Source organism: Rattus rattus, chromosome 6, assembly GCF_011064425.1.
Source record: "Rattus rattus isolate New Zealand chromosome 6, Rrattus_CSIRO_v1, whole genome shotgun sequence".
Lineage (NCBI taxonomy): Eukaryota > Metazoa > Chordata > Mammalia > Rodentia > Muridae > Rattus > Rattus rattus.
Window position 1 is genome coordinate 15,612,295 of NC_046159.1, and position 141,399 is coordinate 15,753,693.

Sequence of the window (141,399 nt, forward strand, 5' to 3'; positions counted from 1 at the left end):
ATTTATAGAACAGAAAACAAAAATGAGTTTCCCTTAAGTTAAATAACATAAAACACACACTACAGAATATGAATCAAGTGTAAATTAAGCACAAAATTTTGGAAAGACAATGAAAACTGATTTTTCTCTTTTTGGGTATTTAAAAATATCATGTAAAAGTGATCATCCTGAAACTTTTGGGAACATTTTCCATGAACCAATCTGTTATTATTACTCTAAATCCAAAGTACAACAACCCAAGGATGTGCATTAGAAACCCAGTGTATTCCCACCTGTGCACAGGAAGCAGTGGGAGAAGCAGGTATTAATGAATTGTTTCATGAACAAAGGAGAAACTGTTTTCACCATAGCAAGAGGTGAACCAATTGTAGCAGAGATGAAATATCAGAGAACATAACCCACTCTACCTCCACCTAGCACAGGGTTTGAAGTGAGGCCTTTGTCACATGAATACCTGACAAGGAATTCATAGTGAAGAGAAACCGCTCAATTGATCATTAAAATTGATAAGATTTGGGAAAAGAGGAACAAAGAAGAAAAAGTTCATGATAAAGTAGGGGCCAGGGTGCAGAAATGACATTTTAGCGAAAATATTTTGTAATTTACTGAAAATATCCCCACGGTTTTGAGTTTCTCAGAAGACAGAATATAAGTGCTTAGTCTAAGATACTACGAGGGAGGGAACCTGGAGATATGTGGTCTCAACCAAGGGAATATGGTAGAGCTTCAGGTAAGAAATTAGGTAAAGAGAAGGAACAAAGGAGAGAATCACACTGACTTGCACATGTAATGTGGGTACAAAATTGGGGTTATATTTTGATACATTGGTACAGAGTTTTGTATAAGGTTATTTTTGATACAGTTTATAGGTTATTGTATATAAATTCTAATCTAAGGTTAATTTTGATATACACAATGTATATGTATTTTAATTTTTATCTGAAAATATGCTTATATAATTTTTAAAGATAAAATATAAAGCTTTAGTTTTTTAAAAGCTGCTATTATAAACTGTTAGGGATAAATGAAAAATACAAATTAATGGTCAGATAGTCAAACTCATGATTATATTAAATACTAGTTTAGTTAATTACAATAAGATGTTTTCAAGATTATTTAGATAGTAAATAGCTAAGACTAATGTTTGACAATTCAGGTATATTATAGATAGATAGTTGGCATACAGAGATCCAGAGAATAGGGCATTTGAAATTGCTTCATTATTAAAGATGTGTTTTGACCATGAGTCATGTCAATCCCTGACTATACCCACATTCCACTTAAAGGATGAGGAGCATCAATAACCTCCATATGAAGTTGCATCAGTTGTGGCAAGCTATCTACTGGGCAAAGAAAATGCCCCTATTTCAACTACAGACAAAATTTTGTCCAGAAAGGACAAGTGGATACAGGGAAGTCAACTGCCAAGCTCTGCCATTACAGGGTAAGCAAGTCCAACATAGTTCCTGCTTTATGAAAGGTCTGTCAGATATACTAGTCCAGAAGGCTGAAGATGATGCTCTAACATTATACAGAGAAAGAACTGGAAAGCTTGAAGGAGCTCGAGACCCCATATGAACAACAATGCCAAGCAACCAGAGCTTCCAGGGACTAAGCCACTACCTAAAGGCTATACATGGACTGACCCTGGACTCTGACCTCATAGGTAGCATTGAATATCCTAGTAAGATCTCCAGTGTAAGGGGAAGCCCTGGGTCCTGCTAAGACTGAACCCCCAGTGAACGTGATTATTGGGGGGAGGGCGGCAATCGGGGGAGGATGGGGAGGGGAACACCCATAAAGAAGGGGAGGGGGAAGGGTTAGGGAGATGTTGGCCCGTAAACCAGAAAAGGGAATAACATTTGAAATGTAAATAAGAAATACTCAAGTTAATAAAAAAAAATAAAAAAGAAAATTCTGGGAAACTCTTTAGGCAGCCACCTATGTTTATCTTATATAATCTTAAAAGCTGTTTGTCTGCATTTCTTACTCAGGTAATAAGTATTCCTTCTCAGATGTCTGATGGGGTTGAAGACTAAATCGTTTCAGTCTCACAATTAAGCTTAAATTGTTTTTGGACCTGAAAAGATGTTTTTATGTATAAGATGATTATTTTAGGTTGGTAATGCAAATTAGAATAGAAATTGAATTAAGTAAAATACTTTGAAAAAAAGATTTTATAGATAACCAAACATTATTTGAAAGTTGCCAAATGCTTTCTATGGATTGGCCATTATGAATATAAATCTTATCCAATAGTTTTCATAACTGTCTCATAATTGTTATTGTATTCAGTTTATATTTGAAAGAAAAAAATTAACTGTACAAAAAAAAAGGAATTGTAGAGACTATCTTGTGTATGGTATGGACACATAGTTTACCAATTAAAAACTGTATGGTCAATAGGAAAGGGTAGCATGGAAGGTAGCACATCTGGGAGGCAATAATAATTCTGGGATTGATTGAGGCACAGCGAGACCATCCAGGAAAATGTGATGAGACAATCTCATGATACCTGAGCACAGGTAACCAGTCATATGACATCATGTAGATTAGACTAAATGGGTTAAGTTGTGATCTAGTAGGAGAGCAGCCTAACTATGCTAACTATATGGTCAAGGTATTTGTAAATCTATTTTGAGCCTGAGTCTTATTTCTGGGGTCATGGGGCTTGGAGAAAAAAATCAGACCTAATTTCTACAACACATGCTTGTGCATCTGACTAGCTCACCCATTCATTGTTGCTTATATGTGTATGAGTTTAGGGTAGAGCAGTTGAAAATATATACCAGGGACTCAATCTTGTAGAAGAATAGTTTGCCTCTCTCAGCATTCAATAATTTACCGTAGATCTTCATCTAGGAATAGTGCCTTATGTGGTTCCCCCAAATACATAGGGATTCCAAATGGCTCTGTTGTTGTGACAGTGGTGTTTAGGTAAATATTGTGGGGATCTCAGCATGCAGTTCTCTGTCATTTATAAAAGACACTACCTTGTAAAGGCTCTGGTCCTCTGAATCGTATGTTTTTCCCTCCCTCTTCCATTATGTAGAAGATCAGGATATGATAAAACTGATATTGTTATGGAGGCTTTATTTGCTCAAAACTCTTAGGGAAGTTTCATGTTTTTAGTACTGTGGTGGAATATAACCCTTGTGTTGAAGACTATCAATTAAATGTAATGTATACTTGGACTTGTTTCAATAAGTACATATTTCTTTATAGAAATAATCTAAAATACTAAAATTTGGAAAGAGTCATAAAATACCCTGGGTCTTCAAAGCCATTATGAGAAAAGAATAACAATGCTTGGGTTATTACAATATCAAATTTTTAGCTATATTATACTGCTATTTATATATTATTTAAAAACAGGTTTTCTTGTGATATATTCATATATACATATGTACATTTCTCACAGGCATTTCTGACATGAGTAAGAATAATGGAGACATTAGTAGTAATAAAAAATACCTCTGAAAATTAAACTATAACCCTAGTTGTTGGGATGCAGTGGAAGGAGGTAAAAGTATAAGGTAAATCTTAGATACACAGTGTGTCCAAGGCAAGTCTGGGATACTTAAAAGCAAGCAATCAAGCAACAAACAATAATAAACAGACACTAATAATAAAATTAAAAGAGAAAGAGGACACCACAGCATGTTCCAGAGAAAATCAAGAGTTTAATGGTAGTTGGGGATGAAATTTCATCTCTATCTTCTGTAGAGTTATGAGAAATTCTTAACTTCTGATAGGAATGGTCAGTTTGTTCTAAGAGTGTATCTCTTAAGAGTGTTCTGATAAGTTAAAATTCTGTTCTCTCTCTCTATGTCTCTCTCTCTGTCTCTCTCTCTCACACACACACACACACACACACACACACACACACTGAGAGAGATAGAGAGGGAGAGGAGAGAGAGAGAGAGAGAGAGAGAGAGAGAGAGAGAGAGAGAGAGAGAGATGCAAACATCGGTAATGGATGAATGGTATTAGAAGCAATGAGGTAAAGAAATGTCAGAGATGCTTATGGGAAAAGTACAATGATATGTATGTGAAAGTGTATCACAAGAAAAATCAGTATTTTATATGAATAAAAATACTATGTAAAATGTTTAAGAGAATAAATTATGTTATATTCAGGAAAATGGTGAAAAATAGGCATGAATATAAAAAGCTAAATAATCTAACTTTATAACAGTGCACATGTAGATGGACTCAGTAACTTTCAAAGATACAACATACAAAATTAAAAAAATATTGCTTGTTTGGTGAATAGTAATGAAATTGGAGGAAAAAAGGAGTCTAATTTGGTCAAACTTCATTATATACTTGTATGGAATTCTTGAAAAATGAAAATAAATCTTTCATTAGTAAACAATTGTATAAATATTCTAAAATTAAAGCAGAAAATGTATTTATAACGTGTAGAACTTAAAGCTGATACCTGTCAATTTTTCATCCCATTTTCCTCTATAATACCTTTCCCTCTCAATTCTTCAATAATCTGATTTCTGTGTCCTTTGAGTTCACAAGTGATATTTCAATCAAGATATCACAGGTGTCTTTCATGACACATTACATTCCTCACTTATTGTTGATTCTGAAGGAAGTCAGGAAGTAGATCTGAGCTGAATGACATTTAACACAAGCTGCCACTCTGTTCCAGGACATGTAGGCGCAAGGTCAAAGCTGAACAATCAGAACTTAGAACTGTCTTCATATCCCTTAAAGCCCTTAAATATAGGAACAACTATAAACACATAATTAGTAAAGATTTACCAAGTCTTTACATCTTCACTTCAGAACACATGCTCATTACTGCATCAGGAAATTAAAACTATTTAGAATGTGGTTAGACACTCTACTGGTTTAAGATAGTTGAAGTAGTTTTCTTTTATTGGGGGAGACAGAACTTAGCATTTTATTTAGATCTTCATTAAACTGTTGGAATTGGAACCAGACATACATAATAAACCTCCAAAAATAGATGCTGAAAGACACTTTATTGCTTAGGGCAAGCAGTCATGGAATAAGCATGAAAACAAGCTGGCTTCTCTGTACCACACCAGCCAAGTCAGCTTTTGCCATGGCCAGCTGCACAAGATCTGCCCTTCCTTCTGTTAACACCAGCCAGATACCCTGTAGGTCTAACCCAAAGTTTTTCTGTAGGACACCTTAGCCTACCTAGGAATGCTGGAAATGTGTTAAAGGAATCATGGTGTTGAGGAGAAAAAATCTTTTAAAAGCTGACATCTGAGGTGATGGCTTCTCTGTACTTACACCATATCCCAGAATACAAAACATAAACAATTAGAAAATGTTCAAGTATGGAAGACTTTCCTCCTCCCCACCAAAACCACTGCTCTCTGAAGGAAGCTGGTTTTTCTGTAGCTATTCCAACTATTCAGAAAGCTCTGTGGATCTGGTTTTGAAAATAAAGCAAAGTTAAAACCCTTGGAGGAGCTATTGTGCAGTATGGAGTACTCTTTTGTATAAAGAAAAAAAAGTTACCTGGTACCTAACTGCAACCTATAGACCCTCAGATACTGCCCTGTATGACATCAGAAGGGTGTCAAGTGCCTGTTTTTCTAGAGTAAAAGGTGGTGAGATTTGTCTAGTGCTGAAACCATGCATAGGATTGGTTTACTAAATAAAACCTTATTATATAGTCCTCCAAAGACAGCTGAAAAGTAGAGAGATTTTTTTTTGAAATGGTGCTGCTTGAGGAGGCAATTCCTAGTAAAATCACCAGGGAGATGGTTTAATTTTAACTGCCTTTGTCTTTAAGTCAGGCTAGAACTACAACTGAAACCTTCATTTCATGCAAGATTGATTGGATAAGAACTTTCCCTGACAAAGAACTACATAATTAGAGATGACTGAATTACAGGGAGGACAAGGAAAGGGGCCTCACAGTCAATAAATAGAGCTCAAGACATTACAAATTCATGCTGACAGGGCTGTGGCATTGCCAGTCTATAGTCAAACTACAAGTAATTAACGTGCATGTTACAAGGACATTTTCAGCATCTGTTGGGAAAGTAATTGGAATTAGGACTTTGGAGGATTAGGTGATACAGTGAAAAGGTTTGATTTCAAAGCATTATTCACTACAGTGTTTGTTTCTAGGCAGTTAATGGGTCACCTATGCTTACTATATCCATTATAATGATGAACAAATATGTAGGGAGAGAATAGCAAGCCCAATTAACAGTCCCACACAAAAGATAAAATACTTATCAGATGCTGAAAGATGACAGAAAATTTTAGGAAGAAGGCCCTTTCCATCAGAGGTTGAAGGCTTCTGTGTAACCTATGCCAACAAGTCTGGTGGTGGTGAGAGGGAAGGCTAACACTTTCAAGCTTTTTGGGCATTTCCTATGGGAATCTGTCCCTACCAAAGTGGCCACAGGCTGCAGTCCTCTGATAAATTGGCTTTTTCAAATCAAGATCCCTGACAATAACCCAAGGACAAAGAACAAGATTCTTCTTCACAATTTCTAATTGCTCTCTCTCATTCTGAAAAGTACCATAATGGAAAATGAGATCAACAATGGATGAGAAATTCCAATATGAGAGACCTGAATAAGAACTCTCCTGCACATACATCCTTTAGTGAGAGATTTTGCCACCCAATGACCAGCATAAACAACTGAGTGGTCCACATTGGTATACTCCTTTCCTGAAAAGGCCCCTATTCCATGTGCTCTCCAACTGCCATAAGTACCCACAATGATTTTTCAGTCATTCAAATCAGCATTGTATCATCCTCAAGGAATTTTCTAAGTACCAGAGCTTTGATAACTTTGTCCTCTAGAGCCTCCCTCATCTCATCAAGACAAACTTCTTCCTCATGATGACTGGATATAACAATTGTGTGGACTCTGATGGGAACCACAGCACCTCGATCTTGCATATACTGCACAATTACTTGAGTTTTAGAAACTGTGCATAGCCAAGGCAATGTGCCATTGTGACATCGTTCAGCCAGTTTGGCATTTAGCTTGTGTGCTAAGACAATGGTTAAAGGCATACACTCTACAGTTTCATCAGTGGCATAACAAACATCAAACCCAATGATTTTTTCATTCTGGTTAAGATGAACACCTGGGTAATATCTGATGAGTTGTTGTTCTAAGGCAACCAACACATTACAAGTCTTATAGTCAAACCTTTCAGAAGTATCATCTTATCCAATGTCCTTGATGCCTTCACAAACCACTTTCTGGTAATCAATGGCAACTCTGGATGTAATTTCCCCAGCAAGAAGGATCATTTGAGTTTAAGAACAGTTTCATGAGCCACTTTAGCATTAGGGTCCTACCGAAGGTGTGCATCAGGAACAGCATCACGGATTTGGTCACAAATCTTATCTGTGTGATCTTCTCCTACTGACTCTGAGGTGAAGAGGAATGTCCTCTCCTTGATGAATGCAGAAACTGTTGACTACTTTTCTTCCTTAGCAACATTCTCAGAAAATTGGGATACTAGAGGAGCTAGTTAGCATTCATGAGGTTTCCAGAATGGTTGTAGATTTATTCTTCAAAGTCTTATCTCTAAAGTATGCAATGTCATCATTAATAATGTCTTACACTGAAGTTCTAGAATGCAACCAAGGAAAATGGCAGCAGCTGGTATCATTTTAGGGTTTCTTGGACCAACAACTCTGAGGGAAATTTCCCCTTTCTGGAACTATGTTTTTTTGTTAGGTATTCTATGCTTCTCTGCAAGAAGCATTGACTGCCTAATCAAAGATATGAAAAAATTTCTTTCTTCAAATCACTGAAGTAAAAGGATGTCAGAAGGTATGAATAGATGGAAAGATCTCCCATTTTATTGTTTAGCATAATTAACATTGTACACATGTCTATCCAATCAATATTTAGAGATTCAATATACTTCTAATGAAAATATCCATGAGATTCTCTAAAGAAATTGTCTAAATCCTCAATTTCATATAGAGGCACAAAACATTCCATAGTCAAAATTAACCTGAGGAAAAAAATAATGGTCGGTAGATTACAAAATCATATTTCCAGGAACATTATAGATGTATAGTATTAAAAATATGGTATTAGCAAAAATAAATGTGTGAATTAATTGAAAGAAACAGGAGTCCCACACATGAATGTGCATAGCTAGAGCCATGTGATATTTGATTAAAAAGTCAAAAGTAAACAATGGAGGGAAGATAGCACCTTCAACAAATTGTCCTAGAAAAACTCAATGTTCACATGTAGAAGAATATTAGATACAAATTCACCACATTACACAGAAAATAAATTCCAAATGGATCAAATATCTACATATGAAATAATGAAATTATTAGAAGAAAAAGTATGCAGTACTGAATGATATACAAACGTAGAGAAGAGTTTTCTTGTTAAGACTCCAGTTAGACTGGATTTAAGGTTAATAATTGACAAACAGGACTACATAAAACTAAAACTCTGTACAGTGAATAAAAAAGTAGTTCAAGTAAAGATAAAGTTCATAAAATAGGAGAGAATGATTGACAGCTACACTTCTGATAATAGATTAATGTCCAGAATACATAGAGAACTCAAACAGAGAAACAACCCAGAGAACAAAAGGCTCAAATGAAAACTAGGATGTAAAAAATGGCTAACAAATATTGAAGAAAGTGTTCAGAATTCTTAGGAGTTAGATATTTTCAAATTAATTCTACATTGAGATTTCTTGAAACTCCAGTCAGAATGGTGAAGAACAAGAAAAGAGCTGACAACATGTGCTGTAGAAGATGTTTAAATGGCAACTCTCCCCTTTAGTTTTGGTGGGAGTTGAAACTAGGGCAATCAATATGGAAATGGAGAAGAGAAATTCTGAAACTCTAAAGTATATTTACCTCATTACCCAGATTCAACACTCCTTGGCATATGCCAAAGGACTCAACCTTCCATTCTTCAGCTATTTCTGCATGTTCACTGTCACTCTAGTCATGATAGCTAGGACAGGGAAACTCAATGTCCTATATCTCCTGAGTGGATTAAGAATGTGGTACATACAAACAATGGAATAATACTTGGAATAATATCATTACCACTTTAGATGTTGCCCTAGTAGATAAGGCACATTGACAGTTTCTCATACTGTAACCTACTTTGCTACAGATTCAAAGAAAAATAAAGAAAAGGTCACATAATGGTTGATCAAAGATACCATTGTTTGTCTTGCTTTTATAAAGAGTGTGGCTTTGCATGTTTCAGAAGACAATTGGGAGAAAGTTCAGAGCTTGCTTCAGGATGATTGTGGTACTGCTGATAGCAGCCTTGCTGGCCCTGAGGCCAGTTCAGAGCAAGGATGAATATATCAATGAATACAGGGTGGGTTCTTGACACATCCAAGAAAAGTAATGGAAAAGGGAGTGGAGAGATGATGGAAATAGTTGAAAAGGACAGGACTGTAGGATTTCTGTAGTAAAGGCTAGAAATGTCATGCCCTGACCCTATAACATAGTCTTTTTTTACTTAATATTATATCTGAAAGCCATAAAATGCTTGAAGAGAACAAGGCAGACCATTTTGTTTTTAATAAGTTCTTTACACACTTTAAAGAAACAGTTAAAAAGTCAGATTTGTGAATATATTCTCATAGTCAGAGAATATTAGGAATAGCCAGCTTTACTGCAAAGTTTGTGCCAGAAACATGCTACAACAAACAAACATATCAGGATTAACTCAAAGTATAGAAATATAGAATAAATTTAATGCTCTAGACACGTAGAAGTATCAGAGGCAAATCTACATATTTTACTGAGTTAATATCCACAATGTCAAGAGACCATGTATACTTTGGGATTTGCCTCTTGAATGTACTTAGGATTAATGAAAAGTCAAAGGGGTAGGACTTATTCTCATGGTGAATCATGCAGCCTAATTTTGAAATATGTAGTTAATTACAAATCAGGAGCAGTTTCGCAGCAGTTAGTAGTAGTATTTAAAGTGGGAGAATAAAACAGATCTTTATGCTTTGATTTGGAGGGTAAGAGCATAGGGAAATCCTACATTTTCTTGCTTTCCCATACTTTTCCAAAAACATGTCAGACACTGTTGAACTCAGATTTTCTTGAAAGTTTTAATCTGGAAGTCACATTTTCTCATAGGACCTCAGTAAACTCTGAAAGTTTGTGATCTCAGTTTTCTCTTTTTCCTATGCTTTATTTCAGAAGGTCAACAATGCTGAGCCCTCTGTACTCCATGAAGGTAAAGTCCTATCCATCATCCTTTTCAATCGTGCTTTTTAATTATCAGTTTTTCAATGTGTTGTTTCATATTTTTTATCTTAGGGATGAATAGATATTACTTTCACTGTGCAGATAGATAAATGCTGGGGACATGATTGCATTCATCCTACTGAATGGAGGGGAGATAGAACTCCCATAATGGCAGAAATAATTGATCTGCTTCCAATGCAAAATCATCACTGTGAAATGAGGCAGAAAATGCAAGTGCCTTAATACTGACTACTCTGAGTTTGAAAGGCTCCATGGTTTCTTTCTTCCTTAGTGTTTCTCTTTAATTCTAGAGCTTCAGGAGGAGTTTTCTCTTTGCCTCTCTGGTTACTAGTTAATTGTCTTTAATAAAAATGAAACAGGGCACATTATCCTTAGGCATTTAGTGAATTTGTTAGACAGCACTATTGTTATTTATCATTTTCCAGAATTGTAGTATATAATTTATTAAACAGCTAACTTATATTTTATTCTAGAAATTGGAAACCTGGAATAAAACCTTTTATACAGGTGTGGATCTCATCTAATGCCCTGTAGCACAATTGGAGATGCTTCTGATGTCAGTACAGTCTTCTTTTCCATTATTATGCTTCTTTCTTTGGAGACATTTCATGTGCTATGTTAGTACCCAAACACATCTTGTTTGCCAGATGTAGGAGCATACTTCTATGAGGATTACAAATACAGAAACTTCTGCATTGTTAGAATTTGTAATTAGAAAGAAAGAATGAGTATTTGTAGAAGAGGGATCTAGCAATTGGCAGACAGGCTCTGAGAGAATGGACCTTGAGATCAGATCAGGAAAAGGAAACAAGAGAGAAGTTATTTATCAATGTGCTTGTACCATCTGGCCCTTTCTATGCAGATCCTGTGGAACAAAACCAAGGTTCAGAAAAGAATCATCTCCTGTTGAATGATAAACAGCCAGAATCACCACTAGGAGCTAATCATTTGCCTTCAGACACTGCCAGGAATGCACAAGAAAATGAACAGAAAGAAGTAAAAAGGGCTCAAGAGCAACTGCCTTCTTCTCTTGAAAACTCTGCATCAGCCCAAACAGCAAGTCAGCAGCAGGACTCCTCTCAGCAAGAACCTAATAATTCTGGAAGCAGTAGAAGGCAGAAATTTTATTGTCCTGTTTTTGGAATAGGAAGATTAGGACTCTAATGAATTTTCTAATCTGTAGTTATCCAGGACTAGGTTGATTTGTTCAGGTATGCCTTTGAGGAGCATAGCTCCACTGTTCCCTTTTCTCAATGACTACCTTTTCAATTTAGTAGACTTGGTTTATAGAATTACAGAAACACCCTCCCTCGATCCCATGTCTTCTGTGTTCACACTCACTCATGCATTTCATCTTAAGTGTGTACAATGTACCCCATGCTCAGAAACTCAGACTATGGTTATTTTATTATCCTTGATAGATAGTTTCTGGGGAATAGTCCATAATCTACTACTCTAGCTCTTGGCCTGTTTCCCTTTCCAATGGTATACCCCAGATTCTTGGCTAGGAGAAAATACCTTTCCTAGAGCAGTCTTTTGGCAACAGAGAAGTGTTTATTCATTTCTAACTATTTCAGTATTCAATTATCCAACACTTTCATAAATGATAAATGTGATATTTAAACTTAGTTTGATCAATCTGAATTTGAATAAATTATAATTGAATTGCATTCTTTAGTTACTAGATCTCTCTTCATGTCTGTGTGTTACTTGCAATACCTGCATTTAATAGAGAGAATTCCTGATCATTTATCTAGAAGGATTGTATACAGCTTCTCCATTTCCTGATGTCTTACTCTGGGATGGGCTAATATCTGTTTTTGTGATGATATGACTTTTAGTAGTTGCATTTCAGATAGGTTTTTGTCAAACCCAAGCTGGTCTTAAGCTCACTACCTACTATAGAAAGCCTTTCTTTTATTCCCTTTTCTTTTTTTTAAACTTTTCTCTCATAAATTACATCTAGACCACAGGTTGTACTCTGTCCCATCCTACCAGTTTTCCACATCCCTTAAATCCTCTTTCTTCAAGAATCATTGTGTCACTTTTTTCCTCAGAAAAAAGAAGTACTCCCATTGATATAAACCAAACACAGCATGACAATTTTCTGTAAGTCTAGGTACAAACTTTCATATCAGTATTAGACAAGGCAACTTAGTAAGAAGAAAATGGTCCTACAGCAGGCAATAGAGCCAGAGACATTTGCACTATTAAAGTCTCACAAACATTCAACTTCCAAGATAAACAAACTCAGTATGTATACATAAGGCTTAGTGTAGACAGTTGAAGGGTCTGTGATTGTTGGGTCAGTCTCTGAGAGCCTCTATGAAACTTAGTTAGTTGATTCTGTGGACCATTTTCCTGTGGTGTTATAGAACCCTCTTCCTTCAATTCTTCCTTTTAATCTTCTTCCAGATTCTCTGAAGCCCTCTAATGCTTGATTCTGAGTCTTTTAATCTGCTCTCATCTGTTGCTAAATGAAGCATTTAAGGTGCTCTAGTGCACTTTTTCTATTGTAGGTCTATAGGCTGCCTAGCACCTGCTTCTTGAGATTTAAGACTTTCTCAGGCAAGAGAGCGCTTTAATGGTATGGGTCTTAAGTTGGATCAGTTATTGGTTAGTCAGTCCAGAAAGTTCTGTGCCACTATTATGCAAGCATATTTTGCAGAAAGGAAAAAACTTAATCAAGGTTTTCGTGGCTGGGTTGGTGTTCCATTCTCTCCTCTGGGTGCTTTGACTTGTTAAAGAAGTTGGCCAGTTCAGGTTCTCCTTCCCATGTTACTAGCAGTCTTCACTAGGCTCACTCTTATAGATTACAACTAGTTTCCAGTTTCCAGGGCTATTATGTTACCCCTGAAAATCCCCCAATTACAGTCTTCTCTCAGAGGATTATCTCCCTTGATCCCTCCTGTTCCCATCTCCACCTGCCCTCAGTACAACTGCCAACTCAGTTTCATTCACCCTTTCCAGATTGATCCTTGCACTTCCCCTTGAGTTTTATTATTTAGGATTTCTGAAGTCTGTTTGTATCCACATTTTATGGGGTTCTGGATTTTTGGATAGAGTTCTACCAAGTTTAATTGCAGGATTTTCTCATAACTTTTCTCTTTTGGGTGTTGCTTCTGTATTCTCAGGATTATTAAATGAGTGACACCCTGAGGGACTAGATTAATAACAGGGCTGTTTCATAAGTTTTATCTTTTGGGTGCCAGTTCTGGGTTCTTATTACTTCTCTAAATTATTGAGAGATGGAAACATGAGGGATATCTGCTGACCTTTTAAAATGGTGCTTTTCTGAAATGTGACCTCACCATAATTGTGTGTACCATTAAGGGTAGGCCTTTAGCAGGCAGAATCAGATTAAACCCTGGTGAGAAATAATTCAAACAGGAATTGAATGGCCCATGAAATTAAATTTCACCCTGAAATTTTATTTCAGCTAGAGAAATAATATCTACCCATGGGGCAGTGATACATGATACATTGCAGTATTACAAACTAACATGCCATTGTTTATCATTTCTTGTGCTTCAATAAATGGATGTAGTAAAATGTAAAGTTTTCAGAACAAAAGGACATATTCACACAACTAAAATTTGAATGGAAAGGCCAAATCTATCTTTTCCTCTAACTAGGTTCAGAACTCATAAGGACTAAAATGTACCTCCCTCTAATTTTGAATTTAATTTAATTTTGTTGCTGTTGTTGTTGTTGCTGCTGCTGCTGCTGCTGTTTTAATCAGAGTCTCACTACATAGCCCTGGTTGACCTGGCACTCGCTTTAACTAGAGAAAATTGTGACCTTCTGAGTATTGGATTTACAGGCATGCACCAGTAAGTCTGACATGCTCTATTTCTTTCTCATTCTTTCTCTTTCCCTTTTCCATTCCTTCTCATTTTATCCTTTGTAACTTTAGCTAAAAGGTTCCTTTCAAACATAACTATCCATAGACTCAATGGCTCTCACCCCTTGTTGTAAAACATTTCAAATGCCCGTTTTACTTCCAATTTCTTGTTTTGTTGAGTTCACATTTTCATATTTGTTGGAGTTATTTCTTTCTCCTATGAAGATTTCATTTTCCTATGGTCATTAGCATCTTTCCTCTCAAATCCATGTTCTACTTGACATCATTCTATAATGAAATATTCATTTTGATTCTTCTGTTTAAACTTCAAATGATGAAATGTGTAAAACACAAAATATAGCACAGTGATTCACTACAAACTTAATATGAAATTATGGAGAGACACTGGCAACTGAGTCTCTTTTATGGTTCTTTAAAATCATCACATAAAATTGACTGGTCAAAGAGATAACAAATCTGGAAACTCTTGGGCACATTGTTCATTCCTCCATGTGGCCCTAAATAAAAACAACAACAACAAAAACAGCAACAAAAAAAGCAGTGAAAATCTGAATGTCAGAATCCTAGTGTGTTCCTATATGTACACCAAACAGTGGGACCAACAATAATAATTCATTGGCTTATGAACATTGAGCAAACAGTCTTCAACCCATCAAATTTCATATGAATTGCAGAAGAGGCCAAATCCCAGAAGACTTGGCTTTCTGCAGCTCCAAGTTCCACAAGATATGAAGTATGGCCTTTGTCATAGGAATGTCTGAGAGGGAAGACTTATAGATTCATAGTGAATAGAAAGGAAGCAATAAGTTATCAGAATTGAATACAGGTTCAGGAAGAGAAAAAAAGAAGCAAAAGTTCATGATAAAAGCATAGGTGGGTGACATGGGCAAGGCATTTAAAATATAATCTGGTTTATTATTTTAATTGATGTCCCAATATAGCCGGTTCAGTTAAGTACAATATCAGTGGCATAGTCAAAATACTCGATCCATATGATCAGGTGTTCTCTTTGTCTTGGATCCCTGTCACTTCTGCAGCCTTTTAATAAGTATGATCTAAGGTCATGTTTTCCTGACCAGGAAATATAAACCTTAAACAAATAAATCAATCTTAGAATGCAATTATCAGTGGTAGAAAGGATCCTCCCTCTGTTTACCTTACACCTAATTGCAAACAGCATGTCCATGCTTTAAGGAATTAAAACAGTTTCTGGGAAGGGAATCAGTCAGCAGTTCTCTGCACCTAAATCCTGTGGAAGGGAGAGCTAAACCTTCAGAGGGGTACACATGCCTGGGAAGCCAGAAGAGACTACAGTCTGCCCACATTTCTGACTCCAGAGGAAAACACCTAACGCCATCTGGGACCCTGGTGCGACTGGGCTCTGGGAAAAGGCAGCACAGACCCTCCTGGTTGCCGCCCTCACCAAGAGCTCAAAAGCAGGCCCCCAGGAGCGAATTGAGCTGTGGGACCACAGGTAAGACCAACTTTTCTGCTCCAAACAACCTCCCTGGTGGAATAAGGACACAGGCCAACAGAAACAGCTGAAGACCAGAAGACAGGAAAGACTACACACCTGAAAGCAGAACACTCTGTTCTCATAACTGGCTGAAAGAAAACAGGAAAACAGGTCCACAGCACTCTTGACACACAGGCTTATAGCAAGGTCTAGCCACTGTCAGAAGTAGCAGAACAAGGTAACACCAGAGAAAACCTGATGATGAGAGGCAAGCACAGGAACCCAAGCAACAAAAACCAACACTACATGGCATCATTGAAGCCCAATTCTCCCACCAAAGCAAACACTGAATATCCAAACACAGCAGAAAAGCATGATCTAGATTTAAAATCACATTTGGTCATGATGCTGGAGGACTTCAAGAAAGACATGAAGAACTCCCTTAGAGAAACCCAGGAAATCATAAATAAACAAGGAGAAGCCTATAGAGAGGAATCACAAAAATACCTGAAAGAATTCCAGGAAAACATAATCAAACAGGTGAAGAGGTTAAAAATGGAAATAATAGCAATCAAGAAAGGACACAGGGAAACAACCCTGGATATAGGAAACCAAAGGAAGAGACATGGAGCCATAGATACAAGCATAACAAACAGAATACAATAGATAGAAGAGAGAATCTCAGGAGCAGAAGTTTCCAGAGAAATCGTCGACTCAAAGGTCCAAGAAAATGTAAAACGGAAAAAACTACTTCAAAACATACAGGAAATCCAAGACTCAGTGAGAAGATCAAACCTAAGGATAATAGGTATAGAAGAGAGTGAAGACTCCCAGCTCAAAGGACCAGTAAATCTCTTCAACAAAATCATAGAAGAAAAGTTCCCTAACCTAAAGAAAGAAATGCCCATAAACATACAAGAAGCCTACAGAACTCAAAATAGATTGGACCAGAAAAGAAATTCCTCCTGTCACATAATAGTCAAAACACCAAATGCACAAAATAAAGAAAGAATTTTAAAAGTAGTAAGGGAAAAAGGTCAAGTAACATATAAAGGCAGACCTATCAGAATCACACCAGACTTTTGACCAGAGACTATGAAAGCCAGAAGATCCTGGACAGATGTCATACAGACCCTAAGAGAACACAAATGCCTGCCCAGGTTACTGTATCCTGCAAAACCCTCAATTAACAAGATGGAGAAACCAAGATATTCCATGACAAAACCAAATTTACACAATATCTTTCTACAAATCCAGCACTGCAAAGGATAATAAATGGTAAAGCCCAACATAAGGAGGCAAGCTATACCCTAGAAGAAGCAAGAAACTAATCATCTTGGCAACAAAACAAAGAGAAGAAAAACATACAAACATAATCTCACATCCAAATATGAATATAACAGGAAGCAATAATCACTATTCCTTAATATCTCTCAACATCAATGGTCTCAACTCTCCAATAAAAAGACATAGATAAACAAACTGGATGTGCAATGAGGACCCTGCATTCTTCTGTCTACAGGAAACACACCTCAGAGACAAAGACAAAGACAGACACTAACTCAGATTGAAAGGCTGGAAAATAAATTTCCAATCAAATGGTCTGGAAGAAGCAAGCTGGAGTAGCATTCTAATATCGAAATAAAACTGATTTTCAACTAAAAGTCATCAAAAAAAGGTAAAGAAGGACACTTTATATTCATCAAAGGAAAAATCCACCAAGATGAACTCTCTATCCTAAATATCTATGCTCCAAAATAAAGGGCACCTACATACATAAAAGAAACCTTACTAAAGCTCAAAACACACATTGCACATCACACAATAATAGTAGGAGATTACAACACCCCACTGTCATCAATGGACAGACCATGGAAACAAAAATTGAACAGAGACGTAGACAGACTAAGAGAAGTCATGAACCAAATGGACTTAATAGATATTTATAGAACATTCTATCCTAAAGCAAAAGGATATACATTCTTCTCAGCACGTCATGGTACTTTCTTCAAAATTGACCTTATTATTGGTCAAAAACAGGCCTCCACAGACACAGAAAAAGAAATAATCCCATGCGTCCTATCAGACTACCATGGCCTAAAGCTGGTCTTCAATAACAATAAGGGAAGAATGCCCACATAAACATGGAAGTTGAACAATGCTCTACTCAATGATAACCTGGTCAAGGAAGAAATAAAGAAAGAAATTAAAGACTTCTTAAAATTTAATGAAAATGAAGGTACAACATACCAAAACTTATGGGACACAATGAAAGCTGTGCTAAGAGGAAAACTCATAGCGCTGAGTGCCTGCAGAAAGAAACAGGAAAGAGCATATGTCAGCAGCTTGACAACACACCTAAAAGCTCTAGAACAAAAAGAAGCAAATACACCCAGGAGCAGTAGAGGTCAGGAAATAATCAAACTCAGAGCTGAAATCAACCAAGTAGAAACAAAATGGACCATAGAAAGAATCAACAGAACCAAAAGTTGGTTCTTTGAGAAAATCAACAAGATAGATAAACCCCTAGCCAGACTAATGAGAGGACACAGAGAGTATGTCCATATTAACAAAATCAGAAATGATAAGGGAGACATAACTACAGAATCAGAGGAAATTCAAAAAAATCATCAGATCCTACTACAAAAGCCTATATTCAACAAACTTGAAAAATATGAGGAAATGGACAATTTCCTAGACAGATACCAGGTACCAAAGTTAAATCAGGAACAGATAAACCAGTTAAACAACCCCATAACTCCTAAGGAAATAGAAGCAGTCATTAAAGGTCTCCCACCAAAAAGAGCCCAGAACCAGACAGAATCAGTGCAGAAATCTTTCAGACCTTCATAGAAGACCTCATACTAATATTATCCAAACTATTCCACAAAATTGAAACAGATGGAGCACTACCAAATTCCTTCTATGAATCCACAATTACTCTTATACCTAAACCACACAAAGACCCAACAAAGAAAGAGAACTTCAGACCAATTTCCCTTATGAATATCGACACAAAAATACTCAATAAAATTCTGGCAAACCGAATCCAAGAGCACATCAAAAAAATCGTTCACCATGATCAAGTAGGCTTCATCTCAGGCATGCAGGATGGTTTAATATATGGAAAACAATCAATGTGATCCATTACAAAAACAAACAGAAAGAACAAAACCACATGATCATTTCATTAGATGCTGAGAAAGCATTTGACAAAATTCAACACCCCTTCATGATAAAAGTCCTGGAAAGAATAGGAATTCAAGGCCCATACCTAAACATAGTAAAAGCCATATACAGCAAACCAGTCGCTAACATTAAACTAAATGGAGAGAAACTTGAGGCAATCCCACTAAAATCAGGGACTAGACAAGGCTGCCCACCCTCTCCCTACTTATTCAATATAGTTCTTGAAGTTCTAGCCAGAGCAATCAGACAACAAAAGGAGATCAAGGGGATACAGATTGGAAAAGAAGAAGTCAAAATATCACTATTTGCAGATGATATGATAGTATATTTAAGCGATCCCAAAAGTTCCACCAGAGAACTACTAAAGCTGATAAACAACTTCAGCAATGGGTATAAAATTAACTCAAATAAATCAGTTGTCTTCCTCCACACAAAAGCAAGCCGAGAACCTTCAATAGAACCAAATCCCCATCAAAAAATACCAATCCATTTCTTTAAAAGAGTTAGACAGAACAATTTGCAAATTCATCTGAATAATTGAAAAACCCAGGATAGGCTAAAACTATCCTCTAAAAACAATAAAGGACTGGGGGAATCACTATCCCTGAACTCAAGCAGTATTACAGAGCAAAGGGTGATAAAACATGCCAGTATTAGTACAGAGACAGACAGATAGACCAGTGGAATAAAATTGAAGATCCAGAAATGAACCCACACACCTATGGTCACTTGATTTTTGACAAAGGAGCCAAAATCATCCAATGGAAAAAGGATACCATTTTCAGCGAATGGTGCTGGTTCAACTGGAGGTCAACATGTAGAAGAATGCAGATCGATCCATGCTCATCACCCTGTACAAAGCTTAAGTCCAAGTGGATCAAGGACCTCCACATCAAACTAGATACACTCAAACTAATAGAAGAAAAGATGGGGAAGCATCTCGAACACATTGGCACTGGAGAAAATTTCCTGAACAAAACACCAATGACCTATGCTCTAAGACCAAGATTCGACAAATGGGAGCTCATAAAACTGCAAAGCTTCTGTAAGGCAAAGGACAGTGTTGTTAGGACAAAACGGCAACCAATAGATTTGGAAAAAATCTTTACCAATACTACAACAGATAGAGGCCTTATATCCAAAATATACAAAGAACACAAGAAGTTCGACTGCAGGGAGACAAATAACCCTATTAAAAAATGGGGTTCAGAGCTAAATAAAGAATTCACAGCTGAGGAATGCCGAATGACTGAGAAACACCTAAAGAAATGTTCAACATCTTTAGCAATAAGGACATGTAAATCAAAAAGAACTCCTGAGATTTCACCTCACACCAGTGAGAATGGCTAAGATCAAAAACTCAGGTGACAGCAGATGCTGGCGAGGATGTGAGAAAGAGGAACACCTCCTCCATTCCTGGTGGGACTGCAACTGGTACAACCATTCTGCAAATCAGTCTGGAGGTTCCTCAGAAAATTGGACATTGAACTACCTGAGGACCCAGCTATACCTCTCTTGGGCATATACCCAAAAGATGCCCCAACATATAACAAAGACACGTGCTCCCCTATGTTCATAGCAGCCTTATTTATAATAGCCAGAAGCTGGAAAGAACCCGGATGTCCTTCAACAGAGGATTGGATACAGAAAATGTGGTATATCTACACAATGGAATATTACTCAGTTATCAAAAACAATGACTTTATGAAATTCATAGGCAAATGGTTGGAACTGGAAAATATCATCCTGAGTGAGGTAACCCAATCACAGAGAAACACACATGGTATGCACTCATTGATAAGTGGCTATTAGCCCAAATGATTGAATTACCCTCGATGCACAGAATACATGAAACTCAAGCAGGGTGACTAAAATGCGCATGCTTCATTCCTGTTTTAAAAGGCGAACAAGAATACCCTTGGCAGGGAATAGGGAGACAATGATTAAAACAGAGGCAGAAGGAACACCCATTTAGAGCCTGCCCTACATGTGGCCCATACATATGTAGCCACCCAATTAGATAAAATGGATGAAGCAAAGAAGTGCAGGCCAACAGGAACCGGATGTAGAACTCTCCTGAGAGAAACAGCCAAAATACAGCAAATACATAGGTGAATGCCAGTAGCAAACCACTGAACTGAGAATGGGACCCCCGTTGAAGGAATCAGAGAAAGGATTGGAAGAGCTTGAAGGGTCTCGAGACCCCATATGAACAACAATGCCAACCAACCAGAACTTCCAGGGACTAAGCCACTACCCAAAGACTATACATGGACTGACCCTGGGCTCCAACCTCATGTGTAGCAATGAATAGCCTAGTAAGAGCACCAGTGGAAGGGGAAGCCCTTGGTCCTACCAAGACTGAACCCCCAGTGAATGTGATTATTGTTGGGAGGGCGTTAATGGGGGGAGGATGTGGAGGGGAACATCTATAGAGAAGGGGAAGGGAAGGGCTTAGGGGGGTGTTGGGGGAGAAACTGGGAAGGTGAATAACAATCGAAATGTAAATAAGAAATATTCAAGTTAATGAAGACGGAAAAAAAAAAAAGAACTAGAAGGAACACTAACCAATACTTTCTATGAAGCCACATTTGCACTGATACCAAAACACAAAGACCCAACAAAGAAAGAGAACTTCAGACCAATTTACCTCATGAATTTTGATGTCAAAATACTCAACAAAATTTTCGCAAACAGAATCTAAGGACACGTCAAAATTATCATTCACCATGAACAAGTAGGCTTCATCACAGGGATGCAGACATGTTTCACTATATGAAAATCCATCACCATATCCACTATATAAACAAACTCAAAGAAAAAATATGATCATCACAGTATATGCCAAAAATGCCTTTGACAAAACACAACACTCTTCAAAATTATTGAAGGGATCAGGAATTCAAAGTCCCTACATAACCAATAAAAGCAATATACAACAAACCAATAGCCAACATCAAATCAAATTGAGAGAGAAAAAAAAAAAAGAATCCCACTAAAATCAGGGAAAGGTCACAGCTGTCCACTATTTCCCTGTTTATCCTATATAGTACTTGAATTCTATCCAGAGCAATTATGCAATGAACCATCAAAAGGATAAAAATTGGAAATGAGCAAGTAAAGATATCACTATTTGTGGATGATATGATAGTATACCTAAGTGACACCCCCCCACCAAAGACATTGGAGAACTCCTACAGCTGATAAAGAACTTCAGCAAGGTGGCTAGAAATAAAATTAGCTCTAACAAAAGAGTAGCCTTCCTCTACTCAAAGGAAAATGGGCTGAGAAAAAATTAGGGAAATGACACCCTTTATGGAAGTCACAAATAATATAAAAAATCTTGGTGTGACCCTCACCAAGCAAGTGAAAGACCTGTGTGACCAGAACTTCAAGTATCTGAAGAAAGGAATCAAAGAAGACCTCAGAAGATGGAAAGATCTCTAATGCTCATGGATTGGCAGGATTAACATAGTAAAAATGGCCATATTACCAAAAGCAATATACAGAGGCAATGCAATCCCCATCAATATTCTAACTCATTATTTCCAAAAAGATAGAAAGAACAATTTTCAAATTTACTGGAATAACAAAAAATCTAGGATAGCAAAAACCATTCTCAAAAATCAAATAACTGGTAAAAAAAAAAAAAACTGTATAGTATTGGTACAGAGACAAGGACGTAGATCAATGGAATAGGACTGAAGACCCAGACTCAAACAACAATGGTAAATTGATTTTTGTAAAAGAATCTAAAACCATTCAGTGTAAAAAAAAAAAAAAAAAAAAAAAGATAGCATTTTCAACAAATGGTGCTGACTCAGGTGGCAGTCATCAGGTAAAAGAATGCAAATCTATCTCTTCTTTTTTTTTTATCTTTATTAACTTGGGTATTTCTTATTTACATTTCGATTGTCATTCCCTTTCCCGGTTTTCAGGTCACCATCCCCCTAACCACTCCCCCCTTCTCTATGGGTGTTCCCCTCCCAATCCTCCCCCCATTACCACCCTTGCCCTCTTAGTCACATTCACTGGGGGTTCAGTCTTGGCAGGACCAGGGGACTCCCCTTCCACTGGTTCTCTTAGTAGGCTATTCATTGCTACCTATGGGTCAGTTCACATATAGACTTTGGGTAGTGGCTTGATCCCTGGAAACTTTGGTTGGTTGGCATTGTTGTTCATATGGGGTCTCGAGACCCTTCAAGCTCTTCCAGTCCTTTCTCTGATTCCTTCAATGGGGGTCCCATTCTCAGTTCAATGGTTTGCTGTTGGCATTCGCCTATGTATTTGCTGTATTCTGGCTGTGTCTCTCAGGAGAGATCTCTATCGGGTTCCTGTCCGCCTGCACTTCTTTGCTTCATCCATCTTATCTAGTTTGGTGGCTGTATGTGTATGGGGCACATGTGAAGCATTTGCATTTTGGTCATCCTTCTTGAGTTTCAAGTGCTCTGTACATCTAGGGTAATTCAAGCATTTGGGTTAATATTCACTTATCAATGGGTGCATTCCATGTGTGTTTTTCTGTGATTGGGTTACCTCACTCAGGATGATATTTTCCAATTCCATCCATTTGCCTATGAATTTCAAAAAGTCATTGTTTTTGATAGCTGAGTAATATTCCATTGTTTAGATGTACCACATTTTCTGTATCCATTCCTCTGTTAAAGCACATCTGGGTTCTTTTCCATATTCTGGCTATTATAAATAAGGCTGCTGTGAACATAGTGGAGCATGTGTCTTTATTATAAGTTGGGGCATCCTTTGGGTTAATGCCCAAGAGAGGTATAGCTGGGTCCTCAGGTAGTTCAATGTCCAATTTTCTGAGGAACCTCTAGACTGATTTGCAGAATGGTTGTACCAGTCTGCAATCCCACCAACAAGTGGGAAAGAGTGTTCCTCTTTCTCCACATCCTCGCCAGCATTTTCTGTCACCTGAGTTTTTGATCTTCACCCTTCTCACTGGTGTGAGGTGAAATCTCAGGGTTGTTTTGATTTGCATTTCCCTTAGAACTAAAGATGTTGAACATTTTTTAGGTGTTTCTCAGCCATTCGGCATTCCTCAGCTGTGAATTCTTTGTTTAGCTCTGAACCCCATTTTTTTTATTAACTTGAGTATTTCTTATTTACATTTCTAATGTTATTTCCTTTCCTGGTTTCCGGGTAAACATCCCCCTAATACCTCCCCCCTCCTCTTCTTTATGGGTGTTCCTCTCCCAATCCTCCCCCATTACTGCCCTCCCCCCAACAATCAAGTTCACTGTGAACCCCATTTTTAATAGGGTTATTTGTCTCCCTGCCGTCTAACTTTTTGAGTTCTTTGTATATTTTGGATATAAGGCCTCTATCTGTTGTAGGATTGGTAAAGATCTTTTCCCAGTCTGTTGGTGGCTGTTTTGTCCTAAGAACAGTGTCCTTTGCCTTACAGAAGCTTTGCAGTTTTGTGAGCTCCCATTTGTTGATTCTTGATCTTAGAGCATAAGCCATTGGTGTTTTGTTCAGGAAATTTTCTCCAGTGCCCATGTGTTCGAGATTCTTCCTCAATTTTTCTTCTATTAGTTTGAGTGTATCTGGTTTGATGTGGAGATCCTTGATCCACTTGGACTTAAGCTTTGTACAGGGTGATAAGCATGGATCGATTTGCATTCTTCTACATCCTGACCTCCAGTTGAACCAGCACCATTTGCTGAAAATGCTGTCTTTTGTCCATTGGATGGTTTTGGCTCCTTTGTCAAAAATCAAGTGAACATGGGTGTGAGGGTTCATTTCTGGGTCTTCAATTCTATTCCACTGTCTGTGTCTGTACCAATACCATGAAGTTTTTTTTAACACTATTGCTCTTTAATACTGCTTGAGTTCAGGGATAGTTTTTCCCCTGGAAGTCCTTTTATAGTTGAGGATAGATTTCGCTATCGTTGGTTTTTTGTTATTCCAGATGAATTTGCAAATTGTTCTGTCTAACTCGCTGAAGTATTGGATTGGTTTGATGGGGCTTCCATTGAATCTGTAGTTCGCTTTTGGTAAAATGGCCATTTTTACTATATTAATCCTGCCAATCCATGAGCATAGGAGATCTTTCCATCTTCTGAGGTCTTCTTCAATTTCTTTCTTCAGAGTCTTGAAGTTCTTATCATACAGATCTTTTACTTGCTTGGTTAAAGTCACACCGAGGTATTTTATATTATTTGGGTCTATTATGAAGGGTGTCGTTTCCCTAATTTCTTTTTCGGCTTGTTTCTCTTTTGTGTAGAGGAAGGTTACTGATTTATTTGAGTTAATTTTATACCCAGCCACTTAAGGTGTTTATCAGGTTTAGTAGTTCTCTGGTGGAACTTTTGGTATCACTTAAAAAAACTATCATATCATCTGCAAATAGTGACATTTTGACTTCTTCTTTCCAATCAGTATCCCTTTGATCTCCTTTTGTTGTTTGATTGCTCTGGCTAGAACTGCAAGAGCTATATTGAATAAGTAGGGGAGAGTGGACAGCCTTGTCTAGTCCCTGATGTACCTCTCCATTAATTTGATATTCGCTACTGGTTTGCTGTATATGGCTTTTACTATGTTTAGGTATGGGTCTTGAATTCCTATCCTTCCCAGGACTTATTTATCCTGAATGGGTGTTGAATTTTGTCAAATGCTTTCTCAGCATCTAATGAAATGATCATGTGGTTTTCTTCTTTCAGTTTGTTTATATAATGGATCACGTTGATGGTTTTCTGTATAATAAATCATCCCTGCATGCCTGGGTTGAAGCCTATTTGATCATGGTGGATGATTGTTTTGATGTGCTCCTGGATTTGGTTTGCCAGAATTTTATTGAGTATTTTTGCATTGATATTAATATGGGAAATTGGTCTGAAGTTCTCTTTCTTTTTTGGTTCTTTTTGTGGTTTAGGTATAAGAGTAATTGTGGATTCATAGAAGGAATTCGGTAGTGCTCCATCTGTTTCAATTTTGTGGAATAGTTTGGATATTATTGGTATGAGGTCTTCAATGAAGGTCTGATAGAATTCTCCACTAAACCCGTCTGGACCTGGACTCTTTTTTTTGGGAGACTTTTAATGACTGCTTCTATTTCCTTAGGAGTTATGGGGTTGTTTAATGGTTATCTGTTCCTGATTTAACTTCAGTACCTTGTATCTTTCTAGGAAATTGTCCATTTCCTTCAGATTTTCAAGTTTTGTTGAATATATGCTTTTGTAGTAGGATCTGATGATTTTTTGAATTTCCTCTGAATCTGTAGTTATGTCTCCCTTTTCATTTCTGATTTTGTTAATTTGGACACACTCTCTGTGTCCTCTCGTTAGTCTGGCTAAGGGTTTATCTATCTTGTTGATTTTCTCAAAGAACCAAATTTCGGTTCTGTTGATTCTTTCTATGGTCCATTTTGTTTCTACTTGGTTGATTTCAGCTCTGAGTTTGATTATTTCCTGTCTTCTACTCCTCCTGGGTGTATTTGCTTCTTTTTGTTCTAGAGCTTTTAGGTGTGCTGTCAAGCTGCTGATATATCCTCTCTCCTGTTTCTTTCTGCAAGCACTGAGAGCCATAAGTTTTCCTCTTAGTACAGCTTTCATTGTGTCCCAGAAGTTTGGGTATGTTGTACCTTCATTTTCATTAAATTCTAAGAAGTCTTTAATTTCTTTATTTCTTCCTTGACCAGGTTATCATTGAGTAGAGCATTGTTCAATTTCCACGTATATGTGGGCTTTCTTCCCTTATTGTTATTGAAGACCAGCTTTAGGCCGTGGTGGTCCGATAGCACGCATGGGATTATTTCTATCTTTCTGTACCTGTTGAGGCCCGTTTTTTGACCAATTATATGGTCAATTTTGGAGAAAGTACCATGATGAGCTGAGAAGAAGGTATATCCTTTTGCTTTAGGATAGAATGTTCTATAAATATCTGTTAAGTCCAATTGGCTCATGATTTCTCTTAGTCTGTCTATGTCTCTGTTTAATTTCTGTTTTCATGGTCTGTCCATTGATGAGAGTGGGGTGTTGAAATCTCCTATTATTATTGTGTGAGGTGTCATGTGTGCTTTGAGCTTTAGTAAGATTTCTTTATATATGTAGGTGCCCTTTTATTTGAAGCATAGATATTTAGAAATCTATCTTCATATCTTCTTGTACAAAGCTCAATTCCACATGCATCAAGGACTTTCACGAAATACCAGGTATGCTGAATTTAGTTAAAGAGAAACTAGGAAAAATCTTGAATACATTGGCACAGGTGAAAATTTCCTGAACAGAACATCAAGAGCTGTTGTTCTAAGATCAACAATTGACAAATGTGACCTCATAAAATTGAAAATCTTCTGTATGGCTAAGGATCCTGTCAATAGCACAAAACAGCAGCCAACATATTGGTACAAGATCTTTACCAACACTACATCCAATACAGTGCTAACATCCAAAATAGAAAAAACTCAAGAAGTTAGATTCCAGAGAACCAAATAACCCTATTAAAAATGGAGTATAGAGCTAAACAAAGAATTCTCATCTCTGTAATTTCATATGACTGAGAAGCACTTAAAGATATGTTCAACATCCTTAATGAGATGTGTGAGGTAGAATTGTTTTGATTTGCATTTCCCAGAAATGGAAATTGGAAGGTTTTCTGGGTCAGCCTGAGCTGACATCGGTGGTCTCTTGATTTTGAAGCACATATGTTTGAGTCCTTCTGCCTCTTAAAGAGTGTCCAATGACAAGGTAGGTGTAATCTGAATAGGTCAGATTTTTTAATGTATTCAGTCTTTTCCCTTGCAGCTTTTAATGTTCTTTCTTTGATTTGACCACTTATTGCTTTGATTATTATTTGCCAAGTTGAATTTCATATATGATCTAATTTATTAGGATTTAGTATGCTTTTGTATAATGGATCTCTCTCTCTCTCTCTCTCTCTCTCTCTCTCTCTCTCTCTCTGTGTGTGTGTGTGTGTGTGTGTGTGTGTGTGTGTGTGTATTCTCTGATTTTGTTGAAAATTGTTTCTCTTCCCTTGACCTGGGTTTCTCTCTTTCCTCGATTCCTATTATTCTTAGATCATTGTCTTTTCATAATATCTCAGGTTTTGTGGAAATTTTCTGTCAGGAGTGTATATTAAAATTTTTCTTTGACCATTGTATTTATGTCTTCTATCAGATCTTCAATTTATGATATTTCCCTTTTATCTCTTGTAATCAGTTGGTGAAGCTTGCCTTTGAAGTTCTTATTTCTAAATTGTTATACTACCAGAATTCCCTCAATTTGAGTTTTCTTTATTGAGCTTATCTTCATTGTCAGGTCTTCAATAGTTTCTTTCATTTTTTTCTCCTATTTGTGTAAAGTTGGATTTTTGTAGGTGATTTATCCTTGCCCTCTTTTAAGTATCTCATCATATCCACACAGGATGTTTAATAACTTTTTTTTGTGTGTTTTAGCAATGTTGGAGAATTCAGAACCTGCTATAGCAGAATAGCTGGTCTTTAGTGGAGAAATATTTTTCTGGTAATTTGTTCTACACAGGTATTTAAGAATATGGAATCAGGAAAATTGTAGTTATGGGACTTGTAGTTCCGGTTTCTGTTTCCTTTCATATTTTAGGAAAGCGTGGTTGCTGTGTGTTGCTTGTATGTGATCTTTGTAAACCAGAGTGTCATGTCCACTGGGTTCCAGATTTGTGTTTTTGGTTATTGGTAGCTGACTCTTAGGAATAGGGATAGCCCAAGAGTTTAAGGGTGTTTACAGAAGGGAGGAAAACAGGGTACTCCACTAGAGTCTGCTTATTTGATTCTTTTGGAATGTGGTCCAACTGTGCAAATTCGTCATCCCAGAAGGTCTTCTATTGAGCTGGGGATGGGACTGGGGGACTGGACCTGGAGAGGTGTAAATCTTCATTCAACCTACTTGCTTTCTGCCATAATTGGCATGTGACTTAGCAGGGAGTGACTGCTGCAGTTGGGTCTTAGGATAATGGGCTAATATGTGGGAAAGTAGCCTGGAAGAGAAATATATCATCAACTAGGGTACAGTCAGAAAGAAAGGGAAGCTAGCATCAGGCATTCTAACACAGAGCTAAGGATGAGGCTGGAATACTGGATTTGGAGGAAAGAAAAGAGATGAATATCTCTAGTCAGCCCACTTGTTTTCCCAATAAATGACAGATGTGACAAAAGTAAATCTTTAGAAAATTTAATGGAGAACAAAATAATGACATTTTAAGGTTATCACACCTGAAACAAATGAACAAATAAAATAAATGAGAAAATAAGCCAGACATAGGAGGAAAATTAAGAAATATCAAATCAGAGTAAGATACACACACACACACACACACACACACACACACACACACACACACACACACCACGTGCAAGCATGAGGAAGATTAGTATTAGAAAGAATGGAGGAATAGAGGAGGATGCATATGAGAAAGATACAGTGGTATGTATGTATGTGTCACAGAAAAGCCATTGTTTTATATGATTAAAATCTACTCTGTATTCTTTGGTTGGTGGTTTAGTCCCTGGGAACTCTGGGGTGTTTGGCTGGTTGATATTGTTGTTCTTCCTATGGGGTTGCAAACCACTTCAGCTCCTTCAGTCCTTCTAACTTCTCCATTGGGGTCCCCATGCTCAGTCTGATGGTTAGCTATAAGCATCCACATCTGTATTGGTCAGGCTCTGGCAGAGACTCTCAAGAGACAGCTATATCAGGTTCCTGTCTGCAAGCACTTCTTGGTATCAGCAATAGTAACTGTGTTTGGTGGCTGCATATGGGATGGATCCCCACGTGGGGCAGTCTCTAGATTGTGTTGCCTTCAGTTTCTGCTCCACTCTTAGTCCCTTTATTTCCTTTAGACAGAAGCAGTTCCGGGTTAAAATTTTTGAGACAGGTGGTTGGCCCTATTCCTCAACCAGGGGCCATGCCTAACCTCTGAATTTGGTCTCTACAGGTTCTCTCTTCCCCTTGTTGGGTATTTTGGCTAATGTCATCCACCTTAAGTCCTGGGAGCCTTTTGCTTTTCTAGTATCTGAGAGTTTCTAGTGGCTACTCTTTCCTCCCTATTCCCAATTGCTATATACCTCTGTTCAATTTCCTGACCATTGTATATCTCCCCATCTCTCCCTCTCTTCCAGCTCTAGGCTGGAATGTGAGCCTTGGGCCAGGGATGTGAGCAAGAAGTGATGGTCTCCCCTGAACTCTTAGGATTGTCTGCACTTCTGAGAGTCCAGTTATCTTCCTCATGGGATTTGGGTACAGAGTGCTGTGGGACTGGGTCAATTCCTGGCACAAGCAGAAACCGGAAGGTTCCTGCCCTTGACTGCCCATAGGTTCCTGTGTCCAGAGGGCTCTAGGTGGGTTCCTCCTAGCCAGGAATGTAGAAGAAGTGGTGGTCTTCCCTGAGCTCTCAGGATTGTCTGTACTTCTGAGAGTCCAGCTCTCTCCCCTATGGGATTTGGGTACAGAGAGCTGTGGGACCGGGTCAGCTCCGGATGCGGGCAGGAAACAGAAGGGCTCTTCCCACACCTGATTCTGTCCCCTTTTTCTCTGTTCCTTCCACTCTTCCTCCAAGTCCCTCCCACCCTCTACCTTCCATAATTATTTTATTTCCCCTTCTAAGTAGGATTGAGGAATCCACTCTTTGGTCTTCCTTCTTTTTAAGCATTGTATGGTCTGTGAGTTTTATTGTGGGTATTCTGAATGCTTTGGCTAATATCCTCTTATCAGTGAGTACATACCAAGGGTGTTCTTTTATGACTGGGTTGCCTCACTCAGGATGATATATTCTAGTTCCATCCATTTTCCTGCAAATTTCATGTAGTCATTGTTTTTAATAGCTGAGTAGTACTCTATTGTGTAAATGTACCACATTTTCTGTACCTGTTCCTCTGTTGAGGTACATCTGCATTGTTTCAAGCTTCTGGCTATTATAAAAGATAGGCTGCTATGAACCCATGGCTCCAGCTGCATATGTAGTAGAGGGTGCTTATCTTGCACCAAAGGAAGAGGAGGCCCTAGGTTCTGTGAATTCTTGATGCCCCAGTGTAGGGGAATGCTAGGGCAGTAAGGCAGCAGTGATTGGTTGGGTGGGTGGAGAATCACCCTCATATAAAGGGGGGTATGTGGGGTTTGTGGAGGGGAAACTGATACCATTTGAAATGTAAATAAATAAAATAACCAAAAAAAAACCCTACTACGTAGAAAGCATCAGAAAAATAATAAAATTACTTTAAGGAAAATGGTTAGAAATAGTCATCACCACTTATCCTGAATAATTTAGCCCCACATCAGTACATAGTTGGTGTACTCACTAAGTTTCCAAAAAGAAAATATAAAATTATCAAAATATTACAAACTAGCTGTATAATATGAAAATTAGATAATAGGGAAAAGGTGGTAGATTTGATCAAAGATCATTATATAAATGTATGGAAATTATCTATTAACAAAATAAACACTGTATAAATAAATAATTGGCTTAAATATTACAAAATCAAAGTAGAATAAAATGTGTTTGATTTGTACAACCAAACTGATACCAGCCCATTCTTCATCTCCATCTTCTTCCCTAATGCCCTTTTTTGTCACCTCTTTCATAATCTGATTTCATGATGTCCATTGAAAACAGAGATGATATTTTTCTTTCATAACACATTATCATCTTCATTCATTGTTGACATTGAAAAAGGTTAGGAAATTGACTTGAGCTGAGTGACATTTGGCAGAAGCTACCCCTGTGTTGCAGAATACATGGCCAATTTCAAAGCTGACTTTTTCCAGGACTTCTGCTTATAGGAGCACATAGTATGAGACATAAAATCTGTTTCTTTCTTCTGCTGTTTTTCTCTCCCTTTCCCCTTGAAGTTCTCCATGGCATAGTGAATGATAGAGGCAGCAAGTTTTATCAAGTCATTTGAATTATCTGACAAAAGTGTGAAAGTAATGACTAGGTTTAATAAGACCAGTAAAAGTAGAGAAAGAGGGTTGGGGATTTAGCTCAGTGGTAAAGCGCTTGCCTGTAGCAAGCAAGGCCCTGGGTTGGTCCCCAGCTCAAAAAAAAAAAAAAAAAAAAAAAAAAAAGTAGAGAAAGAACACCAGACATTGTACTAAAGAGGAGTCATTAAACACAAAATTTCTTGTGTTCCAAATTAAGGATGCATATAAGGTGGGAAAGATAATATTAGCAATTGCATTTGAGGGCTAAATATAGGAACTATTCCATAATAAATGGGACATATTGGGGAAATTTAATTAATTCAGAAAAAGGATATCAATAAACCTTTTCACAAGGAAAAAGAGAATATCCAGAATCAGGATTTGGCAAAAAAAAATCCTCTGTATTGAAAATCAATAAGAAAGCCTCATAGAAGTGGTCAATAAAATAGTCCATGGACCACAGAGTTGCTATTGAAGAGCTGTATAGAGCGTCCTATGCACATATTAAATTGTCACATATATTTAAAGTGTTTAAAACTGCTTTGTAACAGGAGAAGGTGGATATAGGATGGGGGATTTGTGGAGGGGTAACCAGGAAGTAGAATATCATTTGAGATGTAAGTTAAAGGAATGATTAATAAAAAAGAAGAATTCACAATCTCAGCTTCATAGAACATGGCTGAGAAGACTCCCACAACTTTCACAGCATTAAACACGTGAATTCACCTACACTTTAAATTCCTTTGGGGTGATTTTGGCCACTTCTATTTTACCGACTTTTGTTATCTTAGTAAAACTGGGAGGGTTTTTGACCATGTTATATTTATCATCAAGCCATCTTTGCCTTGAAGTAAATGTTTTAATACTGGGAAAGGCTTTATGTGCCTGAGAACCCTATTGCTTTTAATGTAAATGTAGAATCTTAACACATTTGAGGCCAGGGCAGAAATCACACCCATATTAAAAAAATAGTTATATGTCTCAAAACGGAGCACATGTGTTATGATTGGTGGAGATCTGACTATAGTAATTAACAGATATACTCTGCTCACTGTGGGTTATTTTGAATTAAGAAAGTTAAAAGAGCACAGAACACATGAAACTCAAGAAGGATGACCAAAATGCAAATGTTTCACTCCTTCTTTAAAAGGGGAACAAGAATACCCTTAGGAGGCAATAGGGAGGCAAAGTTTAGAACAGAGGTAGAAGGAACACCCATTCAGAGCCTCCCCACATGTGGCCCATACATATACAGCCACCAAACTAGATAAGATGGATGAAGCAAAGAAGTGCAGGCTGACAGGAACTGGATGTAGATCTCTCCTGAGAGAAACAGCCAGAATACAGCAAATACATAGATGAATGCCATTATTAAACCACTCAACTGAGGACGGGACCCTGTTGAAGGAATCACAGAAAGGATTGAAAGAGCTTGAAGGGCTTGAGACCCCATATGAACAACAATGCCAACCAACCAGAGCTTCCAGGGACTAAGCCACTACCCAAAGACTATACATGGACTGACCCTGGGCTCCAACCTCATGTGTAGCAATGAATAGCTTAGTAAGAGCACCAGTGGAAGGGGAAGCCCTTGGTCCTGCCAAGACTCAACCCCCAGTGAATGTGATTGTTGGGGAATGGCGGTAATGGGGGGAAGATGGGGAGGGGAACACTCATCTAGAAGGGGAGATGGAGGGGTTAGGGGGATGTTGGCCCAGAAACCGGGAAAGGGAATAATAATGAAAATGTAAATAAGAAATATCCAAGTTAATTAAGATGGGAAAAAAGAATAAAAAAATTAATTAATTAATTAATTAAAAAAGAACACTGAGATAAATAAAAAAAAGAAAACTAAAAGAGAAAGAAGGCACTACAGCATACTTTAGTGAAAACCAGGCATTTAATGAATGAAACACCAACATGGAAATTCCATCTCTGTCTGTAGAGCTAATGGAAATTCTTAACTTCTGGCAGAGGAATAGTAAATTTTTTTCAGAGTATAAGTTGCAATTGCACTCTTGCTAAGTTATAATTCTCTGTTTTAAGATTGCATATTTGGAAACATTTGAGCAGCACAGATCAATCTGACTTGATCACTATCACAAACACATACATACACAAACACTCATACATATACATACATACACACACACAGACAGACAGAGACAGAGACAGAGACAGAGAGACAGAGACAGAGACAAGGAGAGATTTATGGAAATATCAGTAAGGGATGATTGCTATTAAAATGAATGGAGAAAAGTAATGTTAGAGATGCCTACAAGAAAAGTACAGGTATATATGTGTATGAACATAACACAAGAAAAGCTATTACTTTATATGAATAGAAGAATTTTATATAAAATGCTTAATACACCCATTCATTAGAATGAACTCTGGACCCTATAGAGGAATTAGGGGAAAAATTGAAGGAGATGAAGGGGAAGGTGACCCAATAGGAATACCAGCAATCTCAACTAACCCCGACCCCTGGAAGTTCCCAGAGACTGAACTATCATCCAAAGAGCATACAAAAGCTAGTCCAAGGCCCCTACCACAATGTAGAAGAGGACTGCCTGGTATAGCCTCAGTGGGAGAAGATGTACTTAATCCTCAAGAAACTTGAGGCTTTAGGGAAGGGAGATGTCCCAGGAGTGGAGGAGAGGGGAAGCAGCATCTTAGTGGCAAGGGGGCATGGCATCCATGAGTTGGAGCAATGGATGGAATGTAAATAAATAAATAAAAGTAGAAGAGAAAATTATTTTATATTCAGGACAATGGTTGGAAATGGGCATCACCATCCTAAGGTAAATAATGTAACTCTACACCACTGTACATGCAGGAGGACTCAGTGACTTTCAAAGAAAGAACATGAAATTCAGAAAACATTACCAGTTAGGTGGCTAGTCAGGAAGTTGAAGGAAAAGATGGTAATTTGATCAAATTGCATTATATACATGTACAGATTTCTTGAATCATAAAAATGAACATTTGATACATAAAAATTACAGTAAATATTCTAAAGTTAAAGCTGAAAAAGTATGATGTGTAGAATTTTAAGCTGATACCTTCCCATTCTTCATCCCTGGTTTTCTTCGTAATACCTTTGCCTGTCAACTATTTTGTAATATGATTTCTCTGCATTCATTGACTTCCAAAGTGACATTTTTCTTTCATAATACATAATGTTCTTTACTCATTGTTGATACTGAAGGAAGTCTGGAAATGGGTCTGAGCTGAATGCCATTTAGCAGAAGGAACTAATATGTTGCAGAACAGGTAGCCAAAGTCAAGACTGGCTTCCTTCAAGTCTTCTGCTTCCAGGAGTACACAGTGTGAGGCATCAAGCCTCTTTTTTTTTTTTTGCTCTGTTTTTCTCCCTACATTTTCCACTGAAGCCTTCCTAAACCACCCATTAAAGACTATTACTAGGCCATGATTACTCTCCTTTTAGTCTCTGGAGAAACCAGAGAGTTGCCATCTATTAAGTAGAGGGAAATATCAGGACTAAGCACCTAAGTTGCCCATACCTGGTACTGTGGTTTCTGTTAAGTAGTCTATGTCTAATTCAGAAAGCATTACCAACCAAGTGATATAACTCATTTAAAGTATACATGTAGTAGATTTGATATATATTCATTTATATATTCTGAATATAGAACATGAGGAAGTATATAATATATGTTTCCCTATTGTTTTTCAAACATATTTAGTGTTATTTGTCCTTTTTATTCTTTACCTTTATGGCACTCCTTATCAGTTAATTTCTTGTCATTTTTTCATAACACTTTTACTCTTTCATTGCCTACTCTAGATCTTCTTTTCCTCTACCACACGGTTAGTTCTTTATGCTTCCTGGTTTCTGTATTTACTCGAGGTTATATATATTCAAATCTAAGGATTCACGGGTATGAGACAAAGTCAAAAGAGAACACGTAGCAACTGCCTTTCTGTGTCGGGGATACTTCACCCAATTTAATATTTTCTAGGTCCATTCACTTACCTGCTAATACTTTGAGAATTTATTAACAATTTAGTCAAGTTGGCAGAACACAAAATCAACTTAGAAATAAATCAGGGCCCTTTCCTATACTAATATTTACTAAATTGAAAAGGCAAACATAAAAACAGTCTTACTTTCAGCAGCCTCCAAATCTATCCATGAGGAAACATAACCAAAGATGTGAAAGTTTTCTACAATGAAAACTTCAAATCCCTGAACCAGAGATTTCAGAAGGTATTGGATTATCAAAGCTAATCAAAGGGAAAAAGTAATGCTGAGGAGGTTATAAAATCAGATTTCAAGCTATGTTACAGAGCCATAGCATTAAAATGTATAATTTTAGCAACAATAAATATGTGACTCATGGAATAAAAGGGGAGGCCAACACATAAATGTGCATAGCTAGAGTCATGTAATATTTGATAAAGACCCCAAAATTATATAAGGGAGGGAAGACAGAAACTTCAACAAATGGTCCTAGAAACACTGAATGTTTCCATATGTCACCATTATATTGAATAATGATTCATGCTCACCACAATTCACAGAATCCCAATTCCAAATGGTTTGATGATCATAATGTGAAATATGAAGCAATGTAACTAAGAGAAGAAACATATTAAGTACTGAATAAGATACAAGTGTAGCAAACAACATTCTGAATAAGACTTCATTGAAACAAGATTTAAAGTTGATATTTGACAAACATGATTACATAGAACTAAAAATTTGTACAGCAAATGAAACAGTCAATTTAATAAAAATAATCCTTACTGGGTGAGAAAGAATCGCTGACATTAATATTTCTGATAGTAGATTACTGTGAAAAACACATAGGGAACTCAAAACAAATAGAGAAGCAACACAGAGAGCAAATGACTCAAATGAAAACTTACAATGGATCTACAGGGAGCATTCAGAATGAAGAAATAAAAATGGCTAACAAATATTGAAGAAAGTGTTCAAAAATTTCAGGATTTTAGAATTTCAAATGAAACCTGCTTTGAGATTTCATGTTACTACAGTCAGAAAGGTGATGATGAAGAAAAGATCTGACAACAGATGCTGCAGAAGATTTACTTTTGATGGCAGTTGGAAACTAGGGTAATCAGAATGGAAATATGGGTAGAGAATACTGAAAACATAAAGTAAATTTATCACATGACCCAGATTCACCACTCTTTGGCATATGTGCTAAGAACTCAACATCCCATTCTTCAGATACTTACTCGTGTTTATTGTTACTCTACTCACAATGGGTTAGAAGGGGAAACAATCTAAATTTCCTACATCTACTGAATGGATGGAATATATGGTACATACACAAAATGGAATACTACTTGGTTGTAAAGAGAAAATGTTCCTTTGACATCTTTATGTTCAGTGTTGCTTCTTGTACATAAAGCATCTACAAAATGAATTGTAACATTCTCCAACACACCACCCAGTTGGGCTACATTCCCAAAGAGAAAAAAAATAGAGTAAGGTCACCTGATTGACACTCAATGATGCCATTGTTTGTCTTCCTTTTATAAAGTGAATCTCAGCACACAGTTGAAAGTCTAGAGCCTCCTCCAAGATGCTGGTCGTTCTACTCACGGCAGGCTTGCTGATCCTTATCTCTGCTCAGAGAACAAATGAACACACAAAGAAATACAGGGTAGGATCTAAAGACATTCAAGAAAAATATGGGAGAAATGATGGAATGTTTAAGAAGAAGAAGAGACAGGCTCATAGGATTTCTATAGTAAAGACTACAATTGTTATGTTCTCAGCATAAACATGGTCTTTTTAATATTCTATCTGACTTCCATAAAATTCTTGGACAGAGGAACAAGATGCCCCATTTTGATTTTAGAAAAGTGCTGTTTATAACTGCAAAGAAACATAAAGAAAGGGAGAGATTTGTGAGCATATTCTCATATTGAAACAGCTAACTTTGCTGCATAGTGTGTACCAGAAACATGATATAGACAAACACATCAAGATTAATTCAAAGACACTGGAATATAGAATAAATGTATTGCTCAAGATACCGGCATGCAAGTATCAGTGCCAAATCTACATAGTTTACTCATCTCAAATTCAGAATGTTAAGCAGAACATGTAATAGTTTAAGATGTATACTTTGGGATTTGTCTCTTGAGTATGCTAAGGACTAATGAAGAAACAAATGAGTGGGACATATTCTCAGGTTGAATTATATAGCATAATTTTAAATATGTAGCATAATTACAAATAGGAAGCAATTTGATAGAAGCTATACTGAGAGAATAAAAAAGATCTTTACATTTTGAGCTGAAGGATAAGAACACAGGGAAATTTCACTTGCTTTTGCATGCCAGCACTATTTCAAAAGCATCTCAGACACTAACTGTTGGGCTCAGTTGTGATTGAAAGGTTTACTCTGGCAGTCACATTTTACTGCAGAACCTCTGTAAGCTATGAAATATTGTGATCTGAGTTTTCTTTTTACCATATGCTTTATTTCAGGAATTCATCAATGTTGAGCCCTCTGCTCTCCAAAAAGGTAAAACCCAATCCATCAACCTTGCATTATGTATGATTGGCTGTGTTTCTGTGTGTTGTCTCATTATTTTTGTCTTAAGAATGAGTAGATGCTATTTTCTCTATGAATATAAATAAGTATCTCCCACCCTTGATGCTGAAGACATGATTGAATTTAGTTACCTACATGTAGGAGACAGGAAGCTTCCATAACAGCAGAAGAAATTTGTCTGCTTCTCCTCCAAAATCACCACTGTGAGATAAGGAAGATAACAAAAGTACTTTAATACTGACCCCTCTAATTGTGAAAGAGTTCATGATTTCATTCTTTCTTGGTTTTAACATAAGTAATTATAAAGCTTTGTTAGCAAGTTGGGAAAAGGAAGACTATTAACATCAGGAGGTTTGCCAAGTGAGCTTTAGGTAAGTACATAAATCCTCTGCCACTGCATAGGATTTTAGTCAGGGTTTCCATCTATAAAATGGTATATTCTTAAATGCTAAAATTCAGAATAGTGAAAGAAGATAATAATAATGTCCAACAGATTCACTAAATGCCTAGAGACAATTTGTCTTCTTCAGTTTAATCAAAGCCAATTACCTTGATACTAAAGAGGCAAAGAGAAAATATGAAAAGCCAATTATTTCCACAACTTGAGAACAAAGCTCTATAATTACTTATGTAATTGTAATGTGATCCATTAGAGGCCAAACCCATCTTGTTTGCCAGATATAGGGACAGATTTGTATCAAGATTACAGATTTAAAAAAAACCTTGTTATTGTTGGTATGTGTAATTATAAAGACAAGAACACGGATAAGTGGAAGAGGGAATTAGCAGTTGGCACAGGATCTGAGAGAAAAAATTGTGTGATAAGGTCAAAGAAAGAAAACAGGAGGAAAATATTTTATCAATGTGCTTGCATTTTCCTGGCCCTTTCTCTACAGATCCTGTGGAACAAAGCCAGAGCACAGACAAGAGTACTTTCCTGGTGAATGAAAAACAGCCAGAATCACTTCCAGGAGATAATCAATTGCCTTCTGACACTGCCAGGAATGCACAGGAAAATCAACAGAAGGTAGAACAAGAAATGATTCAAGGGCAACATTCTTCTCCTCCTGGAAACTCTAGAGCAATACAACCAGGAAGACAGCAGCAGGACTACTCACAGCAAGGACCTAATCTTTATAGAGAAAATAGAGGGCAGCTATTACATTGTCCTGATTATTGAATAGGAAAATTAGAACTCTAATGAACCCAGTAGTTATTCAGGATTGGGTGGAATTGTTTAAGTAAGATGATTTTGAGGCTAATAATTGCCAATCATTTATATGCCAATTATAGGTATGTGTTAAATTAAACAACTATGAAGACCATGCCTCTGTATATGTCAAATTATAATGTGAAAATTAGTTAATCCTAAATAAGTGGACATGACATTATCCTCAGAGCCATTACAAATCTTTGAATTCAGATAGTACAGGGTGATGTATTTCTGTGGTATAAGAAAATCTTGAACAAGTTCTCCAGGGTACATATGCCTTTGAGGAACACAGCTCCACAGCTCCCTTTTCTCAATGACTACCCTTTGAACTAATTTGCTTAATAGAATTACAGAGGCACACTCCCATTTATTCCATGTCTTCTGTTTTTATATTGACTGATCTTTCATCTCAAGTGTGTACAATCTATCCAATCACACGAGGATGCTCAGATTCACTTTGTTAGGTTTAGTCTATTTTTGTATTACAATGCTAAATTCTGTACTGAGGGACTAGACCTATAAGTGAATTCTCATGTTCATAAGATTTTGTTGTGAGAAACTTTTCCTTGATTTAAAATGATTGGTTAAATAAAATTGGCTACAATCAATTACTGCAGGAATTAGATATAGGTGGGTTTTGAGTTACCTGGGATGGAGAAGAGAGAGGATAGAGAGAAAGACCAGGAGGAAAATGAGGAGAGGTGAATGGAGGAGGAGGTTACCATGGGTTAGGTGAATCATGAAATAATGGCCATGTACATTTGTTAATTTTGTTAAGAGCAGATAAAACATGACAAATTAATTAAAGGCAGGAAAATAGAAATCAGAGCATGGAAAACAGATATCTACTTAGCTCTTGTACTGTTTAAGTCTTATTTTAAATATAAAGCTTGTTTGTATCCTTTGTCTAGGAATTGAATGATCAATGGTTGTGTAGAGGCTCTGATTTGGAATTAAAAATTTGTACAACAAAGTGGTACCCAACATGGGGGTCCCTGACGAGCTTACAAATAAATGAGACAAAACCATATTTACACAATATTTTCCCACGAATCCATCCCTACAAAGATATTAGATGGAAAATTCCAACAGAAAGAGGAACACTACAGCTTAGAAAAAGAAAGTAAACCTCTTTCATTTTTTCTTTTCCTAAATTTCTTTTTTATTGGGTACTTCATTTATTTACATTTCAAATATTTTCCCCTTCCCAATTTCCTAACCACAAACCTCCTATCGCCTCCTCCTACTCCCTACGTCTATGAGGGTGCTTCCCCAACTGCCCACCCACTCCTACCTCAGCAGCATGGCATTCACCTCTCCTGGGTCATAAGCCTCCACAGGACCAAGGGGCCCCCTCCCAGCATTGTCAGATAAGGCAACCCTCTGCTACATTTCAAGCTGGAGCCATGGGTACCCCCTGAATACTATTTGTTTGGTGGTTTAGTCCCTAGGAGCTTTGAGGGATCTGGTTGCTAGATACTGTTGTTCTTCCTATGAGGTTGCAAAACCCCTCTTCTCCTTCAGTCCTTTCTCTACCTCCTCTATTGGGGACCACTTTCTTGGTTCAGTGGTTGGCTGCAAGCATCTACCACTGTATTTTTCAGGCTCTGGCTGTCGGCGCCAGCACCGACCTAGTACCGAGAATCGGGCGAAAGCCTACAGGATGAAAGAAACACACATACACACACACAGGTTATCGTGTCAAGCCAGGAGAGGAAGAGAGAAAGAGAGAGAGAGAAAGAGAGAGAGAGAGAGTGGAAGAGCGGAAGGAAGAGTGAGAGTGAGGAAGAAGAGTGAGAGAGAGAGTCTCCTGTAGCTTTATTCACCACTTATATACCCAAGTCTCCAGGTAGAAAATAACTGGGAAGCACAGTGGGAGACCCTGGCTCATGACTACCTGGCTAGTGACTTCAGTAACAAAAGACCGACTAGGAGACCTGAATTAATTAGGGAGAAATCCTAGAAGACCAGCCTAAATCTCAAGGATAAAGGCTGAGGAAGCAAAAGGCAGAAGTAAATTGACCACCACCCAGGTGTGGTCCAGGTGTGTCAGTTCCACAAGCATCAGCCGGGCTCAAGCAGAGGTCATGCAGTGGAGACACCGGGTGTTTACTGCTTGATCTTTTCTTCCTGTGCCGTAAATACATGGGAGAGGCCTCTGTCCAACAATCCCATGACTTCTTAACTGTGGCCATGCAGTTACAAAGCGGCCAGGCCCAAATCCAATATGGCACTACATCTGGCAAAGTCTGAGTGAACACATATACTGTTCTACAGACAGTAAGCAATTCTTGGCATAAGCAATAGTGTCTGGATTTGGTGTCAGCAGATGGGATGGATCCCAAAGTGGGGCAGTGTCTGGGTGGTCTTTCATTCAGTTTCTATTCCACTCTCTGTTATTGCATTTCCTTTTTACAGGAGGAATTCTCATATTTTTGAGGTGAGTGTGGGTCACCATCCCTCAGCTGGAGTTGTGACTATCCACTAGATATAGTCTCTACAGGATAGTCTCTATAGGATATATTTTATATACAATTATTCAGTATTCTATATCCTATTATATTATATCCTAAATCCTAGATATAAAATACCTATATCCAATATGTAAAAAGAACTCAAGCCTTTAGAATCCAGAGAATCAAATATCCCTATTAAAATGGGATACCGAGCTAAACAAAGAATTCTCAGCTGAGGAAAATCAAATGACTGAGAAGTACCTAAAGAAATATTCAACATCTTTAGTCATCAGGACATGCAAATCAAAAGAACACTGAGATTCCACCTCACACCAGTCCAAAAGGCTAAGATAAAAACCTCAGGTGACAAAAGATGTTGGGGAGGATGTGGAGAATGAGGAATACTTCCATTGTTGATGGAATTGCAAGCTCGTAAACCACCCTGGAAATCAGTCCGGAGGTTCCCCTGCATTGGACATAGTACTACCTGAGGACCCAGCTATACCATTTCTGGGTATATACCCAAAAGATGCTCCAACATATAACACGGACCCATTCTCCAATATGTTCATAGCAACCTTATTTGTAATAAAAGGTGGAAACAATCCAGATGTCCTTCAACAGAGGAATAGATACAGAAAATGTGATATATTTACACAATGGAGTACTACTCAGCTATTAAAAACAACAACTTCATGAAATTTTAGGCCAATAGGTGGAACTTGAAAACATCATCCTGAATGAGATAACACAGTTACAAAAGAATACACATGGAATGTACTCACTGATAAGTGGATATTAGCCAAAAAGCTCAGAGTACCACCAATACAACTCACAGAGCATGTGAAGATCAAGAAGAAGGAAGACCAAAGGTTGGAGACTCAGTATTTCTTTCTTTCTTTTTTTTTTTTTCTTGAATAACTTTTTTTCATTTATTTCTTTTTTTTTTTATTAACGAGTATTTCTTATATACATTTCGAGTGTTATTCCCTTTCCCGGTTTCCGGGCAAACATCCCCCTAATCCCTCGCCCTCCTCTTCTTTATGGGTGTTCCCATCCCCATCCTTCCCCCCCTTGCCGGCCTCCCCCCAACAATCTAGCTCACTGGGGGTTCAGTCTTAGCAGGACCCAGGGCTTCCCCTTCCACTCGTGCTCTTACTAGGATATTCATTTGCAACCCTACGAGGTCAGAGTCCAGGGTCAGTCCATGTATAGTCTTTAGGTAGTGGCTTAGTCCCTGAAGCTCTGGTTGCTTGGCATTTGTACATATGGGGTCTCAGCCCCTTAAAAGCTCTTCAGTTCTTTCTCTGATTCCTTCAACGGGGGGTCCTATTCTCAGTTCAGTGGTTTGCTGCTGGCATTCGCCTCTGTATTTGCTGTATTCTGGCTGTGTCTCTCAGGAGAGCTACATCCGGCCCTGTCGGCCTGCCTTCTTTGCTTCATCCATCTTATCTAATTGGATGGCTGTATATGTATGGGCCACATGTGGGGCAGGCTCTGAATGGGTGTTCCTTTTGTGTCTGTTTTAATCTTTGCCTCTATTCCCTGCCAAGGGTATTCTTGTTCCCCTTTTAAAGAAGGAGTGAATCATTCACATTTTGATCATCCGTCTTGAGTTTCATTTGTTCTAGGCATCTAGGGTAATTCAAGCATTTGGGCTAATAGCCACTTATCAATGAGTGCATACCATGTGTGTTTTTCTGTGATTGGGTTACCTCACTCAGGATGCTATTTTCCAGTTCCAACCATTTGCCTACGAATTTCATAAAGTCATTGTTCATAAAGTCATAGCTGAGTAATATTCCATTGCATAGATGTACCACATTTTCTGTATCCATTCCTCTGTTGAAGGGCATCTGGGTTCTTTCCAGCTCCTGGCTATTATAAATAAGGCTACGATAGAACATAGTGGAGCACGTGTCTTTTTTATATGTTGGGGCATCTTTTGGGTATATGCCCAAGAGAGGTATAGCTGGATCCTCAGGCAGTTCAATGTCCAATTTTCTGAGGAACTCCAGACTGATTTCCAGAATGGTTGTACCAGTCTGCAATCCCACCAACAATGGAGGAGTGTTCCTCTTTCTCCGCATCCCGCCAGCATTTGCTGTCACCTGAGTTTTGATCTTAGCCATTCTCACTGGTGTGAGGTGAAATCTCAAAGGTTGTTTTGATTTGCATTTTCCTTCTGACTAAAGATGTTGAACATTTCTTTAGGTGTTTCCCAGCCATTCGGCATTCCTCAGCTGTGAATTCTTTGTTTAGCTCTGAACCCCATTTTTTAATAGGGTTATTTGTCTCCCTGCGGTCTAACTTCTTGAGTTCTTTGTATATTCTGGATATAAGGCCTCTATCTGTTGTAGGATTGGTAAAGATCTTTTCCCAATCTGTTGGTTGCTGTTTTGTCCTAACCACAGTGTCCTTTGCCTTACAGAAGCTTTGCAGTTTTATGAGATACCATTTGTGGATTCTTGATCCAGTATTTCTAAGAAAGGAGAAAAAGTACAAAGAGAAGGTAGAGGGTAGAAGGGACTTGGAAGGAAGAGGGGAGGGGGATATATAAGAGTGGGGTGGGATCAGTTATGAGAGGATACTGGGATGATAGACAGAAGGTCATACATTTGAAGAGGTGTGTAGCAATGTTGGATGTGGAAATGGGGGTAGCCACCAGAAAGTCTCAGACATTAGGAAGGTAAGAGGACCAAGGGAATGACATTAGCTAAAATACATAATATAATAGGAGAAACTGTAGAGCCCATATTCCCAGGTTACCCAAGGCCCTTCTGTTTGAGGGATGGGATTACCCACTCATCTCCAAATTTTTAACCCTGTATTGCTCCTGTCCAAAGAAAATAAGGAAACAAAGTGTGGAGCAGAGCTTGCTGACAGGAACCTGATATAGATGTCTCCTGAGAGGTTCTGTAAGAGCCTTACAAATAGAGAAGTAGAGGTTTGCAGGCAACCATTGCACTGAGCATTGGGAGAAGTTAGGGAATGGACTGAAGGAGCTGAAGGGGTTTGCAATCCCATAGAATAATAACAACCAACCACATTCCCCAAAGCTCCTGGAAAATAAACCACCAAATAAAGAGTACACGTGGAGGGACCCAAGTCTCCAGCTGGATATGTAGCAAAGGATTACCTTATCTGGCATCAATGGGAGGAGAGGCCCTTGGTCCTCTGAAGGCTTGATGCCCCAGTGTAGGGAAATGCAAGGGTGATGACGGATTCCTCTCTTAGCAGGGAAAGAAAAAATTATACTAAGTGAAAAATTCTACTCTTCTTGTTCATCTTTCTATCTTCAGTGCTTATACATCTTTCAGAATACATGATCATATGTTAAAAGTTTATCTCATGTTCACACAAAAAGTCAAACTATAAATTGAAATAGAAGTTTACACCAGAGAATGTTTACATATGTATTCATCAGGAGTAATGAACTGGCCAAACATCCAGCACTTGTCTCACATCCACAGGTTTCCTGAAGGTTTAAAACCATAACTAAATAATATAGTGACATTTTGTGAAAATAAACCTGGTCATTATTTTACCTTTGGTCCTAACACTTATAATAAATCATTAGCTCCATGGGTTGATTCTTATCTTAGTGCATAAGCCATTAGTGTTCTGTTCAGGACAATTTTCCCAGGGTTCATGTGTTCAAGGTCCTTTCCAACTTTCTTTTTCTATTAGTTTGACTGTATCTGGTTTTATGTGGAGATCCTTGATCCACTTGGACTTGAGTTTTGTTTAGGGCAATAAGAATGGATCAATTTGCATTCTTCTACATGCTGACTTCCAGTTGAACCAGCACCATTTGGAGAAAATGCTACCTTTCCCCCACTAGATGGTATTAAATAATGTCAAAGATCAAGTGATCATAGGTGTGTGGGTCCATTTATGTGTCTTCATTCCTATTCCATTTACCTATCTCCTTGTCTCTGTACCAATGACATCCAGTTTTTTAAATCACTATTGCTCTGTAGAACAGCTTGAGGTCAGGGATTGTGATTTCCCCCCAGAAGTTCTTTCACTGTTGAGCAGAGTTTTTGCTATTATGGGCTTTTTGTTATTCCAAATGAATGTGCAAATTGTTATTTTCTAACTCTATGAAGAATTGAGCTGGAATTTTGATGGGGATTGCATTGAATCTATAGATTTCTTTTGGAAAAATGGCCATTTTTACTAGATTAGTCCTATCCATTCATGAGCATGGGAGATCTTTCCATCTTCTGAGATCTTCTTCAATTTCTTTTTTTCAGAGACTTGAAGTTCTTTCACATAGATCTTTCACTTGCTTGAATTTACAGTCACACCGAGGTATTTTATGTTATTTGTGACTATTGTAAAGGGTGTCATTTCCCTAAGTTCTTTCTCAGCCTGTTTATGCTTTGAGTAAGGGAAGCCTACTGATTTGGTTGCATTAATTTTATAGCCAGCCACTTTGCTGAAGTTTTTTAGTAGTTCTCTGGTGGAATTTCTGGGGTTACTTAAGTATACTAGCATATCATCTGCAAGTAGTAATATTTTGACTTCTTCCTTTCCAATTCATATCCCTTTGACCTCCTTTTGTTGTCTGATTTCTCTAGCTAGGACTTCGAGTACTATATTGAATAGGTAGGGAGAGAGTGGGGAGCCTTGTCTAATCCCTGATTTTAGAGGGATTGCTTCAAGTTTCTCTTCATTTAGTTTGATGTTGGCTTTTGGTTTGCTGTATATTGCTTTTTACTATGTTTAAGTATGGGCCTTGAATTCCTGGTCTTTCCAAGACTTTTAACATAAAGAGGTATTGAATTTTGTCAGCATCTAAGGAGATGATCCTATGTTTTTTCTTTGAGTGTGTTTACATTGTGGATTAGGTTAATGGGTTTCCATATATTAAGCCATCTTTGCATCCCTGGGATGAAGCCTACTTGATAAGAATGGATGATTGTTTTGAAGTGTTCTTGAATTCAGTTTTGCAAGAATTTTATTGAGTATTTTTGAATCGATATTCATAAGGAAATTGGTTTGAAATTTTCTTTGTTGCGTCCTTGATTGTTTTAGCTATAAGCGTAATTATGGTTTCATAGAAGGAATTGGATAGTGTCTCTTCTGCTTCTATGTCATGGAGTATTTTGGAGAGTATTGGTATAAGGTCTTGTATGAAGGTCTGATAGAAGAATTATGCAATAAATCCATCTGTTCCTGGGCTGCTTTTGGTTGGGAGACTTTTAATGATTGCTTTTATTTTTTTAGGAGTTATGGGACTGTTTAGATGTTTTATCTGATCCTGACTTAACATGGTAAGCTTCTATAAAGGGCACTGCCATTAGAACAAAACAGAAACCAACAGATTGTAAAAAAATTCTTTACCAATCCTATGTCTGATAGAGGGCTAATATCCAATATATTTAAAGAACTCAAGAATGTAGACTCCTTTAGGTACTTCTCAGCCATTCAATATTCCTCAGCTGAGAATTCTTTGTTTATCTCTGTGCCCCATTTTTAATAGAGTTATTTGGCTCTCTGGAGTCTACCTTCGTGACTTCTTTGTATATTTTGAATATTAGTCCTCTATCAGATGCAGGATTGATAAAGATCTTTTCCCAATCTGTTGGTTGGCAATTTGTCCTAATGACAGTGTCCTTTCCCTGACAGAAGCTTTGTGGTTTTATCCCATTTGTTGATTCTTGATCTTAGAGCATAAGCCATTGGTGTTTTCTTCAGGAAAATTTCTCCAGTGCCCATGTGATTGAGACTCTTCCCCATTTTTTTTTCTATTAGTTTGAGTGTATCTGGTTTAATGTGGAGGTCCTTGATCCACTTGGACTTAAGTTTTGTACAGGGCCATAAGAAAGGGCCAATTTGCATTCTTCTACATGCTGACCTCAAGTTGAACCAGCAACATTTGCTGAAAATTCTATCTTTTTTCCATTGGATGGTTTTGGCTCCTTTGTCAAATATCAAGTGACCATAGGTGTATGGCATCATTTCTGGGTCTTCAATTCTATTCCACTAATCTACTTGACTGTTTCTGTTCCAACACAATACAGATATTTACCACTATGGTTCTCTAATATTTCTTGAGGTAAGGGATGGTGATTCTTCCAGAAGTTCTTTTGTTATTGCGTATAGTTTTTGCTATCCTGTTTTTGTTGTTGTTGTTGCTGTTGTTGTTGTTGTTGTTATTCCAAATAAATTTGCAAATTGCTCTTTCTAACTCTATGAAGAATTGAGTTGGAATTATGATGGGGATTGCATTGAATCTTTAGATTGTTTTTGGCAAAATTGTCATTTTTATTATATTAATCCTGTCAACCCATGAGCATGAGAGGTCTTTCCATCTTCTGAGATCTTAAATTTCTTTCTTCAGAGACTTGAAGTTCTTGTCATACAGATCTTTCACTTGTTTGGTTAGAATCACACAGACGTATTTCTTATTATTTAGAACTATTGTGAAAGGTGTCATTTTGCTAATTTCCTTCTCAGCCTGTTTATCCTTTGAATAGAGGAAGGCTACTGATTTGCTTGAGTTAATTTTATAGCCATCCACTTCGTTAAATTTTTTTATCAGCTGTAGGAGTTTCCTGCTGGAACTTTTGGGATCACTTAAATATACTATCATATCATCTGCAAGCAGTGATATTTTGACTTCTTTGTTTCCAATTTGTATTCCTTTGTTCTCCTTTTGTTTTCTGATTGCTCTGGCTAGAATTTCAAGTACTATATTGAATAAGTAGGGAGAGAGTGTGCAGCCTTGTCTAGTCCCTGATTTTAGTGGGATTGCTTCAAGTTTCTCTCCATTTAGTTTAATATTAGCTACTGGTTTGCTGTATATGGCTTTTCCTATGTTTAGGTATGGGCCTTGAATTCCTGATCTTTCTAGAACTTTTACCATGAAGCGGTGAAGAATTTTGTCAAATGCTTTCTCTGCATCTAATGAAATGTTCATATGATTTTTTTCTTTGAGTTTGTTTATATAGTGGATTATGTTGATTGTATTCTGTATATTGAACTATCCCTGCATCCCTGGGATGAAGCCTACTTTATCATGGTGGATGACCATTTTGATGTGTTCTTTGCCAGGAGTCAAGCCTTTTTACACCATCTCTGACTCAGGAATATTTCAGGGATGTCAAGCCCACTTACACCCTCTGGGTCACCTAGACAGTTGTTCGTTCTTATCACTTTTTTAGCTTATGTCTCCAGTTGTATGTTCTTATCAGTCTATACATACATTTTACGGTTTAGGGCTATTTGGAGGGTGGTGGCAGTGATGATCGGTCCTGGGTCCTGGGTGACCTTTCCACCTCTTTGTCTTTATAAGCCGCTGTTTTTAATTAACGTTTGAGAGCTTGGTCAGAACATAGACTTGCTGTCCTTCTTTGCACCTCCTGTTGACCATTCTTTTGCTGCTCTCTGGTCTCCTCTGAAACCCTGCAGGCAGGGGCAGTTCTTGGATTTGGTTTGCAGGAATTTGACTGAGTATTTTTGCATTGATATTTATAAGGGAAATGGGCCTGATGTTCTTTTCTTTGCTAAGTCTTTATGTGGTTTAGGAATAAGTGTAATTGGTGGTTTCATAGAAGGAATTTGGTGGTGCTCCATCTCTTTCTAATTTGTGGAATAGTTTGGACAGTATTGGTATGAGGTTTTCTATGAAGGTCTGATAGAATTCTGCACTTAACCCATCTGGTCCTGAGCTGGTTTTGGTTGGGAGAATTTTAATAACTGCCTCTAATTATTTAGGAATTATGGGGTTGTTTAGATGTTTTATCTGATCCTGATTACCTTTGGTACCTGGTATTTGTCTAGAAAATTGTCCATTTCCTCCAGATTTTCCAGTTTTGTTGAATATAAGTTTTTGTAGTAGGATCTGATGGCTTTCTGAATTTCCTCAGAATCTGTTGTTATGTCTCCCTTTTCCTTTCTGAGTTTGTTAATTCGGCTACACTTTCTGTTCCCTCTGTTTAGTCTGTCTAAGAGTTTATCTATATTGTTGATTTTTTCCAGGAACCAGCCCCTGGTTTTGTTTATTCTTTGTATAGTCCTTTTTTATTCTACTTGGTTAATTTTAGCCTGGAGTTTGATTATTTCCTGCCTTCTAGACCTTTTGAGTGTATTTTCTTCTTTTTGTTCTAGAGCTTTTAGGTGTGCTGTCAAGGTGCTAATGAATGCTCTCTCCTGTTTCTTTTTGGAGACACTCAGAGTTTCCTCTTAGCACTCTCTTCATTCTATCCCATAAGTTGGAGTATGTTGTACCTTCATTTTCATTAAATTCTAAAAAGTCTTTAATTTCTTTCTTTATTTCTTCCTTGACCAAGTTATCATTGAGTAAAATATTGTTCAACTTCCATGTATACATGGGCTTTCTGTCATTTTTGTTGTTATTGAAGACCAGTCTTATTCCCCGATGATTCGATAGAATGCATGGTATTATTTCAATCTTCTTGTACCTGTTTAGGCATGTTGGAGAAAGTACCATGAGGTGCAGAGAAGAAGGTGTATTCTGTTTTAGGATGAAATGTTCCATAAATATCTGTTAAGTTCATTTGGTTCATAAATTCTGTTACTTTCTCTATGTCTTTGTTTAATATCTGTATCCATGATATATCCATTGGAGAGAGTGGGGTGTTAAAATCTCCTACTATTATTGTGTGAGGTGCAATGTGTGCTTTGAGATTTAAAAAGATTTCTTTTATGAATATAGGTGTCCTTGTATCAACATTCTTAGTCATCAGGGAAATGCAAATCCAAACAACCTTGAGAATCTACCTCACACCACTCAATGGCTAAGATCAAAAACTAAGGTGATAACAGATGCTGGCAAGGATATGGAGAAAGAGGGATACTCTTCCATTGTTGGTAGAATAGCAAACTGTTACAACCCCTCTAGAAATCAGTCTGAAGGTTCCTCAGAAAATTGGACATTGTACTACCTGAAGACCCAGCTATACCTCTCCTGCGCATATACCCAAAAGATGCTCCAACCTACAACAAAGACACTTGATCCATTATGTTTATAGCAGTCTTATTTATACTAGCTAGAAGCTGGAAAGAACCCAAATGCCCTTCAACAGAGGAATGGATACAGAAAATGTGGTACATCTATATAATGGATTCAGCTATCAAAAATGACTTCATGAAATTCACAGGCAAATGGATGGAAGTACAGAATATCATCCTGAATGAGGTATCCCAATCACAGAAAAATACACATGATATGCATCCACTGATAAGTGAATGTTAGCCCAAAGTCCCAAATAACCCAAGCTACAATCCACAGACCTCATGAAGCTCAAGAAGAAATATGACCAAAGTGTAGATGCTTCACTTCTTCTTAAAGGGGGAAATAAAAATAATCATAGGAGGGGATATGGAGGCAAAGTTTGGAGCAGAGACTGGAAGGAATGGCCATCCCAGAGCCTGCCCACCTGTGGACCATATATATACAGCCTCCAAAACTAGATAAGATTGATGAAACTAAGAAGTGACAGGAACTGGATATAGATGTCTCCTGAGAGACACAGCCAGTGCATGTCAAATACAGAGGCCAATGCTAGCAGCTAATCTTTGAACTGAGAATGAGACCCCATTGGAGGAACTCGAGAACAGATTGAAAGAGCTGAAGGGATTTGCAATCCAATAAGAACAATGCCAACCAACCAGAGCTCCCAGGGACTAAACCACACCCAAAGACTATACATGGATTGACCCCATGGCTCCAGGTGCATATGTACCCAGAAGATGGCCTTCTTTGGCACCAAAAGGAAGGAAAAGTCCTTTGGTACTGCCAAGGTTGGACCCCCAGTGTAGGGAAATGTTGGGGAGGAATGGAAGGTCGCTGGAGAGAGGAACACCTTTATAGAAAGGAAGTGGGAGGGCATAAATGTTTTATGGACAGGAAACCAGGAAAAGGAATAACATTTGAAATGTAAATAAAACATATATCCAATAAGATTAAAAATAAAAACCCTAGAATATTCATGCATTTTCCAACTCTGCTTGACTGTTTTATTAATTCTTTGAAACTGACATGTTAACTGTTTTGGAGAATGAACTCATGTCTAAGTGGGGGATAACAATGCAAGAAAGAAAAGAAGAGAAGTTATACTCCACAGAATCAAATAACCCTATGAAAAATTGGTCCAAGGCTAAACAAAGAATTCTCAATTGAGGAATATTGAATGTCTGAAAAGCATGCAAAGAAATGTTCAACATCCTTAGTCATCAAGGAAATGCAAATCAAAACAACCCTGAAATTCTACTTCACACCAGTCAGAATGCCTACGATAAAAACCTCAAGTGACAACAGATGCTGTAGAGGCTGTAGAGAAAGAGGAACACTCTTCCATTGTTAGTGTGATTGTAAGCTGGTACAACCACTCTGGAAATCTGTCTGGGGTTCCTCTGAAAATTGGACAGAGTACTACCCAAAGACCCAGCCATAGCAATCCTGGGCATATACCCAAAAGATACTCCAATATATAACAAGGACAAATGCACCACTATGTTCATAGCAACCTTACTTATAATAGCCAGAAGCTGGAAAGAACCCAGATTTCCTTCAACAGAGGAATGCATACAGAAAATATGGTATACTTCCACAATGGAGTACTACTTAGCTATTAAAAACAATGCCTTCATGAAATTCTTAGGCAAACAGATGGAACTCAAAAATATCATCCTGAGTGATGTAATCCAACCACAAAAACACACATGGTGTGTATTCATTGATAAGTCAATATTAGCCCAAAAGCTTGGATTATAAAAGATACAATCCACAGACCACATGTAGCTCATGAAGAAAGCCAACCAAAGTGAGGATGCTTCAGTCCTTCTTAGAATGGGGAACAAAAATATTTAAAGGAAGAAATATAGAGACAAAAAGTGTGGAGCAGAGACTGAAGGAAAAGGTCATCCAGTTTCTTCCCCTGGTGATCCAACCATAGAAATACAGCCACCAAACCCAAACAATATTGCTGATTCCAGGAAGTGCACATTGATAGGAGCCTTGTATGGCTGTCTCCTAAGAGGATGTGCCAGAGGATGACAAATACAGAGGTGGTTGCTCACAGCCAACCATTGAACTGAACACAGAGACCCTAATTGAGGAGTTGGAATGAGGATTGGGGGAACTGAAGGGGTTTAAAACCCCATAAGAACAACAATAGTGACCAATAAGAGCTCCTGAGCACTAGAACACCATCCAAAGAGTGCACATGGACAGATCCATCCCTCGAGCTGCATATGTGGCAGAGGATGGGCCTTGTTAGGCATTGATCAGAGAAGTGGTATTAGGTCTTGTGAATGCTTGATACTCTAGTGTAGAGTTCTTAGCAATTTAAAAAGACATACATATCAATCTTAAATTTATATAAAAAGAAAGGGGAATATTAGTGTATTCAGAAGGAATGTTTATAATTTCTATAATATAATTTCAAATTGAAGTGTAATGTTTTACTTTTGCCAAACACCATGTTGCCATAGGAAAGGTATATTCTGCTAGTCAATGTGGGGTCACAGACTTGTGTTTGGGGCCACATTGCTTTGATTTTATCCAACAGAGAAGAAAAGCTATGCTCATGAGGACTAACACATGGTAGAGTTTCATGGTACTCTGAACAGTTAGCCTGTTTTCCTGGACTGTGAGTGTCATGCTGGTATGAAAACTAGCTCTGTATAATCCCTAAAAATGTGTGAATTATTGGGAGAACTGGGACTGCTTGGCTAGCCATAAACATGGTACATGACTCAAGCCATAAAAATTCAGCAAAGATATGGTAAGTTGGAATATGCTTATATAGTATATAGAAAAGAATTTCAATGAAAGTGAATATAGAGAAGGATACTAGTTTGATTTATATGGAGTGAAGAGGCATATGGGTATGATTATCCACAGAGATATTGGTCTCCAAATAAGGGAAAATAAATATTTATATAAATGCTTTTAAGGATGCACAGATGAATGAATAAATCCAGGCCTTCGATATCAATGCTTAGGACACAAAAGCAAGTACAATTTGGTTTCATGTGAGCCAGGGCAAACAGGTTAATTAACATGATTTGTTGATAGTCTACATGGGGAATAGCCCAGAATTTATTGAACATAAACATGGGAACTTCAGCTATACATCCAATGACTCTTGTTAATACAAAATCTTCAAAATTCATCATACATGTTTTTACATGGCATGAATGAAGAACTTCCACAATCTAGTTTTTTAATCAAATAACTATAAGCAAAAACAGGGTTTTTTTGCCTGTTCAAACAAGGACAAAAATTTATTCTTTATTCTAACTTCATTGTATCTTTCTGGCAAAACAACTAAAACTATCTCCTTAAACCTTCTTCATAAAATTATTTGAGTAAAATCAGGAATTCTACAAAGACATCAATTTATTAAACAGAATTAATTCATGAAAGTTCATCTTCATGTTGATCAGCAGGAAATTTGCCCATTAGTGTAGGCAATCTCCAAAGGTGTTATCACTCCAGGCTGTAGGTACTGAGATTCTCTCAGTGTGCAGTCACACTAAGCCAAATAAAGGAGGAATATGGCAATGATAAACTTGAGAGAGCACATTGGTGACAGGAAGAATAATTCTGGGATGAAGTCTGAGGCAATGCTTCTCCAGACTGCTCCTATTCTAGCTGAGCAAGACAGGAGGGCTTTGCCAGTAAGCTCACTTGGCTCTTCCTGCTTGGTGTATGCCAAGAAACAGAGGAAGGGATTCCTTTTGCTAATCACAATTTAAGTAACCTCTAAGAAGATTGGTGTGTTTCCTCATCAAGGGCACATGATATGTGTTCAATTCCTTCACCTGTTTGGTTGTGCTTTCCTGTAATTCCTTAAGGGATTTTTGTGCTTCCTCTTTAAGGGCTTCTACTTGTTTACTTGTGTTGTCCTGTATTTCTTTAAGGGAGATATTTATGTCCTTCTTAAATTTCTCTATCATCATCATAAAATGTGATTTTAAATTTATATCTTGCTTTTCCAGTGTGTGTGGATATCCAGTATTTGCTTTGGTGGGAGAACTGGGCTCAGATGATGCCAAGTAATCTTGGTTTCTATTGCTTCGGTTCCTGCATGTGCCTCTTGCCATCAGGTTGTCTCTGGTGTTAGCTTGTCTTGCTGTCTCTGACAGTGGCTTGACCCTCCTTTAGGCCTGTGTCAGCACTCCTGTAGACCTGTTTTTTCTTTTTTTTCAGCTGCATCTGGGAACAATGACTCACTTCTGTTTGTCTAACCTGAAGCCTCCAGGCAGGTTTCTTGACACACAAGAGTGGTTCTTACCTCTTCTCTCAGGTGTGTAGGCACTCCTGTTGACTGATTTTCAGCTCTTGATGCTGGCAGAAACCCAAATAGTCCTGCAGCTGACTGTTCTAGGTCCCTGGGATCCAGGAGGCACAGATGGCACTAGGTAATTTCCTCTTGGTTCAGGAATGTGGGCAGAAAGTAGTTGTCTCCTCAGAATTCTCAGGGTTGTCTGAAATTCTGAGGGTCCAGCTCTCTCCCCCACAGGACTTGGGTGCACTGACCTGTGGGACTGCTTCAGTTCAGTTCTAGGTGCAGGCAGAAACCAGCAGGTTCCTGTATTCCTCTATCCAGAGGCCATTATGCAGGTTCCTTTTGGGCCAGGAATGTGAGCAGAAATGGGCAGAAATGGTAGTGTCAGCTGAAGTCTCAGGATTGTCTGCACTTTTGGGAGTCCAGCTCTCTCCTCTACTGGATTGGGGTATAGGGAGCTATGAGACTGGTTCAGTTCAGTTTCTGGGCACAGGCCAAAACCAGGAGGTTCCTGCTGCTGACTGCTCCCTTATTCCTGTATACAGAGGCCACCATGCAGGTTCCTCTGGGACATTTTTGTATTTTTTTTTTTTTTTTTTTTCGGAGCTGGGGATGAACAGGCCTTGGCGCTTCCCTAGGCAAAGCGCTCTAACCACTGAGCTAAATCCCCAACCCGACATTTTTGTATTTCATAATAGATGTCTTCACTCATTGTTGACAGTGGAGAAATCTGAAAAGGACTAGAGCTTGGTGACATTTTGCAGATTCACAGCGACACCAAGGGAAAATGGACTCTGATGATTTTCCACAAAAACACAAGATCTCTTCCCTTTCTTCCCTCAGGCTTCTCTATCTCTAGATTCCTTTTCCCAAAATAGCATTTTGAACTAAGTGCTCTTATTCTGTCTCCTGAAATTCTCAGAATCATGGGTAGAAAGAAGAAAGCATAATTATCCTCATAATCAGGACAGAATTGTCATTTGCATAAAATGTCTCTTTAGAGTACAACTATGTTTATGCCAAACGAAACGCTACCATCCTGTCCTTAAAGGGCCAAATCATAATTAAACAACACAACAGCTAAAAATGTGTCCCAGTAATAATCTCTGCATGCTTTAAGGAGGGTACAGAGCTAACCCTTAAAGGCAGAGCCCAGGACCCAATCATTCACAGTGAAACAACACACACACACACACACACACACACACACACACACACACACACACACATGTATGTGTGTGTGTGTGTGTGTGTGTGTGTCCTTTATTCACCCACCTGTATAGTATCCAAGCCATACACATATCTGGTAGCCCAGCACTAATATAAATGCCTCTGTATCTTTACTAAGATATGAAATAGGAGGAATTTAAAGTAACTAATTTGCATCTTCCAGGGTAAAGAGAAGCAAGAATAAAATAAGGAAAACAGAGTCCATCACCATTTAAAGAGAAAAGAGCAGTTCATTTACCTCATGTGAACAAACAAGTATTTAAAAATCTTATTAGTACATCTCAAAAATAAGAATAAGGTGATGATATGATGTCAAACTCTAGAGATTTGGTTTAGAAAACGAAAAGAAAGGTTGGAGAGAAGACTTAGTGCTTAAAAACACTTGCTACTCTTATAGAAAATCTGGGATGGGGACAGAGACCCAAAAAAAAAAAAAAGAACCTTGGGATCATGATCATTTTCCCAGAGGTAGCTAAGTCTGAAATTTCAGTTGCAGGTATCTTAGGTGCTCTCTGGTATCTTGCATACCACCAGTCATGCATGCAGTATACATCCATGCCTACCTACATACATACACACATACATACATGCAAATAAACCATATAGAAGACAAATACAATTAAAAAATTGTAAGACCGAGTAAAAACATTTGTCCAAAACAAATGAAAATAAAGGCCATTAAGCACAAAATTAACAAAGGAATATAATTTAAAAATAGAGAATATTAAACACAACAAATTTCACAAAGTGAGAATGAATCTGATTACATAAGAAAATTGTCATACAAGAAACCAGTATGAGAGGAAAGTGTAGAACATGTTTGTAAAGTACAAGAACTATATAGAATAGTTCCAACAAAGACTGTATGAGAGCAAGCTCATCTAGTACTTAATTTTGGTCAGCAGTTATGGTAAAAATGGTGAAAAACTGTTTCCTAGGAGAATTGAGGTCTATAAACAATCCAAGGAACATACTGAATATAGTGAATCATAACCAAGCATTAAGAACATGTAACACAATAAATCTTTCAAGAAAACTTATATTCATGTTTATCAACACTGGAAATTCTACAGTGCTTTCATTTGTTACTCTAAAGTAATAACCTAATAATAATATTAATAGGAACAAAGGGTTTTAGGCCATCTAATTAAAGTCTCCATGGACTATCTATTTAAAGAGTCGGTAGCTGGTATTCTCTAGGAGGACTATTGATAGTTTTATTCCTTAGCAGCATTAGCAGAACCTATGGAATGTTATGTTAGCTAGTTCATAGGCCAAAGGTTCCCAGGCTTGCTTCAAACTTGTTTCCTCCAAGGCCTATTTCCAAATTATGTAGTGTCATTTAACAAGGTCCTACATTCAAGTTGTACATAATGACTAATGACAATGACAGTAGCTGATATTGTTTTGGAGGTTTTATTTTCTCAAAATTCTGAGGGAAGTTTCACATACCTTTTACTGTGACTTTTCATTAGATAGTATGTGCCTCTGATGGGGAGTACTATAAATCAAGTGGAATAGTTCATGTAAAGCATACTTGTACTTGTTGGGATTCATATATTTGTGTATTTTAATTGTTTTAAGTAAAATATCCATTTCTCTATCGCTTTTAAAAACATATTTGCCGTTATTTATCATTCTTTCCTGTACCTATGTATTGCATTCCTTTCTGTTTATGTTTGCTAGTTTTTTCTTATTTTCCTGATAGAACCTTTAAGCTACCATTTTCCTCTCTAGAGCTCATTCTTCTCTACCACATGGTTGATCCTCTCATCTTTCTCTGTTACAATGGTTATTCCAAGTTCATATTCAAATGTAAAGACTCAAAGCTGTGATCCATAGACAAAATAGTTCATGTAGAATGTGCTTTTCTAGGTCTGGGCTACTTCATTCAACATAAATTCTTCTAGGCCCATTCATTTACTTGCTAAAACTCTGAAAAATCATCAACACGTTCTTCAAAGTAGCAAGATACCAACTTATGACAGAATCAATTGCTTTTCCGTACACTAAAAAAATATTACTTTTTTCAGATTTAGACTTTTAGTAGCTGCCAGGTCACAGTGGACTGTTTTGAAGATGGGAATATTTATTTTGAGTGAGGGTTACAAGTGAATACAAGTGTTCAAAGTCACAGAATGAAACATTCCAAAGCTGTGCATTTTATCATTTCATCTCACCTAACCAATATCTTGATATTTCTTTTCCTTTTTTTAATAAATCATTCCATTTGTTTGCATCTCAAATGATATTCCACTTCCTGGTTACCCCTCCCAAAGTTCCCCATAACACAACCTCCATGTCCTCCCTCTTCTTTGCCTCAATGAGGGTGCTCCCCTACCCCCCACCCTCTTTCACCCCATCTCTGCAGCATCCACCTACTCTGGGATGTAAAACCTCCATAGGATCAAGGGCCCCTTATCCCAGTGCTGTCAGACAAGGCCATCCTCTGCAATCTGGAGGCAGAGGTACCTCCATGTATACTACTTGGTCGGTGTTTGGTGGTCTAGTCACTGGGGGCAGAGGGTGAACCAGTCAGTTGATGTTCTTCTTATTCGGTTGCAATACCCCCTCAGCTCCTACAGTCCTTCCACCAGCTCCTGCTCCAGAATCCCTGTTAGTTGGCTCCAAGCATCGACATCTGTATTGGTCAGTTGTTGGGTGAACCTCCCAAGGAATAATCAGGTCAGGTAGTTTTAGTGCACAATTCTATCAGATCTTCATAGAAGGTCTCACACCAATACTCTTCAAACTACTTCACAAAATAGAGTACTACTCAATTCTTTCTAATAAGGCACAGTTACATTGATACCTAAGGCACAAAAAGATCCAACAATGAAAGAGAACTTCAGAACAATTTGCCTTATTAATATTGATGCAAAAATACTAAATAAAATTCTTGCGAACTGAATCCGAGAACACATTAAAACAATCATCTACCATGATCAAGTAAGCTTCATCAAAAGGATGCCAAGGTGGTATGCTATATGAAGAAGATAGTATTATAGGGAAAGAGTATACATCCAGGTGGTCGCCGTAAAATAAAAAAAAAAAAAAAACACATGATCATTTCATTTTGATGCTGGAATGCCTTTGACAAAATGGAATATACTTTCATGTTAAATGTATTGGAAAGATCAGGAATACAAGATCAGAACATAAATATAATAAAAGCAATATTTAGAAAGCTAATAGCCAATATCAAACTAAATGGAGAAACACAAGGCAATCCCATTAAAATCAGGGACAAGTCAAGGCTGCCCACTCTCTCACTAGCTATTCAATCTAGTTCTTGAAGTCCTAGCCAGGGCAGTCGGACAACAAAAGGAGATCAAAATGATACAATTTGAGAAGAAGGAAGTCAAGATATCACTATTTGCAGAGAACATGATAGTATACTTATGTGAATCCAAAAATTCCACCAGAGATCTCTTAAACCTGAAAAACAACTTCAGCAATGTGGCTAGATATAATATGAACTCTAACAAATCAGTAGCTTTCCTCTACTCAAAGGATAAATGGCCTGAGAAAGAAATTAGGGCAACAACACCCTTTTCAATAGTCACTAATAATATAAAATATCTTGAGGTGACTCTTACCAAGCAAGTAAAAGATCTATATGATGAAAACTTCAAGTCTCTGAAGAAAGAAATTGAAGACCTCAGAAGATGGAAGGAACTTTCATGTATTGACAGGATTTATATAATAGAAATGGCCATTTTGCCAAAAGCAATCTACATATTCAATGCAATCCCCATCAAAATACCAATCCAATTCTTCATAGAGTTAGAAAAAACAATTTGCAAATTCATTTGGAATAAAACAATCCCATAATAGTGAAAAATATTCTCAACAATAAAAGAACTTCTGAGGGAATCACCATCCCTGACCACAAGCGGTACTATAGAGCAATGGTGATAAAAACTTCATGGTATTGGTACAGAGACAGGCAGATTATATCATATAATAAAATATCGATAGTAACAAAATTTCACCCTAAAGCAAGAGCATATACCTTCTTATCAGCACCGCATGGTACTTTTCCAAAAATTAACCAGATAATCAGACACAAAACAAAACTTAACAGATACAATAAGATAGAAATAACCCCATGCATCATATCAGTTCACTACAGACTAAGACTAGACTTCAATAACAGCAAAATAACAGAAAATCCTCATACCCATGGAAACTGAACAGCTCTTTACTCTTGATATCTTAATCAGGGAAGAAATAAAGAAAAAAAAATTAAAGACTTTCTGGAATTTAATGAAAATGATGAGACATCATACCCAAACTTATGGGACACCATGAAAGTGGTGCTAAAAGAAAAATTCATAGTACTAAATGCCCCCATAAAGAGATGTAATATAATACCAACCAAAGTACCTATGAGATTCTTCTAAGAAAGAGTAGAAAAACCTAAACCTAATTTGGGGACTTAGAACAGCCTGGCTATTCAAAGCAATTCTGAGAAAAAATAACAATGTTTTATGACATCACATTTTCAGTCATGTCACATAGCTATTTGCATATTATTCATATAAAAATTGGTTTTTTGTGATTATATTCATGCATAGATATTACTGTACTTTTCTCACAAGCATTTCTGACAATTCTAAGCATTTTGGAGAAAATAGTAGAAAGAACAAATATCCCTATGAATTAAACTATAGCAGAAGCTACCACTATGTTGCAAGACATATAGTCAAAGTGAAGACTGGCTTCCTCCCAGGTCTTCTGCTTCCAGAAGAACACATTATGATACTTCCAGCCTCCTTCTTTGTTACATTGTTTCTCTCTACCTTTCCCCTTGAAGCTATCAAAACTATCCATTCAAAAGTATTCTTAGGTCATTATTTCTCTCCATTTACTCTCTGGAGAAATGAGACATTTCCCTTCCATCAAATAGGAGAGACTACCAGGAATAAGCACCTTCTCTATCTCCCTTCAAGTCCTTAAGTGGAGGGAGAACTATAAAGTCATACTTGGAGTAGATAGGCCAAGTCCTAATATCTTTGCTTCAGAATACACACTCATTATAGCATGTGGAAACAAAAGGTGTTTAGAATGTAGTTATAGATCATACTGGTTTAAGATAGTTGAAGTAGGTTTTTTATAGAGACTTTTGATTTTTTCTTCCTTAAACATTCTCAGAATCTTTGGGATGCTGTAGGAGCTAACTTTCAGGCATGAGTTTTTCATAGCAATTCCAGCTTAATTTTTTCAAATCCTATGCCTCAAGTATGTAATGCCATTGTAATAATGTCTTACACTGAAGTTCTTTATCAGAAACAAAGCCAATACCAATAGGTGATACAGTTTTTGGTGTCTCTTATAATACCAACTTTAAGGGATGTTGTCCATAACTGGCAATATGTGAGTTTTTGTTGTTGTTGTTGTTGTTTTTTGTTTTAAGTGTCTATATCTCATTCAGAAAGTGATATACTATATTTAATGTATACTTGTAGCAATTTTGACAATACACATTTTGGTATTCTGTACATGTCTTAAAGTAGTGAATAGTGTATATTTCTTTATTGTTTTACAAACATAGTTAGTGCTATTTATCCTTTCTTTCCTCTGCCTATTATGGCACTCCTCACCTGTTAATTTCTTCTCATTTTATTTCAATTTTTCATAGCACCTTTATTCTATCATTACCTTTCCTAGATATTCTTTTTCTCCAACACATAGTTATTATCTGTTACTTTCCTGGTTACTTTTGTTTCTCAAGACTTTGTATTCAAATCTAAAGATTCATAGATATGATACACATACAAAAGAGTACATGTAACAATTGCCTCTGTGGATCTCAGTTACATCATTTAGTTTAATACTTTCTAGGTCCATTAGTTTATCCGCTAATAATTTGAGAAATTATCTACAATTTCATCATGGTGGCAGAAACAACTGCAACTTGGGAAAAAATCAGTACCCTTTCTACATAAAAATAAGGACTACATTGAAAAAGTAAATATAGGAACAATCTTAGTTACAGCAGCCTCAAAATCTATCTCTGAGGAAACATCACTATAGATATGAAAACTTTCTACAATGAAAATATCGGATCACTTGAGATAAAATATTTCAGAAGGCAATATAAGGAACTATCTCATCTGATCATGCTTTGGTATAATTAAATTTATACAAATGCCTCCTGTTCTCACAAGATTTAGAGATTCAATATAAGCCCAACTAAAATACCCATGAGCTTCTCCAGAATATTTTCTAAAATCATCAGTTTCATATTGAGTCACAAAACACTCTAAATCATCAAAACTATTCAAAGGGGAAAATACTGCTGAGGAGATTATAAAATTAAATATGAAGCAATATTACAGTTATAGTATTATATTTCATAGTATTAGCATGAATCAAAATACTGATTAATGGAACAGGGGCCCAAAATAAATGTATATAACTAGAGTCCATTTAATAATTGATTAAGATTCCAAAAATATAGAATGGAAGGAAGACAGCAACTTCACAAATGGTCCTGAAAAGTGTGAATGTGCACATGTAAAAGAATGATGTTACCTGCAAATTCACCACACTGCACAGAATACCAAATCCAAGTGGTTCAAAGATCTTAATGAGAAATCTGAGGTTATGAAACTAATAGAAGAAAAATATGCAGTACAGATTAAGATACATAGTCAAGGACTTTCTGAATAACATGTCATTCACACAGAATTTAAAGCCGATAACTGACCTAAAAATGATCATATAAAACTAAAAATCTTTACAGCAAATGAAATAGATCAAGAAAAGTAAAGCTCACAGGGTGGGAGAGAAGCATTGATAGCTATACTTCTGATAATAGATTAATGTGTAGAATAAATAGGGAACTCAAAATAGAAGCAACAAAGAGGACAAATGTCTCAAATGAAAACTGGAAAAGGATCTTTAGAGAATGTTTAAAATGAAAATAAAAATGTCTAACAAATATTGAGGTAAGTATTCGAAATTGTTAGAAGTTAGAAAATTTCAAATTAAAAGTTCTTGGAGATTTCATGTTACTGCAGTCAGAAAGGGAAAAATGAAGAAAAGAGCTCACAACACATGCTGCAGAAGATGCACTTTTGGTAGGCATAGAAGTTAGAGCAATCTGTATGGAAATAGGGGTAGATAATTCTGAAAAACTAAAGGTAAATTTACCATATGACCCAGCTATCACAGTCCTTGGCATATGACCAAAAGACTCAACAGCCCACTCTTTAGATACTTGCTCATGTTCACTGTCATTCTAGTCACAATAGCGAGAATAGGAAGCAACCTAAATCCTACATCCACTGAGTAGATGGAAAATATGGTACATACAAACAATGTAATACTACTTGGTTGTAAAGAGATAATTTACCTTCTATAACATTGCTAACTTCCATGTTGTTCCGTGTACATAAAGCATGTAGAGGATGGAGTGTAACAATCTCTTCACTCCACCTTGTTGGGCTACAGTCCCATAGAGAAATACTGAAGCATGATCATCCTACTGACATTTGGTGATGCCATTTTGTCTTCCTTTATAAAGGAATAGTTATTCCTGTCTATGCACACAGTTGTGAGAAACTGCAGAGCCTCTGTCAAGATGCTGGTAGTTCTACTTACAGCTACCTTGCTGACTTTAGCTTAGGGCAGAGCACAGATGCACATACAAAGAAATACATGGTAAGGTCTGGAGAGATTCATGAAAAAAGTGGAGAAATGACAGAAATTTTTGAGAAGAAAGACAGGTCCATGGAATTTCTGTCATAAGGGCTACAATTGTTATGTTCTTAGAACACTTAATATTTTGAAATCCAATAAAAAATACTAGAACAGAGGAACAGATGGGCCATTTTTTGTTTAAAATATGCTTTTAACCCTGTAAGGAAACAAAGTAAATAGGAATGATTGGTGAGCACATTCCATAGTCGGAACAAAATTTGGAACACAGTATTGCTGCATAGTGGGTGCAAGAAACCTAATACAGACAAACACAGATGGATTAATTCAAAGGCATTGAAATACAGAATAATTTTAGAGCTCTAGACATTGACTTACAAGTATCAGTGCCAAATCTATATATTTTACTCAGCCCACATTCAAAATGTCAAGCGGAACATGTAAGATGTTTACTCTGACTTTGTCTCTTGAGTGTACTAAGGATTAAAGAAGAAAAGAAAGAGTGGAACATATTCTCAGGTTGATTTATGCAGTATTATTTTGAAATATGTAGCATGATCACAAATGGGGAGTACTTTGATTGAAATTATGCAAGGAAAATAAAACAGATGTTTATGTTTTGAGCTGAGAGGTAAGAGCACAGGGAAATCCCACATACACTTGCATCTCACTACTTTTAGAAAAGCAACTTAGACACTAGCTGTTGAGTTCAGTCATGCATAGAAATTTTACTCTTAATAAAATAGTTTTGTAGGACCTCTGTGAGCTCTGAATGACCATTATCTGAACTTTCTCTTTATCCTATGCTTTATTTCAGGATGTCAATAATGGTAAGCCTTCTGCTGTCAAAGCAGGTAAAGCCCAATCTATTACCCTCGCTTGTTCTATAATTGTCCATGTTATAGTATGTTGTTGTAACATTATTTTTGTCATTAGAATGAATAAATATTACTTTCTGTATGAAGATAAATAAATCTTTCCCAACCTTTATGCTGAGAACATGATTGAGTTTATCCAACTAAATAAAGAACAAGCTTCCATAATAGCAAAAGAAATTTGTCTATTCTCTTCCAAAATCACCACTTGGAGATGAAGAAGGACAATATGCTTTAATACTGACTCCTCTGTTTGTGAGAGAGTTCATAGTTTCATTCATCCTTGGTGTTCCAGTATATAATTATAGAGCTTTGTTAGGAAGATGGGGAAATACTTGGATTTTCCAGTTTTCTCTTTGCCTGTCTAGTTACAAAGTAATTGTCTTTGATTTAAAAAATGATGAATTGTCCCTAAAAATTTAGTTAATTTGTTGGACACCATTATTGTTATTCTCTTTCAGTATTTAAGTATGTAAATATAAAGTATTAAATGGGTAACATATATTTCATTCTAGAGATTCAAAACCCTGACTAAAACCCCCTATGCACCTATGAACCCTATGTTCATTTAGTGCCAGAACTCCAGGTAACAACCCTGCTGATGAGAATATCATCTTTCTTTCCATTATTTCTCTTCTGTTTTTGGATATATCTTGCATAAATTAGAGGGCAAACCATTTTTGTCTGACAAATGAAGGAGCATAGTGTGCCAGGATTACAAATAAAAAACCTCTGTTTTCTTGGAATATATAATTGGAAAGACAATTGTGAGGATTTATTAAAGAGGGAGTTAGCACATGGCAGACAGTGCCTGAGAGGAAGGACCGTGTGATCAATTTAGGGAAAGAAAATAAGAGGAAAGTCTATCAATGTGCTCATATCTTCTTACCCTTTCTATGCAGATCATGTGGAACACAGTCAGAGCTCAGATAATGAGTCTTCTCCTGATATGAATGAACAAAATGATACACAGCCTACATCACCACCAGAAGCTAATCATGAGCCTTCTGACACTGCTATGAATATACAGAGAAATGAACAAAAAGAAGAAGTAAAAAGGGTTCAAAGGCAACATTCCTTTCCTCCTGAAAACTCTGGAGCAGCCCAACAAGGAAGCCAGCAGCAGCACTCCTCTCAGGAAAGAGTAGATTTTTATAGAGACAACAAAGGGCAAATAATACATTATCCTTTCTTTGGAGTAGGAAAATTAGGAATTCTATGAATCTTGTACTCTGTATTTATTCAGGACTGTGTTGAATTATTTAGGTAAGCTGATTTTAAATCTAAGCATCCCAACTATTTATATGCCAATGGCTTTTGAGTCAAATGCAATAAATATAAAGATCTTCCCTCTGCCTTGGTCAGACCATAGAGTAAAAATTAGTAAACAGGCAGCATGTTGACATAATATTATCCCCAGCTCTATTTCAAACCTTTGAATCCAGACGGTAACGGATGATATAACTTTGATGTTATAAGACAACCTTGAACAACATCTCCAAGGTACTGGGCCACTGAGGAATATAGTACCACAGATCCTTTTTAAAAAACCAATGGTTAGCCTTTAGATTGAATTTGTCTGCAGAAGTATCCTCCCTTTGGTGTGATGTCTACTCTGTTCTCTCACTGACCTCTTATATCAAGTGTGTACAAGCTGCCAAACTCCCACTAAGAACACTCAGATCCACTTGATCTTAGCCAAAAGGCCGAGAAGCGATAAACACTCAGATCCATTGTCTCTAAGTGAAACCTTAGAGACACCTCCAACTGTTGAAGGTTTTGTTTCTTGTTATGCTATAATGTTAAATTCTGTACTCAAGAATCTAGACCTATGAATTTTTCTTATGCTTACATGCTTTTGTTGTGAAAACCTGTTTCTTGATTTAAAATGATTGGTTAAATAAAATTGGCTACAGCCAATTAGAGGGATTAGAGGCTGGTGGGATTTTAGTCAAATTGGGACAAAGAGAGAGGGTAGAGGGAGACAAGGAGATGAAAGTGAGTTGAGGAGGAAGCCACCAGAGGTTAGGTCTGTCATGAAATATGGCCAAGTGGGTTGACTAATTGGAGTGAAGTACAGCCCAGATAAAACAGGGCAATTTAATTATTGAGATTATTGCTGGATAAATAGACATTATAGCATGGAGGATAGATATTTGCCCAGCTCTTGTGTTGTTTGATGCTTATCGTAAACATAAAGTGTGTGTGTGTGTGTGTGTGTGTGTGTGTGTGTGTGTGTGTGTGTGTGTGTCTTTTATCTGGGGACGGAATGATCAATGGTGAGGGTAGAAATCCCAATCAATAATCCTCCTGCCATCAAACTTCCATAAGAGTTTTTGACACCTATCCAATGTTGGGCTGTGATTTCTGCATCTGTTTCATTAAGAAGTATGGTACATCATGTGAGAGGACAATTATCTCCTCTGCAGGCTCCTGTGTGCAAGAATATCAGAGTATTATTTACAGTGTCAGAGATTGGTGCTTTGCCAATGGGATCAAAGTTAGCCCAGATATTGGTTGGACATTCCTTCAGCACTCTGACCCAGAATCTGACTTGACCCTATGTGAAGCAAATATTCACATAGCAGAACTTAGCTCTCAACTATCCTGTGTTTCCATTTTATTTTTGGACAGCATTTTGTCTGCAGATAAACTTAGGGAATTTCTTGACAAGTGGCTTACTTGCTACAGTTGAAACAACTCTATGTGGAGATTATCAATACTCGTCATCATCTTTGAAGTAGAATAGAGGTACTGTCAGGGACAGACATGTCTCTTAGTTAAAAGACCTTTTAATATTGAAATAACTGGAAGTGCCATATTCTGTGAATCGCTGACTCTTTTAAAGACCATATGTCTCTTCATAGCATGTCAGAACAAGCAAAGACTATCTACAGCTACTTATTATCTATATAACCTAGAGTGCATATTTTCTGATGATACAGACTAGTATCTAACATAATTATGAGTTTGATTGTTATTTACATTGCTTAATTATCCTAATCAGATTATATTATCTGTTATTAAAAGGACTTATAGACTAGTATCTAATATGATTATGAGCTTGATTAACTGTTACATGCATTGTTTAATTATCCTACACAGATTGTAATGGCAGGTCTTAAAAGGACTGAGATTAAACCTTGTACTTTTAAATAAGTTGCATAGTCATGATGCCTATCTAAATGTAACAAAATTAATTTTAAATTTTTTATCAATGTGTGAAAATTTATACTGATTAAACCATAAACCTGTAATTCTGTATCAAGGTAACAAAATATAACTTCAATTTTGCATCAAAATATAAAGACTTCTCACAATGTAAAACTGTGGCCATGAACTCAATAAGTTACTCCTATTTCTCTAATCTTTTATACTATTACTCCTAAACCACTTTTTTTCTTTTAAACCTCTTTTCTTTGCCTGAGAAAGAGAGACGGTATAGAAGAGGAACAGAAAAATAGAAATCCCAGAGTCTAAGCTTCGTATTAGGTTACTTCTCTGTTCAAGACCATAGTATTTGTAAATTATCCCTTAAGATGACATCATGTCTATAATTTATAAAAACAAATAAAACTGTTTATCAAAATTTAAGGGATTGGAAAAATGTTCTACTTTTAGTTGCTTACTGCTGAAAAAAAATTAGCCCTTAAATAAAACGTTACAAAAGAAGGGGACTTACTAAAGCTTGTTGATAGTAAGTTCAAAGCAATGTTTCATTCCATCAACTCATTATAAACTCAAAGCAACAGTTTCACATGGCCTTGCTTCTTCATAGTGCACACCTGTGGTTTCACCCTTGGCCCTGTCCTAGAATTCATCATTTCTCTTGATCACAAATCTGTTCGAAGTCTATTTTTCTTCTCAGTGCAACTTATGAAAACTCACTGTATTTGTTATTATGCATCCTTAACTTACTATTTTATGAGGAGGGAGAACATTCTTGATCCCAACTTCATTACATCTTTCTTACAAAATGACTAAAACAATCTCCTTAAAATTTCTATCTGAAATCATATGAGTAAAATCAGGAATTCTACAAATTCATTAATTTCTCTGAATAGAATTAATTCATGAAAGTTCATCTTCATGTTGATTTTCAGGAAATTTGCCTAATAGGGTAGGTCATAATCCCAGGAGTCATCACACCAGGCTATAGAAAGTGAGGTTCTCCCAGTGTGCAATCACACCAAGTCAAATAAAAGGAGGAGTATGGGAATGATAAACACGAGAAAGCACATTGGTAACAAAAAGTAATTCTGGGATGAGGTCTCAGAGTCAATGCCTAACCAGAGTACACCTATTGTAGCTGAGCAAGACAGGAGGGCTTCTCCAATGACCTCACTTGCACACTGCAGATCTTCATGACTGGCATCTGCCAAGAAAAAGAGGAAGGGATTTATTTTGCCAATGATAATTGCAGTCAGCTCTAAGGAGAGTGATGTGTTTAATGCTGATATATACTCATCAAGCAATCATGACATTAGACCATAATTATGATTGAAAGGTTACAGTACTGATAATAATCACTTCTCAAAGAAAAGAGGACACCTGTTCCCCAGTCTTATGTATTTTGGAGGATGGACCTGCTAATGTCATCAAATTAAACTGTGGAATATTGACTATCCTGGGCTTTCCCTGAAAACTAGAACCAAATTTTCACTAAACATCTTGTTTGTACCTATGGCCTCCACTGTACTTAAGAACTTTTCTTCTTTCTTTCTCTTTTTCACCTGTGATCCATTGTGACAACTTAAAGAGAAGTTTTGCTTTACTGTGATGACTTAGGACTTTCCTTTCACGGTTTCATGTGCCAGAGGCCTTACCTCAAACTCTGTGCTAAGTATATGAAGTCAGAAAAATTCTGTGAGGTGTGTTCTCGGCTACCATTGTTGCTCTACTTGTTGTGAAGAGAAGTTATTGGCCCCTGTTCGCAGAATAGAGTAATTCATTACACTCCATTGCTCCCACTTCTTATGTGCACAGCTGAGAACAAAGTCATTGATTTGGGGAATGATAAGCAGTCAGTTCTGAGAATTATTCTGTTCTGAAGAATGCTTTTTTCCCCTTAACTGAATGAGGCATGAGGTGGGAAGGAAGGCAAGCAAAGGATAATAGAGGAGAGAGAGGGAGAATAACAGAATGAGATGAAAAAATATAACAGGTTTAATAGTATATGCCTTTTATCCAAATTATCAGCATAATAGTATCTTGATCTATATGTAGAGGGTTCCTGAAATGGAATGGAAATTTGTTAGAGGTACTAAATTCCTGGGTCCCCATGCTAATTTGCAAAGTTGGGAGAAAATGCCCACTTGTTCTGATGACTACAAATCATGGGACATGTTAATCGAGCTCTGGGAATGATGACGAATTATCTCTACTCCTGTAATGCTGCTATGTATTGACTTAGCATTGTCATATGAATCTACCCAGAATCAAGTTTCACAGTGAAATCTTAACCCTTTAATTGTTTGCACAGATACTTTTCAATTTGTGCTTAAATTATTTCATGCAAGGGCTTAATTTCTGGCTGCTTTGTAAAGACACCCTTTCCTAGCTGCACCCAATTATAGTGAGACAACCCTATTATTTTTTATATAAAAATTGTAATTGTATATTTTATCTATTTATATTTAAAATGTTATCCCCTTTCCCTCCTCTCCCATGGCCTCTTCTCCCTTACCCTTCTACTGTAAAGATGCTCTCACTCCCACCCACCCACTACAACCTCAACACCCTGACATTCCCCTACACTGGAGAAACCAGCCTTCACAGGACCAAGGACTTCTCCTATTGATGCCAGACAATGCTGTATGATAATACATATGCAGCTGGAGCTATGGATCCCCACGTGTGTATTCATTGGTTGGTGGTTTCATTCCTGAGAGCTCTGGAGCATCTGGTTAGTTGATATTGTTGTTATTCCTACAGGGTTGCAAAACCTTTCAGCTCCTTCTGTCCTTTCTCTAACTCCTCCATTGGGGTCCCCATTTTCAGCCAGATGGTTAGCTGCAACCATCCTTATATCATCTGTATCAGTAAGGCTCTTGCAGAGCTTCTCAGGAGACATCCATATCAGGTCCTAGTCAGCAAGCACTTCTAGGCATCAGCAATAGTGACTGGGTGTGGTGACTGAATATGGGATGGATCCCCAGATGGAGAAGTCTCTGAATGGCCTTTCCTTCAGTCCCTGCTCAACTGTTTTGCCTGTATTTCCTCCCATGAATATTTTGCTTCCCCCTCTAAGAAGGACTGAGGCATCCACATTTTTGTCTTCCTTCTTCTTAAACTTCATATGGTCTTTGATATGTGTGGGGAGCAGGTGTAGCGGCAATCCCAAGATGGCCCCCGGGACTGCTGCCCAGTCTTACGAAAAGCACCTGAAAGTAAGCCACGCCCCATCGTGAGAGCTGCGCAGGCGCACTATGACGATAGATCAGACCATGTGACATGGACCTATGAACGGAGGTTACACAGACTGGATGGCTGAGGCTATACCCCCTCTGTTGGTAGTTACTGCTGTGGATTATTCTGTTCATTCCTCTCTGAAATTTTGGAGAGGATGGTACCTGTATGTTGCCTGGCATGAAATTTTCTTTGAACCAAATAGTTGTGGTGAAATGTGTCTCTGGGAATTGGGAGCTGACATTAAAATGGTTATAGACTATGGGTCTAAGGGAATACACGGGAGGAGGAGAGTAGAGTAGGGTTTCAACAAGGCTATGATTAATTGTTCTTCATGGAATGGAGGAAGACAGTGAAGTGAGTTCTCCAAAGGGCATCTGCTAGAGCAAGGAGTATGGGATTGGAGGTTGGACCTAGAGAAGAGAAAGAAAAGGAATGATCTATAGACAGCCAACTTGCCTTCTTGGCATACGTGGTCTGTGGATTGTTGGGGAATACTTGAAGGAGTTGTAGGTTAGTATAAAGAAGCAATGGGGAGAAGGGTAAGAGGAGGATATCCATGAGATTTCACAAAAATTGTGGGCAGAGGGGAAGGCTACAGAATGTATTGTATTACAGCGCTGTGGGTGAGACTGGGTTGTTGTACTTGGAAGGAAGAGGGAGAGATATAGATGTTGGTTGGCTCATATGTTTCTCTGGCCCTGATCAACTGATGTGTTCTCAATCTTGATAAAAGGTTTTGTGTCTAGTTTTATTATAACTTGTTATGCTATGCTAGTTTGATATCCCTAGTAAGTCTGCTCTTTTTGGAAGAGAAACAGAGGGGTAGACCTCAAATATGGAGAAGTCTCTCTCTTTCCCTTTCTCTCCCTCTCTCTCCCTCTCCCTTTCTACCTCCCTCCCTCTCCCTCTCCCTGTCCCTGTCTCTCTCTCTCTCTCTCTCTCTCTCTCTCTCTCTCTCTCTCTCTCTCTCTCTCTCTCTCTCTCTTACTGTACCTCCCCCTCTACCCCCACCCACCCCTCTCTCTGTCTCTCTCCATCTCTCTCCCTCTCCTTCTTCCCCTCCCTCCCTCTTCCTCTCCCTCTCCTTCACCCTACCCGCTTCCTCTGCCCATCCCTCTCTCTGTTACTCTCACTGTCTCTATCTGTCTCCGTCTGTCTCTGTCTTTTGCTCTGTTTCTCTCTCTCTCTCTCTCTCTCTCTCTCTCTCTCTCTCTCTCTCTCTCTCTCTGTGTTTGTATAGAAAATGGGAGAAGAAAAGAGGAAATTTGGTCAGGAAGTAATATATGAGAGAAAATAAATAAGATAATACTAATACTAATACTACTAATAATAAAGAAATGATTTTAATTGGATATTTTTAAATTTACATTCAGTTGTTAATACCTTTCCCCACTCAACCATCCGCCCCTTCCTACTCACTACCCAGACATTTCCCCCTACACAGGGTTGGGATCCAGCCTGAGCAGGGACCAGCTTCCCCTCCCCTGATGCCTAACAGGCCATCCTCTGCCTATAACCAGCTGGGTCGTGGACCTGTCCATGCCTCTTTGGATGGTGGATTAGTTCTGGGAGCTCTGGTTGGTTATTATTGTTTGTCCTTATGGGTTGCAAGTCCCCTTCAGCTCCTTCAATGCCTCTCTTTCTCTCCTCCATGGAAACTCCTTCTCGGCTCAATGGTTGGCTGCAAGCATTTGCCTCTGTATTTGTCATGCTCTGGCAAAGTCTCTCAGGAGACATCCATATCAGGCTCCTGTCAGCAGGCACTTCTTAGCATCAGCAATATTGCCTGGGTTTGGTGGCTGTATGTATATGGGCTGAATCCCCAGGTGAGGCAGCTCTGAATGGTCAATCCTTCAGTTTCTGCTCCAAACTTTGTCCATGTATCTCTTCCTAAGAATATTTTTGTTCCACCTTCTAAGAAGGACTGAAGCATCTGCACTTAGTCATCCTTCTTCTTGAGCTACATTTGGTCTGTAGATTGTATCATGGGTTATCAGAGCTTTGGGGCTAATATCCACTTATCAGTGAGTGCATGCCATGTGTCTTTTTTGTGATTGTGTTACCTCACACAGGATGATATATTCTAGTTCCAACCATTTGCCTATTAATTTCATGAAGTCATTGTTTTTAATAGATGTACCATATTTTCTATATCCACTCCTCTGTTGAAATACATCTTGTTTCTTTGCAGTTTTTGGCTATTATAAATAAGGCTTCTATGAACATAGTGGAGAATGTGTCGTTGTTATATGTTGGAGCATCTTTTGGGTATATGCGCATGAGTGGTATAGCTAGGTCCTCAGGTAGTATTATGTCCAGTTTTCTGAGGAACCTTCAGACTGATTTCCAGAGTGGTTGTACCACCTTGCAATCCTACCAACAATGGAGGAGTCTTCCCCTTTCTCCACATCCTCACTGGCATCTATGGTATGCATTTTTTATCTTAGCCATTCTGACTAGTGTGAGGTGGAATCTCAGGGCTGTTTTGATCTGCATTTCCCTGATGCCTATGGATGTTGAATATTTTTCAGGTACTTCTCAGAAATTCGATATTCCACAGCTGAAAATTATTTGTTTACATCTATACCCCATGTTTTAGGAGGGTTATTAGATTCTCTGGAGACTAACTTCTTGAGTTCTTTGTATATATTATATATTAACCCTCTATTGGATGTAGGTTTGCTAAAAGTCTTTTCTCAATTTGTCAGTTGCCATTTTGTATTAATGACAGTGTCCTTTGGCTTACAGAAGCTTTGCAATTTAATGAGGTTCCATTTGTAGAGCACAAGTGATTTGTGTTTTGTTCAGGAAATTTTCCCCAGTGCTCATGTGTTCAAGGCTCTTCCCCATTTTTCTTCATTAATTTGAGTATATCTGGTTTTATGATACAAGGATCAGTCCTTGTATCCACTTAGACTTGAGATTTGTACAGGGTGATAAGAATAGATTTACTTGTATTCTTCTACATGCTTCCCTCCAGATGAACCAGCACCATTTTTTGAAAATGCTATCTTTTTACCACTGGATAGTTTTAGCTCCTTTGTCAAAGATAAAGTGACCATAGGTGTGTGGTTTCATTTCTAGGTCTTCAATTCTATTCCATTGATCTACCTGCCAGTCTCTGTACCAATACCATACAGTTTTTAATCACTATTGCTCTGTAATATATCTTTATGTCAGGGATGGTGATTTCTCATAGAAGTCCTTTTATTGTTGAGGATAGTTTTCCCTATCCTCCCTTTTTTGTAATCCAAATGAATTTACAAATTGCTCTTTCTAATTCTCTGAAGAATTGAGTTAGAATTTTGATCGAGATTGCATTCAATCTGTCAGTTGCTTTTGTCAGCATGTCCTTTTGACAATATGCCAATTCATTAGCATGGTAGATATTTCCATTTTCTGAGATCTTCTACAATTTCTTTCTTCAGAGACTGAAGTTCTTGTCATACAGATCTTTCACTTGTTTGCTCAGAGACCCACCAAGTTATTTTATATTATTTGTAACTATTATGAAGGGTGAAGATTCCCTAATTTCTTTCTCATCCTGTTGGTCCTTTGAGTAGAGGAAGGCTACTGATTTGTCTGAGTTAATTTTAAATCCAGCCACTTTGCTGAAGTTGGTTATCAGGCTTAATATATCTCTAGTGGATTAGTTGAGTCACTTAAATATACCATCATATCATCTACAAATAGTAGTAATTTGACTTCTTCCTTTCAAATTTTCATTCCTTTGACCTCCTTTTGTTTTCTGATTGCTCTGGCTAGGACTTCGAGTACTATATTGAATAAGTAGGGAGAGTGGGCAGCCTTGTCTATTCCAGATTTTAGTGGGATTGCTTCAAGTTTCCCTCCATTTAGTTTGATGTTGGTTATTTGTTTGCTGTATATTCCTTTTACTGTGTTTAGGTATGGGCTTGAATTCCTGATCTTTGCAAGACTTTTAACATGAAAGGGCATTGAATTTTGTCAAGTTGATCTGAGGTTTTTTCTTTGTTGGGTCTTTGTGTGGTTTATGTTTAAGTGTCATTATGATTTCATAAAAGAAATTGGGTAGTGTTCCTTCTGTTTCTATTTTATGGAATAGTTTGGACTGTATTGGTATTAGATATTCTATGGAGATCTGATAGAATTGTGCACTAAACCCCTCTGGTCCTGGGCTTTTTTTTGGTTGGGAGACTTTTAATGACTGTATCTATTTCTTTAGAATTCATGGGACTGATTAGACAGTATATCTGATCCTGATTTCAATTTGGTATCTGATATCTGTCTAGAAAATTGCCCATTTCATCCAAATTTTCCAGTTTTGTTGAACATAGGCTTTTGTAGTAAGATCTGATGATTTTTTGAATTTCCTCTGATTCTGTAGTTATGTCTCCCTTTTCATTTCTTATTTTGTTCATTTGGATATACTCTCTGTGTCCTCTCGTTAGTCTGGCTAAGGGTTTATCTATCTTGTTGATTTTCTCAAAGAACAAAAAAAAAACAAAACACTCCTGGTTTTGTTGATCCTTTGTATAGTTCTTGTTTCTATTTGGTTGATTTCAGCCCTGAATTTGATTATTTCCTTCTGTCTACTCTTCTTGGGTATATTTGCTTCTTTTTGTTCTAGAGATTTTAGGTGTGCTGTCAAGCTGCTAGTATATGCTGTCTCCCATTTTGTTTTGGAGGCACTCAGAGCTGTGAGTTGTCCTCTTAGCAGTGCTTTCAATGTGTCCCATAAGTTTGGGTATATTTGCCTTCATTTTCATTAAATTATAAAGTGTCTTTAATTTCTTTCTTTATTTCTTCCTTGACGAAGTTATCATTGAGTAGAGCATTGTCCAACTTCCATGTGCATGTGGCCTTTCATTTATTTTTTGATTATTAAATACCAGTCTTAGTCCATGGTGATCTGTTAGAATGCATGGGATTATTTCAATCTTCTTGTATCTGTTTAGGCCTGTTTTATGACTGATTATATGGTCCATTTTGGAGAAGGTACCATGAGTTACTGAGAAGAAGGTATATTCTTTTACTTTCAGGATGAAATGTTTTAAGGATATCTCTTAAATTGATTTGGTTCATACTTTCTGTTAGTTTCACTGTATCTTTGTTTAGTTTCTGTTTCCATGATCTGTCTATTGATGAGAGTGGGGTCTTGAATTTCCTTCTATTACTATGTGTCACATAGTCTGTGAGCTTTAGTAAAGTTTCTTTTATGAATGTGGGAGCCTTTGCATTTGGAGAATATATGTCTGGAATTGAGAGTTCATCTTGGTAGTTTTTTCTGTGGTGTGTACGAAATGTCCTTCCTTAACTTTTTTGATAACTTTTGGTTGAAAGTTGATATTATTCTGTATTAGAATGGCTACTACAGCTGGTTTGATGCTGAGAAAGAATTTGACAAAATTCAGCAGCCCTTCATTTTAAAAATCTTAGAAATATCAGTAATTCAAGCCCGTATTTACACATAGTAAAAGCAATATACAGCAAACCAGTAGCTAACATCAAACTAAATGGAGAGAAACATGAAGCAATCCAACTAAAATTAGGTACTAAACAAAGTTGCCCACTCTCTCCCTACCTACTCAATATAGTACTTGAAGTCCAAGCTGGAACAATTAGACAACAAAAGGAGGTCAAAATACAAATTGGAAAGAATGAAGTCAAAATATCCCTATTTGCAGATGATATGATAGTCTAGTTAAATGAAAATTCCACCAGCAAGCTCCTACAGCTGATAAACAACTTCAGCAAGCTGACTGGATATAAAATTAACTTAAACAAGTAAGTAGCCTACCTCTACTCAAAGGATAAACTAAGAAAGAAATTAAGGAAATGTCATCCTTCACAATAGCCACAAATAATGTAAAATACCTTGGTGAAATATAGTATGGAAAACACTTCAAGTATCTTAAGAAAGAAATTGAAGAAGATCTCAGAAAATGGAAAGACCTTCCATGCTCATGGATTAGCAACATTATTATAGGAAAATGGCCATCTTGCTGAACAATCAATCTGAATTCCATGCATGCCATCAATATTCAACTCAATTTTTCAGAGTTTCAAAAAAGCAATTTGCAAATTGTTGGGAAAAGCATAAACCCAGGATAGAGAGAATCCTAATTGGCAACAATAAAAAGAAGCTATGTAGAATTCTTATCCACCTATACAAAACTTAATCCGAATGGAACAAGGACCTCAACATCAGACACTAATGGCTTATTCTCTAAGATAAAGAATAGACAAATGGGGCCTCATAAAATTGCAAAGCTTCTGTAAGGCAAAGGACACTGTTGTTAGGACAAAACGGCAATCATCAGATTGGGAAAAGATCTTACCAATGTTACATCTAATAGAGGGCTAATATCCAATATATACAAAGAACTCAAGAAGTTAGACTCCACAGAGTCAATTAACCCTATGAAAAAATGGGGTTCAGAATTAAACAATTAATTCTCAGCTGAGGAATATTGAATGCTGAGAAGTACTAAAGAAATCTTCAACATCCTTAGTCATCAGGGAAATGCAAATCCAAACAACCCTGAGATTGTTTTAGAACATTCAGAATGGCTAAGATAAAAAATTCACATGACAACAGATGCTGGCAAGGATGTGGAGAAAGAGGAATGCTCCTCCATTCTTGGTGGGATTACAAACTGGTACAACCACTCTGGAAATCAGTTTGCAGATTCCTCATAAAATCGTATATACTACTACCTGAGGATCCAGCTTTACCACTTCTGGGCATACACCCAAATGATGTTCCAACATTTAACAAGAACACATGCTCCACTATGCTCACAGCATCCTGATTTATAGTAGCCAGAAGCTAGAAACAACCTAAATGCCCTTCAACAGAGGAATGGATACAGAAAAGATGGTACAGCTATACAATGTAGTACCACTCAACTATTAAAAACAATGACTTCATGAAATTCATAGGCAAATGCATGGAACTAGAAAAGTCATCCTGAGTGAGGTAACATAACAAAAACACACACATGGTATGCACTCATTGATAAGTGGATATTAGCTCAAAAGCTCGAATTACCCAAGATGCAATCCACAGACCACATGAAGCTCATGAAGAAGGAAGACAAAAACATGAATGCTTCAGTCCTTCTTAAATTGGGGAATAAAAATATTCATAGCAGGCGATATGAAGACAAAGTTTGGAGCAGAACTGAAGGAATGGTTATTCAGAGCCACCCCAACTGGGGATCCAGCCGATATATATGTAGACACCAAAACTAGACAATATTGATGAAGCCAACAATTCCCTGCTGACAGCAGCCTGACTCCTGAGCAGCTCAACCAGAGCATGACAAATACAGAGGCAAATGGTAGCAGCAAACCATTGTACTGAGAGCGGGGTCCCAATTGGAAGAAATAGAGAAAGGTTTTAAGGGGTTGAAGGGGCTTGCAATCCCATAAGAACAACAATACCAACCAACCAGAGCTCACAGGGACTAAACTACTACCAAAAGTGTATGCATGGACAGAACAATGGCTCCAGGTTAATATGGCCTTGTTGGGTACCAATGGGAGGAGAAGCCCTTGGTCCTGCCAAGGCTGGACACCCCAGTGTAGGGGAATGTCAGGGTGGGGAGACAGGAAGGGGGGATGGTTGGGAATGGGGAACAACTAAATCGAAGCAGAGGGAGGAGGAAAGGGATAGAGGACTTATGGACAGGAAACCAGGAAGGGGAATAACATTTGAATTGTAAGTAAAAAATATCTAATAAAAATTAATGAAAAAGTCAGAAAGATACTGAGAGACAAAAGAAAAAAGGTAAAGCTGTTTGGTAGAAAACCAACTTTAACTTATCCTGTTAATGGAGAACAAGTGCCACCAGACAGTAACCACTCTCAGAAAGAATTGAGACGGTGCGTCCAATAGAAAGGCTAGATTATAAAATTATAAGAATGCTACTTTTATAGGAAAAATAATTCCTTTTGTCAAAAAGGTTTGACAAAAACCAAACTGTCAAAAATTTAAATCACGTTAAACATGATCATTTAAAGAGGGCTTGTAAACAAGTCCTTCCTTAAATCAATGTTTTTTTTCTTGAAATAATTGAAAAAGAAAGCCAGCCTTCTGGAATATACAAAAGGTATAGGCTGCCAGTGGACTAATGCATGTAAATCAACAACAATGGACAAACAAGGTAACACTTTGTCAAGAAATGCCCCCTAGAAGCCTTAATATCAAATTCAAATTTGCCATCTCAACTCAGGGGCAGAAAAACTTATCTCCTATACAATTAAACAACTCTACTCTGGATATAACCTTAATAACTCAGATACCAATACCTGGAAGCTTCAATAAATAACTCAGCAGACACAAAAGGCTTGATAGATATAGGAGTAGATGTAAGAAAGAGATGCTAAATAAACAAAATGGGATAAGAAATCTCCCAGATACAAAATGAAAACTATTGCATTGTGGGAGAGAATATGTGTTTATTTCCACAGGAAAAGAAAAATTATGGATTCTATCCAAAATAATAAAAATCATGTATGACAGGGGAAGACCCTTTAAAGTTCTCTGCTGCAGAAAGGAAGAAATAAAGGAAAAATTAGGCAAAAGAAATTATATACTGATCTCCATACACAAGAATAGCTTTGAGACTTATTGAGATATAAAAATGTCTCCAGACCAGTACTTCAGGTAAGCAGAGCAATAAATCTTCTTACCTACAGAATCCTCAAGACTTCTCATGCCATCATTTCAAATGACCGAGCTAGAAATTTAAATTACAATTTGATTATACTAACTTATATTTAGCTAAATAAGTAACATAAAAATAACATATAAAAGACAGATAACTTTCCTTCTCAGAGAGCAAAAATTCATCTATTGCTAAAATGTGAACATTGCGTATTCCATGCATACGTTAATGAAGGAATGTGTATTAACTCTTAAAGCTTATATGTTGACAGAAAATAAAATATCAACAACAAAAACAAAAGCATCCCTGACAAGATCCTCTCTTAGTGATGTTAAAATGCTAAGACACATATTATTCCAGTACCATGCCTGATCCTACCTCCAACTGCCTAATTACTGTTTCATTAGAACTTGTTTCTAGGATATCTTCAAAGACAGTTACTGACCACACTTATGCAGTATATCTAGTCTTCCATACGGATCCAGTCAGCACTTTACTTAAGCCTGAACTTTCTTAGTAGGCAGAGACTGCAAGTTAATAGTCAAACTTGTGTTCATGTTAGATACTAGTCTAGTTTACTAGAAATAATTTTAAAATGAATGAATATTAAAGAGATTGCTAGTTTTCAAAACCCTCAGAATAAAGTATATAAAAATGTTTTATTTTTAAAAGAACTGTTTTGTCCTGGTGACAAGTCTGCTCCTGGCAGTACCCTTAGTCCACTTCAAGGAAGACGATGAGCATCAGAGAACTTTCTCATGGCATTTGTTTCATATAAGGTGAAACAGCCACCGGGCAAGAAAAGGCCCTTACCGCAATGGCAGATAATGCTATCCAACTGGACACACAAGATGCAGGGCAGCCGATTGCTGAGCTTTGCCGCAGCACAGAAGGCAATGTTAGTTCGGTAAAATGATGGGCAGGCACTGGCAACTGAATCTTCTTTCCTGAGTATTTAAATTTTTCACTTAAAACTAACTGAGCAGCCAGACAAAAAAACCTAGAAATACTTCGGAATATTGTCCATGAACTTACATATTTAGATTTCCCTTAATCCAAAGAACAATTGTCAAGTGCTGGGATCCAGAAAACCAGTGCTCCAAACTGTACACAAATCAATTGGGGCAACATTAAGGTTACGTCTGAGGTCCTTTGGGCAGTACACATTTGCCTTGATCACATACAAACATACATGCACAGTCACCCCCACACACCCCTACACACACACAGAGAGAGAGAGAGAGAGAGAGAGGGAGAGAGAGGGAGAGAGAGAGAGAACTGTGTAATGCAAACATAGGAAAGGGATGGTTGGTATTAGAAAGAGTAGAAGAAAGTAGTGCCAGGGGTGCTTATGAGAAATAATAGTAATATGTATGCACGAAGGTATCACAGGAATATATTTTGTATGAATAAATGCTAATAAGTAAAGAGCATAATGAACGAGGATAAAATTTTGTTGTATTCAGGAAAATGGATAGAAATGGGACATCACCAATCTAAGCTAAATTATCTAGCTTTACAGCAGTGCACATGCAGGGGGGCCCAGTGATTTTCAAAGAAAGAACCCTCAAAATTAAGAAAATGTTCCCCAGTTTGGTGGATAGTATGGTAATGGAGGAGGGATTAAAAGGTAGACTTAATCAAGCTTTACTATACACATGTGTGGACTTCTTGAACAATAAAGCAAACATCTTATAAATAAACAATTGCATTAAATTCTATAATATTAAAGAAAAACAAAATAAGATGTTTAAAACCTCAAACTGATACCTGCCCATTCTTCATCCCTATTTTTCTCCCTAATACCTTTGCTTATCAACTCTTCCGTAATTTGATTTCTGTTTCCATTGAGATCAGAGTTGATATTTTTCTTTCATGATACATTGCATCCTTCACTCATTGTTGACACTAAAGGAAGTCAGAAAACAGATCTGGATTGAATGACATTTAGCAGAGGCTTCCACTGTGTTATAGGACACATAGCCAAGGTCAAGACTGGTTTTCTACAGGACTTCTGCTTCCAGGAGTATGAGACACACAGCCTGATTCATCTTATGTTGTTTTGCTCTACCTTCCCTTTTTAGACTACATTTATGTATTCTATCTGTTTTTAAGTAAAAGTAAAATATACATTTCCTTACTGTTTTTAAACATATTTAGTGTTATATTTACCCTTCATTTTTTCCTCTACCACTGAACAGCCCTTCTTACCAGCTAATATTTTTCTCGTTTTTCTCCATCTTTTCTCATAATTTCTATTTTACCATGGTCTTCTCGAGAGCTTCTATTCCTTCACCAAATGCTTGGTTCTTTTTACTTCCATTTTTTTTACTCCATGTTCTATATCAAAATCTAAAGATTCACAGCCGTGAACACCAGACAAAAGAGAACACAGAGCATTTGGCTTTGTGTGTCTGGATAACTTCACTCATAATAACATTTTCCAGGTCCATTTATTTACCTACTAAATCTTTGACAAAGGAGCTACAGAGAGGATTCAAAAAGAAGAAATAAAAATGGGAAACAAACATTGAAGAATGTTTTCAAACTTCTTAGAAGTTAGAGAATTTCATAGTAAAAGTCTTTTGAGATTTCAGGTTATACCAATCAGAATTGTGAAGATAAAGAAAAGAACTGATGATATATTCTGCACGAGATGTTGAAAGGGTGAACCCCCACTCAGTTTTGGTGGGAGTAAAAGTAGGACAATTAGCATGGAAATAATGGTGTTAATTCTGAAAATCTAAACTAAATTTACCACATGACCCTGATTCACCACTCATTGGCATATGCAGAAAGACTCAAAATTCCACTCTTCTGATACTTGCTCATGCACACTGTCATTCTATTCATAATAGCTAGGAAGAGGAAACAAATAAATTTCCTACATCTACTGAGTGGATTGAGATTGTGGTACATATAAAAAGTGTAATAATACTTTGCTCTGAAGAGAAAGTTGTCCTTTAATACCATTGCTGCGTTAGATGCTGCTCTTCTAGATAAGGTAAGTTGACAATCTCCCACGCTCCACCCTGCTGGGCTACAGTCCCAAAGAGAAATAATGGAGCAAGTTCACCTAATTGATTCTCAGAGACACCATTGTTTGTATTCCTTTTATAGAGTATGGTCATGCATGTCTCAGCACACTATTGGGAGAAAGTCTAGAGCCTACATTAAGATGTTTGTGGTCCTGTTCACAGCAGCCTTGCTGGCCCTGAGCTCAGATCAGAGCACAGATGAAGGTACCAACAAATAAAGGATGGGATCTGGATACTCAAGGAAAAGAGATGAAAAAAGTAGGGGGAAAAGGAGGGGAAAAGGGAGGGGTAAAAAGGAGGGGACAAGTGACAGACATGGGTGAGAGGAAAGACAGATCCATAGAGTTTCTGTCATAAAGGTTGGAATAGCTATGTCTTTACCATGTAACATGATCTTTTTTCCATAATATTCTATCTGAAATCCATGAAATACTTGAAGAGAGGAACAAGATGGCCTGTTTTGTTTTTAGGAAAATTATCTTTACACTGTAATGAAACATGGCAAAAAGGACAGATTTGAGAATATTTTCTCATAATCAACGCAAATAAAGCAATTGGGAGCAGCCAGCTTTGCTACATAGTGGGTACCAGAACCATCACGCAGAACACGTCAGAATTAATTTAAAGCATTGAAATGTAGAATAAATTTAATGCTCTAGACACTGACATACAATTATCAGACCAGCTCTCTATATTTTACTCAGTCTCCATACATAATGTTCAGCAGATCATGTAATATTTTAAGATATGTACTCTGAGGTTTGTCTTTTGACTGTATTAAAGATTAGTGAGCAAACAATTCGTTGGGCATATTCTCCATCTGAATTACATAGCATAATTTTGAAAAGTGCAATATACGTACAAACAGGGAACAGTTTGATAGTAGTTATTCTGGAAGAATAAAAATTAACTTCACATTTTGTTCCAGAGGGTAACAACACAGGGAAATCACATACGCTCTTGCATACCTGTATTTTTCCAGAAGTGTCTCAGACAATATCTGTTTTTGAGTTTTGTTGTGCTTAGAATCTGAAAGTCAATTTTTTGTAGGACCTCTGTAAGCTCTGAAAAAATGTGCTCTGAAGTTTCTCTTTAGTCTAACCTTTATTTCTAGAGGTCAACAATGCTTATCAGACTGTTACATAAATGATAAATGTGTTATTTGAAACTTAGTACTATTGATTCGAATCTGAATAAATAATCATTGAATTACATTATTTAATTAATAGGACTCCTTTGGTGTCTCTCTCTCTCACTTGCAATAAATCCATTTAAAAGAGAGAAAAAGTCCTATTTTCCTGAAAGATTTCCTATAGCTAACTTTTTTCTGATGTCATCCTGTGGGATGGATATTTTTCTGTGATGATATCATTCTTTTTAGATTATTTATTTTCTGTATATGACTACACTGTCTTCAGACACACCAGAAGAGTACATCATCTCCCATTACAGATGGTTCACAAGCAGCATGTGGTTGCTGGAATTCGAACTTAGGACCTCTGGAAGAACAGTCACTGCTCTTAACTGCTGAGTCATCACTTCAGGAAGATGATATGATTTTTATTACTTGCATTTTGACAGGGTCTTATGGCGCTCAGGCTGAGCTTAATCTCAAGTTCTAAGTGTAAACAACCTTCAACTTCTTTCATCTATTCACTTTTCTTTTTCTTTAGTTTTTCTCTCATAAAATACATCTAGACAACAGGCTCCACTCTGCATACTTCTCCCAGTTTTCCACAACCCCTGTTCCGCTTTACTCTAGAATCACTGCTTCCTATTTTCTCTTTTATTCAGAAAAGAACACAGAACACAGTGATATCACCCAAACACAGAATAACAAGTTGCAATACGACGAGGAACAAACTCTCATATAAAGGCTGGATGGGGCAATCCAGTTGGAAGAAACAATAGTGTCAGCAAGTAGTTCTATTATATTATTAGGAGTCCCACAAAACCTAGAAGCTAAACAACCTGAGTCTGCATACAGAAGGTTTAGTAAAGACCCATGCAGGGTCCGTGATTATTGTCTGTCTCTGTGAGCCTCTACGAGCCCTAGTTAGTTGATTCTTTGACCCATTTCCTAGTGGTGTCTGAATTTCTCTGCCTTCTTCAATCCTTCCTTTGCATCTTCTTCAGGATTTCCTGAACCCCAACTAATGTTTGGTTGTGGGTATCTGCATCTGTTCCAATCTTTTGCTAGATGAAACTTATCTGATGGCTATTATGCTAATAGCTTGTCTATGAGTATAGCAGAATATTTTTAGGAATGAATTCATTACCTCATTTTTCCCAGTAGCACTTTGATCTATCATAGATCTGTTGGCTATCTAGAGTCTGGTTCCTGGCCCACCAAACATTGTTAGCCATAGGGTCTCTCTATTGGTATCGGTCTTATTTTGGATCTGTAACTGGTTAAAGCCAATCCAACAAGTTCTGTGCTACCCTTAACCCAGCATATATTATAAACAGGGCAAATTTTCGGGTTTAAGTTGGTATTCACTGGGGGTTTTGCGTTATCACAGAAGATGGACAATCCAAGCCCTGTATTCCTCCTGTTACTGGGAGTCTTTGCTAGCGTCACCTTTTAGATTCCAGGGGGTTTTCTTTGCACTAGGTCTCTACCTAATCCCTTAGAAGTCTCTCAGTTCCAGTCTTTCCTCCCAAGACTATCTCCCTTCATCATTTTTTTTCCTCCCTGATACCCCATATTCCCATTCTCACCTGCCCACAGGAAGCCTGCATATTCATTTTATTTTCCCTTCCCAGTTAGATCCATATATCCCCCTTGACCCTCCCTTATTACTTAGCCTCTCTGAGCTCTGTGTCTCTATTTCATTGGGTTCTGGATCTTTGGATACAATTTTACCAAGGATAACAGTACGTTTTTTTTCCCATGAGGTTTTAGTTTTTGTGGGGGGAGAGAGGGTTGATTTTGTGTTCTTACAACTTCTTTGGATTATTCAAAAGGCAAAATATAGGGGCATCTTTTGACCTTTTGAAAACAGTGCTTTTGTGAAATGTGACCTAAGCATAAGCAGCAGGTAGGCTTTCTGGAAGCAACAACAAACAGATTAAGTCCTGGTGGGAAAGATTTTGAACATGAATTGAAAGTGCCCATGCAATTAAATTTCACTTTGATTTTTTATTCTGGTTAGAGAAGTGATATCTACACATAAATCAGTGCTAACACAATACATTGCGATCTTACATCATAAGGGGTCACTTGTCATCACTACCCAAGTTCCAAATACCAGATCTACTACAATTTGGACTCTTCAAACCAAAAATACATACTCCCACAACTACACAAACTAACACAAAGGCCAATGCAATTAGCTCCCCTAACTAGTTTCAGATCTTATCAGTACTAAAGTATACCTCTGTTGGTATCTTATTTTATTTTTGTTTGTTGTTTATTTTGTTTGTTTGTTGTTTGTTTATTTTGCTGTTGGTCTTGTTGTTGTCTTTGTTTTTGTGGTTGTTTGAGTAATAGTCTCACTATATAGTCCTGGTTGAACCATTTTACTTGAATTACCTTTTCGATTGAATGATAATATTTTATTATTTCCAAATAACATTTTGTCCTAGGAAAGATATAACCAAAAAAGGATCCCCCCACCCCCCGAAAAAAAAAAGTTAGGGTTAGGCAGAATTTTGTTTTTAAATTCCAGAATAGCAAAACCATCCATCTAAGGGATCTGGAGACCACTGGCCAAATGAAATATCTGAAGAAAAATGAAGAATTATCAAGAGAAAATATCCCAAAATAAAAAGAAAATTGTCCAAATGGTGCCACACACCTCAGCCTTGTGTCTGCTGCCCTCTACCGACCTAAGTGGCAAATAAAATTCAATTAAAAAATTAAAGCTGGCTTTGTGTTTGGAAAAACACCTCTAAACCCACTCCGAATTATTGAAGTAAAATCCAAATTATCTGTCTCATATCAGGAGAGTCTCCTGTTATGTGATAGGGGAAAACAAAAATAAGGGTCTATTTTACTATGATTAATCTCATAGCTCTTTGGTTTTCATTTGATTCTCTAAAATTTTTCTTACGGTATAAAACTTAACTTAAAAAGCAAGAAAAAAAAACAGACATAAAGAGTAAGAGGAAGTCAAGAGTTGGGTAGAGAGAAACAGAAGAAGTAGAAGAGTGAAACATTTGAGTTTTAGTGTTTTATTGAGTTGTCATAGAGAGAGAAAAGAACTGTTTTTAGTGAGTCAGTGAGGGAAGAAAGTCAGTTGGGTGCCTTCTCTGCCTCTTTGAGGTAGCAGACTTTCACCCCACAATGTAGCTCCCAGGTCATTATTGGTAAAAATCAAACACTTGATGTTTTCTTTAAAAGAACAGAATATTGATTTTAGCTCTCCATTGTTGTTGTATGTATCTTCTTTATAGGATTTGTCTGCCACATAAGACTTTCATTTTCGTATTTGTCCTTGTAGTCCCACACATTTAATTTACCTTATACTTTGTTTTACTTGGGATAATATTCCAATTACAACAAACTGTGTAAATACCATCTGTAGGGACATGCCAAGGATCAACCTTGGCTTGGAGTAGGATTCTGAGAAAGGGCTGCTTGGCAGCAACCAAAGAACAACTCAAAGTCAATTGTGGGTATAAGTTGACAGTCCTGTGCAATGTTTGTGACAGCTTTCTGAAGATCTTCAAATAGACATAAAGATCTCTTGCAGGTCAAAGCCCAGTTTTTTATTTACATATGAATTCAGTCATTCATACCATGTCCATTTTGATTATTCCACAAATCAGTATTTTATGAACTTAGCTCCTTGATTCTTAGGAAAAATAGTAAGTACAATTTTTAACAATTAAATTTATATATCTTCTTGTGTTTTTTTTTTTAAACATTTTTTTTTGGTTCTTTTTTTTTTTTTTTTGAGCTGGGGGAACCCAGGGCCTTGCGCTTCCTAAGCGCTTTATAAATCCCCTCTTCTTGTTTTTTAAGAACAGACGATAAGCTTGCTGCTGGGATCCTACCCTGAAATTAACATTCCTACCATGCCTGGGCCTGAAATTGCCATGTTCCAGGCTGAACTTAAACTCAGGAATTTACCTTCCTTTGTATCTTTCTGACAAGCTGGCTTATTAGTGCAGGTTTTTATTTTTAGGTCCCTCAAGTGACTCATGTAATTCATACCGATTCCTTATATTTTGTATAGTTGAGAAGTCCTATTTATATATATTTGAGTTCATGTTTTCAGAGTTCTTTCTCACAGTCTTAATGATTGTCCTGAATGTCACACATTTACCATTTTTACTGAGAAATATGACTCCTGGACTCATTCTGTTTCTAATTATTAATGCAATTATGATCAAATCACCTTGTTGAAATTCTCAAAGAATTACTAAACATACTATATTATTTTCCCCTAGGGAAAAAAAAAGAACTGTCAGCCTCCCTCCTTCTATACTAGTATGCTATATAGCTTATTCTTGTGCAGGTGTTATGCAAGCCGCCACAGCTCTTGTGAGTCAAGAGTGCAGATGTCCTGTTTTTCAGAAGACACTGTTTCAGTCAGGTGCTTCCCAACTTCTGAGATTTACAGTCTTTCTTCTTCAGCTACTGCAATGATTTCAGTTGTGGGGAGAAAGCGCTATTAACGGCCCATTTGTGGCTAAGCAGTCAATTTGACTTTTAAATACATTTTCATTCAATTTTACTTGGAATTACAAGAGTTCCCTGCATTAACACTGTACCAGATATGTTACCAGTTGAGTACTATGGTTACCCTACTGTGTTTATTGTACCACATGGAGCCCATTCCAGTTGTCTATTTTTATTCCTCATTATTTACCTATACTCTATTATTTCTTTCTAATTCTTAACTTTCATCATCCCCAGTGACTTTAATCCCATTTTCTCTCCTCTGTAAACCTTTAAAAGCATTCACAAATTGGTAAAGGATATTTTGTATTTGATTTTTTTTGTATGTGTGATTTAGTTTGCAATAGTATCTTCCAGCGCAATCTACATTGTTACAAGTCTACAAATGTACAGCTCAGGATTTCTAAAATCAACTTATGACTTCAATAACTTACCATTATCAATTAGATTTTTCATTTCTTCTCTGTTGATGAACATCTCAGTTAATTTCGTAGCTTGGGTGTTTTGAATAGTGCTACAGTCAACATATATGAGCAAGTGTTACTTTGATAGTCTAATTACATTTACTTTGCAATGTATTTAACCACAGGAATGAAGGATTACAGTAGTACTATTTTCAGTTTTCTAACGTATTTTCATAACTGCACTAATAATGAACAATCACCAAAAATGTAAAAGGACCACCATTTTACCACAACTTTGCCATATATCCATAGCCAGTCTAAGAGATATAAGGAGAAATCTCACTGTGGTTCTTGAGTTTCATTTCCCTTATAACTACTGATGTTGCAATTTATGTACACAATGATCTTTTCTTGGTCAGTTGATTTAGAGATCAAGGTGAAGTAAAATCAACTGTTGACAATAGTCAATCCACACCATAAGTGGCATGGGCCAAGTAACTGATTTGCTCTTTCTCCCTTCTGTTTGATCTTCATTCAGTTCTATAAGGACCCTGGCTATTTGCTAGAAACTGGCATTTCCTCACGGCTTGTCTTCCTCCTTGTGATGCTTCTTGATATTAACTGTTCTCCACTAGGACCCTCAAGCCACTACATGTAACTCAGAGCACAAATTCATTGCCAGATACCTGACTGGGACCTCTGGTTTCTCTATCTGGCTTTGAGACACGTGATCAATATGTACTTTATAAGAAACTTGTTCGGTGATTGTTGGCGAAACTAGTGAATTCACCAGAGTATAGCAGACAAGCAAAAGACATGGCATAAAGGCTGTTATCTCCAAGCACCAGACAAACAAAGGAAATCTAGATTCATACACTATTATGATTAGCCCTCCCCTGATATTGTAAATACTTCTATGGAAAGAAGACACATGACTTGAACTCTAAGCATAAAGAAGACAATGTTTACCAACAAATTCCAGATGTCCAAATTTAAGTGATGAAAAACTAACAACAAAACAACAATGACAATCAATGGTAACAAATCAAGATAACATCTGCTTCGAAATATATAAACCTCATAGTAATGCCACTTGGTGAAAATGACCTGGAATTACTTCTAGAGTAAGATTTTAAATGATATATTAAAAATATGGTAGGAAAAGTAGAAGGAGACAATGAGATAAATAGAATAAGGAAGTCCATCTACCACATAATACAAACTTGATTTTTTGAAGGAAACAGATTTCAATAATGCTACAAATAAAAACTCTATAACTCAGTTGAAACCTTTAGTGGAAGAAAACCATACCAACAAAATTAATCATGTTAAAAACAGAAGCAACCAATAAGAAATTAAATAAAAATATGAACAATAGATGATAGTGTCTTGTTACATTGTGAATTAAACTAACTTCTGACATTTGGATATGAAAACAGATCAATAACAAAGAGGTCATCACAGTATCCCAGGCTATGCTTATGGAAGTGGAGGTTAAAAGTCAAGTTAGGAGACATCCAGAGACCTGAAGACCACCATGTTTGGGTGAGGAAAGATGGCAACAGACCTGTTACTTGCCCTCCCTAGTACAGCATGTGAAGGCTGTAGTCATACAGAGGCTTGCTTATCACTATGCTCTATGGTACAGGAGAAGAAAGACATTCATAGACTTTCCTGTCACCATGACACATAGCTGAGTTACAGACACCTAGAGATGCTTTTGCTGCCACAACATGGGTATGGAGAGAGGAGGTCACTCAGATGCTCGCCAGACATATGGCCCATCTGCATCAGGAGCCACTATGTTGTTCAAGTGTGTGATGAGCAGATGGGAAAGAAAGAGAAGCAGATGAGTTTAAGCATTATGAGGAGAGTTGGAACTAGAGACTGGAAGGGGAAGAACTGACTGCTGTGAGTAGCTAGCCACACACTGACCTGGAGAAATATCTGCCAGTTGTTCAGCTGAGGGCCATATATGGGTACTGTGGCTATGCAGAGGAAGAGGTTAATATCTATGTCCATGGCACGTATTTCTATTGAGATCACAGGGATGGCCTTTTGATCTTTCACAGCTCTCGTTAGTACACAGTGGGAGAGAGCAGGCTTTGTGTCTCATCCAGCAGCACAGTAGAGCTGACCCTAGTAGCCTGGGTGCAGGTGAGCTTGCCTGTTGGGAATGTGCATGGGAGAGTTGTCCCTGCTCCTCACTGTTGGGAAAGCTAGTTTGCACCTTGCATGGGCAGCACAGCTCTGATGGTAAGGCATGGGTAAGTGAGCCCTGAGGGTGTGTGAACAGGAGAACTGGACCAGGTCCTCCCCAGATGTAATATGAGTACAATGGGGCCAGAGCCTCATCTTGGAAGCAAAATAAAGCTGGTTCTAGAGATATGGGTGCAGATGAGTCAGACCTGTGTAAGCATAAGGGATAGCTGGTGGGCTCATCAGTCAGCTACCATGTGGCCCAGATGCAGAGCTTTAAATTGGCCTACCCCAAAAAGTTCTTTCTTTCAAATATAATTTGAATTCAGCTAAGAGTAGTTAAAGGATAATAGTCCAGATTAATTTACATATAGATTGTTTACAAAAACATCAGAAATCCACAAACTGTGACATTTAATGTTATTTATTCTTTTGTTATTGAGTCACATTTGCTCCTAGCAGCTCCCCTTTTATAGATTCAAAGAAGAAATTGAGCAACTCTATCTCCAGGTAAGGTAATACAAATTGATCCATTCTTATCTCCTTGTAAAAAGCTCAAGTACAAGTGGATCAACAACCTCCACATAAAACTAGATACACTGAATCTCACAGAAGAGAAAATGGGGAAGAGACTCAGACACATGGGTATAGGAGAAATTTTCATGAACAGAACACTAATGACTTATGCTCTAAGATCAACAATCAACAAATGGACCTCAAAAAGTTGAAATGCTTCTGTAAGGCAAAGGACATTGTCAACAGGACAAAATGGCAACCTGCAGATTAGGAAAAGATCTTCACAAATCCTACATCTCATAGAGTGCTAATATCCAATATATACAAATAACTCAAGAAGTTAGACTCCAGAGAATCAAATAATCCAGTTAAAAAATGGGGTACAGAGCTAAATAAAGAATTCTCAGCTGAGGAATATCTAATGGCTAAGAAGTACCTAAAGAAATGCTTAACTTTCTTAGTCATCAGGGAAATGAAAATCAAAATATCCTGAGAGTCTACCTCACAGGAGTCAGAAAGGCTAAGATCAAAATCTCAGGTGACAACAGATGCTGGCAAGGATGTGGAGAAAGAGGAACACTCACTCCTCCATTGTTGGTGGGATTTCAAGCTGGTACAACCACTCTGGAAATCAGTCTGGAGGTTCCTCAGAAAATTGGACACAGTATTACCTGAGGACCCAGCTATACCACTCCTGGGCATATACCCAAAAGATGCTCCAACATATAGCAAGGGCACATGTTCTACTATGTTTATAGAAGCCTTATTTATAATAGCCAGGAGCTGGAAAGAACCCAGATGTCCTTCAACAGAGGAATGGATACAGAAAATGTGGTACATCTACACAATGGAGTACTTCTCAGCTGTTAAAAACAATGACTTTTTGAAATTCATAGGGAAATGGATGGAACTAGAAAATATCATCCTGTGTGAAGTAACCCAATCACAAAAATACAAACCTGGTATGCACTCACTGATAAGTGGATATTAGTCGAAACACTCAGATTACCCAAGTTACAATCCACAGACCACATGAAGCTCAAGAAGATGGGCAACCATAGTGCAGATGCTTCAGTACTCCTTAAAAGGGGCACAAAAATATTCCTAGGAGGAGATATGGAGACAAAATTTGGAGCAGATACTGAAGGAATGGCCATTCAGAGCCTGCCCCACCTGGGGATCCAGCCCATATACATACAGCCTCCAAACCCAGACAATATTGCTGATGTCTAGAAGTGCATGCTGACAGGAGCCTGATATAGCTGTCTCCCGAGAGGCTTTGCCAGAGCATGACAAATACAGAGGTGTGTGCTCGCTGCCAAGCATTGAACTGAGAATGGGGCCTCCAGTGGGGGAGTTCCAGAAAGTATTGAAGGAGCTGAAGATGTCTGCAACCCCATATGAACAACAATACCAACCAAACAGAGCTCCCAGGGACTAAAGGACCATCTAAAGAGTACACATGGCCAGACCCATGCATCCAGCTGCATATGTAGTAGACTATGGCCTTGTTGGGCACCAATGGGAGAAGCCCTCAGTCCTGCCAAGGCTGGACACGTCAGTGTGGGGTAATCAGGGTAGGAAGTGGTGGGTAGTCGGAGAGAGGAAACACTCTCATAGAAGAAGGGGGACAGGAGATGGGATAGGGGGTTTTTGGACGGGAAACCAGGTAAGGTGATAACATTTGAAATGTAAATTAAAAAAATAAAAAAATGAAAAGGTGGGCACAGAGCTAAATAGAGAATTCTCACCTGAGTAATCTCGAATGGCTGGGAAGAATCTAAAGAAATGTTTAACATCCTTAGTCATCAGGAAATGTAAATCAAAAGGACCCTGAGATTCCACCTCATACCACTCAGAATGGCTAAGTTCAAAAACTCAGGTGACAGCAAATGCTGGCAAGGATATGGCGAAAGAGGAACATTCTTTCATTGCTGCTGGGATTGCAAGATGCTACAACCACTCTGAAAATCAGTCTGGCTGATCCTCAGAAATCTGACATAGTACCACCTGAGGACCCAGCTATACCACTCCTTGGCATCTACCAAAAAGATTCTTTAACATAAAACAAGGACACATGCTTCACTATGTTCACAGTAGCCTTATTTATAATATCCAGAAGCTGGAAACAACCTAGATTTCCTTTAATTTAAGACTGGATACAGAAAATGTGGTACATTTAGCCAAGGGGTACTATACAGCTATTAAAAGCAATGACTTCATGAAATTCTCAGGCAAATGGATGGAACTACAACATATCATCCTGAGTGATATAATCCAGTCACAGAAGAACACACATGGTTATGTACTCACTGATGAGTATATATTAGACAAATACAACACAATACAACTCACAGACCATATGTAGCTCAAGAAGTAGGAAGACAAAGTGTGGATGCTTCAGTACTATTTAGAATCAGGAACAAAATTATCATGGGAGGTAGAGGGAAGGAGGGACTATGGAGGAAGAGGGGACAGGGAGGGGCTGAAGAGCAGGATCAGGTATGGGAGCAGATAACGGAGATGTACAGAAGGTTAGAAAATTGAACAGAGTTGTTTAGCAAGGGGGTATGGAGAGCTGGGGGTAGCCACCAGAAAGTCCCAGTCACCAGAAAACAAGAGACTCCCAGGAAACAACAGCGATGACATTACCTGAAAAAAACCAACAAAGGGGAGAGTGAACCTGTAGAAACCATATCCAGAGGTTAGGAATTGTCCCCTGTTGAGATGGGACCACCCACCTATCTCCAGAATTTTAACCCGGAATTGTTCCTGTCTAAAGAAAATACAGGGACAAAGAGTGAAGCAGAGACTGAAGGAAGGGCCATCTAGAGACTGCCCCATCCAGGGATCCATCCTACATGCAGACACCAAACCCATACACTATTGCTGATGCCAAGAAGTGCTTGAGGACCGGAGCCTGATATAGCTGTCTCTTGAGTAGCTCTGCCAGAACCTAATAGTGATGGGGATGCTTGCAGGTGACCATCAGTTTGAGCATAGGCATTCCAATGGGGGAGTTAGAGAAAGGACTGAAGAAGCTGAAGAGGTTTGCAGCCCCATAGGAAGAACAACAATATCAACCAACCAGACGCCCCAGGTCTCTCAGAGCCTAAACCACCAACCAAAGAGTACACATGGAGGGACCCATGGCTCCAGCTGCATATGTAGCAGAGGATGGCCTTATCTGGTATCAATGGGAGGGGAGGTCTTTGGTTCTGTGAAAGTTTGATGCCCCAGTGTAGGGAATGGAGAGCAGTGAGGTGGGAGAGGGCGTGTTGGTAGGGGGACATCTTTATGGAAGCAGGTAGATGGGGATGGGATAAGGAGTTTCCAAAGGGAAAACTGAGAAAGGGGATAATATTTGAAATGTAAATGAATGAAATTTTTAATAAAAAATTGTACTTCTCAAAAAAAAATAGTAATCTCAGAATAACACTTATGTTGCTGCACCAGGTAACAGGTCCTAGGAATGAAAGTGTTTGAATTTGTGTACACGTTTCATTGCAATCCTATCACTATAGGTGTTAGCACAAGACACGAATATTAGATAAAGAGGGAAGACACAGAGGGTAAAGTTTATAATAGAGTGGCAAGTTTAATAGAGATGGTGGATGTGTAGATGTATTTATAATAATATAATTTAAGGGTAGATACAGTAATTGTAACTTACAAATAAGAGTGGTGGATGTTTACTGTAACTTTTTACTGTGAGAGTGAAACTATAATAAACAGACATTAGATATCACCCACAGTGAACTAGGCATTCTATTCATTTAGTCTCTGTAGCTGTAAGGTAAAATGACAAGTTGCAATGAAATGATGATAAAGACTTGTCGGTTTGGCTCCATGGAGTTATAAGTAAGGTAATGGCAGAGTATTCATATTTTCTGTCCAACAATGGCTGAGCTGTGTCTCTTCTACATATAGATGATGAGACTGAGGCCGAAGAAGGATTTAACAATGTAATACATCTTGATTAGCAATCTGTATAAGACAAAAATACGTTATTTCAGGAATTACATTTTAATTATCTTGTCATGGGAAATGTAATGTACAAATTAAACTGCATGCACATTAGCCTTAGATGTTGACCTTGCTTTTATTTTGAAGTTTTAGTATCCAGTGTCACTAAAATTCTGTAATTAACTAAGTAAACTTGCGAGCAACTTTTGACTCTAATAAAATGGTTGTTGGGGTAAATGAGTTAACATCTAGCTAAGAGTAATTACACATAAGAAGCAAATTTTAGGGGAGGTAATTATAAGGAGCAGGGTGTTGTCCTTGACAGTAGAATGGCAAAATACAAGTATAGGAAGCCTAGGCCTTAGGTTAAGTCATTGTAATGAATGGTTTCTAATCTGTTTGTTTTAGTGGCTGGTGACCTCAATTCCTGCACCTCCACTGTCTCCATCTGCCACCTTCCCGTAGGACTCAGCAGACCCTCTTCCAACCCATGCATCCCCAGACCAGAGCATGCAACCTAGAATGGTCGACCAAATCTTGTGGAAAGAGAAAAATCAAGATTGCTTCTTTTTCACTACTAACCGCTTACCTGCCAAATAATGTTCGCTTTGAGAAACTGTATATGATGATTTCTTCTTTCTGTGCAGAGGAAGGCGATTGACAGAAGAACACTCTGAGTCTGTCGATGAAACTATCTAAACTCGGATGCCAAGTTCCAAAGGCACCGGTGTACCCAGGTATGGTTTCTTGAGGACTTCTGTACCTATATATCAGCTAAAAACATTTATCTGTATTGGTTTCTAGCAATACTTTACAGATTTGTATCAAGTGGGCCATGTGCTACTATTTTCGGTGGACTCTCCTAGCAGAACCTCACTATACCCCTTTTACAGTTGTTCATATCATGGCAAAACCCTTCCAAATTCTCTCATTTTAGACAAGAGGTAAGATTCTGTCTATCTGTATTCTTTTGAGAACCTTAAGTTTGATCTTCAAAGAATAAATTATCTGAAATTTTGTTACTTGCATTTGAGAAACATAATCAGGCAACTCTTTTGAATCCTCCTACACCAAATGCCTTTTGACAGCTTTTCTAGTTACTCTTTGGTTTGTTTTTATGTTTGTTACATTGAAGGCATTGCATTCTCTGAGACTAAAGAACCCTAATCACTCTCACTCTAACCCGAATTTTACTCAGTGTGGCTGTAGAGCCTGCCCTTCTAGGTTAGGCTTGCTCCATCTTAAGCTTACTGTAAGGAAGGGCTGTGATGAAATATTCCGACAGAACACCTTAAAGGAGACAAGCTTTATTTTAGATCACAGTCCAAGGCATAGCCCATCATGGCAGGAAAAAATAAAGTGGCAGGAGTTTGTAGCAGGTGGTGCCACCAGAGCCACACCTGTGAAAAAAAGAGCTAAATTTAATTGCTGTTCAACTCCCTTTCTCTGTGCACACAGTCACAGTCTAGGGTTCCCTGTCCAGGAAATGGTCCTACCCACAATTAGGATAGTTCATCACACATCAACTGATATCAACCTAAGCCCCACAGCCATACACAGAGGCTTGAATGGCAGGTGATACCAGATCTGTCAAACTGACCATTAATACCAACCTTCCTACGCATTGAGAATTGTGAAAAATAAAAGCTCTGTAGCCCTCTGTTTTAAAAATAAAGGGGATATTGAAAATGAAGAAAAGTATAGAATGAAGCACAAAAAGTGTATTTGTAAATGGCAGTGCTTATGCTGGGTAAACATCCCCCAGACATGGGAGATGAGTTTGACACTTCACGTTGCCGTCTTGATCTCTGGCATTACGCCTTGGGTTAGGATTCACCCTCAAACATTAAGATCTCTTATAACAAGGCCCACTACTTTAATAGAGTGTCAAAGAAAAGGTTGCTAAGGTCAGTATCTAAGAGCAAAAACAAGATGGGGTATATTTGTTTACTCATTAACCTCTTGCTATTAATGGGACATGACAGTGTCATGGGTCAGGAGCACCTCTGTTGGCCACCATTGGCCACTGGGGTCTTAAAGATGTGTGCAGAGATCATGAGGAGATAGAAGTAAGACAAACATGAAGGTCAAGGAATCATTTGACTGGAATATCTCACACACAACATACACACACACACACACACACACACACACACACACACAGGAGTGATTCACAAGGCTATCCAATTTAAATAGAAGAATGAGATGGTTTAGTGAGAAGACGTGATAAGATCACAGATGCAGTAATTCTCTGTTAATCACGCTTTATTTTCCATTTCATATGAGTTAGATCATAGTGGATTTCTACAAGGGCTTTCTCACTACTCTTTCGTGCTACATAGTATGTTTTAGCTTAGCACAACATGAAATCAATGATCTTCTGTTTTCTGATTTTTAAATTTTATTTTTACCTGTATGAGTATTTGCTTGCAAGTGTGTATGTGTGCTATGCCTACTCCTGGTGCCTGTGGAGGCCAAAAGGGGTTATCAGATGCCAGTGGCTCTGGACCGTTGTGAGCTACTATGTCTGCTGAGATTAGAACCTGGGTCCTCTGCAAGACTAGCAAATGCTCTCAACAGCTGAGCCATCTCTACAGCCAAGTTTTCTGATTTAACTGTACCTATCATTACATGTTTGGACTATTTTGGATGGCAGCCATAGCATAAATATTAATCACCTGTACAAAGAATTTATAATACATGCATTATTTTACATACACAATAAAACTTCCCCATCATATACAGTCCAAGCATTTGATTTTGTGTTTTAAAAGTGTAACAGATAGTTGATCTAGAATTATAAATAATATCTGTAGTTATCTGGGCTTTTAAAAATGTAAATATAATTTTGAGTATTTACTCATAGTACATGATAGGTGTAATTTTATATGCTTTATAGAAAGTTTCATCTTTAATATAACTATGAACATAAATGTCCTTCCATATCATTAGACATGTTTTCTCACTTAAATATTTTTTTTTTAATTTCATGATTTGGTCACTTTTAAACCATGCTGACCAATGGTGCTTCTTTCTTTGGTGGCCTTTATACTACCTTTAGAGTATTTCTTTTTTTAAATTTATTTTTATTTTTTATTAGATATTTTATTTACATTTCAAATGTTATCCCCTTTCTCCTTTGGAAATTCCCTATCCCATCTTCCCTCCCCCTGCTTCAATGAGTGCTCTCCCCCACCCACCCACCCTCTCCAGTCTCCCCGCCCTGGCATTCCTCTATACTGGGGCATCGAGCCTTCCCAAGAAAAATATGGAACATTTCACGAATTCGTGTGTCATCCCTGCACAGGGGCCATGCTAACTTCATCAGTAACTTCTAGGGTTCTTGATTTCCAAACCATAAAACCTAGGACTAGAAGTAATTCCTTTGCATTCAAGGCTGGCTGGTGCTGTGGTGCTGGTGCTGTGAGGAACACATAACAAACTCTTAGAATATTGTATACTCCACACATAATAAAAAAGTTTAGGGGACACTCGCAGGAATTGTATATTGAGATGGGTTCTCATGCAGCTGAAGTTCGGCTGGATTTAAACTATTACAGGTCTGTAATAGAATGCCCAGTGTTATTCCTAGAGCTCTCAGGTTAATTACAGCAGTTAAGATAGAGGTGGATTATATTACAACCATAAAATAAAACAATCTATTTTATAGTGAATTGACTTTTATGATACAGTCTAGATATTAATGAAAAGAATATCACTGTTATTCTCCACCCCAACTGGACATAAAAGTTTAAGATTTCACCATGGAAGATAAAGAGTATAAAAGACAGGAAGACAGGATGAGGAAGGATGAAATTATATATATATATATATATATATATATATATATATATATATATATATATATATATATATATTGTTGCACACCAGAGACAGTTTTTAGATGTGGACTGGACTCAGTGGATTAAAAAAATATAGAATTAAATTAGGATATCAATAGGAAGATAATGTGGGAGGTATCTATAGGTTCGACACTGAATGTCAGTCCTCAGGCAGTATCCATATTATTGTTTAAACACTGTCCTTCAATGTTCTGGAACTCTGCCAAGTATGCTAGGCCAGAGAACCCCAGGGACCTGTCTCTGACTCTCCTTAGCACTGGGGTTGCAATCACGCTACCAAGCCTGGCTAACTAGGCTCTGGGAACCAAACTTGGGTCTTCAGGCTTTTATAGAACAGTCTTTACTGACTGAAGTATGTTTCCAGCTCTTTCTCTTTATGGTCATTCTTTCTGCCCTATTACAGTTGGAATTTTCTCATGCTTTAAAACATCAGGTGTATTTCTTCATTAATAAAGCATTGACTATTTTTTTTTCCTTCAGAGTACTCCTTTAGCCTATAAATTTTAGTAATGGGAACCTGGGGACTTCAGTGACATTTAAAATGTCACTTGGCAAATATGAAGCCTATTGTGGGCATAGCTCAGTTATCAAAAGACAATGGCAGGGGGATCATGAGTTTTGGGCTAGCCTGGAATACACAGCAAATTCTAGAGGAAACCCTATTGAGAGAGAAAGAGGCGGGGAGGGTGCAAACAAAATACCACAAAAAACAAAAGTGAGACATTCGGTTCAGTCTTTTCTGGAATTAAGTTAATAAGGAGACACTCATTTTTTTCCTTCTAAAATGTTTATTCTTAACCACTGGATTCTTTTGCTTTCGTTTCTTTGGGACAGTGTTTTTATCACGTGGCTCAGGCTGTCCTTGAACATGACAGTTCCAATGCAACTTCCAGAGTGGAGTAACATCTGTGTGCTACTATGTCTGGCTCTGACTGGATCCTTCAGCTATCTTTGAGTATCAGGAAATGTTTCTGCAAAGAGCTTGGAAACAAGCAATTTTCAAACAAAGCCAGCAGAGGGGGTTTCAAAACAGCATGCACAGGGACAGAATAACAGATACGATTGCATGTGAAGCCTCTAACAGTATATATTTATCTTACATGTGTTCGGAAAGAATACAATCACATGAATCTGTAAGAAAAAGCACAAGTGGAAATGAAAATCATTTCCAAGCTATAGTAGGCAGAATACTTCCACATTAATATATATTGATATTATCAAACAGTAGCAGCTCATTGTATGATTTATATTTCAATCCAACAATACTTTTGGTCATTTGACCTGTGGTATACTTGCCTGGGGAGCTTTTAAAATCAAAATATTTTAATTAGATCTTAACGGAAGAAAACCATATACATGATTTAAAAGAAATCACCTTAGAGTAGTAACAAAAATCAACAAAGCCTTGCTTTTCCATTACCTATCCCCATACATTTTCTCTAGAAATAACCACTTTTAGCTCCTAGATGGTTTTTGCATTAATTTTCCTAATCATAGTTTATGTTGCTTCTTTATGTATTTGACCTTTATTTATGTTTTTGTAGTGCTGCATATCATACCTAGAGCCTCATGAAGGATAGGTCCACAACTTAAGTCTACATGGTAAGTCTACAACTTAATCAAATCTTCAGTCCTCTGGAATAGATCTTGATGCACTTTGTGTCATTACACATACATCTTTTTCAGTTTCCATCCTCCCAAGGTTACATAACTATTTCCTGTTAAATGAGAACTTATATTACAGGTACAGTATTATTCACATGAGGTAGGGCAGCATAATGTTTTCTTATTTTATTTTTCTTGGGGTTTCTAATTACCTGTTTAACTTTCAAAATAAAATACAATTACTAATTCACCCCAGGCTTGTAAAAAATCTCTAGCATACATTCACACACACCAGATAATCTGCTCCTTTTCAGACACTGAGAACATTCCATCTCTGGATGTTTACTCTTTAGGTCATGTGGTTACCGCCTCCATTTAGCAGTTAGAAACATGGCTGACCATAACAAGGAAATCTTTTTGTTCACAAATATACAGCTTTTACCCTCCCAGTCCACAATGGCACCATCAGTCCATTTACTTTCTTGTCCCTCCATTTGTCACGGTTTGTAACATCAGCATTTTACTCTGTAACTAAAATTAGGTATTCTCTTTAAAGAAGAAAGCCATATGTGGTCCATTTGCATTACTACCAGGGAACAGAAAATTCCTGCGAGGCGACTGGACTTTCTTTCCTTTGGAAACAATGTCTCTTTGACTGGAACATCTTCACATACTCCCATTTTATTTTCAAAATCCTGCTGTCACATTTGGCATATTTGAGGGCTCTCCTGTAGTCTGACTTTGACCCACAGTTTCAAAATATCCTCTTGTGGGAGGAAGAGATGAATGTTTTTTTTAGATCACATTCTTGATATAACAAACCTCTTACTCAATGTCTAGCTCACAGTCCAGTATTCTCAAAGATTAATTCAGAACGCAAGTTTGATGTAAATCTGTGTTCTTGAAAAACTTAGCCTTCCTTTCTCATAATGCATCCTGTGCCCTTTGTCATATCCTAAGACTTGCCAGGAGTTTACTGATGTGCAGTTCCTTTGGATACTTCCTTGGACAGCTGCTCTGCTGCTGGAACAATTTTTTTGCTCTTAATCGAATCAGCTAGCTTTCCCTCCTCCAACTCCTAGGAAGGGTAGGCTGCGAGCAGACTGCCCGCGAGCGAGCCTGATCTCGCGAGATTGCACGTTCTTCTCGCGCATCTTGAAGATGCCGCGGAGCGGTCTGGGAAGCGGCCATCTTGCGGTCCCGGGTGGCGCGCAACGCAGACAGGGCTCTAAATGTGTACCTGCAAGCGGATGTTGAGGATCACTGAGCCCGCGATGTAGAAGTACGGGAAGTTCATTCGCAGCTGCCAGGCCAGCTCGAAGAAGGCGAGCAGGGTGCGGGAGAGCCCCTTGCAGAAGACACCGTACGGGGTGGCGGCCGCAGGGCCCACAACCCTGAGCGCCAGGGCGGACGGGGCCTCGGCGGGGGTCATGGCGTTGTCAGACCAGGCCGAGGGTCCCGGAAGATCCGCGCAGTCCCGAGCCAGACCGAGCAGTGGCCGGGATGAAGCGGCCACCGCTTTAGCCTTCACCGGCAGCGGCCGCCGCTCCCTCCCTGGTGGCGCTGGGCGGCGTGGGCTCCGCCTCTTCCTGTCAGCTTCCAGGGGAAGGTTGGCTGCAGGCAATTATGTAACTGCTAGGGACAGCAGCACAGAGATCCGCTGTCCCTTTAAAGGGCAGAGCTCAGTGAGCTGATGTAACTTAGCCAACATTTAGTACACATTTTGCAAAGATCAAAGGTAGATGAAAATAAGAGTGTCTGCTCTTTAATCCCATAACATTCACTGAAACACTAACAAGGTGATCAGTCATCTTACATAAACGTATATAGGCATAGGGTCTGCATTTGTAACACCGTAAGTGAAAAGTCATCATATTAGGATAGGGATCTACCTGTATATTAGGACTATGTAGGTTGCAAGTGATAAATTAAGCAAATATGCACGATCTTTTTTTTTCTTTTATTGGATATATTTTTATTTACATTTCAAATGTTATTCCATTTCCCGGTTTCCCTGACATAAGTCCCTATCCCATTGTATAGGATGTGTGTTAGCACATGTATATATGGTTGTGTTTCCAATTAATATAAACCCATAAAAAGTTCAGATTAGGTATGGAAACCAGCTTTTTGCACTAGTGAAAAACCTAAGATAGACTCGAAAGACCAGAATACTAATATTTATTTCCATATTCTTAGTATACTATAGAAATACAAGTATTCATTATTCAAACTTTATTTCTGGCATTTATGTAATGCACTTCCATTAACTTTATTTGTTTCACTAATGCTCCAGTTTAGCCTCATTTATGTACTATGGATATACATTAATTTCTGAGCATAACTTTCAGAATATAGTATACTTCTATTAAAATTTTCCAGATCTGACTTAACTTGCATATATGCGTTAAGTATCCCAAGCATCCCCGTGCTCTGAGAGTGTCAGCTCAAAAGGACACTCCAATTTCCAAAACATCGAAGGACAGTCTATGCAAAAACGAGCTAACTCCTTGGACTGCAGGAGGATTTCTGGTTAGATAAAAGGCAGGCTCTTTTCAGGAACTTGTGTGGTGTGTTCCTACCTGCCAAAGGGAGCATTTATTTCTCTTACCTCTGGCAAAAGAGACTTGTCGTTCTCTTGTTAATATATGTCTTTGGCCGCTATCTAGTCTATCAAGGTCCTTGCCTCAACGTTTCTTCAGTCCTCACTCAGTTATGCATTTCCAAGACCCGATGCCCATTTCTGCTGGCCCTCCCTCAGTCCAGCTACTCTTTTGTAACCACCATTATTCGCACTATGCCTTCTCTATTCTCTATCCTTGATATTCTTCCCTCTGACAGACAGTCCTGGCCGTATCCAGTCTGCTGCCGTGTGCAATCTACTTTTTCTCGTGTCTTGACACTTCCAGTTCACCCTGGCTATTCCCTTACATCTAAAATAAAAATCTTCCCATACCATGGAGTAGTCCTGTCATCTGTCTATACACAGAGCACTTCTGTTTCTCAGTAAACTACCTATAGGTCTGGTGCAAATAACATGATTTTGTGAGAGCTGGAAAACTTAAAGAGGGGTCTCACTTTATGCTTCTTTTCTGCTATTGTATCAATGCTAAACCAGTAGAGAAACGGTCCCCAAACTAAGGACTAGAGAATAAAGAGTAGTTAAGGACAAATGACCAACTCAGAATGTACATGCTTCTAGTATACAGGTGTAGTTTATTCTGAAATCAGAATCCATGAAGCTGTTCAACATTGACTTAAGTCAGTCCGAGCCTGGATCATCCACTTTCTAATGACAGAAGTATTCCCTCATTCACATACTTACATCACCTGACCCATCCCTAGCCTGCCCTGGCTCTTGCCCTTGTTAACTCCATGAAAATAGCTGTCTTTTACCTTTGGAGAGTGGAGAATATAGCAGCCATGCACTAGGTAAGTGGCCACAATGAAGACTTATTCCTGTAGGACATGCTAATGATTCTTTAAAAAGCTCTCAATCCTGCTTAATGCTCAAGAGTGTTTGGAATCCGATATTTTAGAGGGTTGTGGTTTACTTCTGTCCCTTGAACTGAAAAGACTATTTCACACCTCTTAGTAGGTGTTTTTTTAAAAATAAAACTAAAAATGTTGAATCTTTCATTGCCTGGGAGGAAAAATTCAATACCATATTTCAACAACTGATCAAAAGTAGCAGATGATTAAAATAATTACTCTGGATAGCCCGTCATAGCCTTCTCTTGATTTTTATCAAATCTTTTGTTTCCTTAATTTTGATTATGCCTAAAACTTTCTTTAAAATTGTTTGGCTTGATAATCACTAGAGAATGTTTAAGGTGAACCATAATGTGTCTGTGCAGAACCATACTTTTAACTACGTATTTATTTAAATTTTACTAATGTAAATCTATTAGGAAAGAAATTCTTTCAGAATGAAATGGTTCACTTCTCATGATTGAAGGGCATAGACCAGAAAAAAAATGAGTTGTCTGAATACCTGCATGCTAACCATTTGAATTCAACATTTTCACTCATGCTGTACACAGAAACAGCTTGATATTTTACTGGCAACTTTTGCAGAGATTTAGTAAAATCCTTTGAAATGGAAATGTTTTCAAGTGGATGCCAGTAATTAGGTTCTGTAGGAGCCCTGGGCAATTTATGGGTCTATACTATAGAATCAAGTTTTTGTAAATAACATTTGCTTAATAGTAAAAGTCTAGCAACATGTTATACTTTTGGAAAGAGTAACAGCCTTCTGCATTTTGATCACTTACTCATTCTGGGAGTGAGCTATTTGAGTCATAATTTATTAATGATGCATTAAACAATTACATGTTACTTGGCATGACAGAAAATCTTGGTAACCCAGCAAAAGTATTGCGAAGAAAGAAACAAAACCAAATATATTTCTAAATCTACTTGTAAATTTTTTTCTAAGAGGACAGGACTTGGTTTTAACTTTTATTTAAAGAGACAGAGTCTCATTGTGTTGTTTACTCCCATCACCTCATGGCCTCACTTCAGACTATTGCTACATTCAATACAGAACCTTCACTATAAGGCATTTGGGGGTTTATTTAATGCCCTAACCATGACAAGGTCAAAAGGGTGTCTTTTAAAAATAAAACTAAAAATGTTGAATCTTTCATTGCCTGGGAGGAAAAATTCAATACCATATTCGATGCCTTGGGAATTGTTTTCCTGAGAGGATACTTAATGAGAAAGTATCAAACAACATTCAGAAGACTGCTTATGGTAGTCCGCACACTAACTGACAAACAGTGCAAACACCCTTAAGTGCAGACAGATCATCAGTTACAGCACAGCCTCACCACGGAACCACATGGGGAAATGCAAGGCAAAAAGTCAAGGATTCTTAAGACCTGGCACTGCTTAGCAATATCTTGACATTTAGCACAGCTAATGGGGAAGGGGAAATTAATAAACTCACTGAGAAGAGAAAAATTACAATAGACATCAAAGAAAATGACAACATAGGAGAATATTTTAAATGCCTAAACTCCACTGAGTTAGAAATCTAAAAGAAATTAAAGAATTTCTCGATTTATATAACAAGTTGAATCAAGAAAAAACCAGCAATATAAATAGACCAATAATGAACGAGGAGATTGAACCAATAATTTTCTGACTAAACCACGCCCAGTTCAGATGGTTTCAGATAAAAATTGAACTGTAAATTGTATCCTGAGTATTCCAATATATTTTACTAATATCCACTTATCAGTGAGTATATATCATGTGTATTCTTTTGTGATTGGGTTACCTCACTCAACATAATATTTTCTAGTTCCATCCATTTGCCTATGAATTTCATGAAGTCACTGCTTTTAATAGCTGAGTAGTTTCCCATTGTGTAGATGTACCACATTTTCTGTATCCATTCCTCGAAGGACATCTGGGCACTTCCCAGCTTCTTGCTGTAATAAATAAGGCTGCTATGAACATAGTGGAGCATGTGTCATTGTTATATGTTGGAGCATCTTTTGAGTATATGCCCAGGAATGGTAGAGCTGGGTCCTCAGGGAGTACTATGTCCAATTTTTTGAGAAACTGCCAAACTGATTTCCAGAGTTCTTGTCTCAGCTTGCAATCTCACCAACAAACTCAGAATGCCCAAGATACAATTTACAGACCACATGAAGCTCAAGAAGAAGAAAGACCAAAGTGTGGATGCTTCAGTACTTTTTAGAAGGGGAACAAAATACTCACAGAAGGAAATACAGAGACAAAGTGTGGAGCACAGACTGAAGGAAAGGCCATCCAGAAACTGCCACACATCGGAACTATCCCACATACAGTCACTACTGCAGATGCCAAGAGGTGCATGTTGACAGGAGCCTGATAAAGCTGTCTCCTGAGAGGCTCCACCAGAGCCTGACAAATAGAAGCAGATGCTTGCAGCCAACTATTAGATTGAGAATAGGGTCCCCAGTGTAGGAGTTAAAGAAAAGACTGCGGTAATCGAGGGGTTTGCAACCCCAGAGGAAGAACAACAATATCAACCCACCAGACACCTCTCAACTCCCAGGGACTAAACCCCCAACCAAAGAATACACATGGAGGGACCCATGGCTCCAGCAGCATATGTAGCAGAGGATAGGCTCTGTCAATGGGAGGAGAGGCCTTTGGTCCTGTGAAGGCTCAATGTTCCAGTGTAAGGGAATGCCAGGGCAGGAAGGTAGGAGGGAATGGGTGGGTAGATGGTGGAGCACTCTCATGGAGGCAGGTGGTGGGGTGATGGCATGGGGAATTTTCAGAGGGGGAACCAGGAAAGGGGATAACATTCGAAAGGTAAATAATGAAAATATCCAATAAAAGAAGAGAAAAATAAAAAGGAAAAGATGCATTGGAATTAAACTATAACAAAATTGAACTGGATATTCAAAGAGGTATTACAACAAACATATCTTGAATTGTTTTTAAAAATGAACAAAAAAAGGGTGGGGGGGAAGAAGAAACAGAAGGAAGAATTTCAAACTTGTATGTAACAAGTCAGTATTGTTCAAATACCAAACCAGATTAAAAACATATCAAATAAAATTAATGACTAATAACTGTGGTAAACATAGTGGCTAAAATATTTGCAAATGGGATTTGATATAGCAAAAAGATCACCTACCACTACCAAATTGAGTTTATCCTGGAGATGTAGAGATGGATCAACATAAGTAAGTATAATAAATAATATCAGTGGATATAAAGCCAATCAAAAAAGCATCCATTACCTGTGGAAAGTCCTTAAACAAAACCCAATATACTTTAATGATCAAGGTTCTGGGGATAAACAGCCTAGAAAAAAAAAATCCAAAGGAAGAAAGAACAGGTTCATGCAGTAGTGTGGATAAATTCTGTCAAATAGTACTATCAAGAAACTCACCAAGGGTTCTTTTCCGGTTCCCGCAGCCGCAGCCATGAGCAGCAAAGTTTCACGCGACACCCTCTACGAGGCGGTGCGGGAAGTCCTGCACGGGAACCAGCATAAGCGCCGCAAGTTTCTGGAGATGGTGGAGCTGCAGATCAGCCTGAAGAACTACGACCCTCAGAAGGACAAACGCTTCTCGGGCACCGTCAGGCTTAAGTCCACCCCTCGCCCCAAGTTCTCCGTGTGCGTCCTGGGGGGACCAGCAGCACTGTGATGAAGCCAAGGCCGTGGATATCCCCCACATGGACATCGAGGCGCTCAAGAAGCTTAACAAGAACAAGAAGTTGGTCAAAAAGCTGGCCAAGAAGTATGATGCCTTTTTGGCCTCCGAATCTCTGATCAAGCAAATCCCAGGTACCTGGGCCCAGGCCTAAACAAGGCCGGGCAAGTTCCCCTTCCTGCTGACACACAATGAAAACATGGTGGCCAAAGTGGATGAGGTGAAATCCACAATCAAGTTCCAGATGAGGAAGGTGCTGTGTCTGGCTGTTGCCGTCGGCCACGTGAAGATGACTGACGACGAGCTAGTCTACAACATCCACCTGGCTGTCAACTTCTTGGTGTCCTTACTCAAGAAAAACTGGCAGAACGTCTGAGCTCTATATATCAAGAGCACCGTGGGCAAGCCCCAGCGTCTGTATTAGGATGCTCCAATAAACCTCGGTGCTGCCTAAAAAAAAAAAAAAAAAAAAAAAAAAAAAAAAAGAAACTCAACAAAGAAGACCAGAAATGTATTATAGAAGCTTTGCATAGTGGCCTACACCTGTGAGTATAATACTTGGAGGATGAGGCAGTAGGATTGCCACATATTTGCCTTAGAAATATCTGCCTATTAGAAGGGTATAAAAGTTATATAAGAATATTTTCTCACTTGAATAGAATTATTATTACTTTTTTGTAAGTAGGTGGGTGACTAATTCAATTAGCATTTTTTCTGGTGTGAAATTTAAGTTGACCTTTTTTTTCCATGTTATCATTCAGTCTTTCAGAGTCATTTATTGAAGAAACTCTTCTTTGCAATTTAGCAGGTTAGGTGTTGTCCTTGAAAGTGTAAGATCTGCATAAACTAGTCTGTCACTAGAAACATTACTGTGTTTCGTGTTCCATTTGTACTGTGAATCAGCAGTGTTAAAATTAAAGGAAAAGATTAAATATTTATTCTCTTAATTGCAGGTTATTTAAATAATAATTCTCTTCCCTACAAGATGTGCAGAGGTAAAGATGGAGCCGAGACCGAGGGAACAGCCAAAACATGACTGCTCCAGCTTTAGATTTACCCATACGGCAGAGTCCCACTCTTGACACTATTAGTGATACTCTGTTATATGTTACATCATATAGTATGTAATGATTCTATATATTACGATACTATGTTATACCTAGCATAATTGTCCCCTTAGAGTCTTTATCCAACAGTGGATGAAAGCAGATGCAGGGCCCCATAACCAAACACCAGGTGGAGCTTGGAGAGTCTTATGGACCAGTGGGGAATAGAGCTAAGCCAGCCAGAGGAGCCAAGTTCACCACACGAAGACCTACAGCATCAACTAACCTGGGCTCACAGGACTTGCAGAGACTGGGCCACCAAACAAAGAGCATGTAGGCACTGACTTAGCCCCACCCTCCACATTTGTAGCAGATGTGCAGCTTTGTCTTCAGGTGGGACACCTAACAAGTGGAGTGGGGGCTGACCCTGTCTCTGTTCTGTGCCATTGGCTACCCTTCTCCGTACTTAAACTAGCTGGTTAGCCCTCAATGGGAGAGTATGTGCCTAGCCCCTGCTGGAACTAGAAGTCCCAGGATGGGGTGGTATCCAATAGGGGATCCTCTTCTCTGAGGAAAAGGGGAGGGGGAAATGGTGGGACTTGTAAGGGTGGGACTTGGAGGAGAAGAAGGGATCTGTGATCTGGAAGTAAAGTGGATAAACAAATTATTGGAGAAATTAATTATTTTAAAATTGAATGGACAAAAACAGTAACCTTTTTAAAGCTCTACACATGAGGAATATTTTGCCAAACATCATTAATGGGCTAAAAAGACTGAACAGCATGAAAGATGTTTTGAATCTTCATTATCTACAAGAGACATACATTTGAGATACCATAGTAATAATTCTATCATGAAGCAAGCATGTGGCTATGTATACTACAGGAATACACATTTTCAAACACAGTTACACATGCTTATTAGCTGTTGAAGGAGCATTGGATTCCCTGGGTTTCCAAGAAAACACTCCCAAAAAAACTATGTATTGAATCAATCATTTTATTAACAGAAAACTAAAGTTGTTTAACAAAGATAATGAAGATATTCAAGCAATGTGATTACAACTGTCAAAGCAGAATATAGCCATATTTTCATGCTAACAAATAAGAATTCATCCTTGACTCAATATCAAATGAGAAGTCCATTGGTCTATAGGAGGAACATAGGAACAAGAATTAATCTGAGCAGTTATGAAAGTGTACTCTTTGTAGGAAGAAGGGTTTAGTTCACCTAATAACACACTATGGTGCTGTTTGCTTAAAATTGGACACACAGTTATAAAAAAATCACTATATATCCACAGTTCAGATGCACATATAAAGTTGATATACTACAAGAGGGGGCAGGGAAGATAACTTAGCTGGTAAGAGCACCTGCACAGCTATGGGGATCTAAGGTCAAACCCACAGAATCCATAAAGAGCAAGGCATGACTATGTGCATCTTCTATACCAGTGCTGGATTGAGGGAATGGGGAGAAGAGAAAGAAGGATCACTGGAGCTTTGATCCAGCTCAGAGAGAGACGTTATCTCACAGAACCTGGACAAAGTGATAGATAAGGACACCACAAATTCTTCTCCAGTGTTTGCCCCATGGGGCATCGGCACCCTTACACGTGAGTGTGCATATGACACACACATACAACCTTACACACAAGTGTTACTAGTTTTGATTTTTATTTGAATTTTATCACTGCTCAGGTGAGTGAGTATGAAAGTGATATAACTGGGAAGGTGAAAATGAAGAACGTGACAGCTTTTTATGTATGACTGTCCTCACTATAGACACTTCGTCCTCTGAACTGCATCCCTGCTTTGTGCCCTTCAATTAATCTACTTCCTGTGAAAGAGGCACAGCAAGATGTGGCTGCACATAAATGATGACATCATCGATGATCATCATCCGATTCCACAACCAAAGGCTGCAAACTGTAGCTCCTGTCTCTTTAAATTTGGATGCAGTGAATTATTATTATTATTATTATTATTATTATTATTATTATTATTATTATTATTGTTGTTGTTGTTGTTGTTGTTGTTGTTGTTGTTGCTGCTGCTGCTGCTGCTGCTGCTGTTGTTAAAAATGAAGGCACACCATTTCAATGGTTATTCATGCTTGCCATTCATCTCCAATCCATGAGAGGGATCTTGGGAGGAGGAAATAATGTCATTTCCGTTTGCTGATTATTTGTGGCACCTAAAATTGAAAACAAAATAGTTTTCAAAATATTTCTACTGAACTAATGAATGGATTGATAAATGAATGATTGGATTAGGGTTGGCAAAATGACAATAAACAAAACCCATTATGATAGCTGCATACAAGCATGAATGTTGTGTTTCTCTTTTAATTTTTAGGTTACAAGTTTATAAAGTAGATGGCATTTGCCACAAATTTCAGTTTTGAAGACGTATGCAAAGGAGTTCAATAAAATTTCACATATTTTCAACTGTCAACTTCGATACTATCATTTCATCTTCTTATTATTTACTTTATATGCAAAATGCCATCTAGCATTATAAAATCTAGGTAGCAAACAGACTCCTTTCATTACTTATATTTCTTTTTTCTTTTTTTTAATGGCTGTGAGATTAAACCTAGGGTCTCTTACATGACCGACAAGTATTCTTCATCTCAGCTACTCTTGAGGCCTACCAGCATCCTTTCTTAATTATAATGTTTGTGCATTTTCTCCCATAACACTTCTAAACACTTTTCAAGTGAGCGTATGGTAAGATCACTTGAAGCAAACAAAGAAAATCTAAAATTCAACAATGTTTTCTCTGCATCATTCAGAGGCATTTACAAAACCAGATCCCATGCTCACAGTGTTTCACTATAGTTAAAATTGGAAGGATAATATTGGCAATACAAAATATTCCCTCAGAGAATAGATATGTGAGGACTCACACAGATCCATGCCCAAAGTAGTCGATAGAAAGTGTCACTCAAAGAGTGACTCCATGTATAAATGCTTGCTTTTTGTGTTGGGGACTGGAACCTTTGCTGTATAGCTCTTTTTGGTCAATTGTCTCTTAGATGTGGTTGCTCCTTTTGGTGACAGAGCACCTTCCATTGATTCTGTAAGAGTTTGGGCTCTTCTTTTACTATAACTGTGCCAGAGACATGCGCAGTAATCTTGACACTATTAATAGAGTAGCAGGTTTGTTCTGAGCAAAGCCACTTGGACAGCAGAGTGCGGCAGTTTCAGCTGCTAAGGTAGAACCTCAAAGGCTTCCTATCTAGAGTGAAAAGTCAAGAAGAGAAGTTCAGGGATCCTCCCGGCATAGTGTTACTCACTCCCATGTATACAAGCTCTGCCGCTTTTCCTTAAGGTCTTACCGCTCTTGTAGTAGCACATGCTCCGTACAGCCCCACCTCCATTGTGTTTTGCATTTTTATTCGCCGACTTTCTCTTTTTTGTTATAGAGAAAGAACCATTCGAAGAGCTTTCTGTGTCCAGGTATGCTCGTGCTTCTGTTCTAGAAATTTCTCCTAAAATGTTTCATATGCTAGCTTAATTTACCTTCCTAGTCATTTCTCTCCCGAAATGTTGGGCATTCATGAGAAATTTCAGGATCTTTTTGTCTCATTTTCTTTGCTCAGTGTTGCTCCAGAGGGAGGTGGTAGTTGTTTTTCTTTCACATGCAGTAGCCTGTGGCTTTCTCTTCAATCTAAACACTTTCGTTGCCGTTACCGTGATATAGAGTCTTACCAAAAAGCCCAGTTTTCTTGAGCCATGTATAGCAATGTGGTAAGTGTACCAGGTTTCCTAAAGTTTTTGATGATTTTCTGGTTGCTTATCCTGATATATTTGTGTGTGTGTGTGTGTGTGTGTGTGTGTGTGTGTGTGTGTGTGTGTGTTTGCTCCTTTGGCTGTCGTCATTTAGCTCTTGAAGAACGCTATGACCTGTTGCTGCAGTCCCTGACTTGCCTTGGGTGTGTATTGTGTTGTATATACCTTGGTGCCTACAGTAATTTTAAATGGACGGATGTTGACACAAAGTGGAGGAAAACAAATAGTATCTGCAGCTCGTACTGGTGAAGGAATCGCGTGCATGAACACAGAGAGGAGACCCAGAGAATGAAGAGGATTTGTTTTATGCAGATGAATTTACGTAAGCTTGTTGTCTGCTTTATAACAATAGGAGTGTTTCCAAATTATTTGCATGTATGGAAAAGATAGTCACAGATCTTTAGAATATTCTAGTACATCAACTACTGCATCAATTACACATGAAAGCAATTTTATACCATCTCCTAAGAAACTATCATGTTACTAAATCTTAAGTGAAATATTCATTAAGTTTTAAGTAAATGATAAACCTGAGTTTTAGAAGTCAGAAACAAAAATGATTATCATTGAAATAAATACACATTTACGAACTAGTACATGCCTGTGTACATATGCATATACAACATTATAAAAAGTAAATTATCAATCTAGTCATTCTCAGTTATTTGAGGAATAACTAACTATGGAAGATTATTAGGTAGCTGTTTGTTTCTAGAAAAAACTTTGGAAAACAAGAATAAGAGCCTATACCAGCACCCTTTTGAAATATTAAATGAAATTCTTATGTTAGATAACAATTTAGGTACTATTGACTTTTATGTGAGTTATAACTTTATAAATTTGCTTGTCATAAATTAAGTGATTGAACGTTAATATGTAGATAGTGGAAACCATGTAAATAAATATGTTCATTTTGATGACTGCATATGGCAATTTTGTTTCCCTCAGCATCAATTACAGAAGACTTCAACACATCTTCTATAAGGTATAGAGCATCTGGATGAAGCTGAAATGGATTTGTTTGAAAAATCTCATCTTTTGTGAAGAAAACTGTAAACCAGCCCACGAGTGATTCTTTGTGTTTATGTGACACGGCATGTAAGAGTTCATTAAATTAGTATGCTGTGAATTCTTAAGAGTCAGCTAGGCATGGTTTAGAAGACTGTCATTAAAATATTTAGCACTGTAGTAGAAATTGGAGCTTCCTCTTGGAAACGATGAGTGGTGTCTTACATTACATATTATTAACTACTCTATGTGTGGAATTCATAGTGGGAAGTTTTGGCAATGCATTCACAGTTCTCGTGAACATCGCGGACTGGGCCAAGAGGAGAAAGATATCTTTTATAGATCAGATCTTCACTGCTCTGGCAATTTCCAGAATTGGTTTCCTCTGTTCAATAATCACAAGTATGCTGGTATATGAACTGCACCCAACCTTAATAATGACTAAAAGACTTGTGAGAGAAATTAATATTTCCTGGACAGTGACCAATCATTTCAGCGTCTGGCTTGCAACAAGTCTCAGCATCTTTTATTTTCTCAAAATAGGCACTTTTTCAAACTCTCTTTTTCACCTAAAATGGAGAGTAAAACAAGTGGTTATAGTGACATTGCTGGCATCATTGCTCATCTTCTTTTCAAATTTCTTAATCATAAACAGATGCGCTGATCTCTGGATAGATGGGCGTGAAGTTAATATGTCTTACAGTGCTATCTTAACCACTGCTATGCAAATTTCTAGGCTTATGATAGTCATCAACACTATGTTCACACTTATCCCATTCGCTCTATCTCTGACAATGTTTCTCCTTCTCATTTTCTCTCTATGGAGACACCTGAGGAACATGCAGGGCAATGCCGCAGGCTTCAGAGACATCAGCACTGCAGCCCACATAAAGGCCCTGCAAATGGTGGTCACCTTCCTGTTACTGTATACCATATTTTTCCTATCGATTATTCTGCAGTTTTCTAACCCTAAATTTCAGAAGAAAAGTTCAGTTACTCTATTTTTCTCCGCTATTGGACTTGCCTTCCCTTCAGGCCACTCATATGTCCTGATTCTTGGAAACACTAAGCTCAGACAGGCATTTCTGTCCACGGTGTGGTGGCTGAGGTGCACGCTCAGGGACGCAGAACCCTCAGATACCTAAAGCATTATTGTTGGTCATTTTTGTATTTTAGTCGAAGATCTGTTCCTAAGAAATTAAATATGTCTAAATTTTTTCTTTTTTGCTTAGTTTGTAGCATTGTACGTTTGGGGAAAATTTTATGTAGATTAGGAAGTATCTAAACATATTACAACTTTGATATAAAATTTGGATATGTCTATATTGTTCAACAAGGATATAAGTGAATATGGACTAAATAAATATATGAGCACATAATATTAGTATAAAATAATTTTTTATACAGACTTGAGCCCTTGGACATTTTAAAATCATTTATATTTATCCATAAAAATACATGTATATGTATTCATGTTGACATGATAAACATGAAACTGTAATTGTATTTACTTACTAACACTTATAAAATCTAGAACATGTCAAGAAATGATATATAGCCTTGGACATCAGATAAAAATAACCTATTCTCTGTTTCAAATACAAGATCAATTTTGAAAAATTTCAATAAAATTTCTCATTTTATCCAAGTTGTCTTTCTACAATTAATTTGGAATTCAAGAATATTTGAAACATATTCATCAAAAAAGGAAATTCACTATCATTTTAAAGTAGATTTTATATTCTGCATCCCATTTAAATTTCTATCTCCATAACAAATCATGATTGTAAGTATCTTCATTGAATACTACAGTGAAGGGGTTTGTGTTCTTGTTTTAATTTATGTAAGGATACACCTGTCCTTTTCTCTGGGAAACAAACTATGCTGTCATCGGAATAGAAATTTAGAGTAACTTGGGAGTGACTGATGTGTTATTAACATGAACTTTTGTTGTGTATGTCTATTGTTATTGATTGCAATGCAACATAAAATGGGAGTTAAAATGTATAAATGTAGTCACCCAGGAGTATAGTTTAAAACTCAGGCTATAGAAGGGAGGTGATGTGAGCTGAAAATGGTTTTACGGTTTATGTGTTTTTGCATCAGTACTTTTGAATCTATATTGAGGATCCTGTGAATTTCTTCAGATTACTATTGTTATGTTTTATCAATATTGTTCTAACTTTATTCTTTTATGATTTATTCTTTGAAAAGTGTGGAGTATATTTTTGGGACACTGTTGGGATTCAATTGGATGGGATCATACATGTTATAGAAGGTAAATATATGTAATAGGTAGCCACTTAAAGGAGGATGCTATAGTACATATATGTGGCTCATTGATACGAGAAAATATCAGCTCATTTTTAAAATATTATATGAATGAATTATTTTAGTGAAAAGAAGTTGGAGGACTGGATTGGGAAATAGGGAAGATTTTCTGTATGTAAGTGTTTGTTATTCTGTTAGAAATCAATAAAGAAATGAATGTGTGTACACAAATCTTAGAGAAACTGGACATTTTTAGTGTCAATGTAGAAGCATGTCAAACTTCCCTCTACTGTTTGCTATGGTACTGGTAGACCAAAGAATACAGAATTCAGCAGGCGTTTTCAATATGACTTCAAATAACTGTACCTAAAAGACTTCTAGCAAATGCCTGTCTGTTAGCTTTCATTTCACCAATATGCTAGATTAATTGCCAGACCTAGTCAAGGGAATTCTCATAGGTCAGTCAGTGATCCAGAGCTCTGTTTTCTTGATAGTGTCTGTTCTCAGCCTTGACTTGGTGTGTGTGTGTGCGCGTGTGTGTGTGTGTGTTTGTGCGTGTGTGTGAAATAGTCTCATTTACATCTCTGGTTTGTTTTGGATTAGTTATCTTTCTACCTCTACCTCCTTACTCTTAGGCTGGGTTACCAGTGTGTACCACCACATCAAATTTACTGTAACCATTGACACCTGTTCTTCTGTCTTCTTTGATATTTCCATCTGCTTTGAGTCATTGAGCCATTGGCTACCATTAGTTCTTGAGGGATTTTATTGTCATGCTTTATTTTCTGCTTGTCTGGGTAATTAATCATTCTTCATCTCCTTTGATGTTTGTGATGTTGGCAATATAGAAGGCATCTCAAAGGATAAATGGGCTGAAAGGAATTAGTGAAATGATACCCTTCACAATAGAAACAAATAATATAAAATATCTTGGTGTGACTCTAACCAAGCAAGTAAAAGATCTACATGACAAGAACTTCAAGTCTCTGAAGAAAGAAATCAAAGCCCTCAGAAGATGGAAAGATCTCCCATACTCGTGGATTGGCAGGGTTAATATAGTAAAAATGGCCATCTTGACTAAAGCAGTCTACAGATTCAATGTAATCCCCATCAAAATCCCAAGTCAATTCTTCATAGAGTTAGAAAGAGCAATTCTCAAATTCAACAAATGGTCCTGGTTCAACTGGAGGTCAGCTTGTAGAAGAATGCAAACTGATCCACTTTAATCTCTTTGTACAAAGCTCAAGCCCAAGTGGATCAAAGACCTCCACATAAAACCAGATACACTGAATGTAATAGAAGAGAGGTTGTAGAAAAGTCTCAAACACATGAGGACAGGGAAAAATTTTTCTGAACAGAGGATCAATGGGTCAGGCTCTAAGATCAACAATTGACAAGTGGGACCTCATGAAATGGGAAAGTTTCCATAAGGCCAAGAGCACTGTCAATAGAACAAAACATCAAACAACAGATTGGGAAAAAGATCTTTACTAACCTATATCTCATAGAGGGCTAATACCCAATATATACAAAGAACTCAAGAAGGTAGACTCCAAAGAAACAAATAATCCTATTAAAAATGGGGTACACGGCTAAACAAAGAATTCTCAACTGAGGAATCTCAAATGGCCGAGAAACAGCTAAAGAAATGTTCAACATTCTTAGAAATCATGGAAATGCAAATCAAAAACACCCTGAGATTCCACTTCAAACCAGTCAGAATGGTTAAGATCAAAAACTCAGTTGACAGTAGATGCTGGCAAGGAGGTGAAGAAAGAGGAACATGCCTCCATTGTTGGTGGGATTGCAAGCTGATACAACCACTCTGGAAATCAGTCTGGCAATTCCTCAGAAAACTGAACATATTGCTATGTGAGGACTCAGATATACCACTCCTGAGAATATACCCAAAAGGTGTTCCAATGTGTAAGAAGGACACTTGCTCTACTATGTTCATATCAGCCTTATTTATAATAGCCGGAAGCTAGAAACAACCCAGATATCCCTCAACAGAGGAATAGATACTGAAAATGTGATACATTTGCACAATGGTGTACTACTCAGCTACTAAGAACAACGATTTCATGAAATTTGCAGGCAAAAGAATGGAACTGGAAAATACAAATGAGTCAGGTAACCCAGTCACAAAAGAATAGACATGGTGTGAACTCAATTATAAGTAAATATTAGGCAAAAGGCTGGTAATAGTCATGATACAACTCACAGACCATATGAAGCTCAAGAAGAGGGACGATCAAAGGATGGATGCTTCAGTCCACAGAGCAAACAAAATTATCATGGGCGATAGAGGGTTGGAGGGATTTGGGAGAAAGAGAGGAAGGGGAGGGGGAGAAAGGCTGGCAGGATAAGGTATGGGAGGAGATGTGGAAGGTGTACAGAGGGTCAGGACATTAAACAGAAGTGTGTAGCAATGGGGGATGGGGAACTGGGGAAGCACAACCGTGTCCTATATGCCAGGAAAGCCAGAGGCTACTGGGACTCAACTAGAATAACATTAGCTGAAATACCCAGCAAAGGGGAGAGAGAACCTGTAGAGACTGAATCAAGAGGTTAGGCATAACTCCAGATTGAAGACTGAACCTACCCACCAATATCCAAAATTTTAACCCAGAATTATTCCTGTATAGAGGAAATGCAGGGACAAAGAGTGGAGCCAAGACTGAAGGACAGTCCATCCAGGGACTGCTCTACTTAGGGATCCATACCATGTACAGACACCAAACCAAGACACTATTGCAGATGCCAAGATGTGCTTGCTGACATGACAACAACAAATATGCGAGATAATACAAGCAAGCCAAAAATATGAGTGTTATACCTCTCAGCAGGACAGAATTAGCATTTTAAGGACCCAACCCAATAGAGTAAGGAATGAGGAAAAAATAGTACCATACGTGTATGGAACTGAGATTGTCTGACATCATCTAACTAGAGTTAGATACAGTATGCTTTCCTGAGTGTCTGGCTAAGTGGGTAGGTCAGAATATCATTTCTGAAGTAGGGACTTACCTATGAATATTTGGTCCATTATTATGTGATGTAACAGTGATTACCTGTGAGTCCTGCAGTTCTTCTAGGGTTTGCTACCTAGAAAGAACTATTCTCAGAAGATGGAGAGAGTTGTGTTAAAAGAGTGGAAGCCTATAGGCAGTAGTCCTACATCTGTTACTAAGCATCATGTGAAGGGAACAGAGGCTACAATGATGTGACATCTAAATTTGTACTTTCAAAATTATTCAGGTGAATATAACATTATGGACTTAAAAGATTCTGTATGAATTAAGCACTATTCAAATATATTATAGTTCTGAAGACAAGATACAACCCTGTCTATTACTATACCAGTTGAGTGTAAGAACTGGTATCAATATTTCTATCATTCATTAAGCTTTTAAAAATGATAACATGTGATATATATATATATATATACATATATATATATGCATGCAGAGTGAGGTATTGTAAATGGAAAACTGTAATTTTGTCAATATGAAAATGAGTTTGTATTCTCTGAAGATGTAAAGAAATGAACTATAAAATATAGAGTTGGGCATCAGATATACTTAATCCATTGTTTCAGATGTAAGATCAATTTAAAACATCTAAGAGGAAATTCTGATCCATTGACCAATTGCTTTTACCTTTTGAATCATCTCCTTTTCACCTTAGTTTAGGGGGAAGGAATTGATTCCAAAATTGTCTGATCATCTTTATACATGCAATAAGAGAGCTATGATATACATGCACACACACACACACACACACACACACACACACACACACACACACACACTGGCAGGTTTTATGTGTCAACTTGACACAAACTGGAATTATCACACAGAAAGGAGCCTCCCTTGAGGTAATGCCTTTTTGAGATTCAGCTGTAAGTAATTTTCTCAATTTGTGATTGAGTGTGGGAGGACCAATTGTGGGTGGTGCCATCCCTGGGGTGGTTGTCCTGGGTTCTATAAGAAAGAAAGCTGAGCAAACTAGGGGAAGCAATCCAGTAAGCAGCACCTCTCCATGACCTCTCCATCACCTCCTGCAAGCAAGTTCCTCCTCCTTGTAAATTCCTGTGCTGACTTCCTTTGGTGATGAACAGCAATGTGGAAGTGTCAGCAGAATAAACCCTTTCCTCCCTAACTTGCTTCTTGGTCATGATGGTGCAGGATTATAAGGATTACAAACTCTGACTAAGAATATATATTCTATATTCTAGAAAGTATATATATAGAATATATAATATATGTATATATTTTAGAATGTAAAAATATTTTCAATTTATCCCATGTTTCTTATGCATATTATTTAACTTGGGGATCAAGAATTCTTGAAACATAATTATTGCTGGGAAATGCATTGGGTTTCTCTATTTTGTTCTTATGTATGTAGTATAATATTTTTTATTATTTATGCTCATAAATGCCAAGCATCCCTATGACAGTGTCTTAATCAAATATCACAGTACAGATTTGTTGGTGGTAGTTTATTATATGTAATCATCCACTTGAATTTGTCAAAACAAACAAACAAACAAAAACAAAGGTAGCATAGCATAGTAATTAAGAGTGAACTAGAAGCATCTAATATTTAATTAACACAAATTCTGTTGTAGATGTATTACTAATATTGAAAGATAGGTAAAAATTATACACACTTAGTCAAGTAAGTGAATTATTTAAAATAAATTAGGTCAAAGACCATAGGAGGAACTGCAGCAGCCACCTCTAGATAAATACTGGAGGCTGCACAGCTATAAAGGCATCTTCTGTGGGAGGACCTAACTGAAGACTGCTTGTGAGACCAAGGACTGCTGATGCGGACAATGCCAGCCGATCAAGAACTGCTCTTTAGAAGAGATGCTTTCTTTGAACCAATGGGGTATTGGTGGAGACTTTTAGAGGAATTTGCAGCAGTGTTCAGATTGCTGCAGCTTTTCTTACCTGCTCCCAGAATCTGTGCCTTGATTCTGTACCATCTCACCTCCAACCTCCAAGGGCAGGTCAGGCAATGAGTAGTCCGGGGCACGGGCAGTATGAGACAGGAAGCATAGTACGTCTACACAATGGAGTACTACTCAGCTATCAAAAAACAACGACTTCACGAAATTTATAGCAAATGGATTGAACTAGAAAATATCATCCTGAGTGAGGTAACCCAATCACAGAAAAACACACATGGTATGTACCCACTGATAAATGGATAATTGCCCAAAAGCTCAAATTATCCAAGATACAATCCACAGACTACAGGAAGCTCAAGAAGAAGGAAGACCAAAGTGCAGGTACTTCACTCCTTCTTAAAAGGGAGAATAAAAAGAACTTAGAGCATGGCTGTTGGTCATTAAACCTGTGCTCAGCGCTGCCCAATCCTTAGTAAGAGACTCTTGGGGATTTTAGAAAGCATAAGGATTCTTTAATATTCACTTTGACAAATAAATCCCTTCAGACAACTTGGTCTATTTTTGGTCTACATTTTATTTTCAGTAAAGCTTTTAAAATTTATTCACATAATAAAATTTGAACTTGTTCTCTATATTTTTTACAGATAATTTTATGAGAAACAGATACTTTCAAATGTGGATTTGAGTAATATGCCACTAACTGAGGATATTAGCTTATTAATGTGTAGGCCCTTTGTCCACCTACAGTAATAGAATTCTATTTCTCATGTATAGAAACTGACATTTCTTGAAGCTAATTAGAGAAATATCTACAGAGAGAAGCTCTCCCACATGTGAAGTATCAAAGGAAGAAACTGGTCACAGCCACTCTTGCAATCTACTGGGGAAAAGAGAAAGAACAGAATGTGAAGTTTCTGCACCTATGTTAAGTCTTCTCATTTCTTTCTGATACTTAATAGCTATTTAACTTGTACAGACAGTGCATGCAGGTTTACTTTTGTTTAATCCATTGGTAGCTGTGGTGGTCAGTTTTCTTCTTCTTCTTGTTGTTTCTATGACTAAATACCAGAAGAAAACAATTAAAGGAAGAAATAACAGTTTTGGGGATGACTGACAGTTTAAGGACACAACCTATTGTGCCAGGGAAGGCATGACAAAGGGTTGTTCGAGCAGCTGCTCTTGTATCTCTATTCGGAAAGCAGAAATACCGACTGGTGCTCTGCTTGCTTTCTCATTTTTGTGCCAGCAACTCAAATGCTAGATGTCATGACTCACAGTGGGAGTGAGATCCCCTACCTCAACTTACCTAACACAGAGTGCCTCTCTTATAGATGCCCAGAGACTATCAAACTTCACAGAAACTATTTGTTTGATAAACTGTGATAAGAGTTTGGTGCATAAACCGCATTCTCTTGTGTCTTGCAGTTACAAAATGGTACTAACAATCACTTAGGATGAAAATTTAGCTAAGTACTTCTCTTAATCCTTTTTATTTGTTTATGTTGTGAATTGGCTTAACTACGCAAATTGTCAAGTACTTGAAAACAATTACTGAAAGAGGAGGAAACTCCTTGAGACCTCAGCAGAATTTCAGAAAGCTGCAGTGATGCAATTTTTATGAGTTGTCACATGTGTTTGTTGGGGACGTTTAGGGATAAAATTGTCCTTACATCTCCATGCTATTGCAGGAAACCCTCACCTGTGCTTCTGCAACAACCCCAGTAAAATCATTGGTTCACCAAACCAGACCTGAACAGAATCATTTCCTTGTTTGGTTGTGGGAGAATTTCACTGAATAAATATATTGCCAAATTGTCTACAATCAAGTGCACAGAAATTCTTTAGTAATGCTGAATGAATAAAACAACAATATTATCTGAAATTCATAGGCAAATGGATGGAACTGGAAAATGTCATCCTGAGTGAGGTAACCCAATCATAAAAAAAAATCCCCATACATGGTATGCACTCATTGATAAGTGGCTATTAACCCAAATGCTTGGATTACCCTAGATGCACAGAACACATGAAACTGAAGAAGGATGACCAAAATGGGAATGCTTCACTCCTTCTTTAAAAGGGGAACAAGAATACCCTTGGCAGGGAATATGGAGGCAAAGTTTAGAACAGAAGCAGAAGGAACACCCATTCAGAGCCTGCCCCACATGTGGCCCATACATATACAGCCACCAAACTAGATAAGATGGATGAAGCAAAGAAGTGCAGGCCGACAGGAACTGGATTTAGATCTCTCCTGAGAGACACAGCCAGAATATAGCAAATACGCAGGCGAATGCCAGCAGCAAACCACTGAACTGAGAACGGGACCCCCATTGAAGGAATCTTAGAAAGGACTGAAAGAGCTTGAAGGGGCTCGAGACCCCATATGAACAACAATGCTAACCAACCAGAGCTTCCAGGGACTAAGCCACTACCCAAAGTCTATACATGGACTGACCCTGGGCTCCAACTGCATATGTAACAATGAATAGCCTAGTAAGAGCACCAGTGGAAGAGGAAGCCCTTGGTCCTGCCTGACTGAACCCCCAGTGAATGTGATTGTTGGGGGGAGGGCAGTAATGTGGGGAGGATGGGGAGAGGAACACCCATAGAGAAGGAGAGGGGGAGGGGTTAGGGGGATGTTGGCCCGGAAACCGGGAAGGAGAATAACAATCGAAATGTAAATAAATACTCAAGTTAATAAAGATGAAAAAAAATATTGTCAATGTCTATTGTCTATATGTAACTGCTTCTTACTTGCTGAATCAACATTTATACACACCTTAATAGAAAAATAGGATTAATGTCTATTAGAAATTCTTTCTATCAAGACAAGAGAGACAAGACAGATCAATGAAGAGCGATATGTTGTAATAATCAATAAAGTGAACACATACCACAAGTTTAGATTAATACATATTTATTAAGCTTTCATGTATTACAAGTAATATTTGATACAGTACATTTTTAAATCACATTTTCTGACTAATTACTTTTTAAATTTTTATATGTATTTATTTTATCTGCCTGAGTGGGCACCATTTAAGTACGTTACCCTAGGAGGTTAGAAGAGGCCATTGGATCATCTGGGAGTGGAGTTAGAGATGGTTGCACTGTGTAGGAGTTTGGAATTGAACACTGGTCCTTTATGTGCTCTTAGCTACTGAGCCAAATTTCTCGCTTCAAATCATGTATTGTCTATACTTCAAAATTTTGCATATTTTTATTTCATAAACTATGCATTATATATGCGTCCTATAACAAAAACAATTGAGAAATTATTAATGAATTGGTTAATAAAGTTGTAAGACTACAAGCTAAGCTTACTGATGCAGAAGTTGAAGGTGAATACCATCTCACACATCTCTGACATCTACTATGATGTCATCTCTGACATCTACTATGCCATGTATGTGTGTTCAATCACACACACACACACACACACACACACACACGCACACATGCACACACATACACACACACACTTACACACACACATCAACACATACAAGCACACAGACATACACACACACATACATACACACACATACACACACATACACATACACAGACACACACAGAGACACACACACCAATAATAGTTAATAAAAGCAAATTTTAACAAGTGAAATGTATCATTCTTTACACAGAGATTATATTAATGAGGTAAATGAATAATAAACACAATAATTAGGTCTGTTATATTTCCTTCAAATTGGTAATGTGATAACTAATACACAGTAAAAATTTTTTTAAATATTTCTCAAGGTTTGGTGAAATGGTAAAAGATAAAAATGAATACAGAGAAAAGTGAAAATATACAGTGATAATAATACACATACTGCATGATGGGCTAGGAAGTAAAGAAAGCGAATACACAAAGACTTTCTGTAAGTTTAAGGCTTGCCTAGCTTCTTCCTCAGGACTTTCAAGGCACTGGCAGAACGCAGAACTCAACAGATTTAATATTTCTGAGGTTCCTCACGATATTTTACATAGAACACCTTTAACAAGGCATCTATTGAAAGCAGATTAAACAACACAAATGCGGGATTGGGGCTAGACCTCAAGCAAGGATTTCTAGTTTGGCGGCACACATTTGAGCCTTGAATTATATTCCTTTTGTTTCTAGACTATGTGGAAGGAAGAAGGGAGGAGGGGGAAAGGAGGGGAGGAGAGGGGAAGGGAGAGAGAGGGAGGGGGAGATTTGGTTGTAAATAATGCTGTAACACATACTGATTCTCTGCAGATCTCTGTAGGAAACATGAACTTCCCACAGAAAACAAGACAGCATTGGATGTTGGATTGTTTTTTCATTTATCCTCGCAGCTTCATGTATTAGCTGAAATAAACTATCAATGTTAAGGAATCACTTTTGTTTACTTGCTATCTCCTGAGTACTGAGGCTCACCTCCACTTTACTCATTATCTGCATCTCCCATACCCTGCCTTTAAACATTTTACCAGCTGACATCTAAACAAAATGAATTCAGATCACCCAGGAGTTGTACATAGCAAAAGAGTAGCGAAACAGCGAAAAAGAATATGACTCCCTTTGCATGCTAGCAGACGAAAATCCAACAGTTGAAGGCTAGGGCTTGTGATAAGGGCACACAGTATGTGGTTGGTGTTATTTTGCATTGTTTTAGGAAATGATATTTTCTGTAACCAGCGCTGCCCCCTTGGTAGCTGTCCTTGTTTAAGTTGCATCCACCATCAACTTCGTTTCCCTACCTATCTGTTCAGACATTGGCAGAACTTTACGGCAGGAGATGAATTTCCAGTTGCTGATGATGGGTTTTTCTTTGCATTGCCCCTAAATTAAGGCCAGCATTAAGCACATTTTCTAACAAATTAGTGGCAGAATTTACTTTTAAAAAATTGCCAGTATCACCGTATTACTTGAAAACTGCTCCAATTTTTCCAGGAGAAATTATATGCCCCCAGGTGCAAGCAATCTTACTGATTTGGCTTTTTTTTCAAGTTAATTTGTTTTGGCAAAGTCAACGGCCTGGTATTCACCTGTAGTTCCATCCAAGTTCATCCAGTGTGCAAGTAAAGACGAATGTTCTTACTGATCACCATGGAAGTAATCATTTTTTTTTCTTTCTTTTTTTTTTTTCTTTTTTCTTTTTTTTGGAGCTGAGGACCGAACCCAGGGCCTTGCGTTTGCTAGGCAAGCGCTCTACCACTGAGTTAAATCCCCAACCCAGAAGTAATCACTTTTAAAAGCTATTTTTATACTTTTGAGAGTTATATATGAGTGTCTTATTTAAACCATTTCCTGTATTTGCTCCAACTCCTCCCATGCCCTTCCCTTTAAAACTCATCTACTTTTATTTATTATTGTTTATTTAATTATTATTATTTTAATTATTATTGTTACACATAGGCATACATTTAAATTTATAAATATACAATCTGATGAGTTCATTTGGCCCTGTGTATACGTGTAGGTATTTAGGGCTAGACACTTAGAATTGGATAACTGAGGAAGAGGCAAATCTCTGGAAGACTGATTAGCCCTCAGGCAGCAACCAGTAATTGCCTCTCCTATAGCCCTTCATCTAGGGATGGGGCCTTGTGATATTTTTTTCCTCCTTTCACATTGGCACGCCAGCTGGTGACAGTTTTTCAGACCTTTAGACAATTTAGACAATTCATATTTTTGAGATGCCATGTGTTCAAGTTTCCTATTATATGCAGAAGACATTATCACACAGCACTAGTCCTTGTCCTCCAGCTCTTGCCATGTTTCTCTACCTCTTTTCATGATGTTCTCTGATATAGGTACCTAATATAGGTATTGTGCTGCACATGTTTCAAATGGGTTTGCGTAACTCGTGGATGGATCCTTTCTGCACTTTGGCCAGCTGTTGTTTACTCTGGTTATCTCTTACTGATGCAAAAAGACATTTGTTTAATAAGTGACAAGAGCTATCTGTGAGTATAGGGGTGTATTTAAAATGCAGTTAGAAATCCTTCTTATTTTAGAAAGTGTCAGTGGTAAGTTCTTCTCTAGGGTCCATGACTTGATCCTACTTGTTTCCAGTACCAGGAACCGTTTCACTCTGTTCAGTAGTCCTTATGTTTAATTGGATGGCTTCACAGGTATTTTGTCATTCGGGTGGTTGTGTTTCACTAGTGTTATATCTAGGTGTGACTACTGATTACTTTTCTCTCTTGGAAGTATTCAGAGCTCTGTCTGGTACTATGAGAGATGGTTCTCAAAGAAGAGGCTTCCAGCTCAGATCCAGAAAATTTTCTTTATATTCTGTGGACTTCTACTTCTATAGTAATAGTGTCTTACCTTCAGTTTCTGAGAGGTACAAAGGACAATGCAATATTCTATACTGTTTGAGGGGGTCTCCTAGGCACCCCAACCAACAATCTGAATTCATGGCACTGGAGCATTGGGGCTTTTTGTAGGTAGACTATGGATTCTGTGGGGAGTGCCATCACCCCAAGTCTCCTCTCTCTCTCTCTCTCTCTCTCTCTCTCTCTCTCTCTCTCTCTCTCTCTCTCTGTCACACACACACACACACACATGTAAGTGTATAAAATTTTAATAAACATAGAACAATATGATTTCCTATAACGTTTACACTGTTAGCATGATTTATTCTTTATTCTCCCCACCCCTCCCTCTCTCTTTCTATATTGTTCTCATTCATTGTACCTCCCTGTTAACATCTCTACAGACCTACTTTATCCCATCTACCCCTTTAGGGAATCCAAATCTTTCTGTTCCCCACACCAGAGTTTTTTTTCCTGAGCCCTATTCCTTTTATCTTCCCTGACTTTTGAGATTACTCCAAATTATATATTTATATTTAAATATTTTGGTGTTAGAAATCAGTAGGTATGTGCCATCTGTCTTTCTGGGTTTGTGTTACCTTGTTGTAATGATTTTAGGTCCATCCATTTGCCTGCAAATGTCATGGTTTTATTTTTCTTTATCACTTAATAGAATTCCATTGTGTATATACACCACATTTTAATTATCCATGTAAGACATAAAATTCAAGAGGCAGAAACTGATGACAACACCATAGAATGAACAACAGTATCAACTAACCCAGACTGCTCAGAGGTCCCAGATACTAAGTCAGCAACAAAAGAGCATACACGGACTGGTTCATGCCCTTGGCACATAAGCTGCCTTGTTTAGTATCCATGGAAGAGGATGCAGCTAATCCTGTAGAGACATGAGATCCCTGGGAAGGGGGATGATGGAGGTTAAGGTGGTTGTGGGTAGGTGACAGAGGAGCATGGGTGGTTGGGTGGGGGAGCACCCACTCAGAGGCAAAGGGGAGGGGAAACAGGATAAAATAACTCTTGGTGGGGTTTTACAGAAAGTAGGGAAACATTTGGAATATAAATAAAGAAAATATTTATAAAAAAGAGTGCTTCCCTAGGTTTCCTGACTAGGGTAACAATGAATATCACAAATATCAAGTATTTGTTGAGAACAATGCTGGGTACTTTGGACAAATGCTGTGGAATGGTATAGCTTGATCATAAGGTAGATCTATTTTTAGCTTTTTGAGAATTCTCTATACTGATTTCCACAGTGACTACATGAGTGCCTGCCAGCCTTTGTTGTCAATTGTTTCCTTGATTTTTAACTATTCTGATTATAGGAAGGGAAAATATCAAAGTCCTTTAATTTGTATTTCCTTAATTAAAACGGATGCTGACCACTTTTTGAAATATTTCTTAGTCATTTTTATTTCATCTCTTGGAAATTTTCTGTAAAGATACACAGCTATTTTTTTTTAAAATCAGGCCATTTGTTTTCTTGATTATTTACTTTTAATAGTCATTCCATTCATTTACATATCAAATAATACCCTATTTCCCGGTTAACCCTACACCAACACCCTATCCCATATCTGCCCTTTACCTGTATGAGGGAGCTCTCCCACCCACCAACCCTCTCCTGACCCACCACTCCAGAATCCCCATACCCTGGGCACTGAACCTCCAGGGGAACAAAGGCCTCCCCTTCCATTGCTGTCAGGCAAAACCATCATCCTCTGCTACATATGTATCTTGAGTCATGGATTCCTACAAGTACATTCCTTGGTTTGGCGGTCTAATCTTTGGGAGAACTGGGTGGTCTCAGGCCAGCCCATGTTGTTCTTCCACTGGGGTTGTAATCACTGTCTGTTCTCCAGTCCTTCCACCAGCTCCCCAACCAGATTCCCAGAGTTTAGTCCAATGGTTGGCCCTAAGTTTCCACATCTACATTTTTCAGTTGCTGGCTGTACCTCCCAAGGAACCATCACACCAGGTTCCTGTCAGCAAGCACCTCTTGACCACAGCAACAGTGTCAGGTTTGGTGTCTGCAGATGTGATGGATCCCCAGGTGGGGCAGTCCCTGGATGGTCCTTCCTTCAGTCTCTGTTCCATTTTTTTGTCCCTGTTCTTCCTTTGTACAGGAACATTTCTGGGTTAAAAACTTTGAGATGGGTAGGTGGCCCCATCCCTTGACTGGGGGCTATGCCTATCTACTAGAGGTAGTCTTTACAGTTTTTTTTAAATAAATCAATTTTTTAAGTATTTATTTATTATGTATACAACATACAGCTTTCTGCATGTATGTCTGCAGGCCAGAAGAGGGTATTGGATCTCAATACGGATGGTTGTGAGCCACCATGTGGCTGCTGGGAATTGAACTCAGAACCGCTGGAAGAGCAGACAGTGCTCTTAACCTCTGAGCCATCTCTCCAATCCCATCTGTACAGCTTCTATCTCCCCCTTTTCTATCTGTACTTAGGTAATGCACACTGTGACATTTTTGTCTCTTTAAGTTGGGGTGTTATAAAATGTTATCATTTTATATAAAAATGAAGGCAAAAGAGTAAATAGTCTTTGCTTCCATTGCCATTCTTATCATTCCCTACAAAGTTCAAGTTCAAGTGGATCATGAACCTCCACTTAAAACCAGAAACATTAAAACTAATGGAAGAGTACCAGTGGAAGGGGAAGCCCTTGGTCCTGCCAAGACTGAACCCCCAGTGAACGTGATTGTTGGGGGGAGGGCGGTAATGGGGGGAGGATGGGGAGGGGAACACCCATAGAGAAGGGGAGAGGGAGGGGTTAGAGGGATGTTGGCCCGGAAACCGGGAAAGGGAATAACGATCAAAATGTAAATAAGAAATACCCAAGTTAATAAAGATAAAAAAAAAAACTAATGGAAGAAAAAGAGGGAAAGATCCTTGAACATATGTGCAACTGGGGAGAATTTTCTGAACAGAACACCAATGGCTTGTGCTCTAAGATCAAGAATCAACAAATGGGACCTCATAAATTGCAAAGCTGATGTAAGGCAAAAGACACTGTTATTATGACAAAACAGCAACCTACAGATTGGCAAAAGATTTTTACCAACCCTACATCCAATAGAGGGCTAATAACCTAAAGAAATGCTCAACATCCTTAGTCATCAGGGGAATGCAAATCAAAACTGAGATTCCACCTCACATAAGTCAGAATGACTAAGATCAAAAACTCAGGTAACAACAGATGCTGCCCAGGATGTGGAAAAAGAGGAACACTCCTCCAGAGTTGGGTGGGTATGGTCTGGTTTGGATCTGGGAGTAGTTGGCAGATAGAGATGGATATTATCAAAATACATTGTACTAAAAATTTGCCATAAAATAAGTTAGTGAAAGTAAATGGAAAAATGATCTTTTGTAGACAGTGTTTTTACTGTCTTGTAATTACTCAACATATCTGCTAATAAGTAATTAGTTCATCAAAAAGAATCCATGAGTTTAGCAACATTGTCAAATGAGATATTGGCAGAAGCAACTTATCCTATGTGACTAGTTAGCATAAAACATTTGTGCCTAGATATTTTGATAATAGCAGTAAAATGTAGAAAGGACTTGGCAGTAAGTTTCATAGCATTTCACTGAATGTCTACATCATTTTGATGTTCCTTTTGTCTTCTGGAGACTGAGGTTTCTGCATCAACTTAGTCATTTACCGCATCTCCTACACAATGAGCCTTAAAATTTGACTAGCTGGCTTCTAAACTTGATCACTTCAAATTACATAGAAGCGAGACAAGGCAAAATTTTGCAAAACAGTGAAAGGGGATATTTCTTTATTTGCCTGCTAGCAAATTAAGAATTCAACTTGAACTTCAAAAGCTGCCATAGAAAAGTATCACTGAAGGCCCATTTCCCCAATGTAGGGGAATGCCAGGGCATTGAGATGGGAGTGGGCGTGTCCTCATAGAAGCAGGGTCGAGAGGGTATGGGGTATGGGAGAGTGAGGAAAGTGGATAACATTTGAAATGTAAATACAAAAAATATCCTAGAAAAAAAAAACCATTACAGTGTATGGAAGTGGTTTTACACTGGGTCGATGCATTAGTATTTTCCATAATAAACATCAAAATTGTTTGTCATTTTCTTAGTCTAGCCTTCTGCTTTAACAGTGTTCATGAAATGTAAAAGGAACTTCATGGCCCACACAGAAGCCTGATATTGGTAGAACTGTATATCAAAGATTCTAAATTATACCCAGTTTATATCTCTATAGACATATAATTTTCCAACAACGAATTTTCCATCCACTTAAAGGTAGAATTTAGTTAAGGAAATTTTACCAATATTTCCATTGCTTTTGTAAATGGTTCTGACTTTGTCAGGAGAAAACATGTTCCCCAGAAAATTAAGTAATTACGACTTTTTTTCTTTCTTTCCTTCTTTCCTTTCTTTCTTTCTTTCTTTCTTCTTTCTTTCTTTCTTTCTTTACTTCTTTCTTTCTTTCTTTCTTTCTTTCTGTCTGTCTGTCTGTCTTTCTCTCTTTTTTTCTTTCTTTCTTTCTTCCTTCCTTTCTCTCTCTCTCTCTCTCTCTCTCTTTCTTTGTCTTTGTTCCTTTCCTTGTTTCCTTCCTTGTTTCTTTCTTTGTTTTTTTTGTTTCTTTGTTTCTTTCTTTCTCCCCCTCCTCCTCCTCCCTCTGTCCCTCCCCCTTCTCCTCCTTCTCCTTCTTCTTCTCCCCCTCCTCCACCTTCTTCTTTTTCTTTTTAAGAAATGATTTCACTGTGTCGCTTTGCTTGGACTAGAACTTAATATGTAGACCAATCTGGCTTTCATTTCATAGTGATCTACTTGACTTGCCTCCATAGTGCTAAGATTAAAGTCACGAGATACTACTTCTGGCTTGAGCTATCATTTGTATTGCTTTGGCTCTCTTTAGGATTGATTTACTTGAATAATCAGGGTGATGGTGATCTAACTCATGTGCACACACCAGGACAAATACACATGATTTAAAATCTTGTAAATGTAAAAGCATGGGGAATTACTGATTCTTTGCCTATTTCTGCTGCCTGTGCCCTGGAGTGCCTGCTGCTGGACCCTACTTGCCCTTGAAGGTTGAAGGTGAGGTAGCCCAGAATCAATGGCACGGACTCCAGGGGCAGGTTGGAAACACCAAAGCATGCTTATCTGTATGCTGCTGCAAGCTCCTTTAATACCCTCCACCCATGCCCCATTGGTCCTAAGAAAGCATCTCTTCTAAATAGCAGTTCCTGATTGGATGGCATTGTCTGCATCAGCAATCCTTGGTCTCAGACTGTCTTCAATTAGGTCCTCGTGCAGAAGATGCCTTTGTGGCTGCACAGCCCCAACATTTACAGAGGTGGCCACAGCAGTTCTTCCTACATTTTCACCCTTCTGCGTTTAGACTTGCCAGCCTAGTGGGAGACAGGGTGCCATTGCCTCCACATTGTTGACCCCACCCCAGAGGATTCCTAGTATGGGACTGTCATGTCTTATGTTGTCCTGTCTTTCATTGACTACTAGTCCTCAAAGAGGTATCATTCTGGAGACATGTCACACAAGGGGAAGATGAGGAACCATGGTGGTGTCAGGTATCACTGCGTCCAGGCTTCAATCACTTCTTTAGTGGGGCTGCAATCAGGATTTTTGAGAGCCATCCGCTCCTAGAGGATCACCTTATTTATGGAGTGCTGCCTAGAGATATGCTATGTAAGACACTTAATCGAAATAATTATTAGTCTGACAATCCCTCCCATCAGAGTGTAACGGCTATCCACAAGGGTTCAATAAGCCTCTTAAGATTTTCCCACACTTTTTCTAAGAATCTAGCATCTAGGGAGAGCATAGATATCCTGATAGCATTGAAGCTGGCTATGTTCACCCTTAACAGCACAGAATAGATAAAGAATTTGTCTGACCAGGTATCTTCAAGATATGAAGCTAACTGTTATAGGGCTTTAGTGGCATTATATATCTGGGGTAAGGGGCAGATTGAGTGAAACCTGTAGCCACATGCCCATAGAGACATGTCCCTAACAAGGGCCAACTATTCTGCAAGCAAGTCAATCTGTTGTTATAAAATGTAGATGGCTTGATAGAGATGTTGATTTAGTACCTCCTCCACTTGTAGTGCCTCAGTTGACTTGAAGATTAAAGCATTGACAGTCTCTTCTTTGCAGTAGTGACTGTCTGGTTCAAGGTAACAGCAGCTATTGTCACCCCAACAATGCCTGCAATGATAGCCACAGTGATGGCAGCTATAATACCAAAATCCCTCTCTCCCCAGTATAGAGGTTGTGAGTCTGGGTCATCTGAGTGATGGCACGAAAGTGGTAATTACTACACACATTCAAATGCTGACTGATTCCCTCCTCAGGATAGCCATTGTTGAATAACCCATTGATCTGGCAATCAGGACATATTTCTCATTAAGTAGTTAAGGCTATCTCTAACAATGGGAGTACTGGTGACCAGAAAGAAAAAGAGAAGTAGGACATAGACTGGGGTGGCTTTCCAGTCAATTAATAAAAATAGTATGTGTCTTGATCCTGATCCTCTTCTGGCTCCTTCATTGCTCCTTGGTCCTTGGCTGGGCAACCCCCCCTCTTTCTCATAGGGTATTATTTTATTTATATTTCAAATGTTATCCCCTTTCCCAGTTTCCTATCTATAAATCTGCTATCCCATCCCCGATCCCACTGCTTCTGTGAGGGTGTTCCCCCACACGCCAACACACCCCTTCCTGCCTTCCTGTATCAAGCCATCAAGCCTTGGCAGGACCAAAGGTTTCTCTTCCCATTGATGCCCAACAAGGCCATCCTCTGCCAAATATGCAGTTAGAGTCCATGTGTACTCTTGGATGGTGATTTAGCTCCTGGGAGCTTTGGTTGGTTGGTATTGTTCTTACCCCTTCAGCTTCTTCAATCCTTTCTCTAATTCCTCCACTGGGGAACCAGTTCTCAGTTCAATGATTAGCTGCAAGCATCTGACTCTGTATTTGTCATGTTTTGGCAAAGCCTTTCAGGAGACAGCTACACTAGGCTCCTGCCAGCTTGTACTTCTTGGCATCAGCAATGTTGTCTGGGTTTGGTGGCTGTATATGGGCTGGGTCCCTGAGTGGGGCAGTCTCTGGATGGTCTTTCCTTCAGTCTTTGCTCCAAATTTTGTCTCCATATTTCCTCTGCTCCACACTCTATCTCCATATTTCTTCCTGTGAATATTTTTGTTCCCCCTTTTAAGAAAGACTGATGCATCCACACTTTGGTCTTCCTTATTGAGCTTCATGTGGTCTGTGGATTGTACCTTGGATCATATGAGCATTTGGGGCTAATATTCACTTATCAGTGAGTACATACCATGTGAGGTGTTGTTTGTGTGTGTGTGTGTGTGTGTGTGTGTGTGTGTTCGTGTGTGTTTGGGTTACCTTACTCAGGATGATATTTTCTAGTTCCATCCATTTGCATATGAATTTCATGAAGTCATTGTTTTTAACAACTGAGTAGTACTCCATTGAGTAAATGTATAACATTTTCTGTATCCAGTCCTCTATTGAGGGACATCTGGGTTGTTACAAGCTTCTGGCTATTATAGGTAAGGTGGCTATGGACATAGTAGAGCATGTGTCCTTGTTATATGTTGGAGCATCTTTAGGGTATATGTACAATAGAGGTATAGCTGGGTCCTCAGGTAGTACTATGTCCAATTTTCTAAGGAACCTCCAAACTGATTTCAGAGTGGTTGTACCAGCATACAATTCCACCAACAATGGAGGAGTGTTCCTCTTTCCTTCACATCCTTGCCAGCATTTGTTGTCACCTGACTTTTTGGTTTTAGCTGTTTAGACTGGTATGGGGTAGAATCTCAGGGGTGTTTTGATTTGCATTTCCCTGGTGACTAAGGATGTTGAACATTTCTTTAGATACTTTTGAGCCATTCAATATTCCTCAGCTGAGAATTCTTTGTTTAGCTCTGGACCCCATTTTTAATAGTGTTATTTGATTCTCTGGAATCTAACTTCTTGAGTTATTTGTATATATTGGATATTAGCCCTCTATTGGATGTAGGATTGGTAAAGATCTTTTTCCAGACTGTTGGTTGCCATTTTGTCCTAAAATGGTTTGTAGGGAACCCATATTGACACAGTTGTATCCTAAGGGAAACCACAAGTATAACCTTGTCCCCTTGTCAGAAGCAGACCAGGTGACTCCCATTGCAAGGCATTGGGTCCAACAGGAGATGAGTGTTTCTTGGCAAAATTGCTCAATATTTGTAAGCAGGGCTCAGGCATTTTGCATCGAAGGAAAGTTCATATGGAACACAACCTCAACCAATGCTTGGTCTAGATCTCTTTTGGATTCTGGGGTGGTGACTCAAGCAAGTGCTCTCTTCAAGAAGTGGTTTGCTCTTCCTATGATTGCTTGCTGAGATGAGTAAACAGGTCTATTGCCAGTCTTGGGTGCCCAAGGCACTCTCATTACCAGCATTACTAATTTCATGGCTTTAATATCATGAGAGCCTTTTTCATCTGCCATGGCCATTTCATACATGAAGGTTAAGCAAGTATCTTCCATAACATGTACATACCTAAGATTACCAAAGGTGGAGTAATAGGTGATATCCATTTGTACACCTCTAGGGTTAACTCCTCATCTGCCATGGAACCCCAACGTTGCAAGACATGTGCACATTGCACAGGACCTTGCAAGATGATGACATTGTGACATAGGCAACTCAGGCAAGAGCTTATGTAAATTCTGACGGGGAAGGTGAAATTGCTGATTTAACACTCTGGCTTGTTCTGGCAATCCCATGTTAGCCATAATGAGGCATCAATTCTCTCATTTCATTCTTCTAATATGCCAGCCAATTTAGAATATGATCTTATGTAGGAGATGAACCAAGGATTTTTCCTATTTTCTAGAAACTTTTGGATAGATTATTTGCAGAGATGTATGGGATTGTTTTGCTCTGTAATATAGTAGGACAGCGTACAGACAGCTGGTACTGCGTATTTGCTGTCTGAGCAAATATTAACTGGCTCCTATTGTCAACACTCTAAAATTTTCAGGAGATCAAATGATTCGCCTAATTGCACTGAGCCAGGATTAGGAAGAACATGAGTTGTGCCATTCTCCCTGCCCCACCTCCACTCTGTTGTTAAGATAAGAACCCCATACCTGACTTTATTAGCATCAGAAAAGGCCATGGCTGCCTTTAGAATGGGGTAAGAACTAGGTATGCTATGGGGTTTAACTGTAATTGGCAGCTGGGACAAAGCAGTAAGATGCATGTCTGATTGGCATGCAATTATCCAATGAGCCTGTGAACCCCATCACCATTTGTTGAAAGCTGATGAAAGCTGCCTATAATGACTGGAAATATCATTTTTATGTAAGAAGAATGGCAGAATTATTTTGTCTGGTTCCCTGTTATAAGTTCTCCTTGCTAAGCCTTTTGCATTAAGGGCAAGGTGGAAGGCAGTCTCAAACTTTGAGGGAACCTTAAATCAGAGTGGACCTGGTACAAACATATGAGGGGCTCATTTTGCCATAATATTCCTAGGACCCCCAAAGAATTATGGCCAGTTTGGGTTTCCCTGTATCACGTCTTTCTAGAATTGATACAGAAAGTAGAGCCATAACTTTCTGTTATAGGCCGCTATTCTCAGATGCCTCCAAGAAAGAAGAGGTGCCCTATCTCCTGGTCCAGAATAGGCAGCTCCCCACAATTGTTGTAGTTCCACAAGGGAATAGGACTCTTTTCCATAATAGAGAAGGCCTGGGACTTAATCTTGTCCGAAATAGAAAAGCCCAGGAAGGCATACAGAGGTGGGGGGGGGCACTCTCTGAATCTTTTCGGGAGCTACCTAGTTGAGTTTTTCTAAGTTAAGCAACAATTGAGAGGACAGGCAGGATAGGATGTGCAAGTACAATATCACCCATGTAAAGGACTACAAGGACACTCCTATGGACTCCCTGTATGGCTTCAGCTACATATAGTTGACAAATGGTCAGGCTATTTTTCATGCCCTGAAGTAGGACTGTTCACTGATATCTTTTAGCTGATTGATTCATATTAGGCTCCCATACTGTGAAGGTAAAATGGCATCTATCCTGGGGAGCCAAGGGGATCTGGAAAAAGCAATCCTTAATATCTTGGATTATTACATAGTACTTGGGTAGAATAGCACTAGTATGAGGCAGTCCACTTGAGTGGTCCCCATTTATTCCATGTGTTCATTAATGGCTCTTAAATCGTGTTGAAACCTATATTACCTTGTCTTCTTTCAATGACAAAAATGGGAGTACAATGTCTGCTGGTCAAACATTCCAAATGACCCAAAGCTATTTCTTCCAAGACCAGTTCCTTGAGAGCAAAAAGCTTAGGTTCCAAATGGGTCACTTGTTGAACCAGATATCAGTTTCAGACAGCCAGGCAAATGGTATAGGGTCAGATACTTTGATTACAGTTAGTGTTGGGTGGGCAGTGGCCATTAAAATTGCATGTGATCCCCAACTTTGTGACCTGTGTGGTCTAGTTGTCATGTTACATAATGTCTTCAAAAGAGGCACGATCATCCATAGTATGGACATAACCCATGGTTGCGGGGAACATCAGCAACAGTAGGTGAATAGGTCTCTGATTGCTGCCCAAATCCTGTCAACACACAGGTCATTTTTGTGACCTGTTGGCCTTCAACTCTTGTAATAGAGGGAACAGACCAGCATCTCTAATGGAGGACCCTCAATGTTTCATTTTTGTTATTATAGTGACAACTACCCCTTTGTCAACCAACCCTTTAATGGGTATGCTGTCTAAATGTACAGTCATTATCAGGGAGTGAGAAAACACAGACAAGGTCCAAAATGCTACTGGCAGAGTAGGGGTCCCTCTTGCTGGTGGGGCTAAATTAAAATTTAAATTAGAGTTTAAATTTTCTTCCTGCTTTTGAGAATGAAAATGCTTAGCTCAGTGGAAACCTTTGTTAAAATGTGGATATTTAGTGTTGGGCCTAGCTGGGGGGCGGGGGGCAGTCCCATCTGATGTGATCAAGCTCGTCATAGTTCCAACAGGTGCAATCAGGGAGCCCTTCATGGAGAGGTCATACCCTCTGTACATGCTCCATGACCAAGGCATCAATGGAGGCAATCAGGGCTGTAATGGAACCCACAGCATAGTACAAACCACAAGTGGTAAGAACCTATTTTTGGATATCATCATTCTTTAAGGCTGCCACAGCATTTTGTGTGGGGATAGTAAGGACCTACAATGCAAGCTGTTTGATGAACATGACTCTGGTTGGGCCAGCATCAACCAGCCTTTCCACTGCCTCAGTCACATGGAACAGGAAGTCTGTGAAGGACTTCCCAGATTGATGGACATGATTGTGGGTATGCTGTGGGTACCTCCAATGGGGCAGAAATGGAAGGACTATTTAGCGAGGGAACTGAGATAGATAGCAGGGTTAGACGATGGCTTGGAGCCTGATGGCCAGAAAGCTAGAGCAAAGACTCCTCATCCTCATTGCTAAAATCAACCTCTTTGCCCAGAGAAAGTGGGGCAGGATTAGTAATGAAAAGGTGAACTGATTCTGGCAGTGTTTGTTATGGATAGCCACCACTTCCTCTAAGGAAGAATTTTAAGACTGGCAATGACTTCAAGAAGAATGGGGACAAAGAACAGGAGGGAGGTGTATTCTCAGACTGTACTTCGTGCTTGTGGGCAAGGAAGAGAACATGACTCCAGAGGTCAGGGTTCCACATGCTCTCCGGTGACATGCAGGGTGCTAAAATAGCAGCCTCCGTCCAAAGTTGGTCCAGATCATGAATCTTAACATTGAGTCCATGAATCAGCAGAAGGGTTCTTGGTGTCCTACTCTGTGGTTCTTTGATGGTGCGGGGGAGGGGACCCATGACAATGAGCACAAAGGAAACAAATGATGAGCAGATATGACAAATATGACAGAGGAAGCTATGAACATCTTGTACTAAGCAGGGAATCCCTCACATGTAGCTCAAAGGCCCTATGCCTGCACTGTGTCCCCGGGATGGAAAAGGCACTCGCCAACTGATCCCTGGTTCAACGTCCTGAGAGACCAGCTCCTATGTAAGGAACAGCGATGAAACCAAACCAAAAGTTAAAATGAGCAGACCAAGATAAGAAGATAGAAAATGTGGCTTTACTTTCTCCCTCGAACCAAGACCAAAGGTGAAAGTCTGAAGGTCACTTGGAAGAACAGACATAAAAAAGACAAAGAAGACAGAAACGAGGTCTGAGTATTCACCTTCACGGGACCCACAACATAGGGCCAACTCACTGAAGAAGCGACTGAAGCGGGCACAACAGCAGCACTACAAGGAGAGCAGATCAGGTTAAACTGCAAGCACAGTCATTGCAGCAACAGGCAAAAATGAGCTCCCAAGAAAGGAGGTTTGCAAGCAGCCACAAAATGAGGATGAAGAAGTAGTTAGTCCATTGAGCGTGTTGCGAGCCAGATGTTGACTGTGCCGTGGGCTGCCTGCTGTCTAACCCTACTTGCCCTTGGATGATAGGTGGAGCAGAATCAACGGCATAGACTTCAGGAGAAGGTGAAAAATGCTGCAGCAAGCTCACCAGAATCCAGCTGCTAGCTGCTTTAACATCCTCCTCCACTCATTGCTCCATTGGTCCCAAGAAAGCATCTCTTCTAAACATCAGTTTCCAAATGACTGGCATTGTCTATGTCAACTATCCTTGGTTTCTGGTCTCTCAGGAAGCCTTCAATTAGGTTCTCGTGCAGGAGATGCTTTTGCGGCTGCACACATTTATGTAAAGGTAGTCGCCTTGTTTCCTCCTACATATTCCCAGGTCTTGAAGATCGTTGGTGTCATGTTTGTCTCTGTCTACACAGCACATAACCCAACACTTTACTTGATGCCTACATTTGGTAACTGTATCATTCTTGTATAAAAAGGCGGGAAATGGAAAATATCCTTAGTTTCTAGGAGCTGGTGGGTGAAGCAGGTGAGGAAAAGGAAAATGGAGAGGAAAATTCTTGCAGTGCAGATGAATCTCAATATTTGTTACATACATGGATAAAACAATCATGAGTTTAAATATATTTATATCACCAAAGCAACAATCACACTTGAAAGCAATGTCATAGACTATTTTAACAATTTTAACAGTGCAAAGTTTGAGTGATATGTACAAAATACACTGAACTGGAATGTGTAAGCTATTTGGATCTATATAAATGTATCTACTGTGTTAGTGTTGATGTGTCCTTGTGTATCACATTCTGAAAAATAAAATGATTTGTACGTTTTAGCATTCTTAGTATTTGGAGAATAATGATCTCAGTGAGAATGTTATGTTACTGCCACAGCTGCTGTGAAGAACTTTGGAAAAGATGCATAAGCCCTTCACAGATATCATTTTTGGATATTTAAAGCAATTATTATTCTAAATGTCAGCTTAGATTTTGCTGCTTTTTTTTTCTTTATTAACTTGAGTATTTCTTATTTACATTTCAATTGTTATTCCCTTTCCCTTTCCCGGTTTCTAGGCCAACATCCCCCTAATCCCTTCCCCTTCCCTTCTATATGGGTGTTCCCCGCCCCATCCTCCCCCCATGACTGCCCTCCCCCCAACAATCACGTTCACTGGGGGTT

At 38.2% G+C, this 141,399-nt stretch overlaps 2 protein-coding genes, 1 non-coding gene and 2 pseudogenes across 3 annotated transcripts; 2 read left to right on the forward strand and 3 right to left on the reverse strand.

Moving 5' to 3' along the window:
- Positions 1–6,612: 6,612 nt before the first annotated feature.
- LOC116903758 lies at positions 6,613–91,110 on the reverse strand (annotated as a pseudogene).
- Positions 91,111–99,031: 7,921 nt separating this feature from the next.
- On the reverse strand, positions 99,032–99,137 carry LOC116904650. The gene has a single exon (XR_004388353.1). It is a non-coding gene; the product is annotated as a U6 spliceosomal RNA (small nuclear RNA).
- A 578-nt stretch (positions 99,138–99,715) lies between these two features.
- On the reverse strand, positions 99,716–102,972 carry Smim10l1 (small integral membrane protein 10 like 1). The gene is given in 3 exon segments (XM_032905550.1): positions 99,716–100,275; positions 100,277–100,291; positions 102,478–102,972. Coding segments are annotated over 3 exon segments (270 nt in total). The 5' UTR covers positions 102,670–102,972; the 3' UTR covers positions 99,716–100,212.
- Positions 102,973–108,147: 5,175 nt separating this feature from the next.
- On the forward strand, positions 108,148–108,824 carry LOC116903178 (annotated as a pseudogene).
- A 5,635-nt stretch (positions 108,825–114,459) lies between these two features.
- Positions 114,460–115,395, forward strand: LOC116903763 (taste receptor type 2 member 140-like). Its single transcript, XM_032906454.1, has one exon. It carries the CDS (start codon positions 114,460–114,462, stop codon positions 115,393–115,395), a length of 936 nt encoding a protein of 311 aa, XP_032762345.1.
- Positions 115,396–141,399: the final 26,004 nt, after the last annotated feature.

What these genes read in the sequence shown, in the direction of transcription:
- LOC116903763 (XM_032906454.1), top strand. Translation starts at nt 114,460, where the DNA reads ATGAGTGGTGTCTTACATTACATATTATTAACTACTCTATGTGTGGAA.